The sequence below is a fragment of the Arachis ipaensis genome, chromosome B10 (genome assembly GCF_059453495.1).
Source record: "Arachis ipaensis isolate K30076 ecotype BB chromosome B10, ASM5945349v1, whole genome shotgun sequence".
Classification (NCBI taxonomy): Eukaryota; Viridiplantae; Streptophyta; class Magnoliopsida; order Fabales; family Fabaceae; genus Arachis; species Arachis ipaensis.
The window spans coordinates 44,294,462-44,438,640 of NC_142435.1; the positions used below are offsets into that span (position 1 = coordinate 44,294,462).

The 144,179-nt window shown below is 37.7% G+C and overlaps 2 protein-coding genes, 1 long non-coding RNA gene and 3 other non-coding genes across 6 annotated transcripts; 4 read left to right on the top strand and 2 right to left on the bottom strand.

Moving 5' to 3' along the window:
* Window positions 1–43,152: 43,152 nt before the first annotated feature.
* LOC148579869 (small nucleolar RNA R71) lies at window positions 43,153–43,255 on the top strand. The gene has a single exon (XR_015897136.1). It is a non-coding gene; the product is annotated as a small nucleolar RNA R71 (small nucleolar RNA).
* A 14,257-nt stretch (window positions 43,256–57,512) lies between these two features.
* On the top strand, window positions 57,513–57,620 carry LOC148579870 (small nucleolar RNA R71). The gene has a single exon (XR_015896146.1). It is a non-coding gene; the product is annotated as a small nucleolar RNA R71 (small nucleolar RNA).
* A 14,144-nt stretch (window positions 57,621–71,764) lies between these two features.
* LOC148579871 (uncharacterized) lies at window positions 71,765–72,901 on the bottom strand. Its single transcript, XM_088503456.1, has one exon. It carries the CDS (start codon window positions 72,899–72,901, stop codon window positions 71,765–71,767), a length of 1,137 nt encoding a protein of 378 aa, XP_088359582.1.
* Window positions 72,902–81,479: 8,578 nt separating this feature from the next.
* On the bottom strand, window positions 81,480–84,571 carry LOC107622103 (uncharacterized). The gene is made up of 3 exons (XR_001616070.3): window positions 84,326–84,571; window positions 84,173–84,234; window positions 81,480–84,095 (listed from the first exon to the last, which is right to left on the bottom strand). It is a non-coding gene; the product is annotated as an uncharacterized LOC107622103 (long non-coding RNA).
* Window positions 84,572–86,646: 2,075 nt separating this feature from the next.
* Window positions 86,647–89,450, top strand: LOC107623878 (fe(II)/2-oxoglutarate-dependent dioxygenase 4). The gene is made up of 3 exons (XM_016326273.3): window positions 86,647–87,310; window positions 88,004–88,337; window positions 89,019–89,450. The coding sequence occupies exons 1-3, from the start codon at window positions 86,841–86,843 to the stop codon at window positions 89,274–89,276; spliced, it is 1,062 nt and encodes a 353-aa protein (XP_016181759.1). The 5' UTR covers window positions 86,647–86,840; the 3' UTR covers window positions 89,277–89,450.
* A 24,022-nt stretch (window positions 89,451–113,472) lies between these two features.
* Window positions 113,473–113,576, top strand: LOC148579872 (small nucleolar RNA R71). The gene has a single exon (XR_015894228.1). It is a non-coding gene; the product is annotated as a small nucleolar RNA R71 (small nucleolar RNA).
* Window positions 113,577–144,179: the final 30,603 nt, after the last annotated feature.

Here is a 144,179-nt window from a genome sequence, read left to right on the forward strand (position 1 = left end):
TGGTAAAAGCGTTGCTTTTTGTTTTTCCATAACCATTTATGGCACCAAAGGCCGGAGAAATCTCTAGAAAGAGGAAAGGGAAGGCAAAAGCTTCCACCTCCGAGTCATGGGAGATGGAGAGATTCATCTCAAGGGTGCATTAAGACCACTTCTATGAAGTCGTGGCCAAGAAGAAACTGATCCCCGAGGTCCCTTTCAAGCTCAAAAAGGGTGAATATCCGGAGATCTGACATGAGATTCGAAGAAGAGGTTGGGAAGTTCTCACCAACCCCATTCAACAAGTCAGAATCTTAATGGTTCAAGAGTTCTATGCCAATGCATGGATCACCAAGAACCATGATCAAAGTGTGAACCCGGATCCAAAGAATTGACTTACAATGGTTCGGGGGAAATACTTAGATTTCAGTCCGGAAAATGTAAGGTTGGCATTCAACTTGCCAATGATGTAAGGAGATGCACACCCCTACACTAGAAGGGTCAACTTTGATCAAAGGTTGGACCAAGTCCTCATAGACATTTGTGAAGAGGGCGCTCAATGGAAGAGAGATTCAAGAGGAAAGCCGGTTCAACTAAGAAGGCATGACCTCAAGCCCGTGGCTAGGGGATGGTTGGAGTTCATCCAACGCTCAATCATTCCCACTAGTAACTGGTCTGAAGTTACTATAGACCGGGCTATCATGATCCATAGCATCGTGATTGGAGAGGAAGTAGAAGTTCATGAGGTTATATCCCTAGAACACTACAAGGTGGCGGACAAGTCTTCTACTTTGTCAATGTTAGCCTTCCTTCATCTTATTTGTCACCTTTGCAATTCAGCTGGAATTGACAAAGAGGAAGACATCCTCATTAATGAGGACAAGCCCGTCACTAAGAAAAGGATGGAGCAAACAAGAGATCCCACACATGGACAAGAGCATGAGGAAATTCCTCATCATGAAATCCCTGAGATACCTCAAGGGATGCATTTTCCTCCACAAAACTATTGGGAGCAAATCAACACCTCCCTAGGAGAATTAAGTTCCAACATGGGACAACTAAGGGTGGAGGACCAAGAGCATTCTATCCTCCTCCATGAAATTAGAGAAGACCAAAGAGTTATGAGAGAGGAGCAACAAAGGCAAGGAAGAGATATTGAGGAGCTCAAGAACTCCATAAGATCTTCAAGAGAAAGAACAAGCCGCCATCACTAAGGTGGACCCGTTCTTTAATTTCCTTATTCTTTATTTTCTGTTTTTCGAATTTTTATGCTTTATGTTTATTTATGCCTGTGTCGTTATTACATGATCACTAGTGTCTAAGTGTCTATGCCTTAAAGCTATGAAAATGAGTCCATCACCTTTCTTAAATGAAAAATGTTTTTAATTGAAAAAGAAAAAGAAATACATGAATTTCGAATTTTAAAATAGTTTAGTTATTTTGATGTGGTGGCAATACTTTTGTCTTTCTGAATGAATGCTTGAACAGTGCATTTTTTTTGAATTTGTTGTTGATGAATGTTAAAATTGTTGGCTCTTGAAAGAATGGTGAAAAAGGAGAAATGTTATTTGATAATATGAAAAATCATAAAATTGATTCTTGAAGCAAGAAAAAGCAGTGAAAAGCTTGCAGAAAAAAATATATATGCGAAAAAAAAGAGAAAGAAAGAAAAAGAAAAAGCAAGTAGAAAAAGGATCCAAGGGTAAAATAAAAAAGGATCCAAGGCTTTGAGCATCAGTGGATAGGAGAGCCCACAGGAATAAAATCCTGGCCTAAGCGGCTAAACCAAGCTGTCCCTAACCATGTGCTTGTGGCGTGAAAGTGTCAAGTGAAAAGCTTGAGACTGAGCGGTTAAAGTCGTGGTCCAAAGCAAAAAGAGTGTGCTTAAGAGATCTGGGCACCTCTAACTGGGGACTCTAGCAAAGCTGAGTCACAATCTGAAAAGGTTCACCCAGTTATGTGTCTGTGGCATTTATGTATCCGATGGTAATACTAGAAAACAAAGTGCTTAGGGTCACGACCAAGACTCATAAAGTAGCTGTGTTCAAGAATCAACATACTGAACTAGGATAATCAATAACACTGTCTGAATTCTAAGTTCCAATAGATGCCAATCATTCTGAACTTCAAAAGGATAAAGTGAGATGCCGAAACTGTTCAAAAGCAGAAAGCTAATAGCCCCGCTCATCTAATTAAAACTGATCTTCATAGATGTTTTCGGAACTCATTGTATATTCTATTCTTTTTATTCTATTTGATTTTCAGTTGCTTGGGGACAAGCAACAATTTAAGTTTGGTGTTGTGATGAGCGGATAATTTATACACTTTTTGGCATTATTTTTAGTATGTTTTTAGTATATTTTAGTTAGTTTTTATTATATTTTTATTAGTTTTTAAATAAAAATCACATTTCTAGACTTTACTATGATTTTGTGTGTTTTTCTATGATTTCAGATATTTTCTGGCTGAAATTGAGGGACCTGAGCAAAAATCTGATTCAGAGGCTGAAAAAGGACTGCAGATGCTGTTGGATTCTGATCTCCCTGCACTCGAAGTGGATTTTCTGGAGCTACAGAAGCCCAATTGGCGCGCACTCAACTGCGTTGGAATTAGACATCCTGGGATTTCCAGAAATATATAATAGTCTATACTTTGCCCAAGATTTGATGGCCTAAACCGGCTGTCAAAGTCAGCATAGAAATTCTGGCGTCAAAATGCCAGAACTGGCATAAAAGCTGGAGTTAAACGCCCAAACTGGCACAAAAGCTGGCGTTTAACTCCAAGAAAAGTCTTTACACGTGAAAGCTTCAATGTTCAGCCCAAGCACACACCAAGTGGGCCCGGAAGTGGATTCTGCATCATTTACTCATTTCTGTAAACCATAGGTTACTAGTTTTCTACAAATAGGACCTTTTGCTATTGTATTTGACACACTGGATCATACTTTTCATCTTGGAACTTGTATGTTCACGCTTTGGGAGGCTGGCCATTTGGCCATGCCTAGACCTTTTGTTCTTATGTATTTTCAACGGTGGAGTTTCTACACACCATAGATTAAGATGTGGAGCTCTGCTGTTCTTCATGAATTAATGCAAAGTACTACTGTTTTTCTATTCAATTCATGCCTACTTTTTCTCTAAGATATACACTCGTTCTTCAACTTGATGAATGTGATGATCTGTGACACTCATCATCATTCTCACCTATGAATGCGTGCCTGACGACCACTTCCGTTCTACATGCAATCAAGCTTGAATGTGAATCTCTTTGGTTTCTAATCTAAGATTAGAACCTTCGTGGTATAGGCTAGAATTATTGGCGGCCATTCCTGAGATACGGAAAGTTTAAACCTTGTCTGTGGTATTCCGAGTAGGATCTGGGAAGGGATGACTGTGACGAGCTTCAAACTCGCGAGTGTTGGGCGTGTGACAGACGCAAAAGGATCAATGGATCCTATTCCAACATGATCGAGAACCGACAGATGATTAGCCGTGCGGTGACAGCGCATTTGGAACATTTTCACTGAGAGGACGGGAAGTAGCCATTGACAACGGTGATGCCCAACATAAAGCTTGCCATGGAAAGGAGTATGAATGATTGGAAGAAGGCAATAGGAAAGCAGAGGTTCGGAAGGAACAAAGCATCTTCATACGCTTATCTGAAATTCCTACCAATGAATTACATAAGTATCTCTATCTTTATTTTATGTTTTAATTATCAATCCTCCATAACCATTTGAATCTGCCTGACTGAGATTTACAAGATGGCCATAGCTTGCTTCAAGCCGACAGTCTCCGTGGGATCGACCCTTACTCACGTAAGGTTTATTACTTGGACGACCCAGTGCACTTGCTGGTTAGTTGTGTGGAGTTGTGATAAAGAGTTGAGATTACAATTGTGCGTACCAAGTTCTTGGCGCCATTGATGATCACAATTTCGTGCACCAACCCCAAACATAAAAAATTTCACAAAACAACATAAGTTGTTAGGGCATCTCATCCGTCTTGGATATATTTCCAAACCTTTGGCATTGGGAACAAGTGTCACAGAAAATAGTAGCATCCTTAAAAAGTGTGGGCCACCAAAATCCACAGTCTAAAATTTTTCTAGCAGTTCTTTGAGGACCAAAGTCTCCACCACTCTCGGAAGAGTGGCAGGCCTCTAAAATTGACTGGAATTCAGATTGTGGCACACACCTTCTAATTATTTGGTCAGCACCACATCACCACAAATATGGGTCATCCCATATTTAGTACTTGGACTCACTTTTAAGCTTGTCCTTTTGATGCTTAGAAAAATTAGGAGGAAAGGTACGACTAACCAAATAAATAGCTATAGGTGCATACCAAGAAACAACCTCAGATATTGCATGCAAGCTGTCAAGTTGAAATGCATCATTGATAGGAGTGGAGTCACTCTAAATATGCTCTAGGCGACTCAAGTGGTCCGCCACCATGTTTTGGGAACCACTCCTATCTTTGATCTCTAAATCAAACTCTTACAACAACAATATCCAACGGATTAACCTTGGTTTAGACTCTTTCTTAGCTAACAAATATTTCAAGGCCGCATGATCTGAATATACTACCACCTTAGTTCCAAGTAAATAAGCTCGGAATTTATCCAAAGTAAAAATAATAGCTAATAAATTCTTTTTCAGTGGTAGTATAATTAGAATGGGCACTATCTAAAGTCTTAGAAGTATAAGCAATAATGTATGGGTCCTTACCTTCGCGCTGAGCCAACATCGCTCCTATCGCGTAGTTAGATGCGTCGCACATGATCTCGAATGGCCTACTCCAGTCAAGCCCTCTCACAATAGGAGCTTGGGTCAAGGCAATCTTCAGCTTGTCAAATACTTCCATGCAGTCCTCATTCAAGTCAAACTCTTCGTCCTTCTGCAGCAGTTGGAACAAAGGCAGTGCAACCTTACTGAAGTCCTTGATAAAACGCGGGTAAAAACCTGCATGACCAAGAAAAGAACGGACTTCCCTCATGGAGGAGGTGTAAGGTAAACCAGAAATAACATCTACCTTTGTAGGATCAATAGATATACCAGTATTAGAAACAACATGTCCTAGAACAATACCTTGCTTTACCATAAAATGACATTTTTCAAAATTAAGTACAAAGTTTGAACTAATACATCTTTCTAATACTCTAGCTAGACTATCCAAACAAAGGTCAAACGAATCACCATAAACACTAAAGTCATCCATAAAAACTTCCATACAATGCTCAAGAAGATCTGAGAAGATACTCATCATGCATCTTTGAAACGTAGCCGGTGCATTACCTCAAGATCTTCCTCGTCACTTAGGTCATAAATTGGAGGTTGTGAAAAATCTATATTAGTATCCGCTTCAAGATCAATGGGGAGAGATTCAACTTCTGGCTCAATTACCTCATCTTTCTCCAAGAAAGCACACTTCAATTGAAGAGAGAAAGATTGCAACTCCTTATTAGGGTCTTGACATAGTAGTTTCTCTTCTTGCCATAATGGAGGTAGTGGGAGGTCTACATCACAATCACAATCCTTCCTTACACTTAGACCTTTACTCATATGCATCTTATGAGGGGTCTCATGGTGAATCGCAGCCACAACTTCATCAATCATAGCACACCGGAAGATAGAATAATCCTCCGACGGATGCTTCATAGCTTCATCCAATTTAAAACTCATGGCTTTTCCATCAACCTCAAAAGAATAGGTACTCGAGAAGGCATCAAGTTTAAACTGAGAGGTTTTCAAGAACGGCCTCCCTAGCAAAATGGATGACGGTCTTCCAGAGTCATTTGAAGGCATCTCAAGGATGTAGAAATCAATTGAAAAGATGCCCCTTGAAACTCACTAAGACATCCTCAGCAATACCAGCCACAGAAATTATGCTTTTGTTGGCTAAAACAAAACGTGTTGCCGACCGTTTCAACAGTGGAAGGTTCAATGCATGATAAGTAGACAAAGGCATAATTCTCACACAAGCACCAAGGTCACATATACAATCCACAAATTGAACACCACCTATAGTACAAAAAACCAAGAAAGGTCCAGGATCTCCATATTTTTCAGGAATAGTACCCATTAAAGCAGAAATTGAACTACCCAAGGGAATAGTTTCCAATTCATTAATCCTTTCATTGTTCATGCATAAATCCTTTAAAATGGTGTCGTTGCCGGGGAGTTGCAATGGTGTTGTGTTATTGTTTATTATACATATGTGAATATTGTGAATAGTTTGCTTGCTTGATTTAGTAGCTACATTTTATCTCCTTGTTTTTGTGCTTTTTATTTTTGTCTTTGCTATCATGAATTCTCACTTTGGCTATGAGTTTGGTTCTAATTGTGTTGTAGGAAATGTGCACTTCAATGATGACACTCATTATGGATGGAACCAATAAAGATGGGAGGAGCCTCAAGGAATTGATCACTCCTATTGGCAACAACCTCCGGATACTTATAGGTATAATCACCATCCTAATACATGTCAATTCAATGGCTATGGCGAATATTCTTGTGACAATCCACAACAACCATCATATGCCTATGAATCTTGTACTCAAAATGAACCTCAACCATACTTACAAGCCTTTCCATACCAAACACCTTCCTATGATCCATATCCATCATATTACTAATAACCCATACCATGTTTTTATGATCATTATGAGCAAGAACCTTTGGAACCACCTCAATGCACACCATCTCCATACCCTTACCAAGAAGAGCCACCTTCCTACTATGAACCCTCTTTCCAAAATTATGAACCCTCCTATCCACCCCAAGCACCAATAGATAACTCTCTCACCTTGCTACTTCAAGGCCAAGCGGATATGCAAAGGAACACTCTAGAATTTGTGACTAATTTGACTAAGGTAGTGCACACTTTAGCCTACCAATATTTGAATACTCAAGGTGTCTCCGTAGCCACATGTGGAAAACCAAAAGAAGAGCAAAGTATGAGGGGAAAATTGGAGAATCCGGTGGAAAAGAAGGAGGAGTCGAACTTTGTATTGGAACAATTGGAGAAGCCTAGGGCCATTGAAGAAAAGGAAGAAGTGGTTGAAGATCTAGGGGATACGGAACCACCATGAACGTCTCAACAACCTCCGGAGCACATCAAGATTGAAGAATATGAAGAAGTTGATCAAGAGACGGATTCAATCATCAATGCTCTTCCTCTACTCTTAATTGATGCTCTTTTGATTCAATCTCTTAGATCTAGATTTGTTTGACTTTGTTACCTTGATTTTGGATTAATAAATTGTGTAATTTCATTCAATTGCTTGATTGTTGATGATTGTTTGGATTAGATAGCTTTAATTTAATTTTCTTCTCTCAATTACATCATGTTTTCCATGATTGCCTACCAATTGTTTGTGATAATGACAACCCTAGCTATGGAGTAGATTTCTCTTACTTGGCTTAGGGGTTGAGTTATTGGAGACACTTGAATAGTGGATATCAATTGTAAATTATGAATTGAGAATTGCTAATTGACTTGGAGTGCACTAAAGCTAGACTTCCCTAGGGTGAGACTAGGACTTGTGACTCAAGTTAGTTACTCTCACTTGACTTTTCTCCATTGTTAGGGGGTTAACTAAGTGAAGCAACAATCAATTCTTATCATAATTGAAGGAAGCTATAATGATGGAACTTCAAATACTTACCCTTAGCCAAGGCCTTTATCTCAATTAATTGTTGTTTGCTTTTGTTAGCTTGAATTCTTGCACCAACTCTCAAAACCACAAAAGATTTCCTAATCAATGATGTGCATTCTAAGGCAATTCCTAGGGAGAACGTCCCGGGATCAATACTCTCAGTCATAGATTTTAGAATTGTTTGATGCGATATTTGCGTGTTGGTTAGACTATACTCACGATTGGATTCATTGCTAATTTCTAACCGGCATAAGAATATTCGGTTCATCAGTTCCCTGTTGGAAACTTTAACCTGTCCACTTGTCTGAGGGTGATAGGGGGTTGTCACTTTATGACGGACTCCATATCTCTGCAGAAGAAAGTCCAGCTGTCTGTTACAGAAGTGACTTCCCCCATCACAAATATGTGTCCTTGGGACACCAAACCGGCTAAAGATATATCTCTGAAGAAAACTCATTACCACCTTAGCATCATTGGTGGGCAGAGCCACAGCTTCCACCCACTTGGACACATAATCAACTGCCACTAGAATATAGTTGTTTGAATGTGAGGGTGGGAAAGGTCCCATGAAATCAATACCCCACACATCAAACAACTCAACCTCAAGAATCCCCTGCTGTGGCATTTCATGGTTGGCAGGGAGATTTATGGCTTTTTCACATCTGTCACAGTGCTTCACAAATGCTCTTGAGTCTCTAAAGAGAGTCGGCCAGTAAAACCCACTCTGAAGGACCTTTATAGCTGTCCTTTCACCACCAAAGTGGCCTCCATACTTAGAACCATGATAGTGCCAAAGAATCTGCTGTTTTTCTTCATCTGGGACACATCTCCAGATGATACCATTTGAACACCTTTTAAAAAGGTATGGTTCCTCCCAAATGTAGTACTTTGCATCAGTCAATAGCTTTTTCACTTGTTGCCTACTATACTCCCTTAGAATAAAATTTATAGCCTTATAATTTGCAATGTCTGCAAACCATGGAGCTTGCTGAATGAGAAACAATTGCTCATCCAGAAACGTCTCATTCACATCTGTGGGTGGTTGTACTTCTACTTCAGGCTCAATTCTGGAGAAATGGTCAGCTACTTGATTTTCTGACACTTTCCTGTCTTTTATCTCAATATCAAACTCCTGAAAGAGCAACACCCATCTGATTAATCTTGGTTTAGAGTCCTGCTTGGTCAGAAGGTACATCAAAGCAGCATGGTCAGTATAAACAATAACCTTAGAACCAAGTAAATAGGACCTAAACTTATCAACATCATACACAACAGCTAATAATTCTTTTTCTGTAGTTGTGTAATTCTTTTGGGCATCATTTAACACACGGCTAGCATAGTAAATGACATGTACAAGCTTACCATGTCTCTGTCCTAAAACAGCTCCTATAGCAAAGTCACTAGCATCACACATTTATTCAAATGGTAAATCCCAGTCAGGGGGAGCTATGATGGGAGCAGAGGTAAGGTTTTCTTTCAGAGTTTCAAAAGCATGCATACAATCAGAATCGAAGACAAAAGGAACATCAGCTACCAACAGGTTGCTTAAAGGTTTAGCAATTTCAGAAAAATCCTTTATAAATCTTCTATAAAATAATGCATGACCTAAGAAACTCCTGACTGCCTTAACATTAGCTGGTGGTGGTAAGTTTTCAATTACCTCCACCTTTGCTCTATCAACCTCAATTCCCTTACTTGAAATCCAGTGTCCAAGAACAATACCTTATGTAACCATAAAATGACATTTTTTCCAATTTAAAACAAGGTTTGATTCTTGACACCGTTTCAAGACAATAGATAAATGCTTAAGGCAGGATTCAAAAGAATTACCAAAAATAGAAAAGTCATCCATAAATACCTCAATGAACTTTTCAACCATATCAGAAAAATTGAAAGCATACACCTCTGAAAAGTTGCTAGAGCATTGCAAAGTCCAAAAGGCATTCTCCTGTAGGCAAATACTCCGAAGGGGCATGTGAATGCTGTCTTCTCTTGATCTTGAGGGTCCAATGCAATTTGATTATATCCAGAATATCCATCTAGATAACAGAAAAAGCATGACCAGCTAACCTCTCAAGCATCTAATCAATGAAAGGCAGGGGAAAGTGATCCTTCCTTGTAGCAGTGTTGAGCCTCCTGTAGTCTATACACATTCTCCATCATGTGACTTTTCTTGTAGGAATAAGCTCATTCTCTTCATTCTTGATCACTGTCATCCATCCTTTCTTGGGAACCACCTGCACAGGACTTACCCAAGGACTGTCAGAAATAGGGTAAATAATACCTGCTTCCGATAGTTTCATTACCTCTTTTTGGACCACCTCTTTCATAGTTGGATTGAGTCTCCTTTGTGGTTGCACAACTGGTTTAGCATCATCTTCAAGAAGGATCTTGTACATACACTTGGTTGGACTAATCCCATTCAAGTCACTAATGGTCCACCTAAGAGCTATTTTATGGCTCCTGAGCACTGAAATAAGCGCCTCTTCCTCTTTAGGCTTCAGGGAAGAGCTAATAATTACTGGATAGGAATCATTTTCACCCAAGAACACATATTTCAGAGGAGGTAAAGGTTTAAGCTCAAGCTTGGGGGCTTCCTCCTCTGCTTTAGGCGTGTGAACCATAGCCTTCTGGGGTGGTGAATTATCAACTTTGACTAATTCATACTCAGAAATAGGATCCAGAATGTCATCAAGTACCTCAGCTTCCAATACTTCTTGAACAAGTGGTTCAACAACATCAATTCTCATACACCCTTTAGAATCATTAGGGTGCTTGAGAGCTTCAAAAATATTAAGGACCACCTGTTCTTCATTTACCCTCAGGGTTAATTCACCCTTTTGCACATCAATCAGAGCTCTTCCTGTAGCTAAAAAGGGTCTACCAAGAATAATTGAGGATTTTACATCCTTTTCCATGTCTAATATAACAAAATTAGCAGGAAAAATAAATGGTCCTACTTTCACAAGTAAATCCTCAACAACACCCACAGGTAATTTAATATAAAGATCAGCAAGTTGAAGAGAAATACGAGTGGATTTTACCTCCTCAATTTGAAGTTTTTTCATCACTGAAAGTGGCATGAGATTGATGCTAGCTCCAAGATCACATAAAGCTCTCTGAATGGTGACATCTCCAATGGTGCAAGGAATCACAAAACTCCCTGGATCTTGCATTTTCTCAGGAAGTTTATGTTGAATAATAGCACTGCATTCCTTGGTTAGCACCACGGTTTCTTGCTCCTTCTAATTCCTCTTGTTAGTCAGCAATTCTTTCATAAATTTAGCATAAATGGGCATTTGCTCAAGAGCCTCTGCAAAAGGAATGTTGATCTGTAGCTTTTTGAAGACATCTAAAAATTTAGAGAACTGCTTTTCTTCGGACGCCTTCTGAAGTCTCTGAGATATATGGCATTTTTGGCTTGTATTCAGGAGCCTTTGGCAATGTAGGATACGTGTCAAGAGAGTCAGGGAACGGGTTGTCTGCACGCTTTGGAGGGGCGTGCTCCACTTCTTCCTTCTTCTCCTCTAGAGCTTTCTTTTCAACTAGCTCTTCATTGGCCCTTGTCTCAGAGCCAGCTGTTTTACCACTTCTCAATTGAATAACCTTGGGATTAGTGGATAATTTATACCCTTTTTGGCATTGTTTTTACATGATTTTTAATATGTTTTAGTTACTTTTTATTATATTTTTATTAGTTTTTATTCAAAAATCACATTTCTGGACTTTACTATGAGTTTGTGTGTTTTTCTGTGATTTCAGGTATATTCTGGCTGAAATTGAGGGACTTGAGCAAAAATCTGATTCAAAGGCTGAAAAAGGACTGGAGATGCTGTTGGATTCTGACCCTCTTGCACTCGAAGTGGATTTTATGGAGCTAAAGAAGCCCAATTGGCGCTCTCTTAATTGCGTTGGAAAGTAGACATCCTGGGCTTTCCAGCAATATATAATAGTCCATACTTTGCCCGAGATTTGATGGCCCAAACTAGCGTCCAAATCCAGCCTAAAACTTCCTGGCGTAAAACGCCCAAACTGGCACCAAAATTGGAGTTAAACGCCCAAACTGGCACCCAAGCTGCCGTTTAACTCCAAGGACAGCCTATGCACAAAAAAGCTTCAATGCTCAGCCCAAGCACAAACCAAGTGGGCCCCGGAAGTGGATTTCTACACTATCTGCACTTAATTACTCATTTTCTGTAAAGCCTAGTAACTAGTTTAGTATAAATAGCACTTTTTACTATTGTATTCATATACTTTATCCAGTTTTCATACTTTGGAGACCATTGTTCGCGTTTTGGAGGCTGGCCATTCGGCCATGCCTAGACCTCTTTTCACTTATGTAATTTCAATGGTGGAGTTTCTACACCTCATAGATTAAGGTGTGGAGCTCTGCTGTTCTTCATGAATTAATGCAATTACTACTGTTTTCTATTCAATTCACGCCTACTTCTTCTCCAAGATATAATCTCGTACTTAATTCAGTTAAGTCAGAATGAAGGGATGACCCGTGACAATCACCCACTATCTTCGTTACTCCTTTAGCCAAGATCCGCGTGCCTGACAACCACAAGCGGTCTACATGATGTTCAACGTAGTCATTGGACGACAGCCAGAGTATATTCTCTTGGATATCTAATACACAGACCGAGTCTGTGAGATTAGTATCTTTGTGGTATAGGCTAGAACTATTGGCAGCATTCCTGGAATCCGGAAAGTCTAAACCTTATCTGTGGTATTCCGAGTAGGTTCTGGGAAGGGATGACTGTGACGAGTTTCAAACCTGCGAATGTTAGGCGCAGTGACAGTGTGCAAAAGGATCAATGAATCCTATTCCGATGCTAGCAAGAACCGACAGATGATTAGCCATGCGGTAGCTGTGCCTGGTATTTTTCATTCGAGATGAGAAATCCGACAGTTGATTAGCCGTGCAGAAACCGTAGAGGACCATTTTCACTGAGAGGATCCTACAGCTTGCCATGGAAGGGAGCACGCATGGTTGGAAGAAGGCAATAGGAAAGCAGAGGTTCAGAAGCAACTAAGCATCTCCAGACGCTTATTTGAAATTCCCACCAATGAATTACATAAGTAACTTTATTTTATTTTATATTTTATTTATCTTTTAATTATTAAAACCTCATAACCATTTGAATCTGCCTGACTGAGATTTACAAGGATGACCATAGCTTGCTTCGAGCCGACAATCTCCGTGGGATCGACCCTTACTTACGTAAGGTTTATTACTTGGACGACCCAGTGCACTTGCTGGTTAGTTGTGCAGAGATGTGAAAAGTGTGAATCACGATTTCCCACACCAAGTTTTTGGCGCCGTTGCCGGTGATTGTTTGAGTTTGGACAACTGACGGTTCATCTTGTTCCTTAGTTTAGGTAATTTTATTTTATGTTTAAGTTTTTTATTTTTATTTTCGAAAAAAATAAATATATTATAGTTTTCGAAAATTTCAAAAAAAAATATAAAAATGTTCTTCAGAGTTTTTAAGAACGAATTCTAGAGTTTCATGAGATATGTTGAATCCTGGCTGGCTGTTAAGCCATGTCTAATCTTTTGGACAGAGGTTTCCACTTATCTTTGCAAGAGCCTTTTGGTTCCCATCAATTTAGCTGTTGTATGTAATGCTCTGCTAAAAAAATCTTTTGGACCGAAGCTTTAGACTAGCATTGCACGAATCTTGGAATTCTTATTAAAAATTTTGAATTTCTTTATTTTCTTTTGCCAAAATAATTTCGAAAAATACAAAAAAATTTAATAAAATCATAAAAACCAAAAATATTTTGTGTTTCTTGTTTGAGTCTAGTGTCAAATTTGAAGTTTGGTGTCAATTGCATGTTTTAATTTTTCTTTAATTTTCGAAAATATATGCATTGTGTTCTTCATTGATCTTCAAGTTGTTCTTGATGATTTTCCTTGTTTGATTTTTGAATTTTCTTGTTTTGTATCTTTTGTTGTTTTTATATGCATTTTCAAATTCATAGTGTCTAAACATTAAAAATTTTTAAGTTTGGTGTCTTGTATGTCTTTCTTTTCTTAAAATTTTTTCAAAAATATGTTCTTGATGTTCATCATGATCTTCAAAGTGTTCTTGGTGTTCATCTTGATATTCAAAGTGTTCTTGCATGCATTTATTATTTTGATCTTAAATTTTTATGTTTTGTTTCATTTTTGTGTTTTTCTCTCTCCTCATTAAAAATTCAAAAATAAAAAAAATATCTTTCCCTTATTTCACTCATAAATTTCGAAATTTTGAGTTGATTTAGTCATAAAGTTTTAAATTTTAGTTGTGTCTTGTTAGTCAAGTCAAAATTTCAATTTAGAAATTTTATCTTTTCAAATCTTTTTCAAAAAAATCAAATCTTTTTCATTTTTCTTCTTAATATTTTCGAAAATTTTAAAATTGATTTTCAAAATATTTTTTTTATTTTTATTTCATATTTTTGAATTTATTGCTAACATTTAATGTTTTGAGTAAAAAATTTTCAAGTTGTTACTTGCCTATTAAGAAAAGATCAATCTTTAAATTCTAGAATCATATCTTTTAGTTTCTTGTTAGTCAAGTAATCAACTTTAATTTCAGAAATCAAATCTTTTTAATTTCCTTTTCAAACCTTTTTCAAAATAAATTTTAATCATATCTTTTTCAAAATTTAATTTCAAAATCTTTTTCTAACTTCTTATCTTTTCAAAATTAATTTTCAAATATTTTTTCAATTAACTACTTGACTTTTTGATTGTTTTAATATTTCTTATCTTTTTCAAAATCACCTAACTACTTTTCTCTCTCCAATTTTCGAAAATAACTAACCTCTTTTTCAAAATTCTTTTTAATTAACTAATTGTTTTAAGTTTTAATTTTATTTTATTTCTTTTAACATTTTCAAATACTAACCAATAATTAAAATAAAAACAAAAATATTTTTCTTCTCTTTTAAATAATTTTCGAATATAATCTCTCTCTCATCTCCTTATATTTATTTTATTTATTTACTAACATTTCTCTTGTTCTTATAATTCGAACCCTCTCCCTCTCTCTGTGTTCGAATTCTTCTTCTCCTCCCTTCTTCATTCTATTCTTCTATTCTTCTACTCACATAAAGGAATCTCTATATTGTGACATAGATGATTCCTCTTCTTTCTGTTCTCTTCTTTTTCATATGAGCAGGAACAAGGATAAGGACTGATGAGCGGATATTTTATACGCTTTTTGGGGTTAATTTCATATAGCTTTTAGTATGTTTTAGTTAGTTTTTAGTTTATTTTCATTAGTTTTTAGGAAAAATTCATATTTCTGGACTTTACTATGAGTTGTGTATTTTTCTGTAATTTCAGGTATTTTTCTGGCTGAAATTGAGGGAGCTGAGCAAAAATCTAATTCAGGCTGAAAAATGACTGCTGATGCTGTTGGATTCTGACCTCCCTGCACTCAAAGTGGATTTTTTGGAGTTACAGAACTCGAAATGGCGTGCTTCCAATTGCGTTGGAAAGTAGACATCTAGGGCTTTCTAGCAATATATAATAGTCTATACTTTGCTCAAGAATAGATGACGTAAACTGGCGTTCAACGCCAGTTCTCTGCCCAATTCTGGCGTCCAGCGCCAGAAAAGGATTAAAAGCTGGAGTTCATCGCCAGAAATGGATCCAAACCTGGCGTTGAACGCCCAAAATAGCCTTACGCACGTGAATTACTTAAATCTCAGCCCCAGCACACACCAAGTGGGCCCCAGAAGTGGATCTCTATACCATCTGCTATAGTTTACTCATTTGCTGTAAACCTAGGCTACTAGTTTAGTATTTAAACAACTTTTAGAGACTTATTTTGTACGTCATGACATTTTAGATCTGAACTTTGTACTCTTTGATGGCATGAGTCTCTAAACTCCATTGTTGGGGGTGAGGAGCTCTGCTGTGTCTCGATGAATTAATGCAAGTATTTCTGTTTTCTATTCAAACATGCTTGTTCCTATCTAAGATGTTCATTCGCGCTTAACTGTGATGAAGGTGATGATCCGTGACACTCATCACCATTCTCAACCCATGAACGTGTGCCTGACAACCACCTCCGTTCTATATCAGATTGAATGAGTATCTCTTAGATCTCTTAATCAGAATCTTCGTGGTATAAGCTAGAATTGATGGCGGCATTCATGAGAATCCGGAAAGTCTAAACCTTGTCTGTGGTATTCCGAGTAGGATTCAAGGATTGAATGACTGTGACGAGCTTCAAACTCCTGAAGGCTGGGCGTTAGTGACAAACGCAAGGGAATCAAGGGATTCTATTCCAACCGGATCGAGAACCAACCGGTGATTAGCCGTGCTGTGACAGAGCGCGTGAGCGTAGTTTTCACTGGAAGGATGGAAGGTAGCCATTGACAACGGTGATCCACCAACACACAGCTTGCCATAGGAGGACGTGCGTGCGTGAGCAAGAAGACAGAGGAAAGCAGAGATTCAGAAGACAAAGCATCTCCAAAACTCCAACATATTCTCTATTACTGCATAACAAGTAACATTTAATCCATGCTCTCTTGTTTATTTGCAATTCAACTGATAAATATAATTGACTTCCTGACTAAGATTTACAAGATAACCATAGATTTCTTCAAACCAACAATCTCCGTGGGATTCGACCCTTACTCACGTGAGGTATTACTTGGAGGACCCAGTGCACTTGCTGGTCAGTGGTACGAGTTGTGAAAAGTGTGATTCACAATTCGTGCACCAAGTTTTTGGCGCCGTTGCCGGGGATTGTTCGTGTTTGGACAACTAACGGTTTATTTTGTTGCTTAGATTAGGAAAAATTTTTCTTTTTTTGGTTTAGAGTCTTTTATTATTTATCCCTTGTTAAAACTCTTTAAATTTATAGCTCAATTAGTTAGAACGTGGTGTTTATGTTCATGGTAATTGGCTATCATATTTTTAAAATCTTTTTCAAAAATATTTTTTTCTATTAAATCCTGTGCCAAACTTTAAGTTTGGTGTTTTCTTGTTGATTTTTCAAAAAAAAAAATTTTGAAAATTTATTTTGGTTTTCTAAAAAAATTTTAAGTTTGGTGTTCTTCCTTTGTGTTCTTGTGTTCTTGTGAGTCTTCAAAGTGTTCTTGAGTTTTCCTTGTGTCTTGATCTTAAAATTTTTAAGTTTGGTGTTCCTTGGTGTTTTCCCCCCAAAAATTTTTGAAAACAAGGAGCATTAGATCTAAAAATTTTAAATCTTGTGCTATCTTATTGTTTTTCTCTCTCTTCTTAAAATTTAAAAATATCTTTTCTCTCTATTTTAAAGCATCTTTTTCGAAAATCAATTTTTAAAATTCAGATTTTTTTTAAACTTCCTAACCACTTTCTCTCTCCTCAATTTTTCGAAAATCTTCACCCACTTTTATTTATTTTTATTTTATTTTCGAAATAAATTAATAAATAAATAAATAAAAATATTTTCTCTATTTTACATCATCTCCCTTTCTCCATCATGGACCTAAGCGAAAATGAACAGTCCAGGAGGACTCTGGGGTCATATTCTAACCCCTCTACTGCTTCATATGGGAGTAGTATCTGCATACCCTCCATTGGAGTCAGTAGCTTTGAGTTGAATCCTCAGCTCATTATCATGGTGTAGCAAAGTTGCCAGTATTCCGGTCTTCCACAGGAAGAACCTACAGAGTTTCTGGCACAATTTTTACAAATTGCTGACACAGTACATGATAAAGAAATAGATCAGGATGTCTACAGACTATTACTGTTTCCATTTGCTGTAAAAGATCAAGCTAAGAGGTGGTTAAATTACCAACCTAAGGCCAGCATAAGGACATGGAAACAGCTGACGGAAAAATTCCTAAATCAATACTTTCCCCCAAAACAGATGACACAGCTAAGGCTGGACATCCAAGGCTTTAAACAAGGAGATAATGAATCTCTTTATGATGCCTGGGAGAGATACAGAGAGATGCTAAGAAAATGCCCCTCTGAAATGTTTTCAGAGTGGGTTCAGTTAAACATCTTCTACTATGGGCTTGCAGAAGGAGCTCAGATGTCTCTAGATTACTCAGCTGGTGGATCTATCCACATGAGAAAGACAATTGAAGAGGCTCAAGATCTCATTGATACAGTTGCCAGGAATCAGCATCTGTACCTAAGCAGTGACCCTTCCATGAAAGAAAAGGTTAAAACAGCAACTGCTGAACTCAGTCCTGTGAAACAAGCTGCTGAATTCAATCAGCAATTGGACTTCCTAACAAAGCAATTAGCCGAATTCAAAGATAGACTACAAGAGACAAGGATGGCTAATATACATATGAAAGAACAGTTTAAGCAAACAAAGCAGCAGCTGTCAAGACAAATAACAGAAGAATGCCAAGCAGTTCAATTAAGAAGTGGGAAAACATTAAATACCCCACCTCAAGGCAGCAAAAAGCTAAGGAATGAGCAAACCACCCAAAATTCACCTGAGGACAGTAAGAGCCCAGGGAAAAATAATTCTGGCACTAAAACGCCAGAAAATTGGTGGAAGGCTGGCGCTGAACGCCCAGACCATGCCCAAAACTGGCGTTAAACGCCAGAAACAAGGCAAAACTGGCGTTCAACGCCAGAAATGGGCAAGGATCTGGCGTTGAACGCCCAAACTGGGTAAGATCTGGCGCTGAACGCCCAAAATGGGCACAATGCTGGCGTTCAGATGCCAGGAACAGACAAGGAGTTGGCGTCTAACGTCACTCCAGTTTCTAACTCTGGCACTCAATTCCCAGTGAGGGATCAGACACACACAAATGCTGATAACAACCCCTCTAAAAAGGCTTCTTCAACCACTTCTGTAGGCAATAAACCTGTAGCAACTACGGTTGAGGAATATAAAGCCAAGATACCTTATCCTCAAAAACTCCGGAAAGAGGAACAGGATAAGCAATTTGCTCGCTTTGCAGATTATCTCAGGACTCTTGAAAGAAAGATTCCATTTGCAGAAGCACTCGATCAAATACCTTCTTATGCCAAGTTCATGAAAGAGATCTTGAGTCATAAAAAGGATTGGAGAGAAACAGAAAGAGTTCTCCTCACGGAAGAATGCAGTGCAGTCATTCTGAAGAGCTTTCCTGAAAAGCTTAAAGACCCTGGGAGTTTTCTGATACCATGCATATTAGAAGGTAATTGCACCAAGACAGCCTTATGCGATCTTGGGGCAAGCATCAACTTAACACCTGCATCCACTATCAGAAAGCTTGGCTTAACTGACGAAGTTAAACCGACCCGGATATGTCTCCAACTTGCTGATGGCTCCACTAAATACCCATCAGGCGTGATTGAAGACATGATTGTCAGGGTTGGGCCATTCGCCTTTCCCACTGACTTTGTTGTGCTGGAAATGGAGGAGCACAAGAGTGCTACTCTCATTCTAGGAAGACCCTTCCTAGCAACTGGACGATCCCTCATTGACGTCCAACAGGGGGAAATAACCCTGAGAGTCAATGATGATGAGTTCAAGTTAAACGCTGTCAAAGCCATGCAGCATCCAGACACATCAACAGACTGCATGAAAGTTGATCTTATTGACTCTTTGGTAGAAGAGATCAACATGGCTGAGAATCTCAAATCAGAGTTGGAACATATCTTTAAAGATGTTCAGCCTGATTTGGAGGACTCAGAGGACATGAAAGAGCCTCTGAAATTTCTTCTGAAAGAGGAAAAACCTCCTAAACCCGAGCTCAAGCCATTACCACCATCCTTGAAATATGCATTTCTGGGAGAAGGTGATACTTTTCCAGTGATCATAAGCTCTGCTTTAAATTCACAGGAAGAGGAAGCACTTATTCAAGTGCTAAGGACACACAAGACAGCTCTTGGGTGGTCCATAGGTGACCTTAAGGGCATAAGCCCAGCTAGATGCATGCACAAAATCCTATTGGAGGATAATGCCAAACCAGTGGTTCAACCACAGAAGCGGCTAAATCCAGCCATGAAGGAAGTGGTGCAGAAAGAGGTCACCAAATTACTAGAGGCTGGGATTATTTATCCTATTTCTGATAGCCCCTGGGTGAGCCCTGTCTAAGTCATCCCAAAAAAGGGAGGCATGACAGTGATTCATAATGAAAAGAATGAACTGGTTCCTACGAGAACAGTTACAGGGTGGCGCATGTGTATTGACTACAGAAGACTCAATACAGCCACCAGAAAGGATCATTTTCCTTTACCATTCATAGACCAGATGCTAGAAAGACTGGCAGGTCATGATTATTACTGTTTTTTGGATGGCTACTCAGGCTATAACCAGATTGCAGTAGATCCCCAGGATCAAGAGAAAACAGCATTCACATGTCCATCTGGAGTGTTTGCTTATAGAAGGATGCCATTTGGGTTGTGTAATGTGCCTGCAACCTTCCAAAGATGCATGCTCTCTATTTTCTCTGATATGGTGGAAAAATTTCTGGAAGTCTTCATGGATGACTTCTCAGTATATGGAGACTCATTCAGCTCCTGTCTTGATCACCTGAAACTTGTTCTGAAAAGATGCCAAGAGACCAACCTAGTTTTAAACTGGGAAAAATGTCACTTCATGGTGACTGAGGGGATTGTCCTTGGGCATAAAATCTCAAACAAGGGAATAGAGGTAGATCAAGCAAAAATAGAGATAATTGAAAAATTACCACCACCTGCCAATGTTAAGGCAATCAGAAGCTTTCTGGGGCATGCAGGATTCTATAGGAGGTTTATAAAGGATTTTTCAAAAATTGCAAAACCTCTGAGCAATCTGCTAGCTGCTGACATGCCATTTGTGTTTGACACAGAGTGCCTGCAGGCGTTTGAAACGCTGAAAGCTAAGCTGGTCACAGCACCAGTCATTTCTGCACCAGACTGGACGTTACCATTTGAGCTAATGTGTGATGCCAGTGATCACGCCATTGGTGCAGTATTGGGACAGAGGCATGACAAGCTTCTGCATGTCATTTATTATGCTAGTCGCGTTTTAAATGATGCTCAGAAAAATTACACAACCACAGAAAAAGAATTACTTGTAGTGGTTTACGCCATTGACAAGTTCAGATCATACTTAGTAGGATCAAAAGTGATTGTGTATACTGATCATGCTGCTCTTAAATATCTACTCACAAAGCATGATTCAAAACCCAGGCTCATCAGATGGGTGTTGCTTCTGCAAGAGTTTGATATAGAAATAAGAGACAGAAAAGGGACAGAGAACCAAGTGGCTGATCATCTGTCCCGGATAGAGCCAGTAGAAAGGACGTCCCTCCCCTCTCTTGAGATCTCTGAGACTTTTCCGGATGAGCATTTATTTGCCATTCAGGAAACACCATGGTTTGCCGATATTGCAAACTATAAAACTGCAAGGTTCATACCCAAGGAGTACAACAGGATACAAAAGAAGAAATTAATTACTGATGCAAAGTACTACTTGTGGGATGAACCCTATCTCTTTAAGAGATGTGCAGACGGAATAATCCATAGGTGTGTGCCTAGAGAAGAAGCACAGAGGATCCTATGGCATTGCCATGGATCACAATATGGAGGCCATTTCGGAGGTGAGCGAACAGCCACCAAGGTCCTCCAATGTGGCTTCTATTGGCCCACACTCTATAAAGATTCCCGAGAGTTTGTACGTAACTGTGACAGTTGCCAAAGAGCTGGCAATCTGCCTCATGGTTACGCCATGCCTCAACAAGGAATCTTGGAGATTGAGTTGTTTGACGTATGGGGAATTGACTTCATGGGACCTTTCCCACCATCATACTCAAACACTTATATTTTGGTGGCAGTTGATTATGTATCAAAATGGGTTGAGGCCATTGCCACACCCACCAATGATACTAAGACAGTGCTGAAGTTCCTCCAGAAACATATCTTTAGCAGATTTGGTGTCCCTAGAGTACTAATCAGTGATGGGGGCACTCACTTCTGCAATAAACAGCTTTACTCTGTCATGGTTCGGTATAGAATTCGCCACAAGGTGGCTACTCCATATCATCCACAAACTAATGGGCAAGCTGAAGTCTCTAACAGAGAATTAAAGAGAATCCTAGAACGGACAGTAAATACCCGTAGAAAGGATTGGACACGGAGCTTGGATGATGCTCTGTGGGCTTACAGAACAGCATTCAAGACCCCTATAGGGACCTCTCCATACCAACTGGTGTATGGTAAGGCATGTCACCTGCCCGTGGAACTGGAACATAAGGCCTACTGGGCAACCAGATTCTTAAACTTTGATGCCAAATTAGCAGGAGAAAAAAGATTGCTCCAGCTAAATGAGCTAGAGGAGTTCAGATTCACAACTTTCGAAAATGCCAAGCTTTATAAAGAGAAATAAAAAAAGTGGCATGACAGAAAGCTGTCATCTAGAATCTTTGAACCAGGACAGAAGGTTCTGCTGTTCAACTCTAGACTCAGGCTATTCCCCGGGAAATTGAAATCCCGGTGGAGGGGACCATACGTGATTACAAGCGTATCACCATATGGTTATGTAGAGCTTCAAGATATTGACTCTGACAAGAAGTTCATTGTTAATGGACAGAGAATCAAGCACTATCTTGAAGGCAATGTTGAGCAAGAGTGCTCAAGGTTGAAGCTAGATTAAAAGCTCAGCAAGGTCCAGCTAAAGACATTAAAGAAGCGCTTGTTGGGAGGCAACCCAATTTTTATTTATTTTCATGGTTTTTCATGTTTTATTAGGTTCATGATCATGTGGAGTCACAAAATGAATATTAAAAATTGAAAACGGAATCAAAAACAGCAGAAGAAAAATCACACCTTGGAGGAAGCACCTGTCTGGCGTTCAACGCCAGAACAGAGCATGGTTCTGGCGCTGAACACCCAAAATGGGCAACATCCTGGCGCTGAACGCCCAGAACAAGCATGGTTCTGGCGTTCAACGCCAGAAATGGCTAGTAAATGGGCGTTGAACGCCCAAAATGGGTACCAACCTGGCGCTGAACGCCCAGAGTTGTGTGCAAGGGCATTTTGCATGCCTAAATTGGCGCAGGGATGTAAATGCCTTGACACCTCAAGATCTGTGGACCTCACAGGATCCCCACCTTCCCTCCTCATAATCCTAGTTTTTTTTCCACATCTTCTTCTTCATCTATTCCTTCTTCTTTTGCTTGAGGGCGAGTAACATTCTAAGTTTGGTGTGGTAAAACAATTATGTGAAGGATCTATAGCTCAGTGGTAAAACATGTGGCTGCAAATCAAGAGATCCCTGAGATACCTCAGGGGATGCACTTCCCTCCACATAATTATTGGAAGCAACTGAGGATAGAAATACCAAAAATCACTAGGAATCAAGCCACAAAGGCAAGGAAGAGACATAAAAGAGCTCAAGAACATCATTGGTTCCTCAAGAAGGAAATGCCATCATCACTAAGGTGGACTCGTTCCTTGTTCTTACTTTCTCTGTTTTTCGTTTTCTCTATGTTAAGTGCTTCTCTATGTTTGTGTCTTCATTACATGATCATTAGTAGTAATTAGTGTCTATTTTGATTTTATCCCCAATTAAGTTATAGTCTATTTTTCTCATCATCAGCAAACATGAATAAAATAGTAGATCTTTTGAATAAGAGGCAATAAAATTTCGAGTTTTTAATAAGAAAAATTCTAATTAGTAACATGTGGTGGCAATGCTTTCTGTTTTCTGAATGAATGCTTGAACAGTGCATATGTCTTTTGAATTTGTTGTTTAAGACTGTTAAATATGTTGGCTCTTGAAAGAATGATGAACATGGGACATGTTATTGATAATCTGAAAAATCATAAAAATGATTCTTGAAGCAAGAAAAAGCAGCAAAGAACAAAGCTTGCAGAAAAAAAAAAAGAGAGAGAGAAAGCAAGCAGAAAAAGCCAAAGCTCTTAAAACCAAGAGGCAAGAGCAAAAAGCCAATAACCCTTAAAACCAAAAGGCAAGGGCAAATAAAAAGGATCCCAAGGCTTTGAGCATCAGTGGATAGGAGGGCCTAAAGGAATAAAATCCTGGTCTAAGCGGCTAAACCAAGCTATCCCTAACCATGTGCTTGTGGCGTGTAGGTGTCAAGTGAGAACTTGAGACTGAGCGGTTAAAGTCAAGGTCCAAAGCAGAAAGAAGAGTGTGCTTAAGAACTCTGGACACCTCTAATTGGGGACTTTAGCAAAGCTGAGTCACAATCCAAAGGGTTCACCCAATTATGTGTCTGTGGCATTTATGTATCCGGTGGTCATACTTGAAAACAAAGTGCTTAGGGCCACGGCCAAGACTCATGAAATAGCTGTGTTCAAGAATCATCATACTGAAATAGGAGAATCAATAACACTATCTGAATTCTAAGTTCTTATAGATGCCAATCACTCTGAGCTTCAATGGATAAAGTGAGATGCCAAAACTGTTCGGAAGCAAAAAGCTACTAGTCCCGCTCATCTAATTAGAATCTGAGCTTCACTCAAGAACTCTGAGATATTATTGCTTTTCAACCTATTAGTCTTCTATTTTATTTGTCTAGTTGCTTGAGGACAAGCAACAGTTTAAGTTTGGTGTTGTGATGAGCGGATATTTTATACGCTTTTTGGGGTTAATTTCATATAGCTTTTAGTATGTTTTAGTTAGTTTTTAGTTTATTTTCATTAGTTTTTAGGAAAAATTCATATTTCTGGACTTTACTATGAGTTGTGTATTTTTCTGTAATTTCAGGTATTTTTCTGGCTGAAATTGAGGGAGCTGAGCAAAAATCTGATTCAGGCTGAAAAAGGACTGCTGATGCTGTTGGATTCTAACCTCCCTGCACTTAAAGTGGATTTTCTGGAGCTACAGAACTCAAAATGGCGTGCTTCCAATTGCGTTGGAAAGTAGACATCCAGGGCTTTCCGGCAATATATAATAGTCCATATTTTGCTCAAGGATAGATGACGTAAACTGGCGTTCAACGCCAGTTCTCTGCCCAATTCTGGCGTCCAGCGCCAGAAAAGGATTAAAAGCTGGAGTTCAACGCCAGAAATGGATCCAAACCTGGCGTTGAACGCCCAAAATGGCCTTACGCACGTGAATTACTTAAATCTCAGCCCCATCACACACCAAGTGGGCCCCAGAAGTGGATCTCTATACCATCTGCTATAGTTTACTCATTTGCTGTAAACCTAGGCTACTAGTTTAGTATTTAAACAACTTTTAGAGACTTATTTTGTACCTCATGACATTTTAGATCTGAACTTTGTACTTTTTGACGGCATGAGTCTCTAAACTCCATTGTTGGGGGTGAGGAGCTCTGCTGTGTCTCGATGAATTAATGCAAGTATTTCTGTTTTCTATTCAAACATGCTTGTTCCTATCTAAGATGTTCATTCGTGCTTAACTGTGATGAAGGTGATGATCCGTGACACTCATCACCATTCTCAACCGATGAACGTGTGCCTGACAACCACCTCCGTTCTATATCAGATTGAATGAGTATCTCTTAGATCTCTTAATCAGAATCTTCGTGGTATAAGCTAGAATTGATGGCGGCATTCATGAGAATCCGGAAAGTCTAAACCTTGTCTGTGGTATTCCGAGTAGGATTCAAGGATTGAATGACTATGACGAGCTTCAAACTCCTGAAGGCTGGGCGTTAGTGACAAACGCAAAGGAATCAAGGGATTCTATTCCAACCGGATCGAGAACCAACTGGTGATTAGCCGTGCTGTGACAGAGCGCGTGAGCGTAGTTTTCACTGGAAGGATGGAAGGTAGCCATTGACAACGGTGATCCACCAACACACAGCTTGCCATAGGAGGACGTGCGTGTGTGAGCAAGAAGACAGAGGAAAGCAGAGATTCAGAAGACAAAGCATCTCCAAAACTCCAACATATTCTCCATTACTGCATAACAAGTAACCTTTAATCCATGCTCTCTTGTTTATTTACAATTCAACTGATAAACATAATTAACTTCCTGACTAAGATTTACAAGATAACCATAGATTGCTTCAAACCAACAATCTCCGTGGAATTCGACCCTTACTCACGTGAGGTATTACTTGGACGACCCAGTGCACTTGCTGGTCAGTGGTACGAGTTGTGAAAAGTGTGATTCACAATTCGTGCACCAAGGACATTCTTATTGAAGTTGATCCTGAACCTGAAAAGACTCTGAAGAGGAAGCTAAGAGAAGCTAAAGCACAACACTCTGGAGAGGACCTAACAGAAATTTTCGAAAAAGAAGAAGTTATGGCAGCCGAAAATAACAACAATGGTGGAGATGCAAGGAAGATGCTTGGTGACTTTACTGCACCAACTTCTGACTTCTATGGAAGAAGCATCTCAATTCCTGCAATTAGAGCAAACAACTTTGAGCTTAAGCCTTAATTAGTTTCTCTAATGCAGCAGAATTGCAAGTTTTATGGACTTCCATTGGAAGATCCTCATCAGTTCTTAGCTGAATTCTTGCAAATCTGTGACACTATTAAGACCAATGGGGTTAATCTTGAGGTCTACAGACTTATGCTTTTCCCCTTTGCTGTAAGAGACAGAGCTAGGATATGGTTGGACTCACAACCTAAAGAAAGCCTGAACTCTTGGGAAAAGTTGGTCAATGCTTTCTTGGCCAAATTCTTTCCACCTTAAAAGTTGAGCAAGCTTAGAGTGGAAGTCCAAACCTTCAGACAGAAGGAAGGTGAATCCCTCTATGAAGCTTGGAAAAGATACAAGCAATTGATTAGAAGGTGTCCTTCTGACATGCTTTCAGAATGGAGCATCTTATGTATATTCTATGATGGTCTGTCTGAATTGTCCAAGATGTCATTGGACCACTCTGCTGGTAGATCTCTTCATATGAAGAAGATGCCTGCAGAAGCCCAGGAACTCATTGAAATGGTTGCAAATAACCAGTTCATGTACACTTCTGAAAGAAATCATGCAAATAATGGGACAACTCAGAAAAAAGGAGTTCTTGAGATTGATACTCTGAATGCAATATTGGCTCAGAATAAAATATTGACTCAGTAAGTCAATATGACTTCTCAGAGTCTGACTGGAATGCAAGCTGCATCCGGCAGTACTAAAGAAGCTTCCTCTGAAGAAGAAGCTTATGACCCTGAGAACCCTGCAATGGAAGAAGTAAATTACATGGGAGAATCCTATGGAAACACTTATAATCCTTTATGGAGAAATCATCCTAATCTCTCATGGAAGGATCAACAGAAGCCTAATCAATGTTTCAATAATAATAATGGTGGGAGAAATAGGTTTGGCAATAGCAAGCCTTTTCCACATCTTCTAAGCAACAGACAGAGAATTCTAAGCAGATTCTCTCTAACTTAGCAACCATAGTCTCTGATCTATCTAAGACCACTATCATTTTCATGACTGGAACAAGGTCTTCCATCAGAAATTTGGAGGCACAAGTGGGTCAACTGAGTAAAAGAGTGACCGAAACTCCTCCTAGTACTCTCCCAAGCAATACAGAAGAGAATCTAAAAAGAGAGTGCAAGGCCATCAATATACCCACCATGGCCAAACCTGGAGAGAGTCAAAAGGCAGTGATTTCCAATGAGGAAGACCTCAATGGACGTCCACTAGCCAATAATTAGTTCACTATTGAGGAACCAAAGGAATCTGAGACTCATACAAAGACCATAGAGATTTCACTGAACTTACTGTTGTCATTCATGAGCTCTGATGAGTATTCATCCTCTAAAGAGGATGTAGATATTATTGAAGAGCAAGTTGCTCAGTATCTAGGAGCAATCATGAAACTGAATGCCAAGTTATTTGGTAATGAGACTTGGGAGGATGAACCTCCATTGCTCATCAATGAACTAAATACCTTGGTTTAACAGAAATTACCTCAGAAGAAACCAGATCCTGGAAAGTTCTCAATACCTTGTACCATAGGCACCATGACCTTAAAGAAGGCTCTGTGTGACCTTGGTTCAAGTATAAACCTTATGCCACTCTCTGTAATGGAAAAACTGGGGATCTTTGAGGTACAAGCTGCAAGAATCTCACTAGAGATGGCAGACAATTCAAGGAAACAGGCTTATGGACTTGTAGAGGATGTCTTAGTGAAGGTTGAAGGCTTTTACATCTCTGCTGACTTCATAATCCTAGAAATTGGGAAGAATGAGGATGAATCCATTATCCTTGGAAGACCCTTCCTAGCTACAGCAAGAGCTGTGATTGATATGGACAGAGGAGAGTTAGTCCTTCAATTGAATGAAGACTACCTTGTGTTCAAGGCTCAAGGATCTTCTTCTGTAACCATGGAGAGGAAGCATGAAAAGCTTTTCTCAATACAGAGTCAAACAGAGCCCCCACACTCAACTTCTAAGTTTGGTGTTGGGACGCCCAGCCTGGCAGCATTCTGGGTGTTAAATGCCATAATGGGAAGCACTCTGGGCATTTAACGCCAGAAAAGGGTGTCTAGCGTTTGGCTGGCGTTAAAAGCCAGAAATGGCAGACAGACTGGCGTTTAACGCCAGAAAAGGGTGTCTGGCTGGTGTTAAATGCCAGAAAGGGGCAGTAGACTGGCGTTTAACGCCAGGAAAGGTAGCAGAGCTGGCGTTTGAATGCCAGAATGGTGTAGGGAGTAGAATTCCTTGACACCTCAGGATCGGTGGACCCCACAAGATCCCCACCTATCCCACCTCTTCTTCTCTCCTCTTCACACCTTTCCATAACACTCTTCCACAAATACCCTTGACCAATCCCATCATTAACTCTTCCCCAAATACCCTTCACCTATCAAATCCTACCCTCTTCCCCGTATTCTCTTCACCACTCACATCCATCCATCATAAACCCCACCTACCTCACCATTCAAATTCAAACCATTTCCCTCCCAAACCCACTCCTTCATGACCGAATTCCCTCTCTCCCCTACCCTATAAATACCCCTCCTCACTACCTTTACTTTCATACATCACAAACAATTCTTTCCCCCCTTGGCCAAAACCAATACTACCCTCCATCTCCTCTATTTCTTCTTCTTCTACTCCTTTCTTTCTTCTTTTGCTCGAGGACGAGCAAACCTTTTAAGTTTGGTGTGGAAAAAGCTCTGTTTTTTTATTTTTCCATAACCACTAATGGCACCTAAGACCGGAGAAACCTCTAGAAAGAGGAAAGGGAAGGCAATAGCTTCCACTTCCGAGTCATGGGAGATGGAGAGATTCACCTCAAAGGTCCATCAAGACCACTTTTATGAAGTTGTGGCCAAGAAAAAAGTGATTCCCGAAGTCCCTTTTATGCTCAAAAGGGGTGAATATCCGGAGATCTGACATGAGATTCGAAGAAGAGGTTGGGAAGCTCTCACCAACCCCATCCAACAAGTCGGAATCTTAATGGTTCAAGAGTTCTATGCCAATGCATGGATCACTAAGAACCATGATCAAAGTATGAACCTGAACCCAAAGAATTGGCTCACAATAGTTTGGGGGAATTACTTGGATTTTAGTCCGAAAAATGTGAGGTTGGCATTTAACTTGCCAATGATGAGAGGAGATCCTCATCCTTTCACTAGAAGGGTAAACTTTGATCAAAGGTTGGACCAAGTCCTTAGGGACATTTGTGTGGAAGGAGCTCAATGGAAGAGAGACTCAAGAGGCAAGCCGGTTCAACTAAGAAGGCTTGACCTCAAGCCCGTGGCTAGGGGATGGTTGGAGTTCATCTAACGCTCTATAATTCCTATTAGCAACCGGTCTGAAGTTACAATAGACTGGGCTATCATGATCCATAGTATCATGAATAGAGAGGAAGTAGAAGTTCATGAGATCATACCTCTAGAACTCTACAAGGTGGTGGACAAGCCCTCTACTTTGGCAAGGTTAGCCTTCCCTCATCTCATCTGTAACCTATGCAATTCAGCTGGAATTGTCATAGAGGAAGATATCTTCATTGAAGGAGACAAGCCCATCACTAAGAAGAGGATGGAGTAAACAAGAGAGCCCACTCATAGACCTCAACAAGAGCATGAGAAAATTCCTCATCAAGAAATCCCTGAGATGCCTCAGGGGATACACTTTTCTCCACACAATTATTGGGAGCAAATTAACACCTCCTTAGGAGAATTGAGTTTTAACATGGGGCAACTAAGGATGGAGCACCAAGAGACATAAAGGAGCTCAAGCACTCCATAAGATCTTCAAGAGGAAGAACTAGCCGTCATCACTAAAGTGGACCCATTCTTTAATTTCCTTGTTCTTATTTTTCTATTTTTCGAATTATATGCTTTATATTTTGTCTATGTTTGTGTCTTTATTACATGATCATTAGTGTCTAAGTGTCTATGTCTTAAAGCTATGAATGTCCTATGAATCCTTCACCTTTCTTAAATGAAAAAAAAAATGTTTTTAATTGCAAAAGAACAAGAAGTGCATGATTTCGAATTCTATCTTGAAATTAGTTTAATTATTTTGATATGGTGGCAATACTTTTTATTTTCTAAATGAATGCTTGAACAATGCATATTTTTGAATTTGTTGTTTATGAATGTTAAAAATTGTTGGCTCTTGAAAGAATAATGAAAAAGGAAAAATGTTATTGATAATCTGAAAAATCATAAAATTGATTCTTGAAACAAGAAAAAGTAGTGAAAAGCAAAAGCTTGTGAAAAAAATATGAAAAAAATGTGAAAAAAAAGAAAGAAAAAGAAAAAGCAAGCAGAAAAAGCCAATAGCCCTTTAAACCAAAAGGCAAGGGTAAAAAGGATCCAAGGCTTTGAGCATTAATGGATAGGAGGGCCCACAGGAATAAAATCCTGGCCTAAGCGGCTAAATCAAGCTGTCCCTAACCATGTGCTTGTGGCGTGAAGGTGTCAAGTGAAAAGCTTGAGACTGAGTGGTTAAAGTCGTGGTCCAAAGCAAAAAAAGTGTGCTTAAGAGCTTTGGGCACCTCGAACTAGGGAGTCTAGCAAAGCTGAGTCACAATCTGAAAAGGTTCACCCAGTTATGTGTCTGTGGCATTTATGTATCCGGTGGTAATACTGGAAAACAAAATGCTTAGGGTCACGGCCAAGACTCATAAAGTAGCTGTGTTCAAGAATCAACATACTGAACTAAGAGAATCAATAACACTATCTGAATTCTAAGTTCCTATGGATGCCAATCATTCTGAACTTCAAAGGATAAAGTGAGATGCCAAAACTGTTCAGAAACAAAAAGGCTACTAGCCCCGCTCATCTAATTGGAACTAAGTTCATTGATAAGTTTGGAATTTATTATATTTTCTCTTCTTTTTATCTTATGTTGTTTTTAGTTGCTTGGGGACAAGCAACAATTTAAATTTGGTGTTGTGATAAGCGGATAATTTATACCCTTTTTGGCATTGTTTTTACATGGTTTTTAATATGTTTTAGTTACTTTTTATTATATTTTTATTAGTTTTCATTCAAAAATCACATTTCTGGACTTTACTATGAGTTTGTGTGTTTTTTTGTGATTTCAGGTATTTTCTGGCTGAAATTGAGGGACCTGAGCAAAAATCTGATTCAGAGGCTGAAAAAGGACTGCAGATGCTGTTGGATTCTGAACCACCTGCACTCGAAGTGGATTTTCTGGAGCTACAGAAGCCCAATTGGCGTGTTCTCAATTGCGTTGGAAGGTAGACATCCTGAGCTTTCCAGCAATATATAATAGTCTAAAATTTGCCCGAGATTTGATGGCCCAAACTGGCGTCCAAAGCCAGCCTAAAACTTCCTGGCAAAAAACACCCAAACTGGCACCCAAGCTAGCGTTTAACTCCAAGGACAGCCTATGCACGAAAAAGCTTCAATGCTCAACCCAAGAACACACCAAGTGGGCTCCGGAAGTGGATTTCTGCACTATCTGCACTTAGTTACTCATTTTCTGTAAACCCTAGTAACTAGTTTAGTATAAATAGCGCTTTTTACTATTGTATTCATATACTTTATCCAGTTTTCATACTTTGGCGACCATTGTTCACGTTTTGGAGGCTGGCCATTTGCCATGCCTAAACCTCTTTTCACTTATGTAATTTCAACGGTGGAGTTTCCACATCCCATAGATTAAGGTGTGGAGCTCTGCTGTTCTTCATGAATTAATGCAATTACTACTGTTTTCTATTCAATTCACGCCTACTTCTTCTTCAAGATATATTCTCGTACTTAATTCAGTTAAGTCAGAATGAAGGAGTGACCCGTGACAATCACCCACTATCTTCATTACTCGCTTAGCCAAGATCTGCGTGCATGACAACCACAAGCGGTCTACATGATGTTCAACGTAGTCATTGGACGACAGCCGGAGTATATTCTCTTGGATATCTAATACACGGACCGAGTCCGTGAGATTAGTATCTTCGTGGTATAGGCTAGAAACATTGGCAGCATTCTTAGGATCTGAAAAGTCTAAACCTTGTCTGTGGTATTCCAAGTAGGATCTGGGAAGGGATGACTGTGACGAGCTTCAAACCTGCGAATGTTAGGCGCAGTGACAGTGTGCAAAAGGATCAATGGATCCTATTCCGATGCTAGCGGGAACCGACAGATGATTAGCCATGCGGTAGCTGTGCCTGGTATTTTTCATCCGAGACGAGAAATCCGACAGTTGATTAGCCATGCAGAAACTGTAGAGGACCATTTTCACTGAGAGGATCCTACAGCTTGCCATGGAAGGGAGCACACATGGTTGGAAGAAGGCAATAGGAAAGCAGAGGTTCAGAAGCAACTAAGCATCTCCAGACGCTTATCTGAAATTTCCACCAATTAATTACATAAGTAACTTTATTTTATTTTATATTTTATTTATCTTTTAATTATTAAAACCTCATAACCATTTGAATCCGCCTGACTGAGATTTACAAGGATGACCATAGCTTGCTTCGAGCCGACAATCTCCATGGGATCGACCCTTACTCACGTAAGGTTTATTACTTGGACGACCTAGTGCACTTGCTGGTTAGTTGTGCGGAGATGTGAAAAGTGTGAATCACGATTTCCCACACCACCTTGTAATCTTCTCCTGGGTTCACCACTGTATCACCTGGAAATGTACTTGCAGACTTCTCAGGTATTTGCTTGCTCAGTTGGCCCATTTACACCTCTAAGTTTCTAATGGAGGATCTGGTTTCCTGCATAAAACTCCTCATCATCTCCCAATTAGAATCTTCTTGGGATTTAGAATTTCCCTGCTGAGGTGGTTGTTATTGATGAGACTGAAATTGGCGATTATTGTGATTGTTCTGTTGGAAGCTGCCCTGAGAATTATTGTTGAAATTATGAGGTCTCTGAGGTTGGTCCCTCCACCCAAAATTTGGGTGATTTCTCTACCCCTGATTGTATGTCTTAGAATATGGATCATTGTTGGAATTTCTAGGACCACTCCCCATGTAATTGACCTGTTCAGAAGATCATTGAGCATAGTCATAATCATCATTTTGCACAAAATTACCTGTCATGTCATAAAAGACCTCTTGAGGTGAGTTTTGGGTGTTGATAGCTGAGACTTGCATGCTACCCATATGTTGAGTAAGTAGACTTATTTGCTGAGACATAAGCTTATTCTGAGCAAGAAGAGCATTAAGAGCTTCTACTTCCATAACACCCTTCTTCTGAGGAGCCTCAGAGTTCACAGGATTCCTGTTAGATGAGTATAAATATTGGTTGCTAGCAACCAATTCAATCAGCTCAATAGTCTCCTCTGGTGTCTTCTTTTTGTGCAATGAACCACCTGCAGAATTATCTAAGCACATCTTGGACATTTCACCCAAGCCTTCATAAAAGATGTCTAGTTGGGTCCATTTAGAGAACATGTTCGGAGGGTGATAAACCCATATTTCATGAGTTCTTTTGTGCTTAATTAGAGTGATTTATTCAACTCTTCACCTACTTATTCACATTAATTGCATGGTTTTACTTTCCCTTCCTTATTATGTCATGTTGTGAAAAACATGTTTCCTAAGATTTAAAAATTAATTATTTTAATTACCATTATTTCCATTCGATGCCGTGATTAGTGTGTTGAGTAGTTTCAGATTTTCTAAGGCAGAATGACTTAAAGGATGAAAAAGGAAACATACTAAAATGGAAGGAGAAAGAAAAACGGAGCTTTAAAGAAACTGGTATCCACGCGATCGCATGGATGACGCGATCGCGTGCCAAGCACGAATCAGCAGCGACGCGGCCGCATGACTGACACGACCGCGTGGCACGGAAAAGCTCCGAATGACGCGACCGCGTGACCCACGCGGACGCGTGACAGAGGCCACGCACCAGAAATTACAGAATACGCCCCCAGCGAATTCTGAAGCCCTTTTTGGCCCAGATCCAAGTACAGACAGCATAGACCAGAGGTTATAAAATGTGGGAATGCTTCCATTCAAAGGGAGCTCGCATATTTTTACCTTTCAATGATTTAGATTTAGTTGAGAGGGAGATCTTCTCTCTCTCTTTTAGGATTTAGGATTTCTTCTTGTTTTAAGAGTAACTCTGGATCCCAGGTTTAATGTTCTTTTATTTCAATTTTACTTCTATTTATTTATTCCAACATTTGAATTGATTATTATAAATTGATTTATGAATTCTCTCATGTTACAGACTGTTATTTGAATTAATGATAATTGAGGTATTTTCAGTTTATGATTGTTCTCTTTGATTTAAGTTACCATTGTTTCCCATCTAAGGACCTCTTTATCATTCCAGCAATTTTACTTTTTCCCTTTTGGTTCTGGTTAAGAATTTAGTAACTCAGCAGTTATTAAACTCAACATAATTGATAATCGTTATCTTGCTAATTGAGCTGAACTTAAATAATCCCAACCTTTTCTGAGGAAATAATTAGGATTTGAAGGTCAATTTAATTAGTCCCTTGACTTTCCTTTGCCCTGGTGAAGGTTGACCAAGTGGAGTTTAGATTCAACTTTCATTATTGTTGAGAGAGATAACTAAGTTGGACCTCTAATTTCTCTACCTTGCTAAAAGTTGCTTTACAGTTATTATTTATTCTTAATTGCCATTTAATTCACTCGTCATTTAAAATTACTTGCTTCTCACCTTCTAAACCCCGATTACAACCTTTATAGCCAATAATAAGAACATACTTCCTCGCAGTTCCTTGAGAAGACGACCCGAGGTTTGAATACTCGGTTAACAATTTTTAAAAGGGTTTGTTACTTGTAACACCCAACACGTTTGTACGAAGGAATTTTTGCCGGTTTAGAAACTATATCTACAACACAACCGTTTCTATGAATTTCTTTACTAGTAGAAAACCCGACGTCAAAATGGCGCCGTTGCCGGGGAACTGCTAACGTGTGCCTTATTATTGGTTATTGTAAATATTTTTCTTTTGCTTGTTTATTTATTTTTGTTTTTCCTTTTTCTCTTTATTTGCTACTATGAACTCTCACCCCTCTCGCTTTGAGTTTGGTTCTATATTGTTAAAGGAAATAAAAGTTATAGCAGAAATGTGCATCAAGGTCAGACCAATCAAGGATGGATGGAGCCAAGAGGATCTAATTAACCCTTTAGGCAGCAACACTCTCCGAGATATCCTGGACAGAGATCATTCTACCGTGCATACCCAGCTGAAAGACATGGTGGACAACCTTGTAATTACCAACAAGCCCCACCCCGTGCATATGAACCATCCTTTCAACATAACCTCGAACCACCACACTCACAAGCTTTTCTTCACCATTCGCCATCATATGATCCTTCCTTACCCCAATACCAATCCAATCGTTCCCAATCATCACCACTTTCCTTTGTACCATGTCCAAGTTTGGCAAACCGTGAAGCAAAGGATCGCCTAAAGGAAACAGTAATTAAATTTCAAACAACCATTCAACAACTAGAGCAAGCACTAATTCAATGGGCCACTAGGCGCTCAAATATACAAGGATCAACCACAGCTCCATGTGGACAGCCCGATGAAGAGCGTAGCATGAAAGAAATATTAGAGACTCCAGTGGACAAGACAGAGAATGAATTCGTACTAGAACAAGTGGAAGAAGCTGTCATTGTTCAAGAAGAAGAGTTGGTTGAAGATCTAGGCGATGCTGAACTTCCTTGGGAATCCAGAATTGAGGAAAACTCCGTCCAAGATGCCACAGTTGATGCTAAGGAGGATACTGTACAATCTCCAAGGCAAGTCGTTTACGAAGAATCAGACGGAATAATCCAAGAAGCAAATTTCCTTGATGATGATCGTCACAAGTCTAGTTCTCCTAGTGATGAACTTGCGTCCGCAAGTGAATTCTCTGAGATCGAAGAATCTTCCCCAAGTGAATATGAAGATGATGCGGAGGTAGATTTCTCTCAACCTCCAATCTATGACTCGAGTGATGAGGAAGACATAGAAGACTTTGACCAGGATACAGATACAATTGAAGATCTTTGCAAGGAAGTGGAAGAATTCACAGAAGAGCACAAGGAAACGGAACTTGCAGAACCACCAAAAACACCTATCCCAAGGCCATTACCACCCAATACAAGCTTCAAATGGGTACAATCCTTAACTTATAATTTTACTTACTCACTTGAATATGGTTTGCTTGAAACAAATGGCCAGCTTAGAGTTCTCTGCGGCTTTAAGAGTAAGAGGGAAATGGCTCGTATTCAGAGCTGGTGCACCAGGTTCAATAAGGTTCCACGCTTCACCTCGAAGTACACGGATAGGTATCATGCTCAATTGCATGGATCACAGAGAACGTTTGGTCACCACGGTGAGATTCTACTTTTTAAGCCGCCCGGATGGAGACATGTAGACCAAGACGGAGGTGGATTTAAACGCAAGGCTTGGAATCTTGAGGTTTATTCTGACATTTGTTACCCCAGGAGCCTAAAAATTTGTTTGAAGCTACTCAGAAGCTTTACATGCCTAGTTTGGGACCCCGGAGGCTATTGGCATTCCAAGCACTGGTGGAGATTTTTGGACGAATTTAAACACAAGCAACCATAACAGGATACTCTTCCAATGTCCAACTTAAGGACTTTAACTAAAAGTGCTAGGTGGGAGACAACCCACCATGGTATGGTCGCCTCTTTTTCAACTTATTTCTTGTTAATTGCTTTCATTTTTCCTTTTTTATTTTAATTTATTAAACCTGGAATCATGCATAGCATTCATGTCCATCACTGCATCCTGCATTTTTTGGTTTCAAAAAAAAAAGGGGTGCACGACGCGACCGCATGCCCCATGCGATCGCGTCATATCGCGAAAAACACCACCCATGCGACCGCGTGACCCACGCAGCCGCGTGATATATATATCGGCGTAAGGATCCAACGAACAGAAAGTTGGGCTGGAATCGTGCGGCCCTTGTGCGTTTCGCACAAATTAGCCCACGCGATCGCATGCCCCATGCGATCGCGTCACTTACCCAATACCAATCCCACGCGACCGCGTGAGCGACGCTATCGCGTCGCATGGATTGCACATCACCCCAAAAGGAGACAGAGAGTTGCGCTAAAACGGCGCTGGAGTCGTGCGTTTAGCACAACTTCCAGCGACGCGATCGCGCGACCCATGCGATCGCGTCACCCTTCTTTCCCCCCTCTCATGCGATCGCGCACCCCACGCGATCGCGTCACTCCCATTCTCGTCCCAACCATGCGACCGCGTGGATTCGAAAATATAACCCCCCAGCCCGCGAACCCTATCAGTCGCGCAGCCCCCCCTTTCACCCCCAACCCTCTTCTCCTTCTCTCTTCTTCTTCTTCCCAGCCACCGCCGGCCAGCCACCACACCACCACCCCAACGCCGCCGCCACCCCGTACGCCGCCGCCCCAACCCCTCCCCTCCCTTCTTCTCCGCGACCACCGCCCTCCCCTCTCCGCCACTGCCTCCGCGACCACCGCCCCCCACCACCGCCACCCAGCCGCGCCCCCTCACCCAACCACACCCCCTTCTTCTATCACCAACCCAAAAACCCTCGCCGCCACTGCCCCCCTCAGCCGCCACCGCGACACCGTGCACCACCACCGCACCGGACGCCGCCACAGCCACCTTCTTCCCTATTCCACCCCTTCCGCTTACCAGGTTCTGCAACACGCAACCCTTTTTATCCGTTCGTCGCTTTTCTATTTTTATTCCGTTTATGTTCATGATTAGGATAGCTAGACTTGCATGTTGTAGTGGATTTTTAGGTTGTTAGGTAGCTTAGGCTATGGTTAGTGGATCTAGGCCTGTTTACTTGCACTGTTCTTACTTGTTGCTGCTATATTCATGATTCATACGCTGCTTTCTTGTATGTTGCTGCTGTTTACATTGAGTTTTTATGTTTATTTTATATCTATGTACATGCAGCTTGCTTTCTTTTAATTCATATGAACTGATATGATTGCTGTTTACTTTCCGGGATAATCCAATTTTAGCCGGAATGCTGCCCAAATTTTTTTTAAAAATTGTTTTCATTCATGTTTTGGTTTGGCATTTCTGAAATCTGTTTTACTCTGCTTTACCCAAACCATTACATGAATGCTATGGCAGACTTTCTTATCCTTTTTGATTTCCTGATTCATAAACTGCTTGTTCAATTATGAGTACTTCTATTCTTACCTGTGAATCCTTGTTATATGGTTTTTTCCCTATGCCACTTACTTTAACCCGCACTTTACTAACTCACTGATTTTAATTTCCTAATTTCTTTTTCAAATCCTAACCATACTAACCCTTTTGATCTCTTTTCTGATTATTTTCACTTTCCTCTAACTTTCTAACCATGGCATATTGCTTATTTTTTTCCATTTAACATAAATTCAATCACATTTCATATACTCATTTTCCTTATTCTATTCCTCCCTTACCGCTTTGAGTTTCTTTTGTTTAAATTGCCTATTCGCTTTCCTATTTTATCCATTTCCTGGTCTTCTGTTTTTCAGGATGTCTGCCTCACAGAGGAAAGGCAAAGGCAAGGCTACTGGCAAGCGCAAGAGAGGAGATTCCTCCCAGTCCATCATTGCTCTAATGCACGATTCATCATGGCGGGAGAAGAACTTCACACAGCAGGAGAAAGCTAACCAGCTGTTTCTTGCAGATGATCCTATAAAATTTGCAAACCGGTACTGTGAACTGAAGTACCCGGCTTTTGTAAACTCCAGAAACCTATACCTGGAACGTACCTTGAAGATTCCAGAAGCCCTCCAGCAGTACACCACTAAGCAAATCAAGCAACGGGGCTGCTTCTTTCTGGAGAGATAACTGACAGAGGTGAATGCATCTTGGGTACGGGAATTCTATTGCAACTACCACCTTACTACCCTAGATGCAATGAACCTGAGGGGAAAGCAAATTCTGGTCACTGAGGAGGCCATAGAGACCATTCTCCAGCTCCCAGCCAAGTCCGATCAGCCAGATGGTTTTCCACAGGCTGAGGAGGACATGGGCCAGATGCAGTTGACTGGGATACTGTGAAGGCACGAATAGCTCTCGACCCTGCTGTTCCTTGGGATATGGGTCAGAAAACCACTATGCCTAGAGGGATCAAGAGAGTGTACTTAAATGATGAGGCTCGGCTATGGCATCAGATCTTGAGTAATTTTGTGATGCCGAGTACTCACGAGACGGAGATCCCGGCTACCATGATCACCCTCCTTTGGTGTGTGCTGGAGGGTAAGGACATTTATCTGCCTCATTTTATCCGGCATTATATGGCCAGGGCCCACATCCGAGGCACCCTCCCTTTTCCTTACCTGGTTACACGGCTAGGCCGTCAGGCTGATGTGCCTTGGGAGGATGCCGATGAGCGACCACCAGCAGCGGACTGCAGGAAGATCATCCCGCACAGCAGGAACTTCCTTGCCTTGGGCTACAGACCACCACCTGTCACTGCTACTGATGAGACAGCCCCTCCGTCTGCTGGACCCTCTTCATCCACAGCTGCCCCAGCTGCCCCTGCTGCCACCACTGCACCTCCACCCGCCTCTGAGCCAGTTTATCGCCTCGTGCACCGTCTTTTTCGCCAGCTTGATCAGATAGAGCACCGTAACAGGCGCCGGTATGAGAGATTGGAGCGCCGCAGCAGACGACGCTATTCCCATCTGAAGCTGATGATCAGACAGAGCGCCGACATCCCCTCCGAGCCCGACACCCCTTCAGAGCAATCAGAGGATGAGCACGAGGAGGAGGATGAGCACGAAGAGGAGCTTCATTCCCAGGCGGAGACTCATCAGCAGGCAGCCACAGAGCAGGCTGCCCCGCATCAGGAGGTTATGCCCCAAATAGAGGCTGCGGATCCGGAGATCCCACTCCAGTCCGTCCCACCTCCACAGCAACCAGACCCCCAGCCCACCACCGCCACGGAGACCCCAGCTACCATCCCTACCATTGATGACACTCCTTCACACCAGGCTTGATTGAGCATCGAGGACGATGCTTCATTTTAAGTGGGAGGAAGTCGCCATCTCTGGCGTTTATTTTGGTGAACCACTACATACTTTTTCTTTTATTTTGGATATTTTTCTGTATTTTTCTCTTTTTCTTTTATTGTTATTTTCTGAGGACTTATACATTGCTACTTGTATATTTTACTCTATGTGCTGCATTTTGCATCTTTAGTTCATACTTTAGCCATTTAGTTTATTTTAGTCATTTAGTTTAGTTTGCAATTCTGATTTATTAGTGGATTAATTAGTATAGTTTACCCTTTTTAGCATAAGATAGTATAATTTAATTAGAAAAATATAAAAAGGAAGTAAACTAGAAACTTTAACAGAATCAAAACAACCCACACCTTGTATATATAGCATTACATGTTAGTTGACAACATTTCATCAAGGAGGAACATTAAAACTTTAAAAGCTACCCTAAACAATTTTTTTATGAGAATAATGGGAATTTTTAACTAAACCTGCATACAATATATGAATGATATATGATGCTTGAGTTAGAGAACACACAGCCTGTGAGTCTTGAGCTTAAATTGTATGGTTGCATTCAAACCATAATTTCATTTCTGTGTATCACATTTCTTTTTATTCTGATGTTCTTTACTTTGCTTTAATTTATATGTCCAATTATAGAATATAGAATAGATACATACCAAGAGAATGATTGAGGCCATCATTTGATTTTAGCTCACTCACCCCAAATTAGCCTGCCTTTTTACATCACCATTGTTAGCCCCCTTGAGCCTATTAAAACCCCTTTATTCTATTTAGCCAAATTACTAGCCTTAAGCAGAAAAACAAAAGAAAATCCCAAGTGAATCCTTAGTCAGCTTAAGATAGAAATTCATGAATAGAGTAAATTGTGGGAAACCTTTTGGGAACATGGATGATAGAAACAAAAGGTAGAAAAGTAAAAAGGAATAAAATAAAATTTGGAAAGCATGCTCATGAGAAAATCTAAGTGATTCAATTATCATGTGCATTAAAAAAAAGTTATTTTTCAGCATCTAAATAAAAGGGGATACAAAAAGAAATTCCCCAATGAAAACAATGCGCATGGAATAAAAATAAAAAGTGAAACATGAGCATGCAACAATAAGTGGGAAATTATGGAAAATAGGTAAAGAGATTTTATTTTACTAAATATGTATGTTAGGTGAGATCTTAGTCTAATTAAGGATTCACTTATTAGCTCACTTAACCATATACATAAATCCTTACCTTTACCTTGGCCCCATTACAACCTCAATAAAGACCTCATGACTTTTTGGTATGACTATATTCTATAATTGTTGATTGGTTAGATGAAAAACAAAGTTATAGAAAGTAAGAATAAAAAGAAAAATAGAGTGAATAAACCCAATAAACACTGAGTGACTAGAGAGTAAACACAAAATCCAGTGAGGGTTCTATAACTCATCAACATATATCTGTGTTTATATTTACTAATTGTTTTGCAAGTTTGTACAATGTTTTCTTTCCCATCTCATTTGCTAAAATGCTTTATTATTTAAGGGTTAGCTATATATATATACATAACTCCTTGAGAATGTGAATTGACTTAGCTACATGTAAGCTTTATATATAAGTGGATGAAGTAGAATTGCATGACTCATTAGGTAGATGCATTTAGCATAGGTTGCATTTCATAACATTCCATCACTTTAACCTTAATTATTTACCTTGGATTTAGCATGAGGACATGCTAGTGTTTAAGTGTGGGGAGGTTGATAAACCCATATTTCATGAGTTCTTTTGTGCTTAATTAGAGTGATTTATTCAACTCTTCACCTACTTATTCACATTAATTGCATGGTTTTACTTTCCCTTCCTTATTATGTCATGTTGTGAAAAACATGTTTCCTAAGCTTTAAAAATTAATTATTTTAATTACCTTTATTTCCATTCGATGCCGTGATTAGTGTGTTGAGTAGTTTCAGATTTTCTAAGGCAGAATGACTTAAAGGATGAAAAAGGAAACATACTAAAATGGAAGGAGAAAGCAAAACGGAGCTTTAAAGAAACTGGTATCCACGCGATCGCATGGATGACGCGATCGCGTGCCAAGCACGAATCAGCAGCGACGCAACCGCATGACTGACGTGACCGCGCACCTTAAGCAGAACGCATATAACGCGGTCGCATGACTGACGCGACCGCGTGGCAAGGAAAAGCTCCGAATGACACGACCGCGTGACCCACACGGACGCATGATAGAGGCCAGGCACCAGAAATTACAGAATACGCCCCCAGCAAATTCTGAAGCCCTATTTGGCCCAGATCCAAGTACAGACAGCATAGCCCAGAGGTTATAAAGTGTGAGAATTCTTTCATTCAAAGGGAGCTCGCATATTTTTACCTTTCAATGATTTAGATTTAGTTGAGAGGGAGATCTTCTCTCTCTCTTTTAGGATTTAGGATTTCTTCTTGTTTTAAGAGTAACTCTGGATCCCAGGTTTAATGTTCTTTTATTTCAATTTTACTTCTATTTATTTATTCCAACATTTGAATTGATTATTATAAATTGATTTATGAATTCTCTCATGTTACAGACTGTTATTTGAATTAATGATAATTGAGGTATTTTCAGTTTATGATTGTTCTCTTTGATTTAAGTTACCATTGCTTCCCATCTAAGGACCTCTTTATCATTCCAGCAATTTTACTTTTTCCCTTTTGGTTCTGGTTAAGAATTTAGTAACTCAGCAGTTATTAAACTCAACATAATTGATAATCGTTATCTTGCTAATTGAGCTGAACTTAAATAATCCCAACCTTTTCTGAGGAAATAATTAGGATTTGAAGGTCAATTTAATTAGTCCCTTGACTTTCCTTTGCCCTGGTGAAGGTTGACCAAGTGGAGTTTAGATTCAACTTTCATTATTGTTGAGAGAGATAACTAAGTTGGACCTCTAATTTCTCTACCTTGCTAAAAGTTGCTTTACAGTTATTATTTATTCTTAATTGCCATTTAATTCACTCGTCATTTAAAATTACTTGCTTCTCACCTTCTAAACCCCGATTACAACCTTTATAGCCAATAATAAGAACATACTTCCTCGCAGTTCCTTGAGAAGACGACCCGAGGTTTGAATACTCGGTTAACAATTTTTAAAGGGGTTTGTTACTTGTGACACCCAACACGTTTGTACGAAGGGATTTTTGCCGGTTTAGAAACTATATCTACAACAAACCGTTTCTATGAATTTCTTTACTGGTAGAAAACCCGACGTCAGAGGGCATTGCCTAATCAATAGCTTGTACCTCTCCCAAGCTTCATAAAGAGTTTCACCATCCCTCTGCCTGAAGGTCTGAACCTCCACCCTAAGCTTAGTCAGCTTCTTTGGTGGGAAAAATTTAGTAAGAAACTCAGTAACAACCTTGTCCTAAGTATCTAGGCTCTCCTTGGGTTAGAAATCTAGCCATAGCTTTGCTCCATCCCTTAGAACAAACGGGAAGAGCATGAGTTTGTACACCTCTGGGTTCACTCCATTTGTCTTCACAGTATCACAAATCTACAGAAAGTTAGAAATAAATTGATTTGGGTCTTCGTGGGGAAGACCATGATACTAGCAGTTTTATTGCACTAGGGTGACCAATTGTGGCTTCAACTCAAAGTTGTTCGCAGCTATAGGAGGCACCACAATACTTTTTCCATAAAGATCTGCAGTAGGAGCATAGTAAGAGCCAAGCACTCTCCTTTGTTCTTCATTCCCATTCGGATTTGCCACATTGGCATTAACAGTATTATTGTGATCCATAGTGGATTCTGCAGCCTTGCAAAGTCTTGCTTGTTGTAAACGTCACCTACAAGTCCTTTCAGGTTCTGGATCAAAGTCTAACAGAGGTTTCTTGTCCCTGTTCCTGCGCATAAACAAATAGAAGACAAGAAAAGATGGGATTCTCTACGTCAGAGTGCAGAGAAGTCCCAGTGAGGTATCCTGTGTAAAATAATAAAATAAAAATACTAAATAAAATAAATAAATAAATTTTGAAAATGATAACTGAAATTAGATAGAAATTTTCGAAAAGTAACAGGGAAAATAAACAAGAAAATTAAAATAAAATAAAATTAACTAGGTGACACCAAACTTAATTTCAGAAATTAAGGAAAAATATTAGTGCTATTTATAAAAAAAATTTCGAAAATACTAAGCAAAAAATTAAAACTAACACGCCTAATCTAAGCAATCAAACAACGAATAGTTGTTAATCACAATCAATCCCCGGCAACGGCGCCAAAAACTTGGTGCAAAATTTCTAACCACAAACTAACCGGCAAGTGCACCGAGTCGTACCAAGTAATACCTCAGGTGAGTGAGGGTCGATCCCACGAGGATTGAAGGACTAAGCAACAATGGTTGATTAATTGGCTTAGTTAGACAAGTAGAAAATAGTGTTGAGAGTTCAAAAGCATTAAATAGTAAATTCAGAGTTTGAAGACAGGCAAGTGAATAGATTGGGAATAAAGTATGGAGAAAGTAGTTAAGGCTTCAGAGTTATCTATTTTCCGGATTGACTTTTCTTACTAACTATTTTAATCATGCAAGATTTAATTCATGGCAAACTATATGTGACTAGACCCTAATTCATTAAATCTTTCTAGTCTCCTCTAAAATTCATCAACTGCCAATTCCTTGGTCAATTAATTCCAATTAGGGGGTGAAGCTTAATTCTAGTTTATATGCCACGAAAATCCTAATTACCCAAATATAAGAGGATTATATGTCACGTATCCCGTTAAGTCCAGATAATTAGAAATTTAGGAGAATATGTTTTCAAGCTGTTGTACAAGTAAAGAGCTTTTCCAAGTTATACAAGAACTCAATTAGAAAGAGGGTCATACTTCCATTCCACCCAAATTCATAAGATAAAGAACAAAAACAATTCTTGAAATTTAAATCAGTACATGAATTAAAATAGAAAAATAATAGTATCAATCCATACAATAGACAGAGCTCCTAACCTTAACAGTGGAGGTTTAGTTACTCATGGTTCAGAGAGAAATAAGGATTCTGAAAAAATGTATTTTAGTAGAGGTTGAATGGAATCCCTTGTGGAATCAATCCTCTTTTATATCTAATCCTAATTGATTTGAATCTATCTTCTAAAACTAAAATAATATCTTTTTCTATTTTTAAAATAAAAATTAAAGTTTAAATTAGAATTAATTAAAGCAATCAGCATGTCTTCAATTGATGGATGGGGACTACTTGCTTCGTAGGGTCCAGGCCTAACTTGGAGTGGGCATAACCATTCTTGTATGAATCTCCCTTGTGTCCCTGCTATCCCCTGGCTCTAGTCTGTGTTTCTGGGCCAAAAACTGGGTCAAAACTTGGCCTAAAATTGCTCCCAGCATTTTCTGCGAATTCTGCACGTGGCGCATGTCACGCGTACGTGTCAGTCACGCGTACGCGTCGATGGTATTCTTCACGTGTCACGCGTACACGTTAGGTACGCGCACGCGTCATTGAGCAAATCTTCAATTCACGCACACGCGTCAGTTACGCGCACGCATCGCTCCTCGCTGCCATCTTCTTTAATTCTTGTGCTGATTCCATTTGTGTAAGCTTCCTTTCCATCCTCTAAGCATTTCTACCCTATATAGTCTTCTTTTCTTTTTCTGCGGAAGCTCCATCAAATCCAACTAAATGCTACCTAAAGTAAATTGAATTACACAAGACTCAAAGTATCATCCATAGTGGCTAAAAGATAATTAATTCTTGATAAAACTTAACAATTCAAATGCAAATTCACTAGGAAAAGATAGGAAAGATGCTCATGCATCAGTGACGCGTGCGCGTGGCCTTCAGTTCAGTAAATCCTCATTTTTTCATGAATTCTCCATTTTTGCATGCTTTTTCTTCATTCCTTCAACCCAATCTTTGCCTTCTAATCCTGAAATCACTTAACAAACATATCAAGGCATCGAATGGAATTAAAGTGAATTAAAATTAGCAATTTAAAGGCTTAAAAAGCATGTTTTTACTCTTAAGCTCAAATTAGGAGTAATTCACAAAACCATGCTATTTCATTGAATAAATGTGAAAAAGTTGATAAAATCCCCTAAATTCAACACAAGATAAAGCACAAAATTGGGGTTTATCAAACCTCCCCACACTTAAACTAAGCATGTTCTCATGCTAAACCAAGAAAGACAAGAAAAGGGGTATGAACATTTATTCAATGTGAATAAACTATATGCACATATCTATATCAATGAAACTAAATGCAAAATGATTCTACCTACTTGATTAAAAGTAAATCAATTCTCCAAGAACGTATGTGAACAAGTAGGGCTAAAATCATATGACGATTCATGAATATCACCAATTCAAATATCAAAAATGAAGTATAAATAGACTTGCAAGAAGAAAGCTCATGAAAGCCGGGAACAAGGAATTGAGCATCGAACCCTCACCGGAAGTGTATCTACTCTAGTCACTCAAGTGTACAGGATTGATTCACTCAATTTTCTTCTAATCATGCTTTCCAAGATTTGTTTTTCTTCTAACAATCAACAATTATTCAATGCATGCATACATTTATCATGAGGACTTGTTCATAGGTTGTAATGGGGCTAGGGTAAAGGTAAGGATGCATATGGTCAAGTGATCTTGAAATTTGAATCCTTGATTAACCTAAGATCTCACCAAACACATATAACAACCTATACAATTCTAATACAATACCTAGCTACCCATGATTCCCACTTTTTCACATACTCATGCATTCTCTTTAATTTACATTCCATATGTATTGTTATTATTACTTTATTTTGGGGCATTTTTGTCCCCTTTTATTGCTTTTCTTTTTCTCTTTTTATTTTTCTTTTGTATATATTTTTTTCTTATTTATTTTTCTTTAAAGTATATACAAACATGTCAATGCATATGGTTTTACATATTTAATACATGAGTAAGTACCCAATTCCCAAAATCTTCAATGAAAATATAAAATACACTTTTACCTCAACCAATGTTCCCAAGTTTTCCATACCCAAATGATACACACCCTCACTAGCCTAAGCTAATCAAAGATCCAAATAAATTAAGGGACATTTATTATTTTTCACTTAGGGGTAGTGATGTGCTAAAATTAAGAACAAAAGGGATTAAATAGGCTCAAGATTGGCTAACAATGGTTGATGAAAGGTAGGCTATTTAGGTAAGTGAGCTAAATAAAATGATGGCCTCAATCATATAAACACATGTATACATGGAATAATGGACATAAAGAATCAAACAAATCAAAGATTACAATCATAGAAGAGAATAATGCATACAAGAATAAAAAATAGTGGTTATATGATGTAACCACACAATTGGGCTCAAAACTCACATGATTATGTGTTCTTAGCTCAAAAACCATGTTCTAAAATAAATTCTTCAAGCAAGTTCAACACAAAAATTTTTGAAATTGGTAGGGTGCCCTAAAACAGTTTTCTTGGAAGAAAAATCATCACTCTAACCAAGTAGTCCTAACATAAAAAGAAGTGGTAAAATATGTACAAATTCTAACTAACATGCAACCTATCATGCAACGCAACAACTAACTAACAAAGGAAATTAAGAATTGGTGTTGAAAAAGGAAGTGGTAACCCGTGAAGGTCGGTCAGACGACCTCCCCACACTTAAAAATTTGCACCGTCCTTGGTGCATGCAAAGAAGAGCAATGTGGATGGGTTGCTACAACTGGTGAGCTCCTTCAAAAGATTGTGCGGATGGACTTGCTTGTTGCCCTATTTAGAAGCTTTTTCTTTTCCCTTCTTTTGGTGGCCGTCCTAAAAGGAAAGAAAAAGAAAGAAAATAATGCCTACAACAAAGATATCAAAACAAGTAGAACATAGGCGGGGCTAATGCCAAATAAGAGTAGGGTTCTCAACTACACGGTAGCTACAGCATGTGAGTGAGAAAGCAATGTAAGCAAATGGCATATCACTAACACTTGATACAAGAGTAAAGTTAAAGCACAAGTGAATGACATGAAGAGCACTCTTGGAAACATCAAGTTCAAATGGGAATTGACACAAACAATATTAGTGATAAGCATGAGAGCATTTGGTCCTATCCTAACTCAATGATAATGAGGTACAAAAACAAAGAATAATGAGTTAGGAAGGGCTAAAGCACTAATCCTGTGTGTGGAATAAATATTACAATTAATGCTAAACAAGTCACGAAGCACCCAAAATAATCCAAGAAATTCTCAACAATTGAGTAGAAGGATTTAACACCAATATGAAAATAAGAAAATTAGAAAACAAAATAAGAACAAGCTATACAAACAAAATTAAAATGCAATGAATGAAAGTATGCAAATGCAATAAACAAAAGAAAATGAAAGATGAGAAAAATAAGAAGTGAAAACTTAAAAAGAGGGAGAAGAAGAAATAAAGAGAAGTAAGAAAGAAATGATGAGAAAGGTGAGAAGAGAGGAAAAAAGAAGAAAGGGAAGAAAAGAAATGGGAGAAGGGAAGAGAGAAGAAGAAAGGTAGAAGGAAAGAAGAAGGAAAGAAGAAAGAAAAGAAGAGAAGAAGGGAAAAGAAAAACAGGGAAGAGACAGGGGAAAAGGGCGCGACACGACGCGTGCGCTTCACCCACGCCTACGCGTGGGAGGCAGAAAATGGCATATGACGTGTGCGCATCATCCACGCTCACGCGTGGGTGTGCGAAAAATCAGTGACGCGTAAGCGTCGCCCGCGTGTACACGTGGGTTGCATCGTGCTCCTGGCACAAATTTCGCACAACTCCGGCGCAAGTCTCTGGTTTTTGTACTGGGAGTTCCAAAATACGCATACGACGTGTACGCGTTGCCCACGCGCACGCGTGGAGAGCCCCCTTCTTTTTTTTTAAAAAAAAGTTTAAAATAGAAACAAGACACTCTCCTAACCTATAAACATTCTAAAGAAACTAGAATTCAAATTTAACAACAACTCTTTTAGTTTTTGAAAATTTTCAAGTACAATACAAACACAACTTATACTTCAAGCAAAACACAATTCAACAACAATTATTCTAATCAAAACATGAATCTTACAAACAACCTATCAATCAAAGCAATGTAAAGAGTATAGAAATTAAGAAAACTACCTACAATGGTAACTCAATTCATTCATTGATTATATCTACAAGAGAATGAAAAGAGGTTACCATGGTGGGGTGTCTCCCACCTATCACTTTTATTTATTGTCCTTAAGTTGGACAATTGGGAGGCTCCTTGTTAAGGTGGCTTGTGCTTGAATTCATCCTCGAACTCCCACCAATGCTTGGTCCTCCATTGTGCTCCAAGATTTCCAATGAGTTGTACCAAGGCTTGATGGAGTCCTTCACAAGCTTGGAGCTCCCAAAGTTGATCCTCATGTATTCCCGGATCCCAAATCTTGTTTCTACACCCATCTTCAAGTTGATCATCATGATTCCACTTGGGTCGTAATTGATCCGAATTCTCAGGTAAACACCAAATTTTCCTCCTAGACCCACACAAATTAGCATTCCTCCAACCATGGTACCTATACCTTGAGGGTTCAACCTTAATGAGCCTAACATCGAATCTCAAACCACTACACAACTCTCTCTTACTCCTCAATCCACATAGAGCTCTAAGTTGTCCATCATTTTCAATCAAACCATATTCAAGTGGGAAAGTAAAGCTTAGGGGTAAGAATTTTATCCACTTGAATGTTGTGTTGGATGGTGACTTAGGAAGGGATATCTCCAATGGTTTTGCAAGTGTCATTCCCTTATGCTCTTCCTTGATGACTTCCACCTCTTGACAACATCCTTCAACTTCTCCTTGTTTGTCAACCTCTTCTAGCTCCTCCTCATCATCAACCAAATCAAATTTGGGAGGTTGTGTGAAGTCCACTTCAACATCAACTTCACATCCATTGGAAGAATCTTCAACAAGGTTACCAATGTCACTTGGTGTAAAGTTGTCTTCAATGATGGAACTTAATGCTCGCTCAACTTCTTCCAAACCTTCTTCTTGGCAGCTTTCTTCCAATTCTATCTCTTCTTCGTTGCTCACCAAGCATATGGGAGGTTGTGCATATTCTGCTATGACCTCAATTTCATGTCCAATAGGAGAGGATTCAATTGTACATAAGAATTCATTAATGATTGAATCTATCTCTTGATTAACCTCTTCAAAGTTTTCCACCATGATATGCCTTGGAGGTTGTACACCCTCCTCAACATCAATATCAAGCTTCTTGGAAGAGGGCTCTATAATTCTACACTCCCGTGAACTTTCAACATCTCTCAAATCTTCGACCACTCCTTCCGGTTCAATTGTCTCGACTTCCTCCCTTGGTTGTGATTCTTGCTTTAACTCCTCTTCCTCACCTTGAAGCTCCAAATTCACTCCCTCATTATGCTCCTTTATTGCTTCTCCACATTCAACAATGGGAGTGCCTTGATCGTATAGGCTTAGGCGGGAGGAGACCATGTTGCTAACGGCTTCCGCCATGAATCACGACTTCTAGCTTCTTGAACTCCTTTTGCGTCTCCTCTTGCCTTTGGATGTAAGAGCTAATATCGCTTTGTTGTTCTAGCATGAGGGCGTGGAGAGATTCATCCATTGGAGGTGGTGTGGGAAGAGAGAGTTCATCGTTTGGGAGAAAGGGCTCATAATTGGAAGGTGGTTCATCTTGGTAAGGGTATGGAGATGGTGTATATGGAGGTGGTTATTGGAAGCAGTTGTGTTGGAATTGTGGTGGCTCTATGTATAGTTCATACAGCTCATAAGGTGGTTGGTATGGTGGATAAGGATTAGGGTCATATGTTGGTGTTTGGTGATAAGGGACTTGTGAGTATGGTGGTTCAAAACTATATTGAGGGGAGGGGTCATATGTATGTGGTGGTTGTGGTTGACAACCACAATGAGGATCACCACATCCATTAAATTGATATGCATTAGGAGTTGGGTTATACCCAAAAGAAACCGTAGGAGGTTGTTGCCAAGAAGGTTGTCCATGAGCTTGAGGCTTCTTCCACCTTTGTGGTGCACAAAATTGTGATCTCAACGGCGCCAAAAACTTGGTATGCATGATTGTAATCTCAACTCCTTTTCACAGATCCGCACAACTAACCAGCAAGTGCACTGGGTCGTCCAAGTAATAAACCTTACGTGAGTAAGGGTCGATCCCACAGAGATTGTCGGCTTGAAACAAGCTATGGTCATCTTGTAAATCTCAGTCAGGCAGATTTCAAATGGTTATGAAGTTTTGATAATTAAAATATAAATAAAATATAAAATAAGATAGAAATAGTTATGTAATTCATTGGTGAAATTTCAGATAAGTGTATGGAGATGCTTGTTGCTTCTGAATCTCTGCTTTCCTACTGTCTTCATTCAATCATTCATACTCCTTTCCATGGCAAGCTGTATGTTGGGGGATCACCGTTGTCAATGGCTACCGTCCGTCCTCTCAGTCAAAATGGTCCAAATATGCTGTCACCGCACGGCTAATCATCTGTCGGTTCTCACTCATGTTGGAATAGGATCTATTGATCCTTTTGCGTCTGTCACTACGTCCAACACTCGCGAGTTTGAAGCTCGTCACAGTCATCCCATCCCAGATCCTACTCGGAATACCACAGACAAGGTTTAGACTCTCTGGATCTCAAGAATGCTGCCAATTGATTCAAGCTTATACCACGAAGACTCCGATCTTTTGGAATGGAGGCTAAGAGATACACACTCAAGCTATTGTAGATAGAACGGAAGTGGTTGTCAGGCACGCGTTCATATGTGAGAATGATGATGGTGTCACGGATCATCACATTCATCAGGTTGAAGTGCGAATGAATATCTTGGAATAAGAATAAGCTTGAATTGAATAGAAAAACAATAGTACTTTGCATTAATTTATGAAGAACAGCAGAACTCCACACCTTAATTTATGGGGTGTAGAAACTCCACCGTTGAAAATACATAAGTAATGAAGGTCCAGGCATGGCCGAATGGCCAGCCTCCAAACGTGTACAATATGATCTATGTAGCATAAAACTGATCAAGAATGTTAAATAAATCACTAAAAGTGGTTTTTATACTAAACTAGTAGCTAGGGTTACAGAAAATAAGTAAGTAAGTACAGATGGTGCAGAAATCCACTTTCGGGCCCACTTGGTGTGTGCTTGGGCTGAGCATTGAAGCTTTCACGTGTAAAGACTCTTCTTGGAGTTAAACGCCAGCTTTGGTGCCAGTTTCGGCATTTAACTCCAGCTTTTATGCCAGTTCTGGCGTTTAACGCCAGAATAAGGTAGAAAGTAGGCATTCAAATGCCAGTTTGCATTATTAAAACTCGAGCAAAGTATGGACTATTATATATTACTGGAAAGACCAGGATGTCTACTTTCCAACGCAATTGAGAGCGTGCCAATTGGGTTTCTGTAGCTCCAGAAAATCCATTTCGAGTGCAGGGAGGTCAGAATCCAATAGCATCTGCAGTCCTTTTTCAGCCTCTGAATCAGATTTTTACTCAGGTCCCTCAATTTCAGCCAGAAAATACCTGAAATTACAGCAAAATAAACAGACTCATAGTAAAGTCCAGAAATGTGATTTTTATTTAAAAACTAATAAAAATATACTAAAAAGTAGCTAGATCCTACTAAAAACTACCTAAAAACAATGACAAAAAGCGTATAAATTATCCGCTCATCACAACACCAAACTTAAATTGTTGCTTGTCCCCAAGAAACTGAAAATCAAATAGGATAAAAAGAAGAGAATATACTATAAATTCCAAAATATCAATGAGACTTAGCTCCTATTAGATGAGCAGGACTAGTAGCTTTTTGCCTTTGAACAGTTTTGGCATCTCACTTTATCCTTTGAAGTCCAGAATGATTGGCATCTATAGGAAGTTAGAATTTAGATAGTGTTATTGATTCTCCTAGTTCAATATGTTGATTCTTGAGCACAGCTACTTTATGAGTCTTGGTCGTGGCCCTATGCACTTTGTTTTCTAGTATTACCACCGGATACATAAATGCCACAGACACAAAACTGGGTGAACCTTTTTAGATTGTGACTCAGCTTTGCTAGAGTCCCCAATTAGAGGTGTCTAGGGTTCTTAAGCACACTCCTTTTGCTTTGGATCACGATTTTAACCGCTCAGTCTCAAGCTTTTCACTTGACACCTTCACGCCACAAGCACATGGTTAGGGACAGCTTGGTTTAGCCGCTTGGGCCAGGATTTTATTCCTTTAGGCCCTCCTATCCATTAATGCTCAAAGCCTTGGATCCTTTTATTTTTTCCTTGCCTTTTGGTTTAAAGGGTTACTGGCTTTTTCTGCTTGCTTTTTCTTTTTCTTTTTTTTCTTTTATTTTTTGCCTTTTTTTTTTGCAAGCTTTGTACTCACTGCTTTTTCTTGCTTCAAGAATCAATTTTATGATTTTTCAGATTATCAATAACATTTTTCCTTTTCCATCATTCTTTGAAGAGCCAACAATTTTAACATTCTTAAACTTTACTATCAAAAATATGCACTGTTCAAGTATTCATTCAGAAAACAAAAAGTATTGTCACCACATCAAAATAATTAAACTAATCTCAAGGATGAATTCGAAATTCATGTACTTCTTGTTCTTTTGCATTTAGAACATTTTTTCATTTAAGAAATGTGATGGATTCATAGGACATTCATAGCTTTAAGGCATAGACACTAGACACTAATGATCATATAATAAAGACACAAACATAAATAAACATAAAGCATAGAGAACGAAAACAGAGAAAAAAAATAAATAGACAAGGATATTGAGGAACAGGTCCACCTTAGTGAGGGTGGCGTCTTCTTCCTCTTGAAGAACCAATGGTGCTCTTGAGCTCCTCAATATCTCTTCCTTGCCTTTGTTGCTCCTCCCTCATAGCTCTTTGATATTCTCTAATCTCATGGAGAATAATGGAGTGCTCTTGGTGCTCCACCCTTAGTTGTCCCATGTTGGAACTTAATTCTTTTAGGGAGGTGTTAATTTGCTCCCAATAGTTTTGTGGAGGAAAGTGCATCCCTTGAGGCATCTCATGAATTTCATGATGAGGAATTTCCTCATGCTCTTGTTGAGGTCCATGAGTGGGCTCTCTTGTTTGTTCCATCCTCTTTTTAGTGATGTGCTTGTCCTCTTCAATGAGGATGTCTCCCTCTATGACAATCCCAGCCGAATTACAGAGGTGACAAATGAGGTGAGGAAAGGCTAACCTTGCCAAAGTGGAGGACTTATCAGCCACTTTGTAGAGTTCTTAAGGTATAATCTCATGAACTTTCACTTCTTCCCCAATCATGATACTATGGATCATGATGGCCCGATCTACAGTTACTTCGGATTGGTTGCTAGTAGGAATGATAGAGCGTTGGATGAACTCCAACCATCCTCTAGCCACAGGCTTAAGGTCCGATCTTCTCAATTGAACCGGTTTGCCTCTTGAGTCTCTTTTCCACTGAGCTCCTTCCTCACATATGTCCATGAGGACTTGGTCCAACCTTTGATCAAAGTTGACCCTTCTAGTGTAGGGGCGTTCATTTTCTTGCATCATTGGCAAGTTGAACGCCAACCTTACATTTTCTGGACTGAAATCTAAGTATTTCCCCCGAACCATTGTAAGCCAATTCTTTGGAGTCGGGTTCATACTTTGATCATGGTTCCTAGTGATCCATGCGTTTGCATAGAACTCTTGAACCATTAATATTTTGACTTGTTGAATAGGATTGGAGAGAACTTCCCATCCTCTTCTTCTAATCTCATGTCGGATCTCCGGATACTCACTCCTTTTGAGCTTGAAAGGGACCTCTGGGATCACCTTCTTCTTGGCTACAACTTCATAGAAGTGGTCTTAATGGACCTTTGAGATGAATCTCTCCATCTCCCATGACTCGGAGATGGAAGCTCTTGCCTTCCCTTTCCTCTTTCTAGAGGTTTCTCCGGCCTTAGGTGCCATAAATGGTTACAAAAACACAAAAAGCAATGCTTTTACCACATCAAACTTAAAGTGTTTGCTCATCCTCGAGCAAAGAAGAAAGAATGAAGGAGAAGAAGAATAAAATGGAGGAGATGGAGGGTGAGGGTGAGTTCGGCCAAGGGGGTATAAGGTGTTTGTGATGTGTGAAATTGAAGGAGTGATGAGGGGTATATATAGGAGTGCGGGGAGGCTTGGTTCGTGTATTTGCGGTTGGGTTTGAGAGGGAAAAAGAGTTTTGAATTTGAAAATAGGTGGGGTTTTGGGGAAAAGTGAATGAGGTGATTGGTGAAGGGTATTTAGGGAAGAGGGTAAGATTTGATAGGTGAAGGGTATTTAGAGAAGAGGGTAAGATTTGATAGGTGAAAGGTATTTGGGGAAGAGTGTTATAGAAAGGTGTGAAGAGAAGAGAAGAAGAGGTGGGGTAGGTAGGGATCCTGTGGGGTCCACAGATCCTGAAGGGTCAAGGACTTAGCATCCCTGCTCCATTTAGGCGTGCAAAATGCCCTTAGAGTGCGCTTCTGGCGTTAAACGCCAGGTTGCTACTTGTTTCTGGCATTTAACGCCAGCTTTTCTCCCTTTCTTGGCGTTTAACGCCAACTTGGTGCCTTGTTCTGGCGTTAAACGCCAGTCTGGTGCCTATTTCTGGTGTTTAACGCCCAGAATAGTGCCAGACTGGGCGTTTAACGCCCATTCTACTACTCTTACTGGCGTTTAAACGTCAGTAAGCTCTTCCTCCAGGGTGAGCTATTTTTAACACTATTTTTCATTCTGTTTTTGATTTTTCAATTGTTTTTGTGACTTCACATGATCATCAACCTACAGAAAACATAAAATAACAATAGAAAATAAATAGATATAATTTAAATAACATTGGGTTACCTCCCAATAAGCGCTTCTTTAATGTCAATAGCTTGGCAGTGAGCTCATATGGAGCCTCACAGATAATCAGAGCAGGGTTGGGGCCTCTCAACACCAAACTTAGAGTTTGGTTGTAGCCTTTCAACACCAAACTTAGAGTTTGGTTGTGGCCTTCCAACACCAAACTTAGAGTTTGGATGTGGGGGTTGTGTTTGACTCTGTATTGAGAGAAGCTTTTCATGCTTCCTCTCCATGGTTACAGAAAGAGAACCTTGAGTCTTGAATACAAGGTAGTCCTCATTCAACTTAAGGACCAACTCTCCTCTGTCAACATCAATCATAGCTTTTGCTGTGGCTAGGAAGGGTTTGCCAAGGATGATGGATTCATCCTCATCCTTCCCAGTGTCTAGGATTCTGAAATCAGCAGGGATGTAAAGGCCTTCAACCTTCACTAGCACATCCTCTACTAGTCCATAAGCCTGTTTCATTGATTTGTCTGCCATCTCTAGTGAGATTCTTGCAGCTTGTACCTCAAAGATTCCCAGTTTTTCCATTACAGAGAGTGGCATGAGGTTTATCCCTGATCCCAGGTCACATAGAGCCTTCTCAAAGGTTATGGTGCCTATGGTACAAGGTATGAAGAATTTTCCGGGATCCGGTTTCTTCTGAGGTAATGTCTGCCTCATTAATGCATTCAATTCATTGGTGAACAAGAGGGGTTCATCCTTCCAAGTCTCAGTACCAAAGAACTTGGCATTCAGCTTCATGATTGCTCCTAGATATTTAGCAACTTGCTCTTCAGTGATGTCTTCATCCTCTTCAGAGGAAGAATATTCATCAGAGCTCATGAATGGCAGAAGAAAGTTCAATGGAATCTCTATGGTCTCTGTATGAGCCTCTGATTCCTTTGGTTCCTCAAAGGAAAACTCCTTTCTGTCCAGAGGATGTCCCATGAGGCTTTTCTCACTGGGACTCACGTCCTCCTCACTCTCTCCAGGTTCGGCCATGTTGGTCATGGTTATGGCCTTGCACTCTCTCTTGGGATTTTCTTCTGTATTGCTTGGGAGAGTATTGGGAGGAGTTTCAGTAATCTTCTTACTCAGCTGACCCACCTGTGCCTCCAAATTTCTAATGGAGGACCTTGTTTCATTCATGAAATTTAGTGTGGTTTTGGATAGATCAGAGACTATGGTTGCCAGGCCAGAATGGCTCTATTCAGAATTCTCTGTCTGTTGCTAAGAAGATGATGAAAAAGGCTTGCTATTGCTAAACCTATTTCTTCCACCATTATTACTGAAGCCTTGTTGAGGCTTCTGTTGTTCCTTCCATGAGAAATTTGGATGATTTTTCCATGAAGAATTATAGGTGTTTTCATAGGGTTCTCCCATGTAATTCACCTCTGCCATTGCAGGGTTCTCAGGATCATAAGCTTCTTCTTCAGAAGATGCTTCTTTAGTACTGTTGGATGCAGCTTGCAATCCATTCAGACTCTGAGAAATGATATTAACTTGCTGAGTCAATATTTTGTTCTGAGCCAATATGGCATTCATAGTGTCAATTTCAAGAACTCCCTTCTTCTGAGGCATTCCATTGTTCACAGGACTCCTCTCAGAGGTGTACATGAACTGGTTATTTGCAACCATTTCAATGAGTTCCTGAGCTTCTGCAGGGGTTTTTAGATGAAGAGATCCTCCTGCAGAATAGTCCAATGACATTTTTGACAACTCAGACAGACCATCATAGAATATACATATGATGCTCCGTTTTGGAAGCATGTCAGTAGGACACCTTTTGATCAATTGCTTATATCTTTCCCAAGCTTCATAGAGGGACTCACCTTCCTTCTGTCTGAAGGTTTGGATTTCCACTCTAAGCTTGCTCATCTTTTGAGGTGGAAAGAATTTGGCCAGGAAAGCACTGACCAGCTTTTCCCAAGAGTTCAGGCTTTTCTTAGGTTGTGAATCCAACCATGTTCTAGCTCTGTCTCTTACAGCAAAAGGAAAAAGCATAAGCCTGTAGACCTCGGGATCAACTCCATTGGTCTTGACAGTGTCACAGATTTGTAAGAATTCAGCTAAGAACTGATGAGGATCTTTCAATGGAAGTCCATGAAACTTGCAATTCTGTTGCATTAGAGAAACTAATTGAGGCTTAAGCTCAAAGTTGTTTGCTCCAATGGCAGCAATTGAGATGCTTCTTCCATATAAGTTAGAAGAGGGAGCAATAAAGTCACCAAGCATCTTCCTTGCATCTCCACCATTGTTATTGGGTTCGGCCATGTTTGTTTTGTCTGCTTCCTTTTCAAAAATTTCTGTTAGGTCCTCTCCAGAGAGTTGTGCTTTAGCTTCTCTTAGCTTTCTCTTCAAGGTCCTTTTAGGTTCAGGATCAGCTTCAACAAGAATGCCTTTATCTTTGTTCCTGCTCACATGATAGAGAAGAAGACAAAGAAAGTATAGAATCCTCTATGTCACATTATAGAGATTCCTTAATGTGTCAGAGGAAAAGAAGAATGGAAGGATGAGGTAAAGAGGAGAGTTCGAACTTATGAAGAAGGAGAGAGTCCGAATTGTTAATTAAGGAGGAGTGTTAGTCCTTAAATAGAATAAGTTGAGGAGGGAGAAGAATTTTTGAAAAAAATTTTTGAAATAAAACCAAAATTTCAAAATAATTAAAAAGAATTTTGAAAAAGTTGTTAGAATTCAAAAATTAGAGAGAAAAGTAGTTAGGTGGTTTTGAAAAAGATATGATTGAAATAGAAAACTTTTAAAATCAAACAAAAATTCAAGTAGTTAAATTGAAAAGATTTGAAAATCAATTTTGAAAAGATGAGAAGTTAGAAAAGATTTTGAAATTGATTTTGAAAAAGATATTATTGAAATTTATTTTAAAAAGGATTTGAATTAGAGATTAAAAAGATTTGATTTTTGAAATTAAAGTTGATTGCTTGACTAACAAGAAATTAAAAGATATGATTCTAGAATTCAAATATTGAACCTTTCTTAATAGGTAAGTAACAACTTAAAATTTTTGAATCAAATCATTAATTGTAGCAAGAATTTTCGAAAATAGTGAGAGAAAAATGGAAAGGATTTGATTTTGAAAAAGATATGATTTGAAAAAGATTTGAATTAAAAACAAAATCTCCTCTCCTGTGCCATCCTGGCGTTAAGCGCCCAGAATGGTATCCATTCTGGCATTTAACGCCCAAAGTACTACCCTTTTGGGCGTTTAACGCCCAGCCAAGTACCCTGTCTGGCGTTTAAACGCCAGTTTTCCTTCCTCATTGGGCGTTTTGAACACCCAGCTTTTTCTCTATAATTCTTCTGTTGTGTGTTCTGAATCTTCAATTCTCTGTATTATTGACTTGAAAAGACATAATTTTGAAATTTTTTTGAATTTTTAATGATGAAAAACAACAAAATGAAACTAATCATGGAAAACTAAGATCAGATAAACAATGCATGCAAGACACCAAACTTAGAAATTTTCATATTAGAGACACTAACAAATTGAGAATGCACATGAGAAACAACAAAAGACACAAAACAAGAGAATTTAAAGATCAGACCCAATAAAATCATCAAGAACGACTTGAAGATCATTGAAGAACACCATGCATGAGTTTTCAAAAATTTTAAGAAAAGTTAAAAAGATGCAATTGACACCAAACTTACAATTTGACACTAGACTCAAACAGGAAACATAAAATTTTTGGTTTTTATGGTTTTATTAATTTTTTTTTTGTATTTTTCGAAAATTATTTAGAAAATGAAAAAATAAGGAATTCAAAATTCTTAATGAGAATTCCAAGAATCATGCAATGTTAGTCTAAAGCTCCAGTCCAGGAATTAGACATGGCTTACTAGCCAGCCAAGCTTTTAGTGAAAGCTTCGGTCCAAAATACTAGACATGGCCAATGGCCAGCCAAGCTTCAGCAGAACATTGCATACAACAGCAAGATTGATAGAAATCAACAAGCTCTTGTGATGATGAATTGAAACTTCGGTCCAAAAGATTAGACATGGCTTCACAGCCAGCCAGACTTCAACAGATCATCATGAAACTCTAGAATTCATTCTTAAAAATTCTGAAGTCATAGAATAATTTATTTTTTTGAAAAATTTTTTTGAAATTTTTTTTCAAAAATAAAAAGCTTAAAAATAATTTAAAATTACCTAATCTGAGCAACAAGATGAACCATTAGTTGTCCAAACTCGAACAATCCCCGGCAATGGCGCCAAAAACTTGGTGCACGAAATTGTGATCTCAACAGCGCCAATAACTTGGTATGCACGATTGTAATCTCAACTCATTTTCACAACTCCGCACAACTAACCAGCAAGTGCACTGGGTCGTCCAAGTAATAAACCTTACGTGAGTAAGGGTCGATCCCACAGAGATTGTCAGCTTGAAGTAAGCTATGGTCATCTTGTAAATCTCAGTCAGGCAGATTTCAAATGGTTATAAAGTTTTGATAATTAAAATATAAATAAAATATAAAATAAGATAGAAATACTTATGTAATCATTGGTGGGATTTCAGATAAGCGTATGGAGATGCTTGTTGCTTCTGAATCTCTGCTTTCCTACTATCTTCATTCAATCATTCATACTCCTTTCCATGGCAAGCTGTATGTTGGGGGATCACCATTGTAAATGGCTACCGTCCGTCCTCTCAGTGAAAATGGTCCAAATGCGCTGTCACTGCACGGCTAATCATCTGTCGGTTCTCACTCATGTTGGAATAGGATCCATTGATCCTTTTGCGTCTGTCACTACGCTCAACACTCGCGAGTTTGAAGTTCGTCACAGTCATCCCATCCCAGATCCTACTCGGAATACCACAAACAAGGATTAGACTCTACGGATCTCAAGAATGCTGCCAATTGATTCTAGCTTATACCACGAAGACTCCGATCTTTCGGAATGGAGGCTAAGAGATACACACTCAAGCTATTGCAGATAGAACAAAAGTGGTTGTCAGGCACGCGTTCATATGTGAGAATGATGATGAGTGTCACGGATCATCACATTCATTAGGTTGAAGTGCGAGTGAATATCTTGGAATAAGAATAAGCTTGAATTGAATAGAAAAATAATAGTATTTTGCATTAATTCATGAAGAACAGTAGAGCTCCATACCTTAATCTATGGGGTGTAGAAACTCCACCGTTGAAAATACATAAGTAATGAAGGTCCAGGCATGGCCAAATGGCCAGCCTCCAAATGTGTACAATATGATCTATGATAGCATCAAACTGATCAAGGATGTGAAATAAATCACTAAAAGTGGTTTTTATACTAAACTAGTAGCTAGGGTTATAGAAAATAAGTAACTAAGTGCAGATGGTGCAGAAATCCACTTTCGGGGCCCACTTGGTGTGTGCTTGGGCTAAGCATTGAAGCTTTCACGTGTAGAGATTCTTCTTGGAGTTAAACGCCAGCTTTGGTGCCAGTTTGGGCGTTTAACTCTAGCTTTTATGCTAGTTCTGGCGTTTAACGCCAGAATAGGGCAGAAAGTGGGCGTTCAAACGCCAGTTTGCGTTATCAAAACTCGGGCAAAGTATGGACTATTATATATTGCTGGAAAGCCTAGGATGTCTACTTTACAACTCAATTGAGAGCGCGCCAATTAGATTTCTTTAGCTCTAGAAAATCCATTTCGAGTGCAGGGAGGTCATAATTCAACAGCATCTGCAGTCCTTTTTCAGCCTCTGAATCAGATTTTTGCTTAGGTCCCTCAATTTCAGCCAGAAAATACTTGAAATCATAGAAAAATACACAAACTCATAGTAAAGTCTATAAATGTGATTTTTATTTAAAAACTAATAAAAATATACTAAAAAGTAGCTAGATCCTACTAAAAACTACCTAAAAACAATGCCAAAAAGCGTATAAATTATCCGCTCATCACTTTGATTCCCAAATCCTTGATGCACACCCTCATTGAAGCTTCCATTCTCTACAACATAGTTGTAATCAAACTCATAGCCAAAGTGATGAGAATTCATAATATAAAAGAAAATAAGCAAAAACTAATAAGAAACAAGAGGAACAAAGTTCTACAACTAGCAAGCAAAAATCAAACTATTCATAATATTCACATATGAACAATAGCCAATAACATAACACCATTGCAATTCTCCAGCAACGGCGCCAAAAACTTGAAAAGAGTATTATCGTCGGTTAGGAATTTCACACAAAATAATTCTGTTGATAGTATAGTTTCTAACCAATAAATAATACTCAATCAAACTTTAATGTTTGGTTGTCACATGTACAAATCCCAATGAAAATTAACCAAAGTACTCAAACCTCAGGTCGTCTCACAAGAAATTGCAATGAAGTGATCAATTGTTGGCTATGAAGATGCAAGGGGGGGTTTGATTTGTGGTTGGAAAGAAAAGTAAATAACAAGAAAGTTAATGACAATTAACTAATAAAGAAATGGAAAGAACTCTTGGCTAGGTATAGGAATTGAGATCGCCATCCTTGTCCACAAACTATGTGTTGACAATTATAAGGGACCAACCCATTTAGTCTACTTCAATGCTCAAAGTACGTACAATATCTACTTCAAGCTTGAAGTACGTCAAATAGGCTTGATCAACATCAATCCATAAGTCCTAACCTAGCTACTAATTGACTTAGTAGTAGGCTAGTGTCAATAGTTATCAAATTGACCACTAAGGGTTCTCAAATCACCAAATCAATGAGACCAAATGACTCAAGGTCACTCAATTCCCTTAGCCTAGGCCAAGAGTAAAGAAAACTACTTTAAAACTAGTGAAAACATTTTAACAAACACTTAGTGTGCAATAAAAGTAAACATCACAAAATGCAAGAATTAATGGAACCCATAACTAACACAAATAAGAAATCAACAATAGCAACTAAGATAAACATAAAGAGACATGGAAACATAAAATTGTATTAAAAGGAAATTAAAATCAACAAGAGTGCATGAACATAAAAGAGAGCAAAATAAAGGAAATGACAAGTAAAACTAGAAGAATAAAGATGTAACAACAAAAAATTAAAAGGAAAAACTAAATCAAAACAAGAATTAAAAGTTGGATCTAAGAGAATTTGACCTAAACTACCCTAAATTCTAGAGAGAAGGGAGAGCTTCTCTCTCTAGAATTCTAACCTACAACATAATGAAAACTACTCTATGATTGCCCCCCATTCCCTTGCCATCCTTCGGTTCAAAAGCATCAGAAATGAGTTGGATTTGGGCCTCCTTGAGCTCAGAAATCGCCCCCAGCATTTTGCCTTTAAGTGAGTCACGTGACCAATATCACGCGTGCGCGTGGGTGACGCGTGCGCATTGCTTGATGATTTTCTGGTCACTCGTGCACGTGGGTGATGCGTGCGCGTCGCTGGCGAATCTCCTTCTCACGCGTACGCGTGGGTGACGCGTGCGCGTGGGTGACGCGTGCGCGTGGGTGACGCGTGCGCATGGGTGATGCGTGCGCGTGGCATTCAGTTCAACAAATCTTCATTTCTTCATAATTCTCCATTTTGCATGCTTTTTCTTCATTCCTTCAACCCAATCTTTGCCTTCTAATCCTGAAATCACTTAACAAACATATCAAGGCATCGAATGGAATTAAAGTGAATTAAAATTAGTAATTTAAAGGCTTAAAAAGCATGTTTTTACTCTTAAGCTCAAATTAGGAGAAATTCACAAAACCATGCTATTTTGTTGAATAAATGTGAGAAAAGTTTATAAAATTCCCTAAATTCAAAACAAGATAAACCACAAAATTGGGGTTTATCAGTAACCGGGACATAAACTCTTGAATGGTGGCTCAAAATTCTCTTTGCTCTTGAAGCATGATGCGAAGAGTGTCATCCGGGTAAGCTTGGTTGGAAGAAGAAGAAGGGTAGGTGATTTGAGGAACTTATGGAGGTCTTTGGTGTGGAGGTTGGTATCTTTAGCCTTGGTTTTGTGGTTGGAATGATTGTTTTGTTGATTGTGGTGTGGTTGAAAGTTGTTGTTCCTTCTTTGATTTGAACCATCTCTCTACCCTTGGTTGGAATTGTCTTGACAACCTTAGTTTTGCCAACCTTGTTTATAATTGCCCCCTGTTGATAAGGCCCTTGAGTGGAATGGTTGAAGTAAGCATTGGTGGCCGCCAAGGTATTGTTCTCTTGGAGTTGTGGACATTCATCGGTATAATGAGAGTTGCAAGCACAAATTCTACATACTCTTTGTGGAGCTACCATTTGGTATTGTTGTTATGGTGGAGGAGGATGTTATTGATTTTGATGGATTTTTCTAAGAATGGTGGTCATTTCCCCTAAGGTCTTGGTTAGGCCGGACTCACTAGAAGAAACCTCATTGATGGTCCTTGGGTGATTGTTTCTTTGCTTCGCATGTTGGGTAGATTCAGCTAAATCGGCGATAAGTTGCCATGCTTCCTCCGCCGTTTTGTACTTTGTCAAAGAGCCATTACTCGAAGCATCCAAAAGAATCTTATCTTGAGGCTTCATGCCTTGGCAAAAGTAACTAATTAACACCAAATTGTCAATCATGTGATGTGAACATGAATCAAGGAACTTCCTAAAACGCTCCCAATACTCATAAAGAGTTTCCAAATCACCTTGAATGATGCATAAGATCTCTTTTCTCAACCTATCGGTCACCTCCGGAGGAAAGAATTTGTCTAGAAATTCCCTTCGAAGGAAATCTCAATTGGTGACAACATCATCGGGTAGAGTGTAGAACCACTCATTTGCCCTTCTCTCAAGAGAAAATGGGAAGGCAAACACCCATATAGCAACTTCATCGGAGCCCTCTCTCCTAGTAGTTGAGCATACACCTTGAAAGTCCCTAAGATGTGTAATAGGGTCTTGAGCGAATAAACCATGGAACTTGGGAAGTAGATTAATCAAGGTGGTCTTTAGCTCAAAATTGGCATTTAAGTTCGGATGACACTTTTGAAGTGGTTGAAGAGTGAAGTCTGGAGCCCCTCCTCCTTAAGAATGATTCTTCTTGGGGTGGCCATGGTGTCGGTGCCTAAGTCAATAGAAGAGACGTCAATAGAACCAATAGAAGAGTAAATAGTTTCACTTTCAAATGACGCTTCGGATAAGGTTGGTGAATTAGCGAAAGCTGCTTCACCACCCTCAAAAACTATCCGACGCCGAGCTTGCTTAAGATGTAATAAAGTTCTTTCAATTTCTGGATCAAAAGGGGCTAAGCTCGGATCTGGTAGTGAACGCGTCATAGAACTCATGATAATTAACTATACTAGAGCAAAGAAACTATTAATTACTACTACTATAAATTCTAACTAAAGACTAGACTAGCCAACAATATAACACTAGCCAACAATATAAGACATATTCATACTAGCCAACAATATAACACCATTGCAAGTCCCCGGCAACAGCACTAAATACTTTATGAAGGATAAATGCCGGTAAGGAATTCATCAAAGGATTTTTCTCAATTCAATGTCGCAAAGTATTGTCCTAACCGACGAGATATCCCTATAGCTAATCAAAGTTTAATAAGTAGATGTCTGATAAACCATTATTTTATGGTTTATATTGTGTTTAATTGTGTGGTTTTATCAAATCTTTACCCATTTATTCATATGATTTGCATGTATTCACAATTCCTTCCTAAAATTGTTCTATGATTGAAAACTTGCTTCCTAGAGACTTTTAATTATGTATTTTAATTCTCCTTTATTCCATTCGATACCGTGATATGTGTGTTAAGTGTTTCAGGATTTATAGGGCATGAATGACTTGGAAATTGGAGAGGAGGCTTGCAAAAATAGAAGGAACACAAGAAATTAAGGAGATGACCAGCGAGAAGCGACGCGGATGTGTGGCTCATGCGACCGTACGAAACAAAGGAAATTGTAGTGACGCGCTCGCGTGCCTGACGCGAACGCATGGATTGGAAACTGCACAAGTGACGCGAATGCGTGGACGACGCGCATGCGTGGCAAGGCAAAACGCTGGATGACGCGAACGCGTGGAAGACGCGATCACGTGACGTGCGCGATCTGCAGAATTTACAGAATTCGCTGTGGGTAATTTTGGGCCATGTTTTGACCTAGTTTTCGGCCCAGAAAAGCAGATTAGAGCTAAAGAACATGCAGAGACCAAGAGAGACATTCATTCCGCAAGATTTTTAGTTTTAGATCTGATTTTACTCCTCCTCTAGGTTTTCTCTCTACACATTCATAGTTCTTAGGATTTTGTTTTTATTGCTTTTTGGATTGGGATATTGAGAAGAGTTATTACCTCCGCCAAGACGTCGTCATTCTAGTTTGTTTTCCTTACTTGTCACTTACTCATTCATATCCTTAATTTGTTCAGAGTTACTATTGGATTATTTTTAGAATTTATTAATACAAGAACTATTTTTATTTTTAATTGGTCTCTTTGATTATTATTATTTATCATGTCTTCCTTTATTTCCCTTTCTTATTTCGTGAAGTTTATATTCATAATGAGCGAGTAGTTCCATTGCTTGATTGGGAGTTGATTGAAAGGAGAACCTTGAGTTGGAATGCTCAAGAGTAAGATTGTAATTGGGTTTATTGTTGGATAGCCCTCTAGCCACTAACACTAATCCTTCCCAAGGGAGAGGATTAGAACTTGTGAATAGAAACAGACTTCCAACTTGCTTGACTTTCCTCTATCTGGTAAAGGATAACTGAGCAGAACAACCTTCAATTATAAATTAATCTTGGGAGAACTCCAACAAGGATAGATTTTCTGACTAATCTACTCCCGGTCAAGATTTTTATTTAAATTACATAAATTCTCTGATTTAGTTTCCTGTTTATCAAACTCAAAATCATTTTCAAAAACATCTGATTAATAAAATAGTACATCTTTCTACAACTCGTTAGGAGACGACCTGGGATTCATAGTCCCAGTATTTTAATTCTAATTTTGTGACAACCCTTCTAAATTGATAAGCGGATTTTTGTTGGTTAAGAACTGTACTTGCAACGTATCTCTTATAATAATTTCTTAAACCGCCAATTTCCGCCACGTCAATTTTTGGCGCCGTTGCCGGGGAATTGTAAACGTGTGCCTTATTATTGGTTATTGTAAATTTTTTTTACTTGTTTATTTGTTTTTTTTTTCCCTTTTATTTCTATTAGCTATTATGAATTCTCACCCCTCTCGCTTTGAGTTTGGTTCTAATAATATTGAAAGGAATAAAAGCTATAGCAGGAATATGCATCAAGGTCAGAGCAATCAAGGATGGATGGAGCCAGAGAACATGCAGAGACCAAGAGAGACATTCATTCCGCAAGATTTTTAGTTTTAGATCTGATTTTACTCCTCCTCTAGGTTTTCTCTCTACACATTCATAGTTCTTAGGATTTTATTTTAAACATGAAAATAAACATAGCTTATCAATGCACATGGATTTTTAATTTTTATAAGTTCTCATGAGTAGGTATCCAAATTCCCATTATATTACCAAGACACATCCGGAATGCAATGGGACACGTACAAATTGCGGGCAACTTACCTTTTCCCGTCTTGGTTTCAGATCTCGTCTTAGCATTCGGAGTCTCCTACAGAGCTAGGGACACCAAAGCCATGCTTCCACGGGGTGATCAATACGTCCCTAACGGGAAATATATCAGACCTCCAGCAGCCACTACAAGCCAACCTACTGAACCGGCTAAAGACATTCCTCCTTCAACACCACAAGCACCTACAACTAACCAACTGCTCCATCAGATACTTGAAAGGTTGGATCGGCAGGAACACAAAGCAAAGCTAAGAGAGCGCCGTTACAAACGCCGATTCACATACCTCAAGGAGCTACTTATGGGAAAATACAAAGACCCGGACACCCCGGACTCCACTTCCTTTACTAGCACAGGGAGCCATGACGGTCCCGACTGTGGAGATACTGCTACCAGTCTACCTTTATTCCTGACAGATGGCACCGAGGACGTTGCAAAGCCTTAAGTGTGGGGAGGTCGGTCAGTACCTAACTTCTGGAGGTAATTTCCCTTCCTTAACACCAATAAAATAGGATATTTAGTTAGTTTTTTTTTTGTAGAATAGGATAAATTGCATAGTAATAGGTTAGTTGCATGCATGTTCTACTTGATTGAAAAGATAATAAGTTTCTTCTAAGACCCTATTTTTGTTAGAACAAAATTTCACTAATTTTAATCAAAACTTTTATGTTAAATTTGTTTGAAGTTGTAATTGGAACATGGTTTTTGAGCTAAAGAACACACAACCTGTGAGACTTTGAGCTTAGTTACATGGTTACCTTATTTAACCATAAATATTTTATTCTTGTGTGTTTACTTCTCTATGATTGTAATCTATATTTTGTTTTACCCTATATGTCCAATGTTTAATATATTTATATGCTTGCATATGATTGAGGCCATTATTTATTTAGCTCACTTATCCAAATTAAGCCTACCCCTTAAGTTACCTTTGTTAGCCACTTTGAGCCTTTAAATCCCATTTGTTCTGTATTTTACCACATCACTAGCCTTAAGCGAAAAAACAATTATATATTGAATCTTTGGTTAGCTTAAGATAGAATTGTTTGTTAATTAAGTATGGGAAGATTGTGGGAACAAACGATAATAAGGGAATGTGTCATGATAATATAATGGGAATTTGGGTACCTACTCATGAGAACTTATAAAAATTAAAAATCCATGTGCATTGATAAGCTATGTTTATTTTCATGTTTTAAAAAAAATATTCAATAAATAAATAAGGGGACAAAATTACCCCAATGCTAAGTTAAAATTCAAAGATCAATGCATATATGATAAAATTGAAATAAAGTTTATACATGAGTATGGAATGTGAAAAGGAAATTTTGGGTAGCTAGGTATGAAATTTAAAGTTATATAGAATATACATATATGTATTAAGTGAAAGCTTATGTTAATTAAAGATTCAATTTATAAGCTTACTTAGCCATATATACCCTTACCTTTACCTTAGCCCCATTACAACCTCGAAAAGACCTCATGATGTTTGCATTGGTACATTAAATATTGTCGATTGGTTAGGTGAAGAACAAAAATTAGAAAGCATGATTAGAGAAGGATAGAGTGATTGCCCTATACACTAGAGAGATTAGAGTGTACATACATCATCAGTGAGGGTTCAATGCTTAAATTCTATGTTCCCTGCTTTCATGAGCTACCTTCTTGCATTTTTATCTGTTCTTACTGTATAAGAATTGAGTTAGTGAAATTTGATTTATGATTGTCTTGAAGAGCTTATTTACTTTTAACCAAGTGGACAAGAACCATATAGTTGCATTCACATATATAGGTTGCATTGCATTGCATGAGTTTTACATGTTCCTACTCATTTATTTTATCTCCTTCAACTATGCATGAGGACATGCTAATGTTTAAGTGTGGGGAGGTTGATAAACCATTATTTTATGGTTTATATTGTGTTTAACTGTGTGGTTTTATCAAATCTTTACCCACTTATTCATATGATTTGCATGTATTCACAATTCCTTCCTAAAATTGTTCTATGATTGAAAACTTGCTTCCTAGAGACTTTTAATTATGTATTTTAATTCTCCTTTATTCTATTCGATGCCGTGACCTGTGTGTTAAGTGTTTCAGGCTTTATAGGGCATGAATGACTTGGAAATTGGAGAGGAGGCTTGCGAAAATGGAAGGAAGACAAGAAATTAAGGAGATGACCAGCGAGAAGCAACGCGGACGCATGGCTCACGCGACCACGCGAAACAGAGGAAATTGCAGTGACTCACTCGCGTGCCTGACGCGAACGCATGGATTGGAAACTGCACAAGTGACGCAAATGCGTGGACGACGCGCACGCGTGGCAAGGCAAAATGCTGGATGACGCGAACGCGTGGATGACGCAATCGCGTGACGTGCGCGATCTGCATAATTTACAGAATTCGCTGTGGGCAATTTTGGGCCATGTTTTGACCCAGTTTTCGGCCCAGAAAAGCAGATTAGAGCCAGGGAATATGCAGAGACCAAGAGAGACATTCATTCTGCAAGATTTTTAGTTTTAGATCTGATTTTACTCCTCATCTAGGTTTTCTCTCTACACATTCATAGTTCTTAGAATTTTGTTTTTATTGCTTTTTGGATTGGGATATTGGGAAGAGTTATTACCTCCGCCAAGACGTCATTATTCTAGTTTGTTTTCCTTACTTGTCACTTACTCTTTCATATCCTTAATTTGTTTAGAGTTACTATTGGATTATTTTTAGAATTTATTAATACAAGAACTATTTTTATTTTTAATTGGTCTCTTTGATTATTATTATTTATCATGTCTTCCTTTATTTCCCTTTCTTATTTCGTGAAGTTTACATTCATAATGAGCGAGTAGTTCCATTGCTTGACTGGGAGTTGATTGAAAGGAGAACCTTGAGTTGGAATGCTCAAGAGTAAGATTGTAATTGGGTTTATTGTTGGATCGCCCTCTAGCCACTAACACTAATCCTTCCCAAGGGAGAGGATTAGAACTTGTGAATAGAAACAGACTTCCAACTTGCTTGACTTTCCTCTATCTGGTAAACGATAACTGAGCAGAACAACCTTCAATTATAAATTAATCTTGGGAGAACTCCAACAAGGATAGATTTTTCAACTAATCTACTCCCAGTCAAGATTTTTATTTAAGTTACATAAATTCTCTGATTTAGTTTCCTGTTTATCAAACTCAAAACCATTTTCGAAAACATCTGATTAATAAAATAGCACATATTTCTGTAACTCGTTGGGAGACGACCTAGGATTCATACTCCCAGTATTTTAATTCTAATTTTATGACAACCCTTCCCATAAAATTCCCCACACTTAAATTGTACACAATATCTATCTTAAGCTAACCAAGGATTCAACTTGAGATTTTTATTTTGTTTTTCTGCTTAAGGCTAGTAATGTGGTTATAGAACAAGAGGGGATTAAAAAGCTCAAGGGGGCTAACAAAGGTGATGTAAAAGGTAGGCTAAATTTGGGGTAAGTGAGGGAAAAATCAAATGATGGCCTCAATCATCTCTTGGTATGTATCTATATTCTATATTGGACATATAGATTAAAACAAAGTAAAGAACATCAGAATGAAAAAGAAGGTCGAAACACACAGGAATGAAATTTATGGTTTGAATGTAACCATACAATTAAGCTCAAAACTCACAGGCTGTGTGTTCTCTAGCTCAAAAAATCATATATCAGTTATGTATGTCTTGCAAGTAGAAATCAAGAGTTCTCATTATTCTCAATGTAAATATTAGGGTGGCTTTTAAAATCTTAGTGTTCCTCCTTGATGAAATGTTGTTAATTAACTAACATGTAATGCTATATATACAAGGTGTGTGGATTGTTTTAATTTACTAAAGTTTCTAGTTTACTCTTTTTATTTTCAATTAAACCAAACTAATATATGCTAAAAGGGTAAACTATACTAATTAATCCACATATTCTATAACTAATAAGTTTAGAATTGCAAACTAAACTAAATATCTAAGATATAAACTAAAGTGCAAAATGCGGAAATAAGGTAAAAAAAAATATAGCAAAAGAACAATGTGCAAGTACTGAAAAATAAAAATAAATATAAAAATACAGAAAAATAAGCAAAATAAGATAGAAGAGTCTGTAGTGGTTCACTAAAAAGATAAGCCAGGGATGGCGACCTCCCCACACTTAAAATATAGCATCGTCCTCGATGCTCACTCAAGCTGGGTGTGAAGAAGTGTCATCACCGGAAGGATGGGCTGCTGGTATCTCTGTGGTGGTCTGAGGGTCTGCAGACTGGATAAGTGTAGGAGGATCTGTCTGCTGTAGTGGAGGCTCTGACTGTATCGGAATCTCCGAGTCTGCGGCCTGTAGCTGGTGGTGCTCCTCATGATGCGACGCAGCCTGCTCTTGTCCTGCCTGCTCAGCCTCTCTCTGTGCATGTGTCTCCTCCTCATGCTCGTCTGCCTCCTCCTCAGATGGCTCTGATGGTGTGTCAGGCTCAGAGGGGATGTCGCTGCCGAATCAGATTATCAACTTAAGGTGCTCATAGCGTCGCTTGTTGCGGCGCTCAGATCTCTCATATCGCCGCTGGTTGCGGCACTCCATCTGGTCTAGCTGCTGAAATAGGCGGTGCACAAAGTGGTAGATGGGCTCTGAGGCAGGCGGGGGTGTAGTGGTGGTAGCTGGTGCAGCAGTAGATGAAGAAGGGGCAGCTGAAGGTGTGGCTGTCTCATCAGAAGCGGTGAGGAATGGGGGTCTATAACCTAAAGCTTGGAACTTCCTACTGTGAAGAATGATCTTCTTGCAGTCTGCAGCAGTCGGCTTTGCATCAGCCAGCTCCCAAGGCACGTCAGCTCGGCAGCCTAGCTGGGTGATCAGATAAGGGAAAGGAAGGGTGCCTCTGATATGGGCCCTGGTCATGTAATGCCGGATGAAACGTGGAAGATACAGGTCCTTACCCTCCAGCACACACCAGATGAGGGTGATCATAGCAGCGGGCAGCTCTGTCTCATGAGTGCTCGGCATCACATAGTTGCTCAGAATCTGGTGCCATAGCCGAGCCTCATCATTCAGGTAAATCAGCTTGATTCCTTTAGGCATTGCTGTGTTATTTCCCATGACCCAGGGGACAGTAAGATCAAGAGCTATTCTCTGCTTGACAGCATCCCAGTCAAATCTCATAAATTGCATATCCTCTTTAGGCTGAAGGTGGAGGATGTCCTCAATAGCTTTCTCAGTGACCAAAATATATTTCCCTCTGAGGTGCACTGCATCCAGGGAAGTCTTGAAATAGTTGCAGTAAAACTCTCTGACCCAGGAAGCATTGACCTCTGTCAAGTTTCTTTCCAAGAAGAACCAGCCTCTCTGTTTTATCTGTTTGAAGGTGTACTGCTGTAGTTCTTCTGGAATTTTTAGAGTTTTTTTCAGGTACAGGTTCCTGGAAGTGGCAAACACTGGACACTTAAGCTCACAGTATATGTTTGCAAATTTAATTGGGTCTGTGGCAGTGAGGAGCTGGTCAGCCTTCTCCTGCGGGGTAAAGTGCTTTTCCCGCCAGGAGTCATCATGCAAAATGTCCAGGATGGACATAGAGGATTCGCCTCTTTTCCTTTTACCAGTGGTTGCTTTGCCCTTTCCTTTGTGCTGAGGGTCGGACATCCTGAAAAAGTAGAAATTTCAGGATATAATTGAAGAACAAAAATAGGAAAATAAGTAGGCAATTAGAATAATTGCAATATAAGCACATAGTGGTAAAAGAGCAAGAGAAGCATGAAATGAGTTGAATATATGTGCAATTTGGATTGTAATCGAGTGAAAAAGTTTGAAAAGAAAAAATACAATTCAAAAGGAGTGATAAGCGGAATTCAAGTTAAATAGGAAAAACTATGATCATGCCCTGAGTTAGAAAGTTGAAGTAGTTAGGTTAAAAGCAAAAGAGAAGTTAGAAAGTTAAAAGTGGTTAATATGTGAAAAGGAAGTTAGAAAGTGAAAGCAGTGAGTTAGTAGAAAGAAAGTTAAAGTAAGTGGCATGATTGATGGTTTCCATTGTAACAAGAGATTCAGAAATTTAAAGAACAGTCAACTCATATTCAAGCAAGGATATCAGTTTATTGATGATAATTCATATAGAGACAGGAGTATCTAAAGCTAAAATGAAATCATCAATAATGCAAGTTATTAACCAGGGAATGGAAAGGAATAAGAATGCGAGCCCGTGCATTCATGAATTGGTTTGGTTATAGCTAAGTAATGCAAAATGCAAAATTGCCAAAACCAATACATGAATGAAAATGAAACAATTTGCAGAAAATTGGGCAGCATTCCGGCTAAAATTGGATGTTCCCGGGTAATAAACAGTAGGAAAATTAGTTCATATAAATTTAAATAAAGCTGCAAATAGACACAAATAACATGAACATGAAAGAGCAGTGTAACAGCAGCAAGAAACATGGAAGAACAATATATGAAGAATATGATCATCACAGCAAAATCAAAATTGCGAAATAGATTAAACAAGTAGCAAGAACGGTGCAATTATCAGGCCTAAATCCACTAACCACATCCTAGCTGCCTAACCACCTAAAATCCACTACAAACATGCATCTCTAACTATCCTATTCTGAACAAAAATTGAAAGACTAACTAAGGTATCGAAAAGAGGAATCGCAGTATGGCAGAACCTGGTGTGTAGAAGTAAAAATGTATCGAATAGAGATGAGGGCAGAGAGATGGTGGTGGTGACACGGCGGCACTGGGAGGGAGCACGGCGGTGCGGTGGTGGAGCAGGGGCGGGGTAGAGGTTGGGGTTTGGGTTGGAGGAGGTAGGGGGAAGGAAGGAGGGGGTGAGGGTTGTGGTGGTGGGAGGCGGCATTGGTGGCGGGGTGGTCGGGGCTGGCCGTAGTGGGGGAGGGGCAGTGGTGGTTGAGAGGGGTGGAAGAGAGGGGAGGGAAGAAAGAAGAGAGGGGGAAGGGGTGGTTTTTGGTGATGGGGTGCGGTGGTGGGGATGGCGCGGTGGTCGGCGGTGGTGGCTGGAAGTGTTGGTGGTTGGCTGGCGGAGGAGGGAGGGGTTGCAGAGAAGAGAAGGAGAAGGGGGGTATGGGGGCACGACGGGTAGGGTTTCGCATGAAGGGGGTTAGTATTTTTGAATCCACACGAACGCGTGGAGCACGCGATCGCGTGACTAGTGTGAAATGGGTTCGACGCGGTTGTGTGATTGACGCAATCGCGTAGGTTGGGTAAAAGATGGGTGACACGGACGCGTGAGGCACGCGACCGCGTCGCTAAAAATTGTGCCAGACGCACACTTCTAGCGTCGTTTCAGCGCAACTCTCTGTCTCCATTTAGGGGGCCATAATATCCACGCGACGCGGACGCGTCGCTCACACTTTCGCGTGGGATGAGTGTTTTGCAAGTGACGCGTTCGCGTTAGGGACGCGAACGCGTGGGCTGTTTTGTGCTAAACGCACACCAGCCGCATGATTCCAGCCTAACTTTCTAGGCATTGGATCTTTACGCCGATTTCCTTCTCACGCCCACGCGTGGCCTGCGCGCTCGCGTGGGGTGAGATATTTTTTTTATATACAATTATGCAGTATGCAATATGCAGTGCTAATGTAGATGCTATGAATACTTCTAGGTTCAATGAAAATAAAATAGAATAAAAACAAACAACACGAAATAAAATTGAAAAAGAAACGATCATACCATGGTGGGTTGTCTCCCACCTAGCACTTTTACTTAAAGTCCTTAAGTTGGATATTTGATGAGCTTCCTGTTATGGTGGCTTGTGCTTAAATTCATCCAGAAATCTCCACCAATGTTTGGAATGCCAACAGCCTCCGGGGTCCCAAATAAGGCACGTAAAGCCTGTGAGCAGCTTCAAACAGATTCTTAGGCTCTCGGGGTGATGAATGTCAGAATAGATTCCAGGATCCCAAACTTTGCTTTTAAATCCGTCTTTGTTTTGATCTATATTCTTCCATCTGGGCGGTTTAGAAATTGTATTCTCACCAAGATGACCAAGTGCCTTCCAAGACCCATTCAATTGAACTTGATACCAATCCTTGTACTTCGAATTGAAGCGTGGAACCTTATTGAATCTTGCACACCAGCTCTGAGTACGAGCCATTTCCTTCTTACTCTTAAAGTCGCAGAGAGCTCTAAGCTGACCATCTGTTTCAAGCAAACCATATTCAAGTGGAAAAGTAAAGATAAAGGTTAAGGATTGTACCCACTTGAAGCTTGTATTAGGTGGTAATGGCCTTGGGATAGGTGTTTCCAGTGGTTCTGTAAGCTTTACTCCCTTGTATTCTTCTGTGAATTCCTCCACTTCTTTGCAAAATTCTTCAAATTTTGACGAACCAGATTTCCTATCGATAAAGAAATTCACAAATATGTTATCGCGTTGCAAGTATAGCTTCTAAACCAACAGAAAATCTTTTCGTGCAAATGTTTTGGTTGTTACAAGTAACAAACCCAATAAAATTTATAAACCAAAGTATTCAAACGTCAGGTCGTCTTCTCAAGGAATTGTAGGGAGGTGTTCTTATTATTAGCTATGGAAAAGGTAGAATTTTGGGTTTTTTAAAATAAATAACAAGTAATTTAAATGGCAGGGAAAATAGATTAATAATCAATAAAACTCTTGGCAAGGTATGAAAATTGGAAGTCCTATCCTAGTTATCCTTATCAATGGTGATGAGAATTGAGTTTTGATCCCACTTAGTTAACCTTTACTAAAGCAAGGGAAAGTCAAGTGGTCTAATTAGTTAGATCCTCAAGTCCTAGTCAATTCCTAAGAAAGGACTAGAGTTAGTGGGATTCAATTCAATTAGCAAAAATAACAATTATCAATCACGATGAGTTTGATAACTCAAGAGTTACCAATTAATCAACCAAAGCCAAAAGGAAAAAATCTAAATTAAATTAAAAGCATTCATATAAATAAAGGAAAGCAAAGTCAAATCTAAAATACCTCAATTTATATTAAATAAAACATTCAAATCTAAATGCGAAGAATTCATAAGCCAAATTGGTAACATGAGTCAGATACGAATAAAAGCATTAGAATAAATAAAAATATAAAAGGAATATTGAACCTCAGAAGAAGTTGAAATAATAAGTTGAAATAATAAGAAATCCTAATTCCTTTAAGAGGAATCCTAATCCTAAATCCTAAGAGAGAGGAGAGAACCTCTCTCTCTAAAAACTACATCTAAATTATGAAAAGTGAATAATGGAGGAATTCCCTAAATGGATGCATTCCCCCACTTTATAACCTCTAATATGTGTTTTCTGGACTTGGATCTCGGCCAAAAGAGTTTCAGAATTCGCTGGGGGCGTTTTCTGCAGTTTCTGCACGTGGCGTCTGTCACGCGTTCCCGTGGGTCACGCAGTCGCGTCATCTGGAGTTCTGCTCTTCCATGCGATCACGTCGGTCACGCGTACGCGTCATTTGCGTTCTGCTCAAGGCACGCATCCGCGTCAGTCACGCGTTTGCGTTGCTGTCTTTTCGCGCTAGGCACGTGGCCGCGTCGTCCATGCGTTCGCGTCGCTGCCCTTTTCTTCAAAACTCCATTTTTGTGCTTTCTTTCTAATTTTGTATGTTTCCTTTCTGTCCTCTAAGTCATTCCTGCCTTAGGAGATCTGAAAATACTTAACACACAAATCACGGCATCAAATGGTAATAAAGGGTAATTAAAATTAGTATTTTTAAAGCATAGGAAACATGTTTTTCACATATATCACATAATAAGGAAGGGAAAGTAAAACCATGCAATTTACATGAATAAGTGGGTGAGGGATTGAATAAATCACTTGAATTGGGCACAAAATACATCATAAAATATGGGTTTATCAACCTCCCCACACTTAAACAATAGCATGTCCTCATGCTAAATCCAAGAGAAAGGGTAAAGTTAGAGTGGTGGAATCTCATGCAATGCATTCTATTCTAAATCCAACTACCTAAATGAGTCATGCAATTCTAGTTATTATTCACTTGTATATAAAGCTTACATTTAGTTAAATTAATTCATATCCTCAAGGAATCATATATACATAGCCAAACCCTAGATAATGTTAAAGCACTTTTACAATTGAGATGGGTAAAAGTATTTCTCAAACTTGCAAGACAATTAACAATTAAGCAGAGATATATGGTGATGAGCTATTGAGCTCTCACTGGATTTTGTGTTTACTCTCTAGTCACTCAGTGTTTATTGGGTTAATCACTCTATTCTTCTTTCTATCCTTGCTTTGTAAAACTTTGTTTTTCATCTAATCAATCAACAACTATGGAATATAGACATACAAAAATCATGAGGTCTTTTTCAAGGTTGTAATGGGGCCAAAGTAAGGGTAAGGGTATATGTATAAGGCTAAGTGAGCTAACAAAGTGAATCCTTGATTAGTCTAAGATCTCACCTAACATACATACTTTACATAATTTTAAAGTTCCTTTACCTATTTTCCCAAATTTTCTCACTTTGCATTACAAGCTCATGCATTCAATTTAATTTTGAAATTTTGTCCCATATGCATTGATTTTTATTTTGCATTTGGGGAATTTTTGTATCCCCTTATTTAAATACTGAAAATAATTTTTTTTAAATCTATGCACATGGTAATTTAGTTATTTTGATTTCACATGAGCATGCTTCCCAAATTTCTGAAATAACTTATTCATTTTAAATCCCTACTTTGTTTCTATCATCCCATGTTCCCATAAAATTCCCCACACTTAAATTGTACACAATATCTATCTTAAGCTAACCAAGGATTCAACTTGGGATTTTTATTTTATTTTTCTGCTTACGGCTAGTAATGTGGTTATAGAACAAGAGGGAATTAAAAATCTCAAGGGGGCTAACAAGGGTGATGTAAAAGGTAGGCTAAATTTGGGGTAAGTGAGGGGAAAATCAAATGATGGCCTCAATCATCTCTTGGTATGTATCTATATTCTATATTGGACATATAGATTAAAACAAAGTAAAGAACATCAGAATGAAAAAGAAAGGCAAAACACACAGGAATGAAATTTATGGTTTGAATGTAACCATACAATTAAGCTCAAAACTCACAGGCTGTGTGTTCTCCAGCTCAAAAAATTATATATCAGTTATGTATGTCATGCAAGTAGAAATCAAGAGTTCCCATTATTCTCAATGTAAATATTAGGGTGGCTTTTAAAATCTTAGTGTTCCTCCTTGATGAAATGTTGTTAACTAACTAACATGTAATGCTATATATACAAGGTGTGTGGATTGTTTTAATTTACTAAAGTTTCTAGTTTACTCCTTTTTATTTTCAATTGAGCCAAACTAATATATGCTAAAAGGGTAAACTATACTAATGAATCCACATATTCTATAACTAATAAGTTTAGAATTGCAAACTAAACTAAATATCTAAGATATAAACTAAAGTGCAAAATGCGAAAATAAGGTAAAAAAAAAAATACAGCAAAAGAACAATGTGCAAGTACTGAAGAATAAAAATAAATATAAAAATACAGAAAAATAAGCAAAATAAGATAGAAGAGTCTGTAGAGGTTCACCAAAAAGATAAGCCAGGGATGGTGACCTCCCTACACTTAAAATATAGCATCGTCCTCGATGCTCACTCAAGCTGGGTGTGAAGAAGTGTCATCACCGGAAGGATGGGCTGCTGGTGTCTCTGTCATTCCTCTTCACTTCTTTATAGCTTCTCTTGAGCTTAGCATGAGGACATGCTAATGTTTAAGTGTGGAGAGGTTGATAAACCACTATTTTATGATTTATCTTGTGCTCAATTGAGTGGATTTTATCAATCATTCATACACTTATTCATATGATTTGCATGAGTTTACGTTTTCCTTCCTAATTTTGTGCTATGATTGAAAACATGCTTCTTTGGTCTTAATTTTGATATGTTTAATCTTCTCTCATTATCATTCGATGCCTTGATATGTGTGTTAAGTGTTTTCAGAGATTACGAGACAGGAATGGCTTAGAGGATGGAAATGAAGCATGTAAAACTGGAAGGAATACAAGAAACTAAAGGAACTGCTAAAGCTGTCCAGCCTGACCTCTTGGTACTAAATCGACCATAACTTGAGCTACAGAGATCCAAATGATGCGGTTTCAGTTGCGTTGGAAATCTAACATCCGGGGCTTCGCAATGATATATAATTTGCCATAGCTGCCCCGAATCCAGGTGACGCGAACGCGTGGATCACGCGGACGCGTGACCTGGCAGAAACGCAATCCACGCAAACGCATGAACGACGCTTTTGCGTCACTTTTCTGCGACCTGTACGTACCAGAATACGCTGGTGGTGATTTTTGGGCTATTTTTGACCCAGTTTTCGGCCCAAAAAATATAGATTAGAGGCTATAAAGTGGGGGAATGCATCCATTCATTGGAACGAGTCCTCTATTATTCACTTTTCATAATTTAGATGTAGTTTTTAGAGAGAGAGGTTATCTCCTCTCTCTTAGGATTTAGGATTAGGATTCCTCTTAAAGGAATTAGGATTTCTTATTATTTCAACTTATTATTTCAACTTCTTCTCAGGTTCAATATTCCTTTTATATTTTTATTTATTCTAATGCTTTTATTCGTATCTGACTCATGTTACCAATTTGGCTTATGAATTCTTCGCATTTAGATTTGAATGTTTTATTTAATATAAATTGAGGTATTTCAGATTTGACTTTGCTTTGCTTTATTTATATGAATGCTTTTAATTTAATTTAGATTTTTCCCTTTTGGCTTTGGTTGATTAATTGGTAACACTTGAGTTATCAAACTCAGCAGTGGTTGAAATTAGCAGATTACTAATTGATCTAGATCGCTCTAAAGCTAGTCTTCCCACAGAGATTAACTAGGACTTGAGGATCAAACTAATTAGTCCACTTGACTTTTCTTTGCTTTAGTAAAGGTTAACTAAGTGGGATTAAAACTCAATTCTCATCACCATCGATAAGGATAACTATGATAGGACTTCCAATTCTCATACCTTGCCAAGAGCTTTATTAGTTATTATTTTAACGACTTGTTATTTTACATTACTTGTTCCTTATTTAAAAAAAACCCCAATTTACAAGATTCACAACCAATAATAAGAACACCTCCCTGTAATTCCTTGAGAAGATGACACGAGGTTAAATACTTCGATTATCAATTTCAAAGGGGTTTGTTACTTGTGACAACCAAAACTTTTGTAAGAAAGGAATTTTTGTCGGTCTAGAAGCTATACTTACAATGGAAATTTATTTGCGAAAATTCTAGATCGCGCAAGAGTTTCGTTTTTCAATGTCACAACAATGAAATAAATAACTGGGAGTAGAATCCCGAGTCGTTCTTCCAAAGACTTACACTAGAATTCACATTGTTGGTTAAAATTTTTTGGGATTTTTGGATTGCTTACGGAAGAAGTAAAATGACAATTATATAAAATCAACAAATAGCTAACAAGCATGTATCAAAATAACTACAACTAAAACATATAAGAACAAGAGCTATGAAATTAAAGTGAGAAAATTAGGAATCGAAAGCTAGTAGAGGTGAATAACAATCAATCAATATAAAGGTCTTGGCTAGGGGGAGAATTGGAGTTCCTATCCTTATTGTCATTATCACTTGTGATGGAAATTGTCCATTGCTTCCACTTAGTTATCCTCTAACAAATGAAGGAAGGTCAACTGAATACAATTAACTTGAGTTCACATGTTCTACTAAAATCATAGTGAAAGACTAGTTTTAGTGAAGTTCAAACTAACTAGCAACCTCCAATATTCAATCAACCATAGGCTTTGACAATTCAAGAGTTTCCAATACTCAATCCCAAAGCCAAGAGTAAAAATCTACTCCATAATCATAAAATGCATTTTCACAAACACCTTATGTGCACTAAAAGAAGACATCATAAAATTGGAAAATAAATCAAAATCAAAGGTACCTACTAGCAATAATCAATAATAACAATTCAACTAGCACAATTGGGACATGAAAAACTTCAATGCATTAATAAAATCAAAATCCAACAAGATCCAAAAGCAAGATCCAAAACAAATAAAATTGCAAGAATGCTTAGTAAATTGCAAAGTAGAAACCACAATTAAAATAACAATAACTGAAATTAGAAAGGATCTAAGCCAAGGATTTAAAAGAAAAAGAGCAAGAAACCCTAAAACCTAGAGAGAAGTGAGAAGTTCTCTCTCTAGAAATTAAAAACTATCTAAAACTATGCCAATGGAATGTTCTCTCCTTCTTCCTTCACTCCCAGCCTCTAATCTGCAGAATGGGCTTGAAACTGGGCCATTAGAAGGCTCTAAAATCGCCCCCAGCGTATTCCCTTAAGTGAGGCATGTGATGCTTGTCACGCTACGCATCGGCCACGCATACGTGTCAGCTGGACTCTTCACATGCCACGCGTGCGCGTCAATTGAACTTTGCTTATCCCGCATGCGCGTAAGCTACTAGCGTGCGATAACTAACTAATACACTTATCCACGCGTACGCGTCAGGTACGCATGCGCATCGGTACCAGCTTCTCAATTCTTCAATTTCTTGCGTTCCTTCCACTTTTGCATGCCTCTTTTTCATCCTCCAAGCCATTCCTTCCCTATATACTCTGAAATCACTTAACAAACCAATCACGGCATCGAATGGTAACAAGAGAGGATTTGAGAATTAGCATTTTAAGGTCTAAGAAGTATGTTTTAAACTATGAAGCATAATTAGGAAGGAATCATCAAAACATGCAATTTACATGAATAAGTGTGAAAAGAATTGACAAAATCCACTCAATTTAATTCAAAATAACCCATAAAATTATGGTTTATCAATGTCTTGCATCTAAAAATCACAGAATATGTATGGGGTGAGAACCAGAGGTTCTCAGCATAGTAAAGTTCCTGCATAACTAACATATAAGGTCTCGGAAAAGCCAAAGGCAATCCTAAAACTTCCGACAATTGAATCAATCTTATAAAACATAACTAAACCAAAAATAGATTAGGTGACTAACTAAGGATCTTCATTCTATCTAACACTCCTCTTTCCATCTCCTCCGAACCTCCCTACCGCCACTGGAACCATTTGTTTGAAATACAGATATTACATTCAAGGAAATCATAGAATTCAGATACAACAGATAAACAGGTAGCAAGTAGTTTATGCGATCAGTTAGGCATTCCAAACAAACACATAAATGTATATGATGCATGCCTGTCCTATGGTTCATGAGTTTCATCTGTCGACTATATAGCCAACCTAACAAGTCCTGGTAGCTAACCATTGGACTCTCCCTCTGTCGTGCATCCCCAAAAATCTCAAATCATAATCATATAACACACACCGATGTATATCCACGGGGGCGAGCTCATCTGGAAGTGTCCGACCACACTTACGATATAGGGTCAGCAGAATATCGAGTCTCAACATGGAACATGTGGTGGCAAGCCACTGTTTTTACCCAGGAAAACTCGTATCTCAGATATTTGGAAGTATAACAAACCACATAATCATTCAATAATCATATAATCATTTTCAGCCATAATTCATTTATTAATACATCCATCTGACTCAATACATAAGCATCACTTCCGCCATTATCATCAGTGAATTCATATAATCATTAACAACCATGTTTCATCATTAGCTTTACCTCTTTCTTCACCAACAAGTTACCTTCCTCACAGCCTTAGTTATACTCCACTACCCAAATTCCACCTATCAGGCTTTAAACAAGAGTAAAAAGGATTTTAAAAACTAGAGGAATGTATTTAGAAGTAAAATCAATGTTTTGAAAAAACAAGGGCTCGCATACGCGACCCCTTGCCCGCGTACGTGGGGTGTGCAACCCGAAATGAAAGCTCGCGTCGCGTGTCAATCTTCGCGTATGTGCCCCTACAAAAATTCGACCTCTCACATACGCGTACACCTGCTCGGGTACACGAGACACCAAAACCGACGAGAATGGTCACGTCACGTGCGAGGCTCACGTACACGAGTTACGCAGGGTGGCCAAAATGTTCAAATATTGCAGAATTTCAGCTTTTCACACCAAACTTCCAATGCACATATCTTTCTTGTTTTAAAATATTTTTCATCCGTTTTTCAAAGGATGTAAACCTCTCAAACCAAATTTTATTTCAAGACAAGTTTAATAAGATTCGGAGGTCCGGAGGCTAAGTTATGCTCTGTCAAAGTTGATCAAAAATAAGAGATTTCATTAAGTTTACAAACCATTAACTTTCAAAACATACCAATCTCAAACCTTTCAAAACCAAACCAAACCTTACCATAACAGCATCAAACCTTTCTCAATCATATTTCAATCCTCTTTATTCCTCCCACAACCCATCGATTCACCACTTCCATCAATTTCAGTTCAATAATTCAAGTTCACAACAATATTTCAATATGCCTCATCAATTAGCTCTATCAAGTGTAATCTCAACAACACACTAAATATGACACCAATAACAACTTCAAATTCACTAATCCTTATACATACCAACCAATATCATATACAAAGTCACACACACAATTTATAAGAGCCTCAAACACAACCTCCAAATCACTAACTAACATACATATTACGCAATCCTAACCAACAACAACATTAACAATTCAATTCCTATCTTACGGTCACTAACCTAAGTTTTCATGAAACATTATATTTTAGCTACGAGAAACCGAAACCATACCTTGGCCGATTTTTCGATAAACCCGGAACACCTCAAGCGTTCACCGCACCACAAGCTTCTCAACCTCAGCCCCTCCCTAAAGGACCTAGCCTCCAAAACTTGATCTCAAGCTCCCAATTTATCAAATTGACTCCAATTCACAACCAATTTTCAATCTAACATCATAATTACCACTATAATCAATATATAATTCACTAATTCAATAGTACACAAAGAGGTTGAGGGTGCTTACCTTGTCCACAGCTCAAGTGGGCTAAATCCGACAATATTTGCAAGTTAATTCGAACCTAAACACTGAAATCAAGCAAAAATTCAACATAATCACACATTGAATTTTCAAAATTTAGGGGAGGAGAAGAATGGAACTGAAAAGTGGATTTCATACCTAATTAAGGATTGTGCTTTGTAGAACTCGACGCTGCGGTCGCGTGGCCGCAAACGGTACGGCGATCGGAGCTCTGGATCAAAAGTTATTTGGATTTGAATATCTAAGTGAGGGTTTGTGTGTTTGGAAGGTGTTCTTCCCTTTCCTTGGCTGAGCTTTAGCGTTTCAGCATGCATGAGGAAGAAGCGAGCTCATTCAATTAAGTGGGTTGGATGGGTCCTTAGCTTGGCCCCATTTTGGGCCTGGTTCGGTTTAATTTTGGGTCAAATTCTTTAAAATTAGTGTTAAAATTCTTATTTTAATTAGTTCTATCTCATTAAACTATAAAATTTCATTTTCTAAATTTTTGGATTAATAATCAATTTATTGGCTATTATTCTTACAACATGTAGTAACGGTACGAAAAAAAACGTACACGCGTGAATATAAATAATTTGTATAGACTTGTAGTGAAAAATGATTTATATGTGGAAAATAATACATTTCTAAAAACTTATTTATTCCTTTCCTACACATATATACAAGAACTAATTAGGATGTATTGATGTTAATTAAAAAAATGTAGTGCAGGAACAGAATTAGATAAAATATTAAAAGAAGACCAAAAATATTTACACAATAAAATAAAATTAAAATAAAATTAAAAAAAGACTAAAACTAAAATTTACATGTAAAAAATTAAAATTTAAGAAGAAGTCATTGTCCCTTCTCCACTAAGTGGCTCCACCACTGATCTAGTGATAGTATAAGTATCTATTCTGAAAACAAATGAAAAAGACATAAAATTCGAAATCTAGTCCTCATTCAATGAATCTACTTGAAGCAGCAATAATCATAGAAATGAATTCCTTAAAATCTCCCCAATATATTTCCAAAATAAAAACTATGTGAAAAATATCTTGGCAATAATACTTTCTACTATATAAAAAAAAATACATATTTAGTGTTTATAAAAAAATTTAATTATGTTATTATAGAATATTTGATTATTTTTCTATATATAATAAATTTAATTATTTTATTATGACAGATAGATTTCAATTTTTTAGTAGTTAATTACTTTATTAAAAAAATATATAAACCAACATATATAAATATAAATAAATATCTAATAATTTATTTGATAACTAATTTTTAATATTCAGTATTTTTAGTAGCTACTCTTATTAATCTTTTGAAAAAATATTTAACGTGCGTCAAATACATTTATGAAATAGAATGATGGCTTTCCCACATATATTTTAGTTTGGGTTAATAATTAAATTAGTTCCTAAAAAAAGATAAGGTATTTTTTAAATTTATTACTAAAAGATTTTTTTGATTAAATTGATCTTTTAAAAATTGCGAATTAATAATATTTGTCCTCCAGTCACTATTAACAATTTTCTTTAAAAATTAATGTTGTAAAACGTTAATTGATAATATATATAATACCTGAATGTCTAATTGGATATTGACAAAATATATTTATGAAAATTTATTAATTTAGTCATTTTTTTTCAATTACGAAAATTCGATTTCTAATATGACTTAACGACTAAATTGATAGATTTTCGTAAATATATTTAGCCAACTCTAATTAAACATATTATATGTCATGTATGTTATCAATTAATATTTCACATCATCAATTATTGACAAAAATTATGAGTGGAATAATTGAAGGATAGATATAATTAATTCGTAATTTTTAAAAGAATAATTTAATTAAAAAAATATTTCAGAGATGAATTTAAAAAATAATTTATCTTTTAAAGACAATTTAACTATTAACTCATTTTACATCAAATACAATAAGTAGTATCCAAAATGGAATCTCAAAGATCTTTTTTTTTTGGCTTCGGACATTTAATTATTAATTTGTTAATTTTTTATTATTAATATGTATTTTGGCAAGTAAATGTATAAATCTCTTTGTTAGTTTACACCATTAATTAGTAGCTGAGTTGTCTTACATAATTCGTTGTTAATATATGTTTTAAAAACTGATAAATTAGTTCCTCTTTAAAAAATTCTCAAGAACCACTTCACATGTATAAATATATTTTTTTCTTTTTCCACGTTAATATTAATCACACAAAAAATAAAAATAAGGAAGAAAAATATAATAATATATACGACATATACTAAATATACATCAAAATCAATTACTAAAATTTTAGTTAAAATATAAAATACATATTAAAATTAATTAAATTATACACATATTTTTAAATAAATACATAATAACTAATTTTAGTAAATAATTTTATTCTACAAATAATATTTTTAAAAATCAATATAATTTCATATGAATTTGTGGTAAAAAGTCTTGTGATTTTGTATAACTTTTTTCTTCTAGAAAGAATGAATGAACTTTTCGTTTAAGAAATCAATAATTGGAGAAATGAAAGAAAGTGAGTCACCTAGCACAAAAACTCATTCCTACTTACACACTCACACTTGAAAGTAATATATCATCACAATTCATCATCATCATCATCATCATCATCATAGTATAGCATAGCACACAGCCATGGGAGTAGACATCGACCAAGCTTTCGTCCAAGACCCACAACACAGACCGGGTCTCTCCATAACCCAAGCTCAAGGAATTCCATTGATCGACCTCTCCCCAGTAACAACAACCAACCCTTGTCCTTCTTCCATGGACGCGCTGGTGAAGGAGATCGGAAGCGCGTGCAAGGAATGGGGATTCTTCCAAGTTATAAACCACGGTGTTTCCATCCCTCTGAGGGAGAAGCTTCAGGAAGCTTCCAAGAAGTTCTTTGCACAAAGCTTGGAAGATAAGAAGAAGGTTAGCAGAGATGAAACGTCTCCAAGCGGTTACTATGACACTGAGCATACAAAGAATGTTAGGGATTGGAAGGAAGTCTTTGATTTTCTTACAAAAGATCCAACCCTTGTTCCTCTCACTTCTCATGAATCTGATGACAGACTCGTTCACTGGACTAATAAATCTCCTCACTATCCTCCAGGTTTCAGGTATTTTCATCGCCATAAAATTAAACATATTTAATTTACTTTTTTATTTCTTTTAAAAATATAGATTAATTTTGATACATTTCACACGTTAATATAAAATATTTTACATAATTATCTAATTAATTACGTTCATTATTTTAGATAATTACTATTCATATATTTATTATAAATATAATTATTTTTGTTAACATGACTAAATATAACGGTCAAATATATGTAACAATTAAAGAAAATAAAGGTTTTTAAACATATTATTTTAAAAAAGTTTAATTACTTGTTATTTTCTATAATTTTATTAAATTTATAATTAAATTTTTATATTTTTTTATATTAGATTTATAGATTATTTTTAATTTTGTAATTATATTTTTTTTTGTCAAAAATAATAAAATTGACAGAATATTCTTTATAAAGATATATAGTGAACGCAGACGTTGTTTGATTGTGAAAAAAAAAAAAAACCAAAATTCAAATTTGATATATTCTCTATATTAAAAAATTCCGCGTAATGAAAAGGTTGACTGAATATATTAGTTGCAAAAGTTCCAAAAGTTTAATTTCCCATAATATCTTAGTTTTGTATTTTTTGCGTGAGAGATAGAATCCAAATACAATTTTATATGTCAATTATTTAACATTAATTTCTAGATATTCAAATAACGTGACACTTTCTCTTTACAAAATGATGTTTAGAGATATAATTAAAGAGTATATTGAAGAGATGGAAAAGCTAGCACGCAAGTTGATGGAGCTTATAGCCATGAGCTTAGGCCTCGAAGTTAAGAGATTTGAAGAATTCTTTAAAGAACAAACCAGCTTTATTAGATTGAATCACTATCCTCCATGCCCTTACCCTCACCTAGCTCTTGGTGTGGGTCGACACAAGGACCCTGGTCCCTTAACCATTCTTGCCCAAGATGATGTTGGAGGGCTTGAAGTCAAACTCAAACACAAGACGGACCAAGAGTGGGTCAGAGTGGAACCAACCCCCAATACTTATATCATCAATGTTGGTGATATTATGCAGGTACTAATTAGTGCCACTATAACTATAGTTTATACACTATATTGTGGAAATTTTTTGTAGGATATGCTGCTACACGTACTGTGGAAAATTTAAATTTATATCACTTAAAAAAGAATAATTTTACTTTTTTTTCAAAATTTAAAACGTAATAAAAATAGCTGAATATTAGATATAATTTTTTTAAACGTAATTAAAATATAATTAAAATAGCTGAATATATATTTTAAGTTTGATAATTCTATGGCAGGTAAATATTCTCTTTTTTTTTAAATGACAAATCTTTTAAGAAAAATGAAAAAGAGGTTTAGAAATTAAATTTTATTCTATTTTTGGTAAGTATCTTTTAAATAGTTATCTAAACATTCTTAATTAGATCAAATGCAAAATTTATTTATCAAATACAAAAGTTGTTTGTTATTTATTTAAAAAAAATAATTATTTTTGTCAAAGTTTAAAATCTTTTAAAGTCTTATTTTATAATTTATTTCTTTAAAGATTATTTAATTATTTTTATCTCAATGACTTATTTTGTGATTCATTTTTTTAAATATTATTTTTTTCAATAACGTTCTTAAAAAAATTACAAAGAAAAGGGGAAAAAAACGTATTTATGAATTATTTAATGCTGTGATTAGTTAAGATGAGGTGGTTATACTTTAGGATTGCTATTGTTTGGTGCAGGTTTGGAGCAACGATGCATATGAGAGTGTGGAGCACAGAGTGATGGTTAATTCAGAAAAAGAAAGGTTTTCAATTCCGTACTTCTTGTTCCCTGCACATGACACTGAAGTGAAGCCATTGGAGGAGCTAACAAATGAGAACAACCCTCCAAAATATAGGCCATACAAGTGGGGCAAGTTTCTTATCCACAGAAAGGACAGCAATTTTCAGAAACAAAATGTGGAAAATATCCAAATTCATCACTTTAAGATAGCTTAAATAAATTGAATAGAATTGAAGTGCCCACACATATATGTACGTATGTATGTTTGAATGTATATATGGCTCTGCACTTAAATAAGACATAATGTGTTGGGCAAAATATTCTTGTCCATGTTATTATGAGTCATTTGCAATCATTGAATTTGCTGGAGTGAATAATTTATTAGTCAATCATGTTATATATTAAAATTTTTTTTTGCAACTAAGTCCAATCAAGTTGGTCCAAATTTAACAAAAATCAATTTTCTTAACAAGAGCGTGTCTACATACTCCAACTTCTCAACCTCTTCATATTCTTCTTCGCATTCTTTTATTGGTGGTGTTATTATTCCTTCATTTTTTTTCTTTTCTTTCTCTTTTTCTTGATGATTTTACAGTATTATATGTTTCTTCTTCTTTTTTGTTTGATTTTTTCTTATTTTTATTCTTGTTAAGAGGATAAAACAAAAAGAATTATGAAAAAGTAAACAAGAACAAAAAGATGAACAAAAAAAAGAAGAAGAACATCATGATGATGAAAAAGTAGAGGATGGGAATTGCTAGAGCCTGTTTGGTTTTTAATGCCACTCGTGTTCTGCCAACATGTCTTGATGGTCTAGCTGAATATTCTCACTGCTAGGTTTTATATGTATTTCATTTAAATACAGATCTTGAGAAACTATGAAAGCTTGTTGTAACATCCTAACTTTTAGCACCTCTTTATTCTATACTATTTTTATTTAATATTGAACCTTTGCAAATACAAACCAAAACTTTCACCAAGAAAACAAAGAGTCGGTACTTTAAATCATTTAATCACAAAATTATATATATCCACGTAGCATTATATACATAGACTTACTCAAAGATCCTCAAATACAATTCCTACCCCTCTAAAAACTAAAATAATAAATGACGATAGAAAAATAAAATCTAACGACTCAACTTGTAAACAGAATCTTCTATGCTTTTGTAGCTCCGCACTAAGCCTTCGCACTTGTAGCTGAAAGGAGTGGAAATAGGGGTAAGAACTGGGGAGTTCTTAGTAGGGTCGGGGTGTATAGTTATATTCATTTCATATATACTTGGTTAGCAACAATAGTCAACAAAGTACAATTCAATTCAATAATTATAGAACACAGAATTCAAACAATTATTTAGCATTCCTACAATCACAGAAAATACACTCACAAACAAATATGCGCAAACAAGTATGATGTATGTCTATCCCTAGTGCAGGTAATGAGCTCATCTGTCGGTTTCGACCCGCTCACGACGTAACTCAGCGACCTTTGTCTGAGTTTGGTTTCCAGTGCCATAACTTTTGTAAGCAACCTTTGTCTTACAGGTGCGACTCTCTTGAGCCGATGTATGCAAACATAACCTCTGTAAGCAACCTTGGTCTTAGAGGTGAGGCTCTCTCTGGCCAATGTATGTATCGATAACCTCTATAAGCAACCTCTATCTTATAGGTGCGACCATCCCTGGATTGGATGAGCTATCTCTGGAAGCAAATCTCAGTGGACTCACCACTATATCTCTGCTCGCTTTCGGCAGGTAAGCAATCATCTTAGTTCATTCTCAATGCCAAATAATATCTCTGCTTATCTTCTTTTCTTTTTGTTCTTTCTTTCTTTTCTTTTCTATGCTCTGCCCTCCTGTGGCAGGAATCTCTTTCGTTAATACGTTCTTTTATTCATACTCTCTGCTCTTCTATGGCAGAAGTTCTTTAGATTCTTTTAATCTTTTCTTTCTCATCTTTCTCTTTTATTTTCTTATTTATTTTCTTTCTCTCTTCTTTTCTTCAATCCTTTAATTTTTTATTATAACTCAACTTCACATTCTTCCCTCACTTTTCCTTAAATATCTTATAGAAAAGAATTATAAAGTGCTTCAACTAAGTCTGCGTTCTCTAAAGCTCTTAAGATCACTCTATTTACTTTTCTCTAACATATAATAATATTAATAATATCCTTACTCGATAATATTCTTAATAAAATAATAATAATAATAATAATAATAATAATAATAATAATAATAATAATAATAATAATAAGATATTTTAAATAGTAAATAAATAATATATATCTTTTCTTAAAACTTAGTTTATAAAATCTTAGTTTTTAAACTCTTTTTAATTACTTTTTAAACCACGAACTTTTTAATATTCTATTTTTAACCTTAATATTTTATAAAATTATATTTGAACTCTCACTTATTTTCATATTTTTAAAAATAACCTGAACTTTTATAAAATACCCATTTTTACTCCCGTATTTTATTTGTTATCCAAAATATCCGAATACTTATATAATTACAAATTGTATCTCGGTTTTTATATATAAATACAACGTTACCCTTCAAAATTAAAGTTTAAATATTAATCTTTCTCTTATACAAAAATCGAAACCCTTATTCCTTTCCTTTCAAAATATTAATTCGTTTTTGAGTCTTACGGTTACCGATTTTTTTTAGCTTTTAATTTAATCTTTTAACCACCGAATCTCACCAATTTCCTCAAAATACCACTTTACAATAGTCTCAAAACCATTAAAATAACCACAGCTGAGCAGTTCCTCATAGCCAAACTAACAAATCGCAAGCAACAACAGTAATTCAACATAAACTCATTCAAATTCAAACAATAATCAATCAAATCAACATTCACTTATCAAATTTATATTTAATTATTATAAAGTTATCAAACCCTACTTCCGTACGAAATCAAAACGACGGAAGTTTCAGAAAAACTTTTTAACCGAACTGCTGAAGAAGAAAATGTCTGAAATCGTCTCTGTCTCCTAGAATTCAAATTGGTCGAACTCAAGGGGAAGAGGAGCTACATCATAGTCAAATTTTATAAAAAAAAATGACACTAACACGTAGAGGAGAAGAATACGAACACTTTTACTGAATTAGATTTCCGATTGGAGTTACGAATCGCAAAAAATCAAGACCAGAAACTCGAGGATTTTCACGGTTTTTTTCTTCTCTTTCGGTCACTCGTTTCTCTTTATTGTTCGATGGTGAAGGAATCCATAAATGAAGCATAGTGATGATTAATGAAAATAAAGACACATGCCACCTTGGCTTTATTTCTTTTTCTCCCTTTACGTTTTGTTAAATGCAACTAGATGATGATGATGATGATGATGATGATGATGATGATGATGATGATGATGATGATGATGATGATGATGATGATGATGATGATGATGATGATAAATTGACAACTAGTAATTTATAAGTAATTTTTTTTGTTTTAAATTATTTTAGGATTAAATATATATGAGTTATTTGTTGGAAGTTTATTGTAATTTAAACTTCTGTTGTGGCTTAATTGTAATTATCTATAAACTATTAATGATTTAATCTCATCCGTTAATTCTAATATTTAATGGACGTATTAGATTTAAAGATAATAACACATAAAAGGTGGTCCTCTCTCTGCCTCTATACATGACGTCTTTACCGTTTTCACTCACTGAAAATACTGAGAAACTGTCATCCTGATGAACGTCTGCAAGAATAGAAAGGGAAAGAAACCAGTCTTAAAGTTCAACTCTACCGTAACCAAAACTTACTATGGCAACCAATTCAGATATGAAAATCACAACTTTTAAGATCCTAGTTAATGCTTCCGCTAAAATAAGTTTACATGATATAAGTTTACATGTGGTATTAGAGCATGTGTTTTGAAAGTATATGATTTTCTCTGATCTAATTATGATGTTCACCATGTTTCTGATTAATTATTTATAATTAGATTTTAATTAAGTGAGTTTTAATTTCATGCCATCAAAAATACATATTTATGGTTGTATATATTCTATATGTTTTCTTTTGAATATTTTAATTTGATCATAAATTATACTCATGTATGAATTTAATTTTGAGTTTATGTTTAGTGTTGATGAGAATTACAAAATTATTTTGAGTACGTAATATACTTTAATTTTATGAAAAGTTTATAAATATTTTATTTATAGTATTAAATTTATTTCGACTATTTACTGCTTGTGTACACCAAAGTTACCAAGTTATAACGTAAAATGCCAGTATAGTTAATAATGTGTTAATTAATTTTAGAATTAGATTTACCCAAAGGAAATCTCTTCTATTATTAATAGACTTGAACGAGAAAATTTATTATTCCTGAGTCAGATATATGTATTGTCCAAAGATGGTATATGTATTTGGCAGAGAATTTTAATCTTCAAGTATGATAAGTATGACATTTATTTTGTATGTTAGTATATTATAGAATTTTACCCAAAGGTGAACTATAATATGCTTTGTTATGTTCTGTAATCTGAGTAGATGATAAAATTAAAATTAATATGAGCATTGTATGATTAAATGACAGGTATTTCAATTCATTCGTAAGCTTCGTCTGTTACCATGTTTAATGGTTTAAACTTTTTTGAATGGAGTGAACAAGTGAAGTTTCATTTAGGTCTTTTGGATCTTGACTTATCACTTTTGCAAGAGAAACCCATTGTCACTGATGATAATGATGAGGATGAAAAGTATGCACTTAAGACATGGAAACGTTCTAACAGATTAAGCCTTATGTTTATGCGAATGACTACGGCAAGTAATATTAAGACTACCTTCCACAAACAGAAAGTGCTAAAGAATATCTTGCGTTTGTGGAAGACCGCTTCCGTTCTACTGATAAGTCACTTGCTAGTACATTAATGTCACAGCTCACGACCATGAAGTTTGATGGGTCTAAGAGCATGCAAGAGCATACTATTGAGATGACTAATATTGCTGCAAAATTAAAGTCACTGGGTATGACAGTTGATGACTCCTTTATGATGCAGTTCATTTTGAACTCACTACCTTCTGACTACGGAGCTTTTCAAATTAATTATAATGTCATGAAGGAAAATTGGGACGTTAATGAATTGATTGGAAATCTCATACAGAAAGAAAATAGACTTAAAAATTGTGGTGGTCATTCTGTCAACTTGGTTCAAGGAGCTAGCAAATCAGAAAAGAAATTAAAGACAAAGCCCAAAAATTTTAAGAAGAAAGGACATGCCAATGCAAAACAGTGTCATTTCTGTAAGAAGGAAGGACATTTCCAAAAGGATTGTCCTAAACGTAAGGCATGGTTCGAAAAAAAGGTATATTTGAAACATATGTATGTACTTATGAATCAAATTTGATTGATATTCCTCATAATTCTTGGTGGCTTGATTCTGGTGCTACAATTCATGTATCTAATGTAATGCAGGGATTCCTTATGATCCAAACCACAAGCCAAAGTAAGATATTCCTCTACATGGAAAACCGTGTGAAAGCACCAATTGAAGGAATAGGAACTTATCGTTTGGTGTTGGATGCAAGCTTTCATTTAGATTTACCTAAGACTCTTTATGTACCTTCAATGTCTAGGAATTTAATTTCTGTTTTAAAGTTGGACAATTGTGATTTTTCTTTTAATGGTGGACATGATTGTTTTAATTTATTTAAAAATTCTAATATTGTTGGTTATGGTGTTTTAATTGATGGCTTATATAGATTAAAACTTCTTGATCAATTTTCTGAATCCTTGCTTATTGAGTACCAGAATGATGTAGTTAGGCCAAATACGCCTAAAGAAAATTCTGCATTTTTGTGGCATAAATGCTTGGGTCATATATCCAAGGAAAGAATAGAAAGATTAGTAAAGAATGAGATTTTATAAAATTTAAATTTATTGATCTTGGTTTATGTGTGGATTGTATTAAGGGAAAACAAACCAAACAAAACAAGAAAGGTGCCATAAGAAGTAGTCAGCTTCTTGAAATTATACACACCGATGTATGCGGACCTTTTGATGCTCCATCTATTGGTGAAAAAAATATTTCATCACTTTTATTGATAACTTTTCACGTTATGGATATGTCTATTTGCTTAAAGAAAAGTCTCAAACAGTTGATGCTATTGAGATTTATATTAAAGAAGTTGAAAGGCAATTTGACAAAAAGGTGAAAGTTGTTAGGTCAGATAGAGGTGGTGAATATTATGGAAAACATAATGAAACAGGACAATGTCCTAGTCCATTTGTAAAACTTCTAGAAAGACATGGCATATGTGCACAATACACAATGCCATACACACTGCAACAAAATGGTGTGGCAGAAAGGCGTAATCGAACGTTAATGGATATGGTTAGAAGTATGATGAGCAATTCTTCTTTACCCAAATTCTTGTGGATGTATGCATTAAAACTGCCATGTATTTGCTAAATAGAATTCCTAGTAAAGCTGTTCTAAAGACTCCTTTTGAGCTATGGACTAATAGGAAACCCAGTTTATGGCATTTATATGTTTGAGGTTGCCCAGTAGAAGCAAGAATATTTAATCCACAAGAAAAGAAATTAGATTCTCGAACAGTGAGTGACTATTTTATTGGCTATCTAGAGAAGTCTAAAGGGTATATTTTTTATTGTCCAAACCATAGTCCAAGAATTGTAGAAACTGGTAATGTAAAATTCTTTGAAAATGGTGAAGTTAGTGGGAGTGAAAATCATCAAAATGTAGAAATAAAGGAAATTAAAGTTAATGTTCCTATACATGTTAGTGTTCCTTTATCTACACCTACTCAAAGAGTTATTCCAACTATTGTTGAACACATTAATAGTGATGAACAAGATTTGAATGATAATGCTCCCAATGAAGAAACTAACTCACAAATATTAGAAAGAAATGAGTCTCAAGAAATACCATTGAGAAGATCTCAAAGGGAAAGAAAGTCAGCTATTCCAAGCTATTATGAGACTTATTTACAAGAAGAAGATATTGAAATATCTAAAGATCCAGTTTCATTTACACAAGCCATAAATAGTGATGATTCAGAAAAATAGATTGATGCCATGAAAGAAGAGTTAAAATCCATGGAAGATAACAAAGTTTGGGATATTTTTGCATTGCCAGAAGGTGCTAAATGTATTGGTTGTAAATGGGTGGGTCTTCAAAGTTAAGCGAGACTCAAAAGGCAATGTTGAACGATATAAAGCTAGACTTGTTTCTAAGGGATTTACTCAAAAGAATGGTGTTGATTATAAAGAAATATTTTCACCTGTTTCTAAGAAAGATTCATTGCATATCATTATGGCACTTGTGGCTCATTATGACTTAGAGTTACATCAAATGGATGTAAAAACTGCCTTTCTGAATGGTAATCTTGATGAAGAAGTTTATATGGATCAACCTGAAGGTTTTCCAACTGAAAGAAAAGGTCGTATGGTGTGTAAACTTAAGAAATCAATATATGGACTAAAACAAGCCTCACGACAATGGTATATTAAGTTTAATAATACCATTCTTTCTTTCGGTTTTGAAGAAAATATTATTGATGTATGCATGTACCGAAAGGTCAGTGGGAGTAAGTTTATCGTTCTAGTCTTATATGTTGATGATATTTTGCTTGCAACAAATAATTTGGGAATGTTGCGTGAGACTAAAGAATATCTTTCTAGAAACTTTGAAATGAAAGATACGAGAGAGGCATCCTATGTGATAGAAATTGAAATTTTTTGTGATAAATCACAAGGATTGTTACGATTGTCTCAGAAGGCCTATATAAATAAAGTTCTAGAGAGGTTCAACATGAAAAAGTGTTCCGCAGTAATTGCACCAATTCAAAAAGGGGACAAATTTAGTCTTATGCAATGCCCAAAAGTTGACATAGAATGGAAGCGAATGGATGGAATTTCATATAGTTCTATAGTGGAAAGTCTTATGTATGTGCAAACTTGCACAAGACCAGACATTAGCTTTGCAGTAGGAATTCTTGGAAGGTATCAAAGTAATCCTGTAATAGATTATTAGAAAGCTGCAAAGAAGGTTTTAAGATATCTTCAAGGTACAAAGAATTATATGCTCATGTACAAAAGGTCTAGCTAATTAGAAGTAATTAGTTACTCAGATTCAGATTTTGGTGGATGTGCTGACACAAGAAAGTCTACATTTGGCTACTTATTCTTATTTGGAAAAGCTGCCATATCATGAAAAAGTTCCAAGCAAAGCGTTGTGGCAACATCTACTATGGAGGCAGAATTTGTAGCATGTTTTGAAGCTACAAATCAAGTTTTATGGCTGCAAAATTTTATTTTAGGACTTGGCATTGTTGACTCAATTGTTAGGCCATTGAAAATTTATTGTGATAATTCTGCAGCAGTATTTTTCTCAAAAAATGATAGATATTCTAAAGGTGCCAAGCATATGAAAATAAAGTACTTTGGCGTTAAGGAGGAAGTTCGAAAACAAAGAGTGTCCATAGAACATGTTAGAACAGAACTTATGATTGCTGATCCATTGACTAAAGGATTGCAACCAAAGACATTTAAGGAACATGTACATAGAATGGGTCTTGGTTCTTCTGAATGATGTAACACCCTACCATACAGAGTCTTATGCTTAAGTCATAATTCAGAGATGGCAAGATATTACGACCTCTAAAACAAAAATTTAGTACGTATAGTAGTATGAATAATTGATTATAACTAGGAGCCTTTGTAGAAAAAGGGGTAAACAAAAACCGTAACTCGAACGCGCAACACTCCGATCGATAACGTAACGAGCAAAGGATAAGCTAACGCAAGATCATATATATAAAGAGTGTCAAAAACGGGAATATCAAGACTCAAAATCCGGCTGCGAAGATAACCGGTCCGAGCATAATAATATATACATATAATAAAATAAGGAAACCCCAAAGGAAACCCAAAGGGACACAAATACATACAACCTATTCTCCAAAATCCCCTCTAGAAGGAGTCATCACAGTTTGTATTATTTAATGGAGATAAAAGTATCTAAACAAGATATATAAACCAAAACAGAGTCCCAAGAACAAAGGATCTTCGCTAATCCAGAAGTCTCCAGCATGCCTCAACGAGAAGCCTCGCGTCCTGCATCTGAAAACCACAAAATCCGCATGGGTGAGAACCAGAGGTCCCCAGCACGGTAACAGCTTCCACATATATAATACATAATAATAGAGGAAAGCCAAAGGCAATCCTAGAACTTCCTCCAGATAATATCAAAGCTTATAAACAAGCTAAACCATATAAGGGTATCTGACTAAAGATTCTTCAGTCTAACTAATACTTCCCTTTCCAATTCCTTCAAACCTCCCAACCACCAGCAGGAGTATATTATAGCAAACACAGTTATATCAGACAAAGAATATACAAATAGGAGCAGTTAAGACATTTAGACAATTAGCAAGTAATATGCAGTCAAATAGGCAATCTCAAACAATTCACATAGTATGCATATGATGAATGCCTGTCCCTAGTGGCTGATGATATCATCTGTCGGTTATAGAGCCAACCCGACAAGTCCTGGTAGCTAACCATTGGACTGTCCCTCTGTCGCGCATCCCCAACTCGAGTTATACTCGTTATAAACTTGATCATAAACATGATCCATATCCATCACCCTCACTGGTGAATATTTCGGGGGCGAGCTCATCCGGGTCTTTCACAGTGCCCGGCCACACTTACGACATAGGGTCAACAGAGTCTCGAGCCTCCACCTGGAGCACGTGGTGGCTAGCCACTGCTTCCTCCCAGGGATCTCGTGCCTCTGATAGTGGAAGTGCAAATCTCAATTATCAATAATTCAGCATAAGCATGCATGAATTCTCATCCATGGATCAACATCCATATCAGCCATCCGGCTCACGGTTCAGTCCAGAACCAGCCAATATTCATATTATACACAGCCTTTCCGGCTCACGGTTAAATCCATAACCAGCCGTTTCATTAGCAATTATAGCCTTTCGGCCCATGGCTTAACAAGCACTTCCACCACCATTCTCCGCATCTCACATAATCATCTTGATCCTCATTGATCATTCATTTTTCCCTTGCTTCACTCGCAAGTTACCACATTCACTAGCCCTTTTCCTCATGCTAGGCATATCATAATGATTTAAGACATAAGTAGTGAGATCGGAGGCTTAGAAGTATGAAGTTTGGCTTTTAAAACTCAAAAATCAACTTTGGGATGAAAACAGGGCCACGCGTACGCGCACTCCACGCGCACGCCAAGTGCGCCTACGCGCGAGGGGTCATTCTGCTAAAAATTTTCTAAGTTAAAAGCTGCAGAATTCACAGATTCAACCCCCAATCTTCCGACGGTCATAACTCTCTCATTTTAAATCATTTTTCACCCGTTCTTCGAACGGCATGGACATCCCGGATCCAATTTCATTTCTAAACAGATTTGGCACAAATCAAAGATTCGTAGTCCAAGTTATGTCCCGTCAAAGTATGCCTAAAAACCATATTTTCATTCAAAACCACAAAGTGCCATTTTCAAAACAAGCCACTTTCAACTCTTTTCAAAATCAATTAAAACATGCCAATTTCATCCCTTTTCTTTGAAATCAATCAAAGTGTACCAAATTCAACAACAAGCCATCCTCAACTCACGCATTGACATTTTACCAAAATTCTCAAAACTACCTCCAACCATTTTAACACTTCTCAATCAAAAGGCCAAAGGATAAACACAATATTATGTCATACATCCTTCTCATCCCAATTTCTAACAATATCAATTTTTAATCAACCATCATTATACATAATCATCATACTCACCAACAATATGGCACCACCCATCAATTCAACCTCAATCATTCATCAAGCATATATCACAACATGCATTTTCTCACATATCACACAATCAAGGCATCAATATTCATAATCACACATATGATCACATCATATATCTCAACCATTCCACAACATCATCAATTCAATGCCTATCTTAGGGCCTCTAGCCTAAGTATTTCCTACCATATTACATATTAGATACGGGAAACCGAAACCATACCTTAGCCGATTTTCCCAAGCTCCCCCGGAGCACTTCCAAACCACTTATCCACAAGCTCTCAAGGCCTCAACACCTCCAAGAACAGATTTTTCACCACCAAACCCTTTCCAAGCTTTTCAAAGTCACCAATCAAGCTCCAATATTCACATATACACAACCTAAGCCACAACCATCATACCCATACACAACATCTCAAAACCCAAACATCATAGAACAACAAAATCACACTAGGGTTGAGAGTCTTACCACACCCAAGGTCCAAGGAGACAACATTAACCTTCTCCTTCAAGAGAGTTGGGTCCTATAACATCAAAGAACCCAAAATCTCAACATTTTACCCATGAAACTCGAAAATAAGGGCTGGAATTTCGAACAGAAACACGTGGCTTACCTCAAGATTAGTTGTATGAGTTTTGTAGAGCTCTCCGCGGTGAACGCGTGGCCGCAAACGGAGCGGCAATCGGAGCTCTAGATCAAAAGTTATGGTGGTTTGAAGATCAAGTGAGAGAAGGAAGTTGAGAGAGTGTTCTTCCCCCTTCCATCTCAATTTTCAGCGTGTTTTGGTGTTGTGTGAGGAGAGAGAGTGCTGAAAACTAGGGTTTTGGTTTAGTTATGTTGGGCCAAGGGCCCACTTTGGGTCCGGTTGGACCGGTTTGGTCCATTCGGTCCAATCTTGGTCCGATTTCCATAAAATTGGTACCGAAATTCTCGTCTCAATTTCCTCTATCATATTAAGCCATAAAAATATCATTTTTGGCTTTCTAGAATAAATTCTCATATATGGGTTAATTAGCCGTTAATTAACCGGGTCTTACAAATGATGCTAACACTCTGAGCTCAATATGTTTATTTATGTGTTTTCTGAACATTGATAGTTTGTTGTTTCTAATTAAAGTAATATTATTTTATGAGTTATAACATAATGATCTAGAAACTTTATGGGACCGATATAAAATTGTGTTATTTATATAGCTTGTATAGTAAGATGCTAGTGGTTGTAGTATATGGAAGGAAATGTGTTTCATATTAAATGCATGACTGCCATAACTCACACAAAGTATTTTACCATATTAAAGCAATTATGTAATGTGTGAAAATATGATTACACTTAGGGTAAGTGGGAGAATGTTGGAAGTTTATTGTAATTTAAACTTTTGTTGTGGCCTAATTGTAATTATCTATAAACTATTAATGATTTAATCTCATCCGTTAATTCTAATGTTTGATGGATGCATTAGATTTAAAGATAATAACACATAAAAGGTGGTCCTCTCTCTGCCTCTATACACGACGTCTTTACAGTTTCCACTCCCTGAAAATACTGAGAAACTGCCATCCTGATGAACGTCTGCAAGAAAAGAAAGGGAGAAAAACCAGTCTTAAAGTTCAACTCTACCGTAACCAAAACTTACTATGGCAACCAATCCAGGTATGAAAATCACAACTTTTAAGATCCTAGTTAATGCTTCCGCTAAAATAAGTTTACATGATATAAGTTTACATTATTAGTATAAATGACATTAGTAACTTAAGGATGAAAGATATACGATGAAACATTAGTAAAGTTAAGCTCACCGAAGAGTACCGATATTTGCTCATATCAGCAAATATCGAACTCAATAATAATATTATTAACTAAAAGCTATTTTTAAATTAAAAATATCAATTACTCAAGTTAAAATATACATATAATTTTTATTACTTAGAAATTACTAGAATTATAGTTTTAATTAAGTAAAATATTTCATCATAAAAAAAATATATATAAGAATATGAATTTGATTAAATTTAAATAGCTACAAAATTAATTTAATTACTGATGATAAATTAATTTCTAAAAATAAAGGACTCCAATTTATAAAAATAAATTTTAACTTATTTATATTTATATTTTTAAAATTGTGGGTCGTTACATTCTACCCACCTTACAAAAAATTTCGCCTTCAAAAATTGATACAATAAAATAAGTTCGAACTTTAGAAAAAGAAACTAGATTCATGAAAAAAAATACAAGCAACATTGATGAGCGGATAATTTATACCCTTTTTGACATTGTTTTTACATAGTTTTTAGTATGTTTTAGTCACTTTTTATTATATTTTTATTAGTTTTTATTCAAAAATCATATTTCTGGACTTTACTATGAGTTTGTGTGTTTTTCTGTAATTTCAGGTAAATTCTAGCTGAAATTGAGGGACCTGAGCAAAAATCTGATTCAGAGGCTGAAAAAGGACTGCAGAAGCTCAATTGGCACAGAAGCTCGAAATGAATTTTCTGGAGCTACAGAAGCTCAATTGGCACGTTCTCAATTGCGTTGGAAAGTAGACATCCTGGGCTTTCCAGAAATATATAATAGTCCATACTTGGCCCGAGATTTGGTAGCACAAACTGGCACAAAAGCTGGAGTTCAATGCTAGGAATAGCCTATGCACGTGAAAGCTTCAGTGCTCAGTCCAAACACACAACAAGTGGGCCCCAGAAGTGGATTTCTGCACTATCTATCTTAGCTTACTCATTTTCTTTAAACCTAGGTTACTAGTTGAGTAAAAAAACTACTTTTAGAGATTTATTTTGTACCTCATGACATTTTTTACATCTGAATTTTGTATCTTCTATGGCATGAGTCTCTAAACTCCATAGTTGGGGGTGAGGAGCTCTGCTGTGTCTCGATGGATTAATGCAATTACTACTGTTTTCCATTCAATCACGCTTGTTTCTATTTTAAGATATTCACTCGCACTTCAACATGATGAATGTGATGATCCGTGACACTCATCACCATTCTCAACCTATAAACGCGTGCTTGACAACCACTTCCGTTCTACCTTAGATTGAGTGTGTATCTCTTTGGTTTCTAGTTCACGAGTTTGTTTGCCTCTCCTGACAACAGAGCATTCAAATCTGTGAGATCAGAGTCTTCGTGGTATAAGCTAGAATCAATTGGCAGCATTCCTGAGATCTGGAAAGTCTAAACCTTGTCTGTGGTATTCCAAGTAGGATCCGGGAAGGGATGACTGTGACGAGCTTCAAACTCACAAATGTTGGGTGCAGTGACAGTGTGCAAAAGGATCAATGGATCTTATTCCAACACTAGTGAGAACCGACAGATGATTAGCCCTACGAATCCCATAGCTGGACCATTTTCACTGAGAGGACGGATGGTAGGCATTGACAACGGTGATCCACCAACATATAGCTTGCCATGGAAGGAGCCTTGCGTGCGTGAAGAAGAAGACAGTAGAAAAGCAGAGATTCAGAAGACAGAGCATCTCTAAAACCTCAACCTGTTCTCCATTACTGCATAACAAGTATTATTTAATCCATGTTCTATTACTCATTCCAATTAAAATTGAGAATTATTATTGATATCCTGACTAAGAGTTACAAGATAACCATAGCTTGCTTCAAGACGACAATCTCCGTGGGATCGACCCTTACTCACGTAAGGTATTACTTGGACGACCCAGTGCACTTGCTGGTTAGTTGTGCGAAATTGCAAAAGTGTGATTGTGATTTCGTGCACCAAGTTTTTGGCGCCGTTGCCGGGGATTGTTCGAGTTTGGACAACTGACAGTTTATTTTGTTGGTTAGATTAGGAAAATTTTTATTTTTGGTTTAGAGTCTTCTATTATTGCTTTTGGTTAAAAATTTTAAAATCCTTATTTTATTTTATTTTTCTAAATTATTTTCGAAAATTTTCAAAACTAATAACTTCATAATTTAGTCTTCTGTTTAAGTTTAGTTTCATATTTTAAGTTTGGTGTCAATTGCATAAGTTTATTTTTCTTTCATTTTTTTGAATTATTAGTGCTCAGAGTATAAAAAATTTTAAGTTTGGTATCCTTTGTGTTTCGATTTTTTTAAAAAAAAAATTTTCAAAAGTTGCTCTGAGTGTTCATCTTAATATTCAAAGTTTTCCTGTTTGTTTTCTTTGTTTTGATCTAAAAATTCTAAGTTTGGTGTCATTTTATTGTTTTTCTCTTTCCTTATTAAAGTCAAAATTCCTTTCAAAAATCATATCCAAAGTTTTTCAAATCTTCTTAATTAAGTAATTATTCTAGTTTTCGAATTTATTTTTTCTTTTTCTTTTAGTTTTCGAAATTTATATTTTAATTTCTAATTATTTTATTTTATCTTATTTCTTTTTTATTTTATTTATTTGGTTTGTTTATAATTAAATAAAATAAAAATAAAAATATATTTTATTTGCAATTCACATCAATTCCATTTTCTCCATCATGGACCTAAGTGGAAATGAACAGTCCAGAAGGACTCTGGGGTCATATACTAACCTCATCACGGCTGCATATGGGAGTAGCATCTGTGTACCTCCCATCAAAGCAAGCAATTTTGAGCTAAATCCTCAGCTCATTATCATGGTGCAGCAAAATTGCCAGTATTTCGGTCTTCCACAGGAAGAACCTACTGAATTTTTGACACAGTTCTTACAAATTGCTGACACAGTACGTGATAAAGAAGTGGATCAGGATGTCTACAGATTATTACTGTTTCCATTTGCTGTAAAAGATCAAGCTAAGAGGTGGTTAAATAACCAACCCACAGCAAGCATAAGAACATAGAAATAGTTATCAGACAAATTTCTGAATCAATATTACCCTCCAAAAAGGATGACACAGCTAAGGCTGGACATCCAAGGCTTTAGACAAGAGGATAATGAATCTCTTTACAATGCCTGGGAGAGATACAGAGGGATGCTAAGGAAATGCCCCTCTGAAATATTTTCAGAGTGGGTGCAGTTAGACATCTTTTACTATGGGCTTACAGAAAAAGCTCAAATATCTCTAGATCACTCAACTGGTGGATCTATACATATGAGAAAGACAATTGAAGAGGCTCAAGAGCTCATTGATACAGTTGCTAGAAATCAGCATCTGTACTTGAGTAATGAGTCCTCCCTGAAAGAAGAGGCTAAAGCAATATCCACTGGACTTTGTCCTCAGGAACAAGTTGCTGAACTCAATCAGCAGTTGCTTATTATAACAAAACAATTCGCAGAATTCAAAGAGAGGCTCCAAGACACTAAAATTGCTAATCAAAATATGAAAGCACAATTGGATCAGACAAGACAGCAGCTATCTAAATAGATAACAGAAGAATGCTAAGCTGTTCAATTAAGGAGTGGGAAGACATTGAATGTCTCAACTCAAAGCAGCAGAAAGCCAAGAAAGGAACAACTGACAGAGGATGACTAACCCACTGCCCAAAATCCCTCTGAGGACAGTAAGAGCCCAGAGAGGAATGATTCTGGCGTACAAACGCTGGAAAAGGGTAAGAAAGTGGCGTTAAATGCCCAATCCATGTCCAGTTCTGGCGTTCAAACGCCAGAAAAGGGTAGGAATCTGGCATTAAACGCCCATCCATCTCCCTATCCTGGCGTTCAAATGCCAATGAGGGATCAGACACCTGCAAGTGCTGATAATAACTCCCTCAAGAAGGCTTCTCAACCTTCCTCTGTAGGAAACAAACCTGCAGTAACTAATGTTGAAGAATATAAAGCCAAAATATCTTATCCTCAGAAACTCTGCCAAGCAGAACAGGATAAACAATTTGCCTGCTTTACAGACTATCTTAGGACTCTAAAAATAAAGATCCTGTTTGCAGAAGCACTCGAGCAAATACCCTCTTATGATAAGTTCATGAAAGAGATCTTAAGTCATAAGAAGGATTGGAGAGAAACTGAAAAAGTTTTTCTCACTGAAGAATGTAGTGCAGTCATTCTGAAAACCTTACCAGAGAAGCTTAAAGATCCCGAAAGCTTTATGACACCATGCACATTAGAGGGTACTTGTACCAAGACAGCTCTATGTGATCTTGGGGCAAGTATCAACCTAATACCTGCATCCACTATCAGAAAGCTTGGCCTAACTGAAGAAGTCAAACCAACCCGAATATGCGTCCAATTTGCTGATGGCTCCATTAAATACCCATCAGGCATAATTGAGGACATGATTGTCAAGGTTAGGCCATTTGTCTTCCCCACTGACTTTGTAGTGCTGGAAATGAAGGAGCACAAGAGTGCAACTCTCTTTCTAGGAAGATCCTTCATAGCAACTGAACAAACTCTCATTGATGTCCAAAAAGGGGAGGTGACCCTGAGAGTCAATGAGGATGAGTTCAAGTTAAATGCTGTCAAAGCTATGCAGCATTCAGACACAGCAAATGACTGCATGAGCGTTGACATTATTGACTCTTTGGTGGAAGAGATCAATATGACTGAAAGTCTCAAATCAGAGCTAGAGGACATCTTTAAAGATGTTCAGCTTGATCTGGAGGAACCAGAGAAAATGGAAGAACCTCTAAAAACTCCTCAGGAAGAGGAGAGGCCTCCTAAACCCGAGCTCAGACCACTACCACCATCCTTGAAATATGCGTTTCTATGAGAAGATGACACTTTCCCTGTGATCATAAGCTCTGCCTTAAAGCCACAGGAAGGGAAAGCACTACTTCAGGTGCTAAGGACACACAAGACAGCTCTTGGGTGGTCCATAAGTGACCTTAAGGGCATTAGCCCTGCCATATGCATGCACAAGATCCTATTGGAGGATGATGCTAAGCCAGTGGTTCAACCACAGAGGCGGTTAAATCCGGCCATGAAGGAAGTGGTGCAGAAAGAGGTTACTAAATTACTAGAGGTTGGGATTATTTATCCTATTTCTGATAGCCCCTGGGTGAGCCCTGTCCAAGTCATCCCAAAGAAGAGAGGTATGACAGTGATTTATAATTAAAAAAATAAACTGGTTCCTACAAGAACAGTTACATGGTGGCATATGTGTATTGACTACAGAAGGCTCAATACAGCCACTAGAAAGGATCATTTTCCTTTACCATTTATAGACTAGATGCTAGAAAGACTAGCAGGTCATGACTATTACTACTTATTGGATGGCTATTCAGGTTATAATCAAATTGCAGTAGATCCTCAAGATCAAGAGAAAACAACATTCACATGTCCATTTGGAGTATTTGCCTACAGAAGGATGCCATTTGGTCTGTGCAATGCACCTGCAACCTTTCAGAGGTGCACGCACTCTATCTTCTCTGATATGGTAGAAAAATTTCTGGAAGTCTTCATGGATGACTTCTCAGTATTTAGAGACTCATTTAGCTTCTGTCTTGACCATTTAGCACTTGTTCTGAAAAGGTGCCAAGAGACTAACTGGTGCGCAGAAATCGTGACGGTTCATTCCTTGGTAACGGCGCTAAAAACTTAATACGCACATTCATAATCTTAGTTCTTTGTCACAACTTCGCACAACTAACCAGCAAGTGCACTGGGTCATCCAAGTAATAAACCTTACGTGAGTAAGGGTCGATCCCACGGAGATTGTCGGCTTGAAGCAAGCTATGGTCATCTTGCAAATCTCAGTCAGGCAGATTCATATGGTAATGGATATTTGATAATTAAAATATAATTAAAATATAACTAAAATGTAAATTAAAGATAGAGATACTTATGTAATTCATTGGTGAGAGTTTCAGATAAGCGTATGAAGATGCTTGTTCCTCCTGAACCTCTGCTTTCCTATTGTCTTCATCCAATCATTCATACTCCTTTCTATGGCAAGCTGTATGTTAGGCGTCACCGTTGTCAATGGATACATCCTGACCTCTCAGTGAAAATGGTCCAATACGCTGTCACTACATGGCTAATCATCCGTCGGTTCTCGATCATACTGGAATAGGATCCATTGATCCTTTTGCGTCTATCACTACGCCCAGCACTCGCGAGTTTGAAGCTCATCGTAGCCATCCCTTCCCAGATCCTACTCGGAATACCACATACAAAGTTTAGACTTTCCGGATCTCAAGAATGGCCGTCCATGGATTCTAACTTATACCACGAAGACTCTGATTAAGGAATCCCAGAGATATTCATTCAATCTAAGGTAGAACGGAAGTGGTTGTCAGGCACGCGTTCATAGGTTGGGAATGATGATGACTGTCACGATCATCACATTCATATTAAAGTGCGAATGAATATCTTAGAATCGGAATAAGCTTGCATTGAATAGAAAACAGTAGTACTTTGTATTAATTCATGAGGAACAGCAGAGCTCCACACCTTAATCTATGGTGTGTAGAAACTCTACCGTTGAAAATACATAAGAACAAGGTCCAAGCATGGCCGAGTGGCCAGCCCCCATAAAGGTCTAAGATAGCATAAAACTGATCAAAGATGTCTAATATAATAGTAAAAGGTCCTATTTATATCAGACTAATTACTAGGGTTTACAAAAATGAGTAAATGATGCAGAAATCCACTTCTGGGGCCCACTTGGTGTGTGCTTGGGTTGAGCATTGAGCTTTACACATGTAGAGGCTTCTCTTGGAGTTGAACGCCAGTTTGTAACCTGTTTCTGGCGTTTAACTCCACTTTGCAACCTGTTTCTAGCGTTTAGCTCCAGAATGCAACATGGAACTAGCGATGAACGCCAGTTTGCATCGTCTAAACTCGGGCAAAGTATAGAATATTATATATTTCTGGAAAGCCCTAGATGTCTAATTTCCAACGCAATTGAGAGCATGCCATTTGAAGTTCTGTAGCTCCAAAAAATCCACTTTGAGTGCAGGGAGGTCAGAATCCAGCAGCAGCTGCAGTCCTTCTTCAGCCTCTGAATCTGATTTTTGCTCAAGTCCCTCAATTTCAGCCAGAAAATACCTGAAATCACAGAAAAACACACAAACTCAAAGTAAAGTCCAGAAATGTGAATTTTTATTAAAAACTAATAAAAATATACTAAAAACTAACTAAATCATACTAAAAACTATGTAAAAATAATGCCAAAAAGCGTATAAATTATCCGCTTATCACAACACCAAACTTAAATTGTTGCTTGTCCCCAAGCAACTGAAAATCAAATAGGATAAAAAGAAAAGAATATACTATGAATTCCAAAATATCAATGAAACTTAGCTCCAATCAGATGAGCGGGACTAGTAGCTTTTTGCCTCTTGAATAGTTTTGGCATCTCACTTTATCCATTGAAGTTCAGAATGATTGGCATCTATAGGAACTTAGAATTCAGATAGTGTTATTGATTCTCTTAGTTCAGTATGTTGATTCTTGAACACAGCTACTTTATGAGTCTTGGCCGTGGCCCTAAGCACTTTGTTTTCCAGTATTACCACCGGATACATAAATGCCACAGACACATAACTGGGTGAACCTTTTCAGATTGTGACTCAGCTTTGCTAGAGTCCCCAATTAGAGGTGTCCAGGGTTCTTAAGCACACTCTTCTTTTTGCTTTGGACCTCGACTTTAACCGCTCAGTCTCAAGTTTTCACTTGACACTTTCACGCCACAAGCACATGGTTAGGGACAGCTTGGTTTAGCCGCTTAGGCCAGTATTTTATTCCTTTAGGCCCTCCTATCCACTGATGCTCAAAGCCTTGGATCCTTTTTACCCTTGCCTTTTGGTTTTAAGGGCTATTGGCTTTTTCTGCTTGCTTTTTCTTTTTCTTTTTCTTTTTTTTTGCCATTTTCTTTTCTTTCATTTTTTTTCTGCAAGCTTTTGTATTCACTACTTTTTCTTGCTTCAAGAATCATTTTTTTGATTTTTCAGATTATCAAATAACATGTCTCCTTTTTCATCATTCTTTCAAGAGCCAACATATTTAACATTCATAAACAACAATTTCAAAAGACATATGCACTGTTCAAGCATTCATTCAGAAAACAAAAAGTATTGTCACCACATCAAAATAATTAAATTAGTTTCAAGGATGAATTCGAAACCCTGTACTTCTTGTTCTTTTGTAATTAAAGCATTTTTCATTTAAGAAAGGTGATGGATTCATAGGACATTCATAGCTTTAAGACATAGACACTTAAACACTAGTGATCATGTAATAAGACACAAACATAAATAAACATAAAGCATAATAAACGAAAAACAGTAAAATAAATAGACAAGGAGATTAAGGAATGAGTCCACCTTAGTAAGGGTGGCGTCTTCCTCTTCTTGAAGCACTAATGGTGCTTTTGAGCTCCTCTATGTCTCTTCCTTACCTTTGTTGCTCCTCCCTCATAGCTCTTTGATCTTCTCTAATCTCATGAAGGATGATGGAGTGCTCTTGATGCTCCACCCTTAGTTGTCCCATGTTGGAACTTAATTCTCCTAGGGAGATGTTGATTTGCTCCCAATAGTTTTGTGGAGGAAGGTGCATCCCTTGAGGCATCTCAGGGATTTCATTGTGGGGGATTTCCTCATGCTCTTGTTGAGGTCCATGATCTCTTATTTGCTCCATCCTTTTCTTAGTGATGGGCTTGTCCTCTTGAGTCAATTTTCCATTGAGCTCCTTCCTCACATATGTCTATGAGGACTTGGTCCAACCTTTGATCAAAGTTGACCCTTCTTGTGTAGGGGCGTGCATTCTCTTCCATCATTGGCAAGTTGAACGCTAGCCTTACATTTTCCGGACTGAAGTCTAAGTATTTTCCCCAAACCATGGTGAGCCAATGCTTTGGATTCAGGTTCACACTTTGATCATGGTTCCTAGTGATCCATGCGTTTGCATAGAACTCTTGGACCATTAAGATCTCGACTTGTTGAATGGGGTTGGTGAGAACTTCCCAACCTCTTCTTTAGATCTCATGTCAGATCTCCGGATACTCATTCTTTTTGAGCTTGAAAGGAACCTCAAAGATCACTTTCTTCTTAGCCACAACTTCATAGAAGTGGTCTTGATAGACCTTTGAGATGAATCTCTCCATCTCCCATGACTCAGAGGTGGAAGCAATTGCCATCTCTTTCCTCTTTCTAGAGGTTTCTCTGGCCTTAGGTGCCATAAATGGTTATGGAAAAACAAAAAAGCTATGCTTTTACCATACCAAACTTAAAATGTTTGCTCGTCCCCGAGCAAAAGAAGAAAGAAAGAAGGAGAAGAAGAAAAAAAATGGAGGAGATGGAGGGAGAATGTGTATTCGGCCAAGGGTAAGAAGAGAGGGTTGTGTTGTGTGAAAATGAAGAAGGAAAGAGGGTTTTATATAGGGGTGGGATGGGATTTAGGGTTCGGCCATTAGGGTTGGGGTTGGGAGGGAAAAGAGTTTGAATTTCGGAGGTAGGTGGGGTTTATGGGGAAGAGAGGATGGATGTGAGTGGTGAAGAGGTGATGGGAAAGAGTGATTGAGGTGATTGGTGAAGGGTATTTGGGGAAGAGAGTTATGAAAAGGTGTGAAGAGGAGAGAAGAAGATGTGGGGATCCTGTGGGGTCAAGGACTTAACATCCCTGCTCCAATTAGGCGTGTAAAACGCCCTTGCTGTGTAATCCTGGCGTTTAACGCCAGATTGCTGCTTGTTTCTGGCGTTAAACGCCCAAATGTAGCCTGTTTCTGGCGTTTAACGCCAGGCAGATGCTTGTTTCTGGCGTTAAACGCCAGCTTGGTGCCTGTTTTTGGTGTTAAACGCCAGACAGATGCTTGTTTCTGGCGTTTAAATGCCAGACTGCTCTCCTCCAGGGTGTGCTATTTTCAATGCTGTTTTTCATTCTATTTTTGATTTTTCAGTAGTTTTTGTGACTCCACATGATCATCAACCTACTAAAACACGAAATAACAAAAGGAAAATAAAATAGATATAATTAAATAACATTGGGTTGCCTCCCAATAAGCGCTTCTTTAACGTCAATAGCTTGACAGTGAGCTCTCATGGAGCCTCACAGATGTTCAGAGCATTGTTGGGACCTCCCAACACCAAACTTAGAGTTTGACTGTGGGGGTTCAACACCAAACTTAGAGTTTGGTTATGACCTCCCAACACCAAACTTAAAGTTTGATTGTGGGGGCTTTGGTTGACTCTGCAGTGAGAGAAGCTTTTCATGCTTCCTCTCCATGGTTACAGAAGGAGATCCTTGAGTCTTAAACACAAGGTTGTCCTCATTCAGTTGAAGGACCAATTCTCCTCTGTCCACATCAATCACAGCTCTTGCTGTGGCTAGGAAAGGTCTTCCAAGGATGATGGATTCATCCTCTTCCTTCCCAGTGTCTAGGATTATGAAATCAGCAGGGATGTAAAGGCCTTCTACCTTTACTAACACGTCCTCTACTTGTCCATAAGCCTGTTTTCTTGAGTTGTCTACCATTTCTAATGAGATTCTGGCAGCTTGCACCTCAAAGATCCCAAGTTTCTCTATTACAGAGAGTGGCATTAAGTTTATTCTTGGCCCCAGGTCACACAGAGCCTTCTCAAAGGTCATGGTGCCTATGATACATGGTATTAAAAATTTGCCAAGATCCTGTTTCTTTTGAGGTAATTTCTGCCTATCCAATGCATTCAGTTCATTGGTGAGCAAGGGAGGTTCATCTTCCCAAGTCTTATTAACAAATAATTTGGCATTCAACTTCATGATTGCACCAAGGTACTTAGCAACTTACTCTTCAGTAATTTCTTCATCCTCTTCAGAGGACGAATACTCATCAGAGCTCATGAAGGGCAGAAGGAGGTTCAATGGAATCTCTATGGTCTCTAATTGAGCCTCAGATTCCTTTGGTTCCTCGAAGGGAAACTCCTTATTGGTCACTGGACGTCCCAGGAGGTCTTCCTCACTAGGATTCACATCCTCCTCCTCCCTTGTAGGTTCGGCCATGATGGTTAAATCAATGGCCTTGCACTCTCTCTTTGGATTTTTGTCTGTATTACTTGGGAGAGTACTAGGAGGAGTTTCAGTGACTCTTTTACTCAGCTGGCCCACTTGTGCCTCCAAATTTCTAATGGAGGACCTTGTTTCATTCATGAAACTTACAGTGGCCTTAGATAGATCAGAGACTATATTTGCTAAGCTAGATGGATTCTGCTTAGAATTCTCTGTCTGTTGCTGAGTGGATGATGGGAAAGGCTTGCTATTGCTAAACCTGTTTCTTCCACCATTATTAAAGCCTTGTTGAGGCTTTTGTTGATCATTCCATGAGAAATTTGGATGATTTCTCCATGAGGGATTATAGGTGTTTCCATAGGGTTCACCCATGTAATTCACCTCTGCTATTGCAGGGTTCTCATGATCATAAGCTTTTTCTTCAGAAGAGGCCTCTTTGGTACTGTTGGATGATTCCTTCAATCCATTCAGACTCTGAGAGATCATATTGACTTGCTGAGTCAATATTTTATTCTGAGCCAATATGGCATTCAGAGTATCAACCTCAAGAACTGCCTTCCTTTGAGGCGTCCCATTATTCACAGGATTCCTTTCAGAAGTGTACATGAACTGGTTATTTGCAACCATGTCAATGAGTTCTTGAGCTTCTGCAGGCATTTTCTTTAGGTGAATGGATCCACCTGCAGAATGGTCCAATGACATCTTTGATAATTCAGACAGACCATCATAGAATATATCCAGGATGGTCCATTCTGAAAGCATGTCAGAATGACACTTTTTGGTCAGTTCCTTGTATCTCTCCCAAGCTTCATAGAGGGATTCACCTTCCTTCTGTCTGAAGGTTTGAACATTCACTCTAAGCTTTTGAGGAGGAAAGAACTTGGCTAAGAAAGCCGTGACCAGCTTATCCCAAGAGTTCAGGCTATCCTTAGGTTGAGAGTCCAACCATATTCTAGCTCTGTCTCTTACAGCAAACAAGAAAAGCATAAGCCTGTAGACCTCGGGCTCAACCCCATTGGTCTTAACAGTATCACAGATCTACAAGAATTCAGTTAAGAACTAAAAAGGATCTTCTGATGGAAGTCCATAAAACTTGCAGTTCTGTTGCATCAGAAAAACTAATTGAGGTTTCAGCTCAAAGTTTGCTCCAATGGCAGGGATTGAGATGCTTCTTTCATGTAAATTGGAATTTGGTACAGTGAAGTCACCAAGCATCTTCCTTGCATTGTTATTATTTTCGGCCATGTCTCCTTCTTTTTCAAAATTTTCAGTCAGATTTTCTCTAGAGAGTTGTGCTTTAGCTTCCTTTAGCTTCCTCTTCAGAGTCCTTTCAGGTTTAGGATCAGCTTCAACAAGAATGTTCTTATCCTTGTTCCTGCTCATATGAAAAAGAAGAAAACAGAAAAGAAAAGGAATCCTCTATGTCACAGTATAGAGATTCCTTATGTGAGTATAAGAAGAGAATAATGGAGGAAGGAAAAGATAAGAATCCAAACATAAGGGAGAGGAATGAGTTCGAATTCTTGGGTGAAAGAGGGGTGTTAGTAGATGAATAAATAATTAGAAAGAGATGAGGAGAAGAGAAATTCGAAAATTAAATAAATTAAAATAAAAGTATTTTTGTTTTCAAATTGAATTTAAAAAAAATAAAAAAATAAAAATTAAAGTTCGAAAATTAAAAAGAGAAATAAAATTAAATTAAAATTTAAAACAATTAGTTAATTAAAAAGAATTTTGAAAAAGGGGGAAGGAGTTTTCAAAAATTGGAGAGAGAAAAGTGGTTAGGGGGTTTTGAAAAAGATATAATTGAAATAGAAAACTTTTAAAATCAAACAAAAATTCAAGTAGTTAATTGAAAAAGATTTGAAAATCAGTTTTTGAAAAGATAAGAAGTTAGAAAAGATTTTGAAATTGATTCTTAAAAGGATGTGATTGAAACTTATTTTGAAAAAGATATGAAAAAGAAATTTAAAAAGATTTGGTTTTGAAATCAAAGTTGGTTACTTGACTAACAAGAAACTAAAAAGATATGAGTCTAGAGTTTAAAGATTGAACCTTTCTTACTAGGCAAGTAACAAACTTAAAAATTTTGAATCAATCACATTAATTGTTAGCATTAATTTCGAAAATATGAAATAAAAATAAGAAAAAGATTTTGAAAATAATTTTGAAAGTTTCAAAATTTATGAAAGAAAAATGAAAAAGATTTGAATTTTGAAAAAGATTTGAAAAAGATAGAATTTTTTAAATTGAAAATTTGATTTGACTCATAAGAAACAACTAAGTTTTTAAAACTTTTGACTAGATCAAATCAAACTTTTGAAAATTATGACTGAAATAAGGGAAAGATATTTTTTTGATTTTTGAATTTTTAATGAAGAGAAAAACATCAAAAAGACTCAATGCATGAAAATTTTGGATCAAAACAAATGATGCATACAAGAATAGTATGAATGTCAAGATGAACACCAAGAACACTTTGAAGATCAAGATGAACATCAAGACTTATTTTCGAAAATTTTTAAGAAAAGAAAAACATGCAAGACACCAAACTTAGAAAATTTTCATGTATAGACACTATGAATGCAAGAATGCATATGAAAAATAACAAAAGACACAAAATATAAAAATGCAAAGATCAAACAAAGCAAATCATCAAGAACAACTTGAAGATTATGAAGAACACCATGCATGAGTTTCGAAAATTAAAGAAAATTATAAAAGCATGCAATTGACACCAAACTTAAAATTTGACACTAGACTCAAACAAGAAACATCAAATTGTTTTTTTTTTCAAAAATAAATAAAGTAAAAAGCTTAAAAATAAAATAAAATTACCTAATATGAGAAACAAGATGAACCGTCAGTTGTCCAAACTCGAACAATCCCCGGCAACGGCGTCAAATACTTGGTGCACAGAAATCGTGACGGTTCATTCCTTGGTAACGGCGCTAAAAACTTAATATGCACGTTCATAATCTTAGTTCTTTGTCACAACTTCGCACAACTAACCAGCAAGTGCACTGGGTCGTCCAAGTAATAAACCTTACGTGAGTAAGGGTCGATCCCATGGAGATTGTCGGCTTGAAGCAAGCTATGGTCATCTTGCAAATCTCAGTCAGGCAGATTCATATGGTAATGGATATTTGATAATTAAAATATAATTAAAATATAATTAAAACGTAAATTAAAGATAGAGATATTTATGTAATTCATTGGTGAGAGTTTCAGATAAGCATATGAAGATGCTTGTTCCTCCTGAACCTCTTCTTTCCTATTGTCTTCATCCAATCATTCATACTCCTTTCTATGGCAAGCTGTATGTTAGGCGTCACCGTTGTCAATGGATACATCCTGACCTCTCAGTGAAAATGGTCCAATGCGCTGTCACTACATGGCTAATCATCCGTCGGTTCTCGATCATACTGGAATAGGATCCATTGATCCTTTTGCGTCTATCACTACGCCCAGCACTCGCGAGTTTGAAGCTCGTCGCAGCCATCCCTTCCCAGATCCTACTTGGAATACCACAGACAAGGTTTAGACTTTCTGGATCTCAAGAATGGCTGTCCATGGATTCTAACTTATACCACGAAGACTCTGATTAAGGAATCCCAGAGATATTCATTCAATCTAAGGTAGAACGGAAGTGGTTGTCAGGCACGCGTTCATAGGTTGGGAATGATGACGACTGTCACGATCATCACATTCATATTGAAGTGTGAATGAATATCTTAGAATCGGAATAAGCTTGCATTGAATAGAAAAATAATAGTACTTTGTATTAATTCATGAGGAACAGCAGAGCTCCACACCTTAATCTATGGTGTGTAGAAACTCTACCATTGAAAATACATAAGAACAAGGTCCAGGCATGGCCGAGTGGCCAGCCCCCATAAAGGTCTAAGATAGCATAAAACTGATCAAAGATGTCTAATACAATAGTAAAAGGTCCTATTTATATCAGACTAGTTACTAGGGTTTACAGAAATGAGTAAATGATGCAAAAATCCACTTTTGGGGCCCACTTGGTGTGTGCTTGGGCTGAGCATTGAGCTTTACACGTGTAGAGGCTTCTCTTGGAGTTGAACGCCAGTTTGTAACCTGTTTCTGGCGTTTAACTCCACTTTGCAACCTGTTTCTGGCGTTTAACTCCAGAATGCAACATGGAACTGGCGTTGAACGCCATTTTGCATCATCTAAACTTGGGCAAAGTATGGACTATTATATATTGCTGGAAATCCCTGGATGTCTATTTTCCAACGCAATTGAGAGCATGCCATTTGGAGTTCTGTATCTCCAGAAAATACACTTTGAGTACAGGGAGGTCAAAATCCAGCAGCATCTGCAGTCCTTCTTCAGCCTCTGAATCTGATTTTTGCTCAAGTCCCTCAATTTCATCCAGAAAATACCTGAAATCATAGAAAAACACAAAAACTCATAGTAAAGTCTAGAAATGTGGATTTCTATTAAAAACTAATAAAAATATACTAAAAACTAACTAAATCATACTAAAAACTATGTAAAAATAATGCCAAAAAGCGTATAAATTATCCGCTCATCACTAACTTGGTTTTAAACTGGGAAAAATGTCACTTTGTGGTGACTGAAAGAATTTTCCTTGGGCACAAAATTTCAAACAAGGGAATAGAGGTGGATCAAGCTAAGGTAGAGGCAATTGAAAAATTACCACCACCTGCCAATGTTAAGGCAATCAGAAGCTTTTTGGGGCATGCATGATTCTATAGGAGGTTTATAAAGGATTTTTCAAAAATTGCAAAACCTCTAAGCAATCTGTTAGCTGCTGACACACCATTTGTCTTTGACACGGAGTGTCTGCAGGCGTTTGAAACTCTGAAAACTAAGCTGGTCACAGCACCAGTTATTTCTGCACCACACTGGACATTGCCATTTGAACTAATGTGTGATGCCTGTGACCATTTCATCGGTGCAGTATTGGGACAGAGGCATAATAAGCTTCTGCATAATAATAGCCGTGTTTTAAATGATGCACAGAAAAATTACACAATTACAGAAAAAGAGTTACTTGCAGTGGTCTATGCCATTGATAAGTTCAGATCTTATTTAGTAGGATCAAAAGTGATTGTGTACACTGACCATGCTGCTCTAAAATATCTCCTTACAAAGCAGGATTCAAAACCCAGACTCATAAGATGGGTGCTGCTTCTGCAAGAGTTCGATATAGAAATAAGAGACAAAAAAAGGACAGAGAACCAAGTAGCAGATCACCTGTCCCAGATAGAACCAGTAGCAGGAGCGTCCCTCCCCTCTACTGAGATCTATGAAACCTTTCCGGATGAGCAACTCTTTGCCATTCAGGAAGTACCATGGTTTGCAGACATTGCAAACTATAAAGCTGTGAGATTCATACCCAAGGAGTACAGTAAGCAGCAAACAAAAAAAGTTAATCACTGATGCAAAGTACTACTTGTGGGATGAACCATATCTCTTTAAGAAGTGCATAGATGGAATGATCCGTAGATGTGTACCTAGAGAAGAGGCACAGAAGATCCTATGGCATTGCCATGGATCACAATATGGAGGACACTTTGGAGGTGAGCGAACAGTCACAAAGGTTCTCCAATGTGGTTTCTACTGGCCTACTCTCTATAGAGACTCCCGAGAGTTTGTACGTAATTGTGACAGTTGCCAGAGAGCTGGTAATCTGCCTCACGGTTATGCCATGCCTCAGCAAGGGATCCTAGAGATTGAGTTGTTTGATGTATGGGGTATTGACTTCATGGGGCCTTTCCCACCATCATACTCAAACACTTATATTCTGGTGGCAGTAGACTATGTATCTAAATGGGTAGAGGCAATTGCCATACCCACTAATGATACTAAGACAGTGCTGAAGTTCCTCCAGAAGCATATCTTCAGCAGATTTGGTGTCCCTAGAATACTAATCAGTGATGGAGGGACTCATTTCTGCAATAAACAGCTTGACTCTGCTCTGATCCGATATGGAATTAACCACAAAGTGGCAACTCCATATCATCCACAGACAAATGGGCAGGCTGAAGTCTCAAATAGAGAACTAAAATGAATCCTGGAATGGACTGTAAGTACCCGTAGAAAGGATTGGGCAAGGAGTCTGGATGATGCTCTATGGGCATACAAAACTGCATTCAAAACTCCTATAGGGACCTCTCCATACCAGCTTGTGTATGGAAAAGCCTGTCACCTGCTAGTGAAACTAGAACACAAAGCCTACTGGGCAACCAGATTCCTAAACCTTGATGCCAAGTTAGCTGGAGAGAAAAGATTGCTCCAGTTGAATGAACTAGAGGAATTCAGACTCAGTGCTTTCAAAAATGCAAGAATTTACAAGGAGAAAGCAAAAATGTGGCATGACAAGAAACTGTCATCCAGAGTCTTTGAGCCAGGACAGAAGGTTCTGCTGTTTAACTCTAGGCTTAGATTATTCCCTGGGAAATAAAAATCCTGGTGGAGGGGACCATATGTGATTACAAGTGTGTCACCATATGGATATATAGAGCTTCAGGATATTGACTATGACAAAAAGTTCATTGTTAATGAACAGAGAGTAAAGCATTATCTTGAAAGAAATGTTGAGCAAGAATGCTCAAAACTGAAAGATACCATTCTGGGCGTTTAATGCCAGTAAAGATACCTTCCGGGGTGTTAAACGCTAGAATGGGCACCATTCTGGGTGTTTAACACCAGAGTTGCAGCATCCTGGGCGTTTAGAAAAACGCCTAGTGATAATAGATTTCTGGCATTTAACGCCAGCCAGGGTACCTGGCTGGGCGTTAAACGCCCACAATGGCCAACATATGGGCGTTAAACACCAAAATGGATACCATTCTGGGCGTTTAACGCCAGAAAAGGCAGGGGGAGGAGATTTTGCTTCCACTTCAAATTTTTTCTCATGTTTTAATTCATAATTTTCTGCATAAACATGTTACAAATTTTCATTACTCACACTCAATTTTCAAAAATTTAATAATCTTCTAAATCCCTTTTCAATTTTATTTCAAATCCCTTTCAAATCTTTTTCAAAAATTCATTTATCTTTTCAATTCCTTTCCAAATCTTTTCCAACTCATCATATCTTCTTTTAATTCTTAGATGCAACAATAAATTTTCAGACTTAACTTCTTTATATCTTTTTCATATCTTTTGAATTTTAAAATCTCATCTTTTTCATATCATGATTCATTTTTTTACCAATCATATCTTTCTATCATATCTTTTTTCAAAATTTTCGAAACCCCACCCCTCCCTTTTAAATTCACCTTCGGCCACCCCCTCTCCTCCACAACTCGAATTTGACTCTCCTCCTATTCCTCTCCTTTCCTTTCTTTTGCTTGAGGACAAGCAAACCTCTAAGTTTGGTGTATTTTTCCGTGATCACTGAGCTAAGACTCATTAAGATCATGGCTCCTAAGGGAAAATAAACCACTTCAAGAGGCAAGAAAGAGAATACTCCAAAGCCACTTTGGAATCAAGAGAGGTTCTTAACCAAAGAACATGCTGACTATTACCACAAAATAATGGGTCTAATGTCAGTGATCCCAGAAGTTAAATTCGATATGAAAGAAGACGAATATACGGAGATCCAAGAGCAAATTTGAAATAGAGGCTGGAAAATTCTAGCTAATCCTGAGACAAAGGTGGGAAGAAATATGGTTCAGGAATTCTACTCAAATCTGTGGCTAACAGATAAGCAGAGAATGACTGGAACTGCCTTCCATACGTTTCGAACTATAGTCAGAGGGAAGATTATTTACTTCCACCTTGACAAAATAAGAGAGGTCTTCAAGCTGCCTCAACTGCAAAATGATCCAGAATCCTTTAATAGGAGAATGGTGAGAGTAGATAAGCGTTTGGGCAAGTTCTAGAGGACATATACCTCCCTGGAACTAAGTGGATAACCAACTCAAAAGGTGTCCCAAACCAACTCAAGAGAGGAGATCTCAAACCAGTTGCTAGGGGCTGGTTGGACTTCATTGGGCATTCTATACTACCCACTAGCAACCGCTCTGAGGTCACTGTCAAAAGAGTAGTGATGATTCATTGCATTATGCTGGGAAACAAAGTAGAGATTCATCATTTGATTTCTTGTGAGATCTACATAATTGCAAATAAAAACTCCACTGAAGCCAAATTGGATTACCCAAGCTTAATCTCTCTGCTATGTAAATATGCTGGGTGAAGATGGGAGTAGATGAATTCATCCCAGTCGAGCACCCAATCACCAAGAAGTCAATAGAAGGACAACAAGTGCAAGATAACTCCATCAAAAGGAGGGCACAGGAGTTCCTCCCAGAAATTCCTTAGATTGACTACTGGACCCACCTGAAGCATCTGTCACCAAGCTGCAAGAAGCTATGGATCAACTTAAGGAAGAACATCAAAATCAAAATAGCATGCTCTGCAAACTGCTTAAGGAGCAAGAAAAGCAAGGGCGTGAGCTACAGGAGCTAAAGCGCCAGAGGCTCTCCCTTGAGGGACCAGACACCCCACAGATTGAAGGAGCATCCTTCTCCCAAAATAAAGGTTGTTGAGTCCTAATCTTAACTCTTTGATAACTTTTGTTATTAGAGATCTATTTTAAGAGTTACATGAGCATTAGTATTAGAATCATTTATTTTTATGTCTTTAATTTCCTTTTTTTTATTATTATCTGTCTGCTTTTATGCTTATTTCATGTCTTATTTCTATTCCATAATCAATAAAATTTAGAGTATATGTCTTAAAGCTTTGAATAATCCCATAAATCCCTCACCTTTCTTAAAAAAATGTTTTTATTTGCAAAAGAATAAGAAGTACATGAATTTTGAATTATATCTTGAAAATAATCTAATTATTTTGATGTGGTGGCAATACTTTTTGTTTTCTGGATGAATGCTTGAACAGTGCATATTTTTGATATTGTTGTTTATGAATGTTAAAACTGTTGGCTCTTGAAAGAATAATAAAAAAGGAGAAATGTTATTGATAATCTGAAAAATCATAAAATTGATTCTTGAAGCAAGAAAAAGCAGTGAATATAAAGCTTGCGAAAAAAAAATTTTGGCGAAAAATAAAAGAAAAAAAAAGAAAGAAAAAGAAAAAGCAAGCAGAAAAAGCTAATAACCCTTTAAACCAAAAAGAAAGGGTAAAAAGGATCCAAGGCTTTGAGAATTAATGGATAGGAGGGCTGATGAGCGGATAATTTATACGCTTTTTGGCATTGTTTTTACTTAGTTTTTAGTATGATTTAGTTGGTTTTTAGTATATTTTTATTAGTTTTTAATTAAAAATCACATTTCTGGACTTTACTATGAGTTTGTGTATTTTTCTGTGATTTCAGGTATTTTCTGGCTAAAATTGAGGGAGCTGAGCAAAAATCTGATTCAGGCTGAAAAAGGACTGCTGATGCTGTTGGATTCTGACCTCTCTGCACTCGGAATGATTTTCTGGAGTTATAGGAGTCCAATTGGCGCGCTTCCAATTGGTTTGGAAAGTAGACATCCAGGGCTTTCCATTAATATATAATAGTCCATACTTTGCTCAAGGATAGATGACATAAACTGGCGTTCAACGCCAGTTCTATGTTGCAGTCTGGCGTTCAGCGCCAGAAACAAGTTACAAGTTGGAGTTCAACGCCAGAAATAGGTTACAACGTGGCGTTCAACTCCAGAAACAGCCCAGGCACGTGAGAAGCTTAAGTCTCAGCCCCAGCACACACCAAGTGGGCCCCAGAAGTGGATTTTTGCACTATCCATCTTAGTTTACTCATTTTCTGTAAACCTAGGTTACTAGTTTAGTATTTAAACAACTTTTAGAGACTTATTTTGTACGTCATGACATTTTAGATATGAACTTTGTACTCTTTGATGGCATGAGTCTCTAAACCCCATTGTTGGGGGTGAGGAGCTCTGTAGCGTCCCGATGAATTAATGCAATTATCTCTGTTTTCTATTCAAACACGCTTGTTCCTGTCTAAGATGTTCATTCGCGCTTCACTATGAAGAAGGTGATGATCCGTGACACTCATTACCTTCCTCAATCCATGAACGTGTGCCTGACAACCACTTCCGTTCTATATTAGATTGAATGAGTATCTCTTAGATTTCGTAATCAGAATCTTCGTGGTATAAGCTAGAATTGATGGCGGCATTCATGAGAATCCGGAAAGTCTAAACCTTGTCTGTGGTATTCCGAGTAGGATTCAAGGATTGAATGGCTGTGACGAGCTTCAAACTCGCAATTGTTGGGCGTAGTGACAGACGCAAAAGAATCAATGGATTCTATTCTGACATGATCGAGAACCAACAGATGATTAGCCGTGCTGTGATAGAGCATTTGGACCATTTTCACTGAGAGGATGGGAAGTAGCCGTTGACAACGGTGACACCCTACATATAGCTTGCCATGGAAGGAGCCTTGCATGTGTGAAGAGGAGTACAAGAGAAAAGCTGAAATAAAGAGGACAAAGCATCTCCAAAACTCCAACATATTATTCATTACTGCGTAACAAGTATTTATTTCATGCTCTTTTATTTATCTGCAAATTCAACTGATAATTATAATTGGTATCCTGACTAAGAGTTGCAAGATAACCATAGATTGCTTCAAACCAACAATCTCCGTGGGATTTGACCCTTACTCACGTAAGGTATTACTTAGACGACCCAGTGCACTTGCTGGTTAGTGGTACGAGTTGTGAAAAGTGTGATTCACAATTCGTGCACTAAGTTTTTGGTGCCGTTGCCGGGAATTGTTCGAGTTTGAACAACTAAAGGTTTATTTTGTTGCTTAGATTAGGAATAATTTATTTTGTTGCTATAGAGTCATTAAATCTGAGTCCTTTAATTTATTTTCAAAAAAAAAATTCTTCAAAGATATTATTTTTCTTTATTAATTTTTAATTTTTTTCGTGAGTTTAGTGTCATGTTTTAAGTTTGGTGTCAACTGCATTCTTATCTTTTTCTCTTAAATTTTCGAATTTGTGTTCTTTATTCTTCCTTGATCTTCAAGTTGTTCTTGTTTATTTTTCTTGTTTGATCTTTGGTTTTTCTTGCTCTCTATCTTTTCTTGTTTTACTTGTTCTTTCTCAAAACATTAGTTTTCAAAAAATTTATTTTTAGTTATTAAAAATACCTCTTTAAAACAAGTGTTACATTTACTGCTCAATTGGCTAGAGCGTTGGTTTATGTTCTTGGTAATTGGGTATCTTCTTTTTAAAATCTTTTTTAAAAATAATTTTTCTTTGATTGAATCTTGTGCCAAACTTTAAGTTTGGTGTTTTCTTGTTAATCTTTTTATAATTTTCGAAAATTTTATTGAAGTTTTCTAAAATTTTAAGTTTGGTGTTCTTTCTGTTGTTCTTGTGAATCTTCAAAGTGTTCTTGAGTCTTCTTTGTGTTTAGATCTTAAAATTTTTAAGTTTGGTGTTCCTTGGTGTTTTTCCTCCAAAATTTTCGAAAATAAGGAGCATTAGATCTAAAAATTTTAAGTCTTGTGTCTTTTGTGTGTTTTTCTCTTTCATCATTAAATTCAAAAATATCTTTTCTCTTTATTTTAAGTAATTTTCGAAATTTTCCTTTAAAAATTCAGATTTTTATTTTAAAACTTTTTGTTTCATCTTATCTTAGTTTTAAAATTTCAAAAATCATATCTTTTTCAAAATCTTATCTTATCTTATTTCAAATTCAAAATTCAATATTCAAATTTCAAATTTCAAATTTCAAAATTTCAAAATTCAAAATTTAATTTTCAAATTTAAAATTTAAATTTCAAAACTTCCTAACTACTTTCTCTCTCTTCATTTTTCGAAAATCCTAACCCCTTATTTTTCAAATCGTTTTAATTAATTAATTATTTTAGTTTTCAATTTCCTTTTAATTTTTGAACTTATATTCGAATTTTCACTTATTTTATTTTATTTTATTTTATTTTCGGTTTCCAACAAAAAAAAATTTGCAATCCACATCATCTCCCTTTCTCCATCATGGATCTAAGTGGAAATGAGCAGTCCAGAAGGACTCTGGGGTCATATGCTAACCTCACTACTGCTTCATATGGGAGTAGTATCTGTATACCCTCCATCGGAGTCAGTAGTTTTGAGTTGAATCCTCAGCTCATTATCATGGTGCAGCAAAGTTGCCAGTATTCCGGTCTTCCACAGGAAGAACCTACAGAGTTTCTGGCACAATTTTTACAAATTACTGACACAGTACATGATAAGGAAGTAGATCAGGATGTCTACAGATTATTACTGTTTCCATTTGCTGTAAAAGACCAAGCTAAGAGGTGGTTAAATAACCAACCTAAGGCTAGCATAAGGACATGGAAACAGCTATCAGAAAAAATTCATGAATCAATATTCCCTCCAAAACGGATGACACAGCTAAGGCTGAACATCCAAGGCTTTAAACAAGGAGATAATGAATCTCTTTATGATGCCTGGGAGAGATACAGAGAGATGCTAAGAAAATGCCCCTCTGAAATGTTTTCAGAGTGGGTGCAGTTAGACATCTTCTATTATGGGCTTACAGAGAAAGCTCAGATGTCTTTGGACCACTCAGTTGGTGGATCTATACACATGAGAAAGACAATTGAAGAAGCTCAAGAGCTCATTGATACAGTTGCCAGAAATCAGCATCTGTACCTAAGTAGTGAGTCTTCCATGAAAGAAGAGGCTAAAACAGTAACTGCTGAACTCAGTCCTGCAGAACAAGTTACTGAATTCAATCAGCAATTAGATTTTCTAACAAAACAGCTAACCGAATTCAAGGAGATACTACAAGACACAAGAATGGCTAATATGAATATGGAAGTACAGTTGAAGCAAGCAAAACAGCAGTTATCAAAACAAATAACAGAAGAGTGCCAAGCAGTTCAATTAAGAAGTGGGAAAACATTAAATACCTCACTTCAGAGCAGCAGAAAGCTAAGAAAAGAACAACTGACAGAGGATGAGCAAAATACTATCCAAAATCCCTCTGAGGACAGTAAGAGCCCAGAGAGGAATAACTTTGGCGTTCAAAAGCCAGAAAAGGGTGCAGAGTTGGCGTTAAACGCCCAACCCACGCACAGTTCTGGCATTCAAACGCCAGGAACAGGCAAGGAGCTGGCGTCAAACGCCCAATGGAAGCTCAGTTCTGGCATTCTAACGCCAGAAACAGGTAGGAAGTTGGCGTCCAATGCCAATCAAGCTTCCAACCCTGGCATTCAAACGCCAGTGAGGGATAAGACACACACAAGTACTGATAACAACCCCTCTAAAAATTCTTTTCCAACCACTTCTGTAGGAAATAAACCTGCAGCAACCAAGGATGAGGAGTACAAAGCCAAGATACCTTATCCTCAAAAACTCTGCCAAGAGGAGCAGGATAAGCAATTTTCTCGCTTTGCAAACTATCTCAGGACTCTTGAAATAAAGATTCTGTTTGCAGAGGCACTTGAGCAAATACCCTCTTATGCCAAGTTCATGAAAGATATCTTGAGTCATAAGAAGGATTGGAGAGAAACTGAAAGAGTTCTCCTCACTGAAGAATGTAGTGCAGTCATTCTAAAAAGCTTCCCAGAAAAGCTTAAAGATCCCGGGAGCTTTATGATACCATGCATATTAGAGGGTAATTGCACCAAGACAGCTTTATGTGATCTTAGGGCAAGCATCAACCTAATCCCTGCATCCACTATCAGAAAGCTTGGCTTGACTGAAGAGGTCAAACTAACCCGGATCTGTCTTCAACTTGCTGATGGCTCCATTAAATACCCATTAGGCATAATTGAGGACATGATTGTCAAGGTTGGGCCATTTGCCTTCCCTACTGACTTTGTAGTGCTGGAAATGGAGGAGCACAAGAGTGCAACTCTCATTCTAGGAAGACCATTCCTAGCAACTGGACGAACCCTCATTGACGTCCAAAAAGGGGAGATAACCCTGAGAGTCAATGAGGATGAGTTTAAGTTGAATGTTGTCAAAGCTATGCAACATCCGGACACATCAGACGACTGCCTGAGCATTGATATTATTGACTCCCTAGTGGAAGAGGTCAATATGACTGAGAGTCTCGAATCAGAGCTAGAGGACATTTTTAAAGATGTTCAGCCTGATCTGGAGGATTCAGAGGAATTGAAAGAGCCTCTGAAACTTCCTCAGGAAGAGGAAAAACCTCCTAAACCCGAGCTCAAACCATTACCACCATCCCTGAAATATGCATTTCTGGGAGAAGGTGACACTTTTTCGGTGATCATAAGCTCTGCTTTAAATCCCCTGGAAGAGGAAGCGCTACTTCAAGTACTAAGGACACACAAGACAGCTCTTGGGTGGTCCATAAGTGACTTTAAGGGCATCAGCCCAGCAAGATGCATGCACAAGATCCTATTGGAGGATGATGCTAAGCCAGTGGTTCAACCACAGAGGCGGCTAAATCCAGCCATGAAGGAAGTGGTGCAGAAAGAGGTCACTAAGTTACTAGAGGCTGAGATTATTTATCCTATTTCTGATAGCCCCTGGGTGAGTCCTGTCCATGTTGTCCCTAAGAAGGGAGGTATGACAATGGTTCATAATGAAAAAAATGAACTGGTTCCTACAAGAACAGTTACAGGGTGGCGTATGTGTATTGACTACAGAAGGCTCAATACAGCCACCAGGAAGGATCACTTTCCTTTACCATTCATAGACCATATGCTAGAAAGACTAGCAGGTCATGAATACTACTGCTTTTTGGATGGCTATTTAGGTTACAACCAAATTTCAGTAGATCCACAGGACCAAGAGAAAACAGTATTCATATGTCCTTCTGGAGTATTTGCCTACAGAAGGATGCCTTTTGGTCTGTGTAATGCACCTACAACCTTTCAGAGGTGCATGCTCTCTATCTTCTCTGATATGGTAGAGAAGTTTCTGGAAGTCTTCATGGATGACTTTTTAGTATTTGGAGACTCATTCAGCTCCTGCCTTAACCATTTAGCACTTGTTCTGAAAAGATGCCAAGAGACCAACCTAGTTTTAAACTGGGAAAAATGTCACTTTATGGTGACTGAAGGGATTGTCCTTGGGCATAAAATTTCAAACAAGGGAATAGAGGTGGATCAAGCTAAAGTTGAAGTAATTGAAAAATTACCACCACCTGCCAATGTTAAGGCAATCAGAAGCTTTCTGGGGCATGCAGAATTCTATAGGAGGTTTATAAAGGATTTTTCAAAAATTACAAAACCTCTAAGCAATCTGTTAGCTGCTGACACACCATTTGTCTTTGACACAGAGTGTCTGCAGGCGTTTGAGACCCTGAAAGCTAAGCTGGTCACAGCACCAGTTATTTCTGCACCAGACTGGACATTACCATTCAAACTAATGTGTGATGCCAGTGACCATACCATTGGTGCGGTATTGGGACAGAGGCATAACAAGCTTCTGCATGTCATTTATTATGCTAGCAGTGTTTTAAATAATGCCCAGAAAAATTACACAACCACAAAAAAAGAATTACTTGCAGTGGTTTATGCCATTGACAAGTTTAGATCATACTTAGTAGGATCAAAAGTGATTGTGTACACTGACCATGCTGCTCTTAAATATCTACTTACAAAGCAGGATTCAAAGCCCAGGCTCATAAGATGGGTGTTGCTTTTGCAAGAGTTTGATATAGAAATAAGAGACAGAAAAGGGACAGAGAATCAAGTAGCTGATCACATGTCCCGGATAGAACCAGTAGCAGGAGCATCCCTCCCTCCTACTGAGATCTCTGAAACCTTTCCAGATGAGCAATTGTTTGCTATTCAGGAAGCTCCATGGTTTGCAGACATTACAAACTATAAGACTCAAGGTTCTCCTTCTGTAATCTTGGAGAGGAAGCATGAAAAGCTTCTCTCACTGCAAAGTCAACCAAAGCCCCCACAGTCAAACTCTAAGTTTGGTGTTGAACCCCCACATTCAAACTCTAAGTTTGGTGTTGGGAGGTTCCAACCTTGCTCTGATTATCTGTGAGGCGCCATGAGAGCTCACTGTCAAGCTATTGACATTAAAGAAGCGCTTATTGGGAGGCAACCCAATGTTATTTAATTATATCTATTTATTTTCCATTGCTATTTTATGTTTTCTTTAGGTTGATGATCATGTGAAGTCACAAAAACAAATGTAAAATTAAAAACAGAATGAAAAATAGCATGAAAAATAGCACACCCTAGAGGAAGATCATTCTGGTGTTTAAACGCCAGAAACAAGCATCTGTCTGGCGTTTAACGCCAGAAACAAGCACCAAGCTGGCGTTTAACGCCAGAAACAAGCATCAGTCTGGTGTTAAATGCCAGAAACAGGCTACATTTGGGCGTTTAACACCAGAAACAGGCAGTAGTCTGGCGTTAAACGTCAGGATTGCACAGTAAGGGCATTTTGTACACCTAATTGGAGCAGGGATGCTAAATCCTTGACCCCACTGGATCTGTGGATCCCACAGGATCCCCACCTACCTCACCATTCAAATTCAAACCATTCCCCTCCCAAACCCACCCATTCACACACTTCCATCTCCTCCATCTTCTCCACTTCTTTCTTCTTTTGCTCGGGGACAAGCAAACCTTTTAAGTTTGGTGTGGTAAAAGCATTGCTTTTGTTTTTCCATAATTCAGTGGTAGAGCAATTGACTGCAGATCAAAGAGCTATGAGGAAAGAGCAGCAAAGGCAAGGAAGAGACATAGAGGAGCTCAAGAGCACCATTGGTTCTTCAAGAAGAGGAAGACGCCACCCTCATTAAGGTGGACCCATTCCTTAATCTCCTTGTTCTTATTTTCCTGTTTTTCGTTTACTATGCTTCATGTTTAATTATGTTTGTGTCTTTACTATATGATCACTAGTATCTAAGTGTCTATGTCTTAAAGATATGAATGTCCTATGAATCCATCACCTTTCTTAAATGAAAATTGTTTTCTGAAAAAGAAAAAGAAGTACATGAATTTTGAATTTTAAAATAGTTTAATTATTTTGATGTGGTGGCAATACTTTTTGTTTTCTGAATGAATGCTTGAACAGTGCATATGTCTTTTGAATTTGTTGTTTATGAATGTTAAAATTGTTGGCTTTTGAAAGAATGATGAAAAAGGAGAAATGTTATTTGATAATCTAAAAAATCATGAAAATGATTCTTGAAGCAAGAAAAAGCAGTGAAGAACAAAGCTTACAGAAAAAAAATGCGAAAAAAAGAGAGCAAGAAAAAGAAAAAGCAAGCAGAAAAAGCCAAAAGCTCTTTAAACCAAAAGGCAAGAGCAAAAAGCCAATAGCCGTTAAAACCAAAAGGCAAGGGTTATAAAAAGGATCCAAGGCTTTGAGCATCAGTGGATAGGAAGGCCTAAAGGAATAAAATCCTGGCCTTAGCGGCTAAACCAAGTTGTCACTAACCATGTGCTTGTGGCGTGAAGGTGTCAAGTGAAAACTTGAGACTGAGCGGTTAAAGTCGAGGTCCAAAGCAAAAAGAAGAGTGTGCTTAAGAACCCTGGACACCTCTAATTGGGGACTCTAGCAAAGCTGAGTCACAATCTGAAAAGGTTGACCTAGTTATATGTCTGTGGCATTTATGTATCCGGTGGTAATACTGGAAAATAAAGTGCTTAGGGCCACGGCCAAGACTCATAAAGTAGCTGTGATCAAGAATCAACATACTGAACTAGGAGAATCAATAACACTATCTAAATTCTGAGTTCCTATAGATGCCAATCATTCTGAACTTCAAAGGATAAAGTGAGATGCCAAAACTGTTCAGAAGCAAAAAGCTAATAGCCCCGCTCATCTAATTAACACTGATCTTCATAGATGTTTTTGGAATTCATTGTATATTCTCTTCTTTTTATCCTACTTTGTTTTTAGTTGCTTGGGGACAAGCAACAATTTAAGTTTGGTGTTGTGATGAGCGGATAATTTATACGCTTTTTGGCATTGTTTTTACTTATTTTTTAGTATGATTTAGTTAGTTTTTAGTATATTTTTATTAGTTTTTAATTAAAAATCACATTTCTGGACTTTACAATGAGTTTGTGTATTTTTCTGTGATTTCAGGTATTTTCTGGCTGAAATTGAGGGAGCTGAGCAAAAATCTGATTCCGGCTGAAAAAGGACTGCTGATGTTGTTGGATTCTGACCTCTCTGCACTCGGAATGAATTTTCTGGAGTTACAGGAGTCCAATTGGCACGCTTCTAATTGGGTTGGAAAGTAGACATCCAGGGCTTTCCAGCAATATATAATAGTCCATACTTTACTCAAGGATAGATGACGTAAACTGGCGTTCAACGCCAGTTCCATGTTGCAGTCTGGCGTTCAGCGCCAGAAACAAGTTACAAGTTGGAGTTCAACGCCAGAAACAGGTTACAACCTGGCGTTCAACTCCAGAAACAGCCCAGGCACGTGAGAAGCTTATGTCTCAGGCTCAGCACACACCAAGTGGGCCCCAGAAGTGGATTTTTGCACTATCCATCTTAGTTTACTCATTTTCTGTAAACCTAGGTTACTAGTTTAGTATTTAAACAACTTTTAGAGACTTATTTTGTACCTCATGACATTTTAGATCTGAACTTTGTACTCTTTGACGGCATGAGTCTCTAAACCCCATTGTTGAGGGTGAGGAGCTCTGCAGCATCCTGATGAATTAATGCAATTATCTCTGTTTTCTATTCAAACACGCTTGTTCCTATCTAAGATGTTCATTCGCGCTTCACTATGAAGAAGATGATGATCCGTGACACTCATCACCTTCCTCAATCCATGAACCTGTGCCTGACAACCATTTTCGTTCTATATTAGATTGAATGAGTATCTCTTAGATTTCGTAATCAGAATCTTCGTGGTATAAGCTAGAATTGATGGCGGCATTCATGAGAATCTGAAAAGTCTAAACCTTGTCTGTGGTATTTCGAGTAGGATTCAAGGATTGAATGGCTGTGACGAGCTTCAAACTTGCGATTGTTGATCATAGAGAGAGACGCAAAAGAATCAATGGATTCTATTCTGACATGATCGAGAACCAACAGATGATTAGCCGTACTGTGATAGAGCATTTGGGCCATTTTCACTGAGAGGATGGGAAGTAGCCATTGACAATGGTGACACCCTACATACAGCTTGCCATGGAAGGAGCCTTGCGTGTGTGAAGAGGAGTACAAGAGAAAAGCTGAAATAAAGAGGACAAAGCATCTCCAAAAGTCCAACATATTATTCATTACTGCGTAACAAGTATTTATTTCATGCTCTTTTTTTTATCTGCAAATTCAACTGATAATTATAATTGGTATCCTGACTAAGAGTTGCAAGATAACCATAGATTGCTTCAAACCAACAATCTCCGTGGGATTCGACCCTTACTCACGTAAGGTATTACTTGGACGACCCAGTGCACTTGCTGGTTAGTGGTACGAGTTGTGAAAAGTGTGATTCACAATTCGTGCACCAAGGGCCCACAGGAATAAAATCCTGGTCTAAGCGGCTAAACCAAGCTATCCCTAACCATGTGCTTGTGGCATGAAGGTCCAAGTGAAGAGCTTGAGACTGAGTGGTTAAATTCGTAGTCCAAAGCAAAAATAGTGTGCTTAAGAGCTCTGGGCACCTCTAATTGGGGACTCTAGCAAAGCTGAGTCACAATCTGAAAAGGTTCACCCAGTTATGTGTCTGTGGCATTTATGTATCCGGTGGTAATACTGGAAAACAAAGTGCTTATGGTCACGGCCAAGACTCATAAAGTAACTGTGTTCAAGAATCAACACACTGAACTAGGAGAATTAATAACACTATCTGAATTCTGAGTTCCTTTAGATGCCAATCATTCTGAACTTCAAAGGATAAAGTGAGATGCCAAAACTGTTCAGAAGCAAAAAGACTACAAGTCCCACTCATCTAATTGGAATTGAGCTTCATTGATATTTGAAATTCATTGTATATTATCTTCTTTTTATCCTATTTTTTTAGTTGCTTGGGGACAAGCAACAATTTAAGTTTGGTCTTGTAATGAGCGGATAATTTATACCCTTTTTTACATTGTTTTTACATAGATTTTAGTATGTTTTAGTCACTTTTTGTTATATTTTTATTAGTTTTTATTCAAAAATTATATTTCTGGACTTTACTATGAGTTTGTGTGTTTTTCTATAATTTCAGGTAAATTCTGGCTGAAATTGAGGGACCTGAGCAAAAATCTGATTCAGAGGCTGAAAAAGGACTACTGATGCTGTTGCATTCAGACCCTCCTGCACTCAAAATGGATTTTCTAGAGCTATAGAATCCCAATTGGCGTGTTCTCAATTGCGTTAGAAAGTAGACATCCTGGTCTTTCCATCAATATATAATAGTTCATACTTGGCCCGAGATTTGGTAGCGCAAACTGGCACAAAAGCTGGAGTTCAACGCCAGGAATAGCCTATTCACGTGAAAGTTTTAGTGCTCAGCCCAAACACACACCAAGTGGGCCCCAGAAGTGGATTTCTGCATTATCTATCTTAGCTTACTCATTTTCTATAAATCTAGGTTACTAGTTGAGTATAAAAACTACTTTTAGAGATTTATTTTGTACCTCATGACATTTTTTACATCTGAATTTTGTATCTTCTACGACATGAGTCTCTAAACTCCATAGTTGGGGGTGAGGTGCTCCGCTGCGTCTCGATGGATTAATGCAATTACTACTGTTTTCCATTCAATCATGCTTGTTTCTATTCTAAGATATTCACTCGCACTTTAACATGATGAATGCGATAATCCGTGACACTCATCACCATTCTCAACCTATGAACGCGTGCCTGACAACCACTTCCGTTCTATCTTAGATTGAGTGTGTATCTCTTTGGTTTCTGGTTCACGAGTTTGTTTTCCTCTCCTGACAACAGAGCATTCAAATCTGTGAGATCAGAGTCTTCGTGGTATAAGCTAGAATCAATTGGCAGCATTCTTGAGATCCGAAAAGTCTAAACCTTATCTGTGGTATTTCGAGTAGGATCCGGGAAGGGATGACTGTGACGAGCTTCAAACTCACAAATGTTGAGCGCAGTGACAGTGTGCAAAAGGATCAATGGATCCTATTCCAACACTAGTGAGAACCAACAGATGATTAGCCCTACAAAACTCGTAGCTGGACCATTTTCACTGAGAGGATGGATGGTAGCCATTGACAACGGTGATCCACCAACATACAGCTTGCCATGGAAGGAGCCTTGCGTGCGTGAAGAAGAAGACAGTAGAAAAGCAGAGATTCAGAAGACAGAGCATCTCCAAAACCTCAACCTGTTCTCCATTACTGCATAACAAGTATTATTTAATCCATGTTCTATTACTCATTCCAATTAAAATTGAGAATTATTATTGATATCCTGACTAAGAGTTACAAGATAACCATAGCTTACTTCAAGCCGACAATCTCCGTGGGATCGACCCTTACTCACGTAAGGTATTACTTGGACGACCCAGTGCACTTGCTGGTTAGTTGTGCGGAATTGCAAAAGTGTGATTGTGATTTTGTGCACCAAACATCAAGGATGAACACTCAAAAAGATTCAAGTGAACAGATAGAATCAGATAGAAAAAGAATCAAAGCAAAACTCTCTTCAAAGAAGATTCCAAAATAAGAACTTCCGGAAAAAAGTACTAGAAATGATTTATCATATCAAAACAAGTTCAAAATTTTTATCGAGGGATTATGTCATTTGTAACACCCTAATTAGCCTAAGCTTTACCTCGCGCCGTAAAGCAAAGGTTAATCAAAGGTTACGATAATTCTAAGCTCATACATATAATATATAGAAAGAATTAATATTATCTAGAAGCCTGATGAAAGGTATAGCTCAAAAACAGGTTTTTAAAAAGCGCAAAATGTACTATCGAAGCTTCTAACTTAAAGCACAAGAAATAGATAGGATATAACAAAAGATAATAGTATAACATCATGATAATCTAGCCACAGCTCGCGGAGTTTAAGCCGGCTAGCTATATACAGATATACATAACCAGACAGTAAAATCAGCTTATACAAGTTTTTCTCTCTCAAATACAAGCCTCTAGGCCAAAAACAAAATACAAAAGTGAGATATATATATATACAAAATAAATCAAAAAGACTCCAAGAGTAACAGATCCTCCGCTACTGTCACCATCCAAAGCAACTCACCGAGGTGGGTTGTGACCTGCATCTGAAAAACATAACAAAAATATGGTATGAGAACCGGAGGTTCTCAGTATGGTAACAGTGCCCAGTGATGTAGGATATAAGACCCCGGGATTCCAAAGGCAATCCTAGACTTCATATCCATCACAAGATTTATCTTAAAGCATACTAAAATAGTAAAGCATAGCTTAAACCATAATACAATAAAAGGGTAATCTATCTTAGTGGATTCTCTAACTAACAACTCTCCGCTGTCCCACAACCTTCACCAACCTATCCTCCATGCGATCCCATCGCCATCGCCTTCTGAACCTCCTCAATCCCAGTAGAAATCACAATTAATAGTAATGCAAGTAAAACACAAGTAGAAGCATATAAGGCAAGTAATTCAAGTAAGTAAATAGGTATGTTATACAGTTAGGCAAACAATTACAAATAGGCAAAGCAAGCAAACAGATAGAAGATGCACATAATGAATGCCTGTTCTACTGGCTGTGATATCACATTGTCAGTTCAACTGCCAACCCAACATATCTCCATGGAGATGTCGCCCTTCGGAACCATTACTGGGAACCCCTGAGATATGGTGCTCGGATCACTGTCCAGGATTTTGTGCCTCAACACTCTATTGATCCGAAGGGATGCGAGCGGAAAACTCTTGCCACAGACCTCACATCTCAACGTAAGCAGGATTAACCACTGTCCTTACGTCGCCGTCGCTACCTCGACAGGCGGGATTAACTACCGTTCCTGCCGGGTGCATAGCGTCTCATAATCTCAATATAAAATAGTAGTTCAGTGGTTTTTCAGAAAACATTTTCAATACATTAGTGATTCATCATTGCACATTCGATTCCTCGACTCATCTCAACCACTGTCAATCAACATTTCCATTCCGAGTCTTTGACTCATCTCAACTACTGTCAATTCACATTTCAGTTCCGAACTCAACAGTTCATCAGTTCTCATTTCATATACCAATCTACCTTCAGATGCCATCAAACACATCCTCAGTACACTCGAAACCTAAGCCTCTGTTTTCTAATTTTTCATAATAATATCAACTAAATCGCTTAGGTTCTTTCCCATGTTCTCATATACAAAGTTAAGCCCAAGAGTCTTAAAATGATGTCACAGAAGCTTACAATCTTGTTGGGAACGTGAAATAGTTGAAAACAAAATTTAAAATTGAGGAACACGGCGTGTGCGTATGCACAGGGGTGTGCGTGCGCACGCTCAGGAGAAGTTCTAAAACGTGTGCGTACGGGTAGAAGTGTGCGTACACACAGTTACCAAAAATTGCAATTCTGTTTGCTCGCACAAGGCGTTCTCGCGCCATCTACAGATTGCCTTTCCCAACGTATGCGTGCGCACAGGTTGTAAACATTCATTAGGTATGTGCACGCACAGGCTGTGCTAGCGCCCTGAGCAGATTGCCTTCCTCTGCATGTGCGTACGCACGTGTCTGTGTATGCGCATAGGTCTAAAATTTCGCAGGGGTGTGCGTGCGCACATACCAAAAATCACAAAATTCTGCAACTCTGTAAAATTTTAGATTTTGACACCAAACTTTGAATGATCATAACTTCCTCTACAAAAATCCAAATTTTGAAAACTGAGGCATAAGTTATGATCAGACAAAGTTCACCAAAAATTAACTTTTACCAAAAGTTCAGAAATTACCAATCTTGCAATTTTCATAACTCAAACCAACCAAAACAATACCAAACTCCCATCTACAGCACAATCTACCCTCTTGGGTCACTTTTCACAATTAATACCAATTTTTCGATCACACTTCACCCTTCTCAAATCTCAATAATCAAATATATATAACATTCCAAGCACCCCCAAAAAAAATGAAATGAATTCTCAAATAATTCGTTTATATGGATCATTCGGGGTTGAGACCAAATATCAAAATAACATTGCCAGAAATAAATGAGATAGTATCTCCATTTATTCATCAAAAAAGGCGAATTCTTTGAAGCCAGAATGGATTTTCCTTGAAATCTAACATAATGAATCAAAGGATCCTTGAAGAATAATAAGGTAGACGAAAAATTATTCGTATATATATATATATATATATATATATATATATATATATATATATATATATATATATATATATATATATATATATATATATATCTACCAATCATCATTCTATCACTATCAATCTTCATCATCAACTCAACCATGCTTCATATTAATAATCAACAATATTCATTCATCCAAATTCATCATATCTCAACATCATCATTTAACAACATCAATAATATCAATTCACTATACATCATTAACCAACCAATCATCAACAACATATAAATTTTCAAACCTATCCTATGGGTCACTAGCCTAAGTGTCCATGAATATTATGTACTGCATAGGAGAAACCAAAACCATACCTTGGCTGATTCCCAATATGCCAAAAAAGCCAAATTGAGCACAAGCAAGCTTTCAATCATAATCTAAGCCACCAAGAATCTCCAACAAGCATCAACAATCACCAACAAGCTCCAAACTCACCATAATCAAGCTATATATATACATAAATCATCACAAATCAACCTAGGGCTCATTATAATTGAAATTTCACAAGGGTTCAAGAGTAAATCACCTTACCCAACAGTTTTAGAAGCTAAAATCACAAGCAATCAAGTGCTAGAGTGTATCTAAACACCCAAAACACAAGATTTCACTCAAAACCAAACTCAAAAATTCGAATTTCACAACGGCACGAAAACTCGGCAGGGAAACTCGTGAAACTTACCACAATAATTAGATAAAAGTGATGCGCTCAGCGAGAGCTTCGCGTAGCCACTGACGGCACGTAGATCGGAGCACCGTAGCTCGAGATATCGCGGATTGAAGTGAGAAGTGAGTAGTGCTTCTTCTCTCTTCTCCTTCTTCTCTCAATTTCTGGTGTGTGTGGTGTCTTATGGCTGAAGGGTTCATTAATGAACCTATATATATGTTGGGCTTGGGCCCAACTTGGGCCCGATCCAACCTGTTAGCGTTTTTAGTCCGTTTGGCCCGACTTTGAGCTAAACCTTTAAAATTTACACCCGGTTTTTCAACTTCTAATATTTTTCTAAGGTTTTAGACTGTTTTCACTTTTTTTCGCGCAATACCGGGCAGACTTGAACTGGTTCAACCAGTTCGACTGCAGGTTCATGGTTTTTCTCAGTTTTTCGCAGAAAATATATTTTCTAACTCAGAAAAAACCTACTGAGTCCAAAAATCATATTTAAATCCTCAAATTCTCATTCTAAATTTTCGGACTCTATGTTGGGCAATATTAATTACTTAATTAAACGATTAATTAAGCTCAGTTCTTACATTCTCCCTACCAAATAAGAAATTTTGCCCTAAAAATTTTAATGATTACCTGAGAAAAGCTCGGGATAATCCTTTCGCATCTTGGACTCCAACTCCTAAGTATGCTCTTCAACTCCTGCTCTCTTCCAAGAGACCATAACTAATGAAACTTTCTTTCCTCGCAGCTTCTTCACACTAGTGTCATCAATTCTCATTGGCGTTACTTGAAATGTCAAGTTCTCCCTCAACTCGACCGACTCAGGCTCTAACACATGAGCCGTATCCAACGTGTACTTACGGAGTTATGACACGTGGAATACCTCATGTAAGTTAGACAAATGAGGTGGCAAGGCTACTTGATACGCCACCGGACCGAATTGCCTTAGAATCTAAAATGGTCCAATAAACCTTGGGTTCAACTTCTTGGTCTTAATCGCTCTTCCAATCCCAGTTATTGGTGTAACTCTCAGAAATACATGCTCTCCCACTTCAAACTCTAACGGTTTCCTTCTCTGATCCGCATAGCTCTTCTGTCGACTCTGAGCAGTTAGAATTCTCTCTCGAATCTTCTTAATCTTCTTAATAGTCCCCGCTACCAAATCAAGACCCAAAACTCTTACTTTACCAGATTCATACGAACAAAGTGGAGACTGACACTTCCGTCCATACAAGGCCTCATATGGAGCCATCCCAATGCTCGCATGAAAACTATTATTGTACGCAAACTCCACCAATGGCATGTAACGGTCCCAACTTCTAGGTTAATCCAAAACACATGCTCTTAGCATACCTTCCAACGTCTGAATAGTCCTCTCCGACTGTCTATCCGTTTGCGGATGATATGCGTTACTGAGACACAGCTTCGTACCGAAAGCTTTTTGGAAAGCTCCCCAAAACCTTGATGTGAATCGGGGATCACGGTCTGATACTATGCTCGATGGCACATCATGCAACCTTACAATCTCTTTGATGTACAACCCTGCTAACTCCTCCATAGAACAGTTCACTCAAATAGGCAGAAAATGAGCGGATTTGGTTAAGCGATCTACGATCACCCAAACCGCATCAAATCCCGACCTAGTCCTCGGTAATCTGGTCAAAAAATCCATCACAATTCCTTCCCACTTCCATTGAGGAATTTCAAGTGGCTGTAACATCCCTGATGGTTTCTGATGCTCTATCTTCACCTTCTGACATGTCAGGCACTTGGATACCACTGTAGCTACCACCAGAACATCTTCTTTAAGTCATAATACATTTTCGTACTTCTGGGATAATAGAAAATCCACTGTTATGAGCTTCTGACAATAAGTCTTGTCTCAAACTCCCGACATCCAGTATGCAGATTCTCTCCTTATATCTCCACAACCCTTCATCATCCTTGGTGAATTTCTTGAGCCTCTTCTCACCAACTGGTTGAAATAATTGCCGAAGCTTTTGCTTATCCTGTTGAGCTCTCTGAATCTCTGTTTTAAATGTACTTGAGATCTGTAACTGATTCAAAAAAGCTCTTCCGGAAACTTCACCAATATCTAGCTTAAGATCCACAAATTTATCCACTAGCTCCTCCTCCTTGATTCTCATCCAAGCAATTATCAAGGACTTTCGACTCAAAGCTTCTGCTACCACATTCACCTTTCCAGGGTGATAACTCAATTCAAAATCATAATCCTTTAACAACTCCATCCACCTCCTCTAATGCATATTAAGCTCTTTCTGATCAAAGATGTATTTGAGAATCTTATGATCAGAAAAGATGCTAAACCTCACTCCGTACAACTGGTGTCTCCAAATCTTCAACGTAAACACAATCGCCGCTAATTCCAAATCATGAGTTGGGTAATTTACCTCATGCGGTCTCAGCTGACGCGATGCGTAAGCCACCATATTCCAGTGTTGCATTAATACGCAACCCAAACCCTTCAGTGACGCATCACAATATACTTCAAATGGTTCATGCGGTTCCGACAAGATCAAAACAGGCGCTGAAGTTAACTTCTACTTCAAAGTTTGAAAACTCTTTTCACACTCCGACGTCCACACAAATAACACCTCCTTCCTTATCAACTTAGTCATCGGTAGTGTAATCCGGGAAAACCCTTCAATGAATCTCCGGTAATACCCGGTTAGGCCTAAGAAACTTCTGACTTCTATCACCGTCATTGGTCTTTCCCATTCCATCACCGCTTCTACCTTAGAAGGATCCACCGCTATTCCTCCTTTGCTTATCACGTGACCTAAGAACTTTACTTCCTCTTTCCAGAACTCACACTTAGACAGATTAGCATACAATTTCCGCTTCTTTAAGATTTGCAACACAATCCTCAAGTGTTCCTCATGCTCTTTCACCGTCTTAGAGTAAACTAAGATGTCGTCTATAAAAACCACCACGAATTTATCTAAAAAGGGACAAAATACTCTGTTCATGTATTCCATGAAAACAGCAGGTGCATTCGTTAACCCAAAGGACATCACCACAAACTCGTAGTGTCCGTAGTGCGTCCTAAATGTAGTCTTAGGGATATCATCCTCTTTCACCCTTATCTGATGGTAACCAGATCTTAAGTCAATCTTAGAAAACACTCCAGCTCCTTGTAATTGATCCATCAAGTCGTCGATCCTAGGCAACGGATACTTGTTCTTCACAGCCACTTTGTTCAACTGTCGGTAATTGATGTTAGGATTTTTGCCAGTAAAGAATTTTATAAAAACAGTCGCGTTGTAGATATAGTCTCTAAACCAACAGAAATCCCTTCGTACAAACGTTTTGGTTGTCACAAGTAACAAACCCCTTTTAAAATTTATAACCGAGTATTTAAACCTCGGGTCGTCTTCTCAAGGAGCTGCAGGGAAGTATGTTCTTATTATTGGTTATGGAGATTGTAAATTGGGGTTTTGAGAATGAGGAGTGAATAGTTTAATTAGAAATTAAAGTAAATGAAGAACAAGCAATTTAAATGGCGAGTAAAATAAATCAATGACTGTAAACAGACTTTTGGCAAGGTATGAGAAATTAGAGGTCCTATCCTAGTTATCCTTATCAATGATGATGAGAATTGAATCTTAATTCCACTTTGTTAACCTTTACTTAGATAAAAGAAGGTCAAGGGATTAATTGGTTTGATCTTCGAATCCTATTTATTTCCTAAGAAAAGATTGGGATTATTGAAGTTCAATTTAATTAGCAAAGATAACAATTATCAATCATGTTTGAGTTTGATAACTCCTGAGTTACTGATTTCTTAACCAAGACCAAAAGGAGAAAAATAAATCTACTGGAATAAAAATGTCTTCAGATGGGAATAACAATAATGTAAATAAAATTAAAGAAAGCAATATTAAACTGAAATACCTCAAATAACATTAATTCAAAAGAGTAATCTGTAACATGGAAGAATTCATAAATTAAATTGCAAAAGTAAATAAAAGGGAATATTGAACCTAATAAAGAGATAATCCTGAAAGCGAATAAAATCCTAATTCTAAATCCTAATCCTAAAGAGAGAAGAGAGAGGAGAGAACCTCTCTCTAAACTAAATCTAAATCATGAAAACTAACTAAAGTGGAGACTCTCTCTGAATGGATGCATTCCCCCACTTCATAACCTCTGGTCTATGCCTTCTGGACTTGGATTTGGGCCAAAAAGGACTTCAGAATTCGCTGGGAGCGTTTTCTGCAATTTCTAGTGCGTGGCCTCTGTCACGCGTCTGCGTGGGTCACGCGATCGCGTCATTCGGAGTTTTCTTTGTCACGCGGTCGCGTCAGTCATGCGACCGCGTCATATGTGTTTCGCTCGAGGCCCGCGGTCGCGTCAGACATGCGGCCGCGTCAATGCCTTTTCGCACTGGCATGCGGCCGCGTCGCCCATGCGATTGCGTGGCTACCAGTTTCATCAAAAACTCTGTTTTGTACTTTCCTTCCATTTTTGTATGTTTCCTTTCCATCCTTTAAGTCATTCCTGCCTTAGAAGATCTGAAACTACTCAACACACTAATCACGACATCGAATGGAAATAAAGGTAATTAAAATAATTAATTTTAAAGCATAGGAAACATGTTTTTCACATACATCACATAATAAGGAAGGGAAAGTAAAACCATGCAATTAATATGAATAAGTGGGTGAAGAATTGAATAAATCACTCAAACTAAGCATAAAATATATCATAAAATATGGGTTTATCAACCTCCCCACACTTAAACAATAGCATGTCCTCATGCTAAGTCCAAGATAAAGAGTAAGGTAAGGTTAAAGTGGTGGAATGTCATGCAATGCAATCTAATCTAAATGCAACTACCTAAATGAATGATGCATCATGCAATTCTAATTTTTATTCACTTGTATATAAAGCTTGCATGTAGTTGAATTAATTCACATTCTCAAGGAGTCATATATATATAGCCAAGCCTTAGATAGTGATAAAGTGCCTTTACAATTGAGATGGGAGAGAAAAAACATTTTATAAACTTGCAAGACAATTAATAATTTCAGCAGAGATATATGTTAATGAGCTATTGAACCCTCACTGGATTTTGTGTTTACTCTCTAGTCACTCAGTGTTTATTGGGTTAATCACTCTATTCTTCTTTTTATTCTTACTTTCTATAACTTTGTTCTTCATCTAACCAATCAACCATTATAGAATATAGACATACCAAAAATCATGAGGTCTTTAGTTAAGGTTGTAATGGGGCCAAGGTAAAGGTAAGGGTATATGTATAAGGCTAAGTGAGCTAATAAGTGAATCCTTAATTAGTCTAAGATCTCACCTAACATACATACTTTGTAAAGCAAAGCTTCTTTACCTATTCTCCCATATTTTTTCCACTTTTGATGTTATATGCTCATACTTTAACTTTTGTCCCATGTGCATTTATTTTGCATTTGGGGAATCCTTTTGTGTCCCCTTTATTCAACTATTGAAAAATAACACTTTTTTTTAATGCACATGGTAATTCAATTATTTTGATTTCACATGAGCATGCTTTCCAAAAATTTTTATTTTGAATTATTTTATTCTTTGCAACTTTTCTACCTTTTTGTTTTTATCATCCATGTTCCCAATAGGTTTTTCCACATTTAAACCATACATACTTCCTATCTTAAGCTAACCAAGGATTCAACTTGGGATTTTTATTTTGTTTTTCTGCTTAAGGCTAGTAATGTGGTTTATAGAATAAAAGGGGATTTAAAGGCTCAAGGGGGCTAACAAGGGTGATGTAAAAGGTAAGCTATTTTGGAATAAGTGAGCTAAAAAATCAAACAATGGCCTCAATCACTCTCTTGGTATGTAGTTATATTCTATAATCGGACATATAGATTAAAACAAAGTAAAGAACATCAGAATAAAAAAGAAGGGCGGAATACATAGGAATAAAATATTATGGTTTGAATGTAACCATACAATTAAGCTCAAAACTCATAGGCTGTGTGTTCTCTAGCTCAAAAATCATTTATCAGTTATGTATGTCATGCAGTTTCAGTTAAAAATTCCCATTATTCTCAATGTAAAACTTAAGGTGGCTTTAAAGTTCTAGTGTTTCTCATTGATGAAATGTTGTTAACTAACTAACATGTAATGCTATATATACAGGTGTGTGGATTGTTTCTATTATGTTCAAGTCCCTAGTTTACTTTCCTTTTTATATTTTTCTATTTAAACTAAGCTATCTTATGCTAAAAAGGGTAAACTATGCTAATTAATCTACAATTTCTATAACTAATAAGTTAGAATTGCAACTAAAACTAAATGGCTAAAATATGAACTAAAGTGCAACATAGAATAAATACATAAAAATAGCAATATATATAAGTACTGAAAAAATAGAAATTAAAATAAAAATAAAAATACAGAAAAGTAGCAAAATAAATAAAAAGAGTATGTAGTGGTTCACCAAAAAAATACGCTAGAGATGGCGACCTCCCCACACTTAAAATGAAGCATCGTCCCTGATGCTCACTCAAGCAGGGTGTGAAGGGGTGTCATCACTGGAAGGACGGGTAGCTGGGGTCTCTGTGGTGGCGGTC

Coding starts and splice junctions, on each gene's coding strand:
- LOC107623878 (XM_016326273.3), top strand. CDS start 86,841: ATGGGAGTAGACATCGACCAAGCTTTCGTCCAAGACCCACAACACAGA. Junction 87,311..88,003: donor CACTATCCTCCAGGTTTCAG/GTATTTTCATCG, acceptor AATGATGTTTAG/AGATATAATTAAAGAGTATA. Junction 88,338..89,018: donor ATGTTGGTGATATTATGCAG/GTACTAATTAGT, acceptor TGTTTGGTGCAG/GTTTGGAGCAACGATGCATA.
- LOC148579871 (XM_088503456.1), bottom strand. CDS start 72,901: ATGTCCGACCCTCAGCACAAAGGAAAGGGCAAAGCAACCACTGGTAAA.